The sequence below is a fragment of the Hylobates moloch genome, unplaced genomic scaffold (genome assembly GCF_009828535.3).
Source record: "Hylobates moloch isolate HMO894 unplaced genomic scaffold, HMol_V3 SCAFFOLD_18, whole genome shotgun sequence".
NCBI classification, from domain to species: Eukaryota; Metazoa; Chordata; class Mammalia; order Primates; family Hylobatidae; genus Hylobates; species Hylobates moloch.
This window is the reverse complement of record NW_026652293.1, coordinates 69083806-69227984: the sequence shown is the minus strand read 5'-3', so window position 1 is coordinate 69227984 and position 144179 is coordinate 69083806. Positions and strand designations below refer to the sequence as shown.

Sequence of the window (144179 nt, the reverse complement as noted above, 5' to 3'; positions counted from 1 at the left end):
CCAGCTATAAAAAGCTTTTTTTTAAATATGCATTATATCTATCAATATTTACCATATTAGAAATTAAAACTGGGGCATTTAAAAACTAGTATACTAATTCGAAATGAACAACAAACCCATGACATGTGAACATACATTTCACATAAAGAATGCGTTTTTATGAAACATAACTCTATTTTCCAAAGAAATTAGTGGTACCATAGCATTGTTTTACATTTTTGCACATCTGTTTATTGTCTGTCTTAATGGAAGGCACCTGGATTCTCCTGTCTGCTCCTGCAATCTGCTTTATTACTGAATGTCATGTAGCATGAGGAACACTTAACTGTAGACTCATGGCAGGATGAGGGGGCAAAGGCGAATAGTGTCTTAGTATTATTATAAAAGTGGTTCTGACCTTGGAAACCACCTAAAAGGCCTCAGGACCACTTTGAGACCTCCTGCAGTATAGATAGGACCATGCGTTGGGAAGCCATCCAAGAATGTCTGCTACATGGGTCCCCAGTTCCATTTTGGGATTTCCCTTTTAATTTCATAACTAAATGTCCAATTCAAGAGTTAGTTTCAGAACTAGGAAACTGTCTTCCCCATGGTTACTCATGTGCCATTCTCTATGGCTTACCAAACAAAAAATTACGAGCAATTTTTAAAACACTGGCTTGTTTTTGGTTTCCTTATACACATTTTTTTTTTGGAGACAGGGTCTTGCTCTTTTGCCCAGGCTGGAGTGCAGTGGCGTGATCACGGCTCATTGCAGCCTTGACTTCCCTGGCTGAAGCTATCCTCCTACCTCAACCTCCTGAATATCTAGGACTATAGGTGTGAGCCACCACATCCAGCTAATTTTATTTTATTTTATTTTTTGTAGAGACAGGGTCTCACTTTGTTGCCCAAGCTGGTCTTGAGATCCTGGGTTCAAGCTATCCTCCTGCCTTAGCCTCCCAAAGTGCTAGGATTACAGGCATGCGCCACCACACCCAGCCCTTATACACATTTTGGTTTCAAAGCTCAAAGGGTTATTTTCAGTCATGGCTCAAACAAATGACATCTGTGCTTTCCCACTTTTGCAAAAAGGAAGCCTCCCTCCCAAGCTCATAACATGAAAGCAGGGCATTGCGTGGAAGGACGCGTCTACTTCCATCTTCAGCCTTCATTGCCATACTTCATTGCCGTTTGTCTGTGCAGCCATCCCTGTTCTTCAGGGATTTGATTTGATTTGATTTGATTTTGAGACAGTCTTGCTCTGTCGTCCAGGCTGAAATGCAATGATGCAATCTAGGCTCACTGCAACCTCCGCCTTCCGTGTTCAAGCAATTCTCCTACCTCAGCCTCTCAAACTGCTGGGATTACAGGCACCCACCACCACGCCTGGCCAATTTTTTGTATTTTGAGGAAAGACAAGGTTTTCCCATGTTGGCCAGGCTGGTCTCGAACTCCTGACCTCAGGTGATCCACCCACCTTGGCCTCCCAAACTGCTGCGATTACAGGCATGACCTACCATGCCCAGCCTCTTCAGGGATTGTAAAAGACATGGTTGATGACATCCAAATTCCCACTCTAAATCTCCCACAGCTCCAAGGATCAAACTTAAGACTCTCCATCAACTGTTGTCAACATTTAATTACACCCACCTCATCCTCATTAGACTCTTCTGTCTCTTTAGCTACCCCCGATAGCTGTGAGAAAGTTCACAGGGCAACATCAAGGAGGGCAGCCGAGGACTTCTGACATCTCCTCTGTGTGATCTTCCCTGAGTGCTCCCTTTTGGAAATGTCAGGAGCACTGCAGGCAAATTGCAGAAAAAGCTGGAGGGGCCTCTGTCAGCATCCCAGCTCTGTGCCAGCGACTCTCTGACGAGACGTTGGGATTTGGAGGTGGGATACAGAATCACTCAGGGACTTTTTTTTGAACTCCACACGCTGGTTCCTTCCCCAACTCCCTGGAGACAGATGTCTCCTCACCCCCACCCTGGTTGAAATCACTGATCTCGATGGTTAGGGAAGAGCCTTATTAAATTTAAATTTAGCATGTGAGGTTGTGGATAACCCTATCTCCGTTTCTGAGAAACAACTGTTTACTATTCTAACACTCCAGAAACCTGGCAACTGACTCACAGAGGACTGGCAAATGCCAGCTTATGTGCAGCTGCTCTGCGAGGGACCCCGGCTCTAAGCACTCCTACCCGTCAGCCTGGTGTCTATGTTAGAAGGGGTACAAGACCTAGAACTTTTGCAGGACCAAAAAAGGCAGTCAGGACCTATTTTTAATGATCCCGAGGATTATATAGAAAGGAAATTCCATTAAGTCCATGTAGCTCTTAAAAAGTGTTTTGTTCCACTCTTTTCTTCCCCTGCCCTTCTGATTCTATTTCTGTATTTCCCTCTTTATGTTTATCGGTCTGGAACCGAATAGCAATGAAATAAAGATGATTGTCCTAAAGTGATGTTCCCAGGTAGAAAAACGGGTTTCTAAAATCCCTGCTTCCACCGCTGGGATGGCAATCTGGATAAAATTGCAGGGGGATTTGCGGGATCATTGAAGCTCTTGGTATTCAGAGCCGGGATTTTTATTCTATTATCACTTACTCTTGGGAAAATGTGATGTGCGTTATAGCGACATGGATGTTATGGCCAAATTTGTCAGTGAACACAGAGAAACTGCCTCGTTCACATCTGTGTGAAACATTTACAGCAGGCAAAGCCCTCTGCTTGGATCCTCTTATTCTAAACCACACACACAGCACGTGATGCTTGCTTCTGGAGTGGGGTCACTGGACAGTAGGGGCAAACCGGTAACAGTATCTCTACAAGTGACATTATAGACATGCCACGCCGCGTGATCTTCACGGCTAAAGTGAGACTCTCGGAGCTAGAGGGAATGGAAAGTGATGACGTGAGACGCCTGAACGATATTGTAACCTCAGATGATCTTGGCGGCCAATACCATATAAGCTACATGAACTGGGGCTAAGTGCTCATGACGACATTACGGACGGAGAATGTTATGAAGTCGTATGTCATTCTTGGCCTGAAGTGTCCCATCTAATGAGCCTATTTGTCATGGAAAAAATAAAATCAAGTGTGTAGACGTCTTCAGTATTGATGTTGGAAATGCGCTCTGGAAGAGAATACAGTTTATGCGTTTAAAGGATGAGTATGTTTTAGCAAAACTTGTCCAACCCCATTACCTCTGCGGGCATCTTGAACATTTGCGACCCCAGCAGACCAGACATCAGCCAGCAAACATCCATTTAATACTTACCATGATCAAGGCACTGAGCTACAACCAGACAGATATACAAAGATAAAATCAACATTGAATGTGCCCTAAAAGAATTATAAGCTAGTAGGCAAGGACATACATGTGACGAGTCATTTTATGTGTACACATATAAATATATGTTTATACACCTGCCTGTCTCAGAGTAGCTGCCATGGTTCCATTCATTACGTAGGTGATGTGTAGATGAACGAGCTACATACATGTGAGCAGGGCTATTTTTATGGAGGTTGTACAGGAATACCGTTCTAGAACATTTTTCCAACAGAATTCTGAAAGCCGGGGCAGGATTCTAGAACTTTTTTCTTTTTCTTTTTCTTTTTTTTTCTTTTTTTTGCTTAATTTTTTATTTTTACTTATTTATTTATTGAGACAGAGTTTCACTCTTGTCACCCAGGCTGGAGAGCAGTGGCGTGATCTTGACTCATTACAGCCTCCACCTCCCGGGTTCAAGCTATTCTCCAGCCTCAGCCTCCCAAGTAGCTGAGATTACAGGCATGCACCACCATGCCCAGCTAATTTTGTATTTTTAGTAGAGACAGGGTTTCACCATGTTGGCCAGGCTTGTCTTGAACTCCTGACCTCAGGTGATCTGCCTGCCTTGGCCTCCCAAATCCAGCCTGGGTGACAGAACAAGACTCTATCTTAAAAAAAAAAAAAAAAAATTGTTTCTTTAGAGTCAGGGTCTTGCTCTGTCACCAGACTGGACAGTGGTGGTGTGATCACAGCTCACTGTAGCCTTGAACTCCTAGGCTCAAGTGATCCTCCCACCTCAGCCTCTGGAGTAGCTGGGACTGCAGGCACACGGCACCACACCCTGCTAACTTTTTTATTTTGATTTTTTTGTAGAGACAGGGTCTCACTATGTTGCCCAGGCTGGTCTCAAACTCCTGGCCTCAAGTGATCCTCTTGCCTTTGCCTCCCAAAGCAGTGGAATTACAGGGATGAGCCACTGCACCTCAAAAATTTAATAAACTCTATTTTCAAGCTTATCTTATGGCTCCTTATATAATTGAACGAATGGTATTTTTATCAGATGCTTTTTAAAGTCAGTACACAATTCCATCTATTTCACAGTAAATTCTACAGAAATAGCAGCTAGACAGCAGGAAGCTGTGGCTTACGGTTTAGTGACTTGTGATTGTAATTAAATGATTGGTCTTCCACTCCATTCCCTCCAACTTGTCTTCGGTCTGGGGAGGTAGGGAGGACAAATGCAAAATCCATAGAGTCAAGGATATAGTGAGGAGTTTGCCATTGACTCTGACAATCAATTGTCATTGAGACATGCGGATTGTGATGAAAACATGACTAAAGACAAGGTTCCTCCAAGGTAGTGCTCTCACGTTTTCATTCAATGAAAAACTATTGGTGTTGTATAACCCAATGAATCATTTTTGTATTTTGAATCTTTAAAAATATATACAAGTGCTATTTTGCTTGGCGTGCTGTTTATTTATAAGGTTTTGACAATTAAACTGACTCAATTAAAAATTAAATTTAATTAATTAATTTTTATTGATTTATTTTTGAAACGGAGTTTCGCTCTTATCACCCAGGCTGGAGTTCAGTGACACAATCTGGGCTCACTGCAACCTCCACCTCCCAAGTTCAAGCGATTCTCCTGTCTCAACCTCCCAAGTAGCTGGGACTACAGGCGCCTGCCACCCACACCTGGCTAATTTTTGTATTTTCAGTAGAGACGGGATTTCACTATGTTGGTCTGTCTGGTCTCGAATTCCTGACCTCAGGTGATCCATCCCGGCCTTGGCCTCCTAAAGTGCTGGGATTACAGGCATGAGCCACCGCGCTCTGCCAAAAATTGAATTTAAACAGTTACTTCTAATAATGATGGAACGGGGCTTTGGTGAAGAAGGCGAATGTGCCATTCAAAATCTTTTTGGTTTGTGTTGTTTTGGAAAAGTCATGCATAGAAGTAGAACTTTTCTAGAAGTTCAGCAAAAGGCTTAAAGGCAAATTTGAAATATTTTCTCAAATATTCTTGATTAAAAAAAAAATTTAACGCTGGGCACCGTGGCTCACACCTGTAATCCCAGCACTCTGGGAGGCCGAGCAGGCAGATTGCTTGAGCTCAGGAGTTCGCGGCCAGCCTGGGCAACATGGCAAAACCCTGTCTCTACTAAAAATACAAAAAATTAGCTGAGTATTGTGGTGTGTGCCTGTAGTCCCAGCTACTTGGGTGGCTGAAATGGGAGGATCACGTGAGCCTGGGAGGAAGAGGTTGCAGTGAGCCGAGATCATGCCACTGCACTCCAGCCTGGGCGAGAGACTGAGACCCCATCTCAAAGAAAAAATAAAAGTTAAAAAGGCAAGCTTACCAGCAAATGACGAGCCTGCTTTTCTCCAAGTGACTCTCCCTTGGCCTTGCCTTGTGGTAGCTATTCTTTCCACCAAAGGCCAATAGCACTCCTGTGGGGTTCTTCGGCACTTGGCACCAAGCCCAGGGAGTCACCTTGGTAGATAGAACACTATATGCCAGGCCACCTGCCTTGATGTGTGCCATGCCTCCATGGGTGAGGAGGTTTCTGTCACGTACTGACTGCAGTATGTTTATTTATGCTGGTCACTTATCTTGTCCACAGCCGGGTGATTACAGGGATTCCCTTTGCCTCACTCTGTAACACTGGAGGTATACACACACACACACACACACGCACGCACGCACGCACGCAAGCGCACATGAATGCTTTCCCTCTTCTTACCCTGTTCCTTGGCTGTTGCAGTAGCATCACTGTATAATATCGTGTCTGAGGCTAGCCGGGGCTATCTACCACATTAGCACCCCCACCACCCCTCCCAGTTCTAGTGTCAGTATCTGATGGAAATAGGACCTTCAGTGAAAGAAGGGAGGAGAGAGAGAAAGAGACTAAGAGAGAGAGACTAAAAGAGAGAGAGAGAGAGAGACTTTCCATCTCCTCCTCCTCACTCAATTCCCACGGCTCCTCTCACCCCAACACTAGTCCATAGTGTTGAGTATGGAGGAAAGAGAAGGATGGAAAGACCCTCGTCTTGGTCTCTGCCACTGCGTCTCCCTCCTGTCCCTACCACCTCACTCCCCCAGCATGTCTGTGGTGAGGAGAGTAGGAGGGAGATGGGAAAATGATTGATGTGAAGAGAGTGGAGCCCAGAGCTGCCCTCACTGCTCCCAACCCTCTGAGCTACACGAAGGGGTCAACATACCCTTGGCCCTGCCCTGTCCGTTCCCATACCGTCTCCATTCCAACGGCTCCTTCCCTAGTCCTTTCTTCTTTAGGATCCCCAATCCTTGCTTCCTACCTCTTCCCAGCCTCCAAGGCTCAATGACCTCTGCCCCTGGCCATAGGATCCTTACTGGTGGTATAGACCTGGGAAGTTCGTAATCTTGGTTATAAGAGTGCAGCTGTGGAGACACAGGTCCTCCACGTCCAGAGTTAAGACTCTGTCAAAGTGGGTTTTGCTCCCATTTCTGCAATAACTATTGAATAAAGTGCAAATTTCATGATGATACATAGGCCCGTTACAACCCAGCTCCATTCTTCCCTCCAGCCACATCTCCTGCTCTCCCTCCTTCTTGCACCCTCCCTGCATCCAAGCCACTACATCATTTATATTTTTGTTCATGCTAGTTCTGTTATTTTTCAACTTTTTAATTGTGGTAAAATACACATCACAAAAAAGTTACCATCATAACCTTTTTTTTTCTTTTTGAGATGGAGTCTCACTCCGTCGCCGAGGCTGAAAACTCCACTTCCTGGGTTCAAGTGATTCTCCTGTCTCAGCCTCCTGAGTAGCTGGGACTACAGGCATGCACTACCACAACCGGCTAATTTGTGTATTTTTAGTAGATACGGGGTTTCGCCATGTTGGCCAGGTTGGTCTCGAACTCCTGACCTCTGGTGATCTGCCCACCTTGGCCTCCCAAAGTGCTGGGATTACAGGCGTGAGCCATAGTGCCTGGCCTGCAAATACTACACCACTTTGTATAAAGGACTTGAGCATCTGTGGACTTCAGTATCCATGTGGGTCTTGGGACCATTTCTCTGCAGATACCTAGGGACGACTGTGCCATATTTTGTTCATCCATTCACCTGTCAGTGGGCACTTACGTTTCTTCCACCATGCTATTTCTTTTGTGTGCAATGCTTGCCCTTCACCTCCTTACCCATTTGCTAGAAACTCATTCTTCAAGGAGCAGCTAAAATGTCCTTTGTGGCTCTCCAGGACCTGCTTCTCCCTCTCCCTCCAGGTAGAATTCATTGCATGCAAGCCCGCATTTCCATACTTCTCGTGTACACTCCTATTAGTACATTTATCCCACAGTAGGAAAGTTTTTGTTTATGCTCTTCCCTCCTCTATGCACAATATACATCCACAGGGAGTTATTGGAAAGTCAAAGGACATGTCTGCTCCATTTTAAATTCCTAGTGAACCAGTGTTTGGTAAAATAAGTGTTTGATGAATAGAGATAAGCATGTGACATCATTTTTCAGTTCCACAATGTAGACGTGTTGTAGATTATTCATTAAATTAAAAAAAAAGTATACCTACCATGTGCTGGGAACTATTCTAGATACCACAGATACAGCCGTAAGAGTGACAGATAAGGTACCCACAGTCATGGACATTGCAGGTGGGGGATGGGCAAACAAGCAAGCCAACAAATAAATGAATAAGATTATTTCAGAAAGTCTTAAATTCTGCGATCAAAGTACTACAGGGTGATGTGATAGAGTGTTTAGGTGGCATACTTCCCATTGAGTGGCGACAGAAGGCCATTCCAAGGAAATATTAGTAGCATTTACTCTGAGGCTGGATAATCAGGAGCCAGTGAATATCTGGGAGGCACCATATTCTAGAGGGGGAACGGCAATTGCACAGCCCAAGGTATGAACAAGATTGTCATGTTTGAGAAACAGAAGAGTCAATGTTACTGGAAAAAAGTAAGAAAGGGAATGTCATGGAGTGAATTGTATCCACCCCAAAATTCATATGTTGAAGCCTTAACCTCCAATGTGCTGGTATTTAGAGATGGGAGCTTTGGGAGGTGCTTAGGCTTAGATGAGGTCATGAGGGTGGGGCTCTTTTTGTTTGTTTGTTTGTTTGTTTTTGAGACAGAGTCTTGCTCTGTTGCCCAAGCTGGAGTGCAGTGGCATGATCTTGGCTCACTGCAACCTCCGCCTCCCGGGTTCAAGTGATTCTTCTGCCTCAGCCTCCCAAGTAGCTGGGACTACAGGCGTGCACCACCATGCTCAGCTAATTTTTGTATTTTTAGTAGAGACAGGGTGTCACCATATTAGTCAGGCTGGTCTTGAACTCCTGACCTTGTGATCCTCCCACCTCAGCCTCCCAAAGTGCTGAGATTACAGGCGTGAGCCACTGCACCCAGCCTGAGGGTGGGGCTCTCATGATGCAATTAGTGCCCTTATAAGAAAAGACATCAGGGCTGGGCATGGTAGAGTCTCACTCCGTCGCCCAGGCTGGAGTGTGACTCGAAAGAAAGAAAAGGAAGAAAGAAAGAAGAAAAAGAAAGAAAGAAAGAAAGAAAGAAAGAAAGAAAGAAAGAAAGAAAGAAAGAAAGGAAGGAAGGAAGGAAGGAAGGAAGGAAGGAAGGAAAGAAAGAAAGAAGGAAAGAAAGAAGGAAAGAAAAAAAGAAAGGACATCAGGGAGTTGCCAACAGGAAGAAAGCAAGCATTTCTGGAAACTTAATATTGGACTTTCCAGCCTCCAGAACTGTGAGAAAGTAAACTTCTGTGTTTAAGCTACCCAATCTATGATATTTTGTTATGAAACCCCACGCTGGTACAGGGAACACCAGATAACGTAAAAACAGCAGGCAGGAGAACAGATCTTTTAGGATTGTGAATTGTAACGTGGAACATGAAAACTTCATCATCTTCTGTGTGCTGGCTAGTGTCAGTTATCCCTTGCTGTATAAAAATCACCCCCAAAATTAGTGATTTGAAACAACCGTCCCCATTTATTTACTCATGATTTTGCAGTTGCTCAGGACTTGGTGGGGATACCTTGACTCTGCTTCTCGCAGTGTTGACTGAGGTCATACTTGCAGCTGCATTCAGCTGGCAGCTTCATTGGGGCTGGAACAACAAAGACAGCTTCCCTAACATACCTGGCACCTCAGCCAAGGTGGCTGCGATGGCTGGAGGCTCACTGGGACTTTCACTTCTGTGTGGTTTCTCGTGATTTCGTAGTCTATCCTGAACTCCTTTTCATGTCAATTGGAATGCAAAAAGATGAAAACAGAAGCTGCAATGCCTGGGAACAGAAGTCATAGAATGTCGCTTCTACTACACCTATTACTCACTGTCAGTCAAAGTACTCCTCTCCCAATACTCCTCAAAGACTCATCCAATTATGGCGCATGAGTTGAAGTCCAGTTTCTTGTGATCTGCATCAGGTCCAAATGTAGAAAAGTCTCCTCAAAGGTGAGTCTTATGGCTCTGGAGACCTGCGAATTACCTTAGTATCTACCTCTCCTCCACCCAACATCTAAGGGTGAGACAGGGGTAGCTGCTATCTCTGGTCCATAGCAGTGACTGGTTCATAGCAGTTATGAAATCAACCAAACACGTATCATGAGTTCCCTTGACTCCAGAGTCAGGAGCAGGAAGACACAGAAAGCTCCTCGCTTAGGGTCCTTGTTTACAGGTTACTGCTCTCTGGCTTCGGCTTCCTGATCCAGTACTCTCCATTGCTCTTGGTTCCACCATCTGAGCTCTTGAGTCTGCCCTGTGTTGCTGCCCCTTTCCATACTGATTTGAGCAATGCTTGCACCTGGTTCTGCTTTTGACCAAAGGGAGCGGGAGTCCCAAAGTTTCTTTGCATTTTGAACTCTTTCTGCTTCCCTTGAGTCCAACTTGGTACAACTCCTTTAAAGTCTTTTATCAAATTCCAATCCATTTCCTTAAACAAAAGCCACAATCACAATTATCTTCAAGATAAGCTCCTTTCCACTTAGGGCTTATCAAGTCAGGGTACTGTGGAACAATGTTCTGAAGGTTCTCAGAAGCATAAGAGAAAGGATCTGTGAAGCCACTTTAAATTTTTATGTGACCTTGACGAAGAGTCTTATAGGGATACTTTGTTTTAATCTTGCCCCAAGGCCCTGTTATACTAGTCGCATCCTGGATTTGATCTTTTCCCCGAGACTATTTCTTACTTCAAGGATCCTTTTTCAGGGCCTGGCGCAGTGGGTGGCTCACGCCTGTAATCCCAGCACTGTGGGAGGCCAAGGCAGGCGATCACATGAGGTCAGGAGCTCGAGACCAGCCTGGCCAACATGGTGAAACCCCGTCTCTACTAAAAATACAAAAATTGGCAGGGCCTGGTGGCACATGCCTATAAGCCCAGCTACTCAGGAGGGTGAGGAACAAAAATATAGCTTGAACCCGGGAGGTGGAGGTTGTAGTGAGCCGAAATCATGCCACTGCACTCCAGCCTGGATGACAGAGCAAGACTCTGTCTCAAAAACAAAACAAAACAAAACAAAAAACCTTTTTCCAGCTGAAGATGCTGAGAATGAGAAAGTGGTTTTATTTTCCAAACCAGCAAATCCTGGGTTGGAAATACATCCTCTAACATTTGCTTGAAAACTGCACAGTTCCTTCTTTAGCTCATCTCTCTCTTCCCTTACCTTATCACAGGCAGTGAGTTAAGATAAGTCAATTGGCACTTTTCAAAATTTGCTGGAAAATCTCCTTGGCAAACCCCACAAGTACACGGGACCCATGTTTAACTTAGCATATTAACTTAGTGCCACCAATGGCGCTTGTGGCCCTTCCTCCAGCTTCTCATGGAGTTTCTTCATTGTTCTTCCAGCCTCCACTTCTGTATTCCTTTCACTACTCTGGCCTCCATCTCCCTGATCTTATAGCCAATGACACACATACTAGGTTTTTGTTATATAACAGCACCCAACTTTGGAGTACCCATTTTGGTACCAGTTACCTTTTTTTTTTTAAGAGATAGCGTCTCACTCAATCACCCAGGCTGGAGTGCAGAGGCATGATCATAGCTCACTGTAACCTCAAACTCCTGGGCTCCAGTGACCCTCCCACCTCGGTCTCCCAAGTACAGGTGTGCACCACCATGCCAAGCGAATTTATTTATTTGTTTTTGTTCCCCAGTCTGATCTCGAACTCCTGGGCTCAAGTGATCCTTCCTGCCTCAGTCTCCCAAAGCAGTATCAGTTATCTATCGATGCATAACAAACCAATCGAGAACTTAAAACAAAAATCGCCTATTTTTTCTCACAGTTCTATGGGGTTGAGTGGGCAACTCTTCCGCTCTACCAGTTGTTGGCCAAGGCTCACCCACGTGGCTGAATTCAGCAGGTGGCTGGGCTTCTCTGGAAGGAAGGTCTCTCTCATACGTTTGGGGCCTTGGTTCAATCTTCAGCAGGGGAGCCTTGATCCTCCCCCACATGGCCTCTCTCTCCATGTGGTGTTACATCCTCCATGTCCTCTCCATGTGGCCTCTGTTTCCAGCAGAATAGCCTGGACTTCCTTGCAGTATGGTCACCAGGTTCCAAGGAAGCAAAGCAAAAAACTGCCAAGTATAGACAGCATCATTGCTATTTTCACTCTATTGTCCAAAGCACCTCCCAGGGCCAACACTGATTCAAGGAGGGGAAAACTAGACTCCATCTCCCGGAGTATGCACAGATGGGAGAAATTGTCAGCAGTCATATTTGTGGCACAAACTACTCCGTCGGGTCCAGCCCACTCTCTGCATCTCTTCTGTCTCCTCGCATGATGCAGATTTGTCCTACAGAATTTTGAACGTTTCTAGCCCAGGACTCAGGAAGTCACTTGAGTGCCTTTTAATATGTGTTCAGCTCTGACTTTGACCCCTGGTTCATATTAGCGGGTTTCTATATCATTCCTGAGACCCAAAGCTTGAATTCTATACTGCAGCTGCAGCAACTAAATCTCCTTCTTGCACCTGCTGAGGTAAAATGACTATTATTAGTAGTAGCAAGTATTTGTTAAACTTGTTCTCTGTACCAAGCAAACCTGGAGATTTTCATATTGTCTTCATTTTGCAAATGAGAAAACTGAGATCCAGAGAGGTTGGTTAGGTGGCTTGTGGTAGTAAGTGGCAGACTGAGAATCTAGGCTCAGACGATCTGGGCTAAAACCTGTCTATGTAACTCCCAAACTCTTCCTGGGTTGTAGTACTTCATAACTCTCATCAGTCTCCCTTACCTGAAGTGGCTTCTAACTCCTGACCCCTGCTTGGATTTTGGGTCATGCTACATGCCGAGATGCTTCCTACTGCTGATCCCATGACTTCTTTCCTTTTAAAAAAATTAAATGCATATTCTACTATAATACAGCATACATACAGAAAAGTATATATAGTTTATAGCCTGACGGTTTTCACAAAATGAACATACCTGTGTATTTACTGCCCAAATCAAGAAACAGAACATTCCCATGTCCCCAGAAACCCTCGTGCCTCCTCCCAGTAACTACCTATCTCTGCTGCACAAATTATTTCCTTCATTGTAGATTAATTCTTACTGGGTTTGAATTTTATATAGATAGAATTGTGCTATTTGTATTCGTTTGCATCTGACATCTATTGCTTGATATTAGGTTTGTAAGAGTCCGTCATATTGCTGCGCGTTGCAATGGTTGGTTTGTTCCATTGCTGAATAGTATTCCACTGTATGACAGTTTCACAATGTATACGTTTATTCTTCTGTTGATAAACATCTGCATTGGAAGCAGATTATGCTATTACAAAATATGCTGCTATGGACATTCTTGAACATGCCTTTTGGTGTTCATACGCACACATTTCTGTTGAGTATATAGTATACCTGAGAGTTTCAGTAATGATAAAACACTAATTTTACAAAATATTTGTACCAATTTGTACTTCCACCAGCAGTATAAAAAAATTTCAATTGTTCCACATCTTTACCAACATTTGGTATTGCCTGTCTTTTTAATATTAGCCATTCTGGTGGGTGTGTAGTGAAATCTCACTGTGGCTTTCATTTGACTGGTTACAAAGGATGTGGAGAACATACTTATATGTTTATTAGACACATTCAGATATTGACTCTTTAAAAGTGCTTGTTCAAGTCTTTTGTTAATTTTTTTCTATTGAATGTCTATTTTTTCTTTTTGATTTGGAGCAGTTCCTTAAATATTCTTTTTTTTTTTTTTTTTTTTGAGACGGAGTCTCGCTCTGTCACCCAGGCTGGAGTGCAGTGGCACAATCTCGGCTCACTGCAAGCTCCGTCTCCTGGGTTCACGCCATTCTCCTGCCTCAGCCTCTCCCAGTAGCTGGGACTACAGGCGCCCGCCACTACGCCCGGCTAATTTTTTTGTATTTTTAGTAGAGACGAGGTTTCACCGTGGTCTCGATCTCCTGACCTCGTGATCCGCCCGCCTCGGCCTCCCAAAGTGCTGGGATTACAAGCGTGAGCCACCGCGCCCGGCAGTTCCTTAAATATTCTGCATATCAGTCATTTGTCAGATACATATGAATTACAAATATTTTCTCTGTTTTGCACTTACTATTGCATTAATGATGTTTTTGGTAAACAGCCCATCCCTACTCCTACATTGCCAGTTGCTAGACTCTGCTTCCCAATAGGGTCTCCCCATTTCCTCGGGGCCCTCTCTAATGCTGACTGCTGCCTGTAATCTTGCCTTCAGGACAATGTCCCCTGCCGGCTGCACTGAACGCCCTCAGAATCCAGTGCACCTGCTCCTGTCCTTTCAGGGCCGGTCCTGTCCTAGTGGGCAGATTTGGTTCCAGGTTCTGGCACCTTCCAGTCTCCTCAAGCTTCCCTGCAGTTAACTAGCTGTGCCCAATCGTGTTCTGAAAATAAGTTCAGGATGTACAAACAATTGACTTATAAATGAACTTTTGGAACCCATGACTTTGTACACCAGGGGAGTCCTACACATTCTATTTCTTTCTGCCTTAGTCACCTAGGATCAAGTACCTCCTGTAGCCAAAGGGGACTGGGATATTAAAACCATCATTGTGAATCACCAAGACACCCCTGCAAGTTAGTACTAGCCCATCAATCCACGGAAGAAAATATACCATGGGAAAATGGAATCCTTATGCCAAATCGAGACATTGAGAAATTCAGCAAATAATTATTGAGTGCCTGATACGTGTTAGTCACTGTTCTAAATATTGCAGAAGTAACAAAAAGGAAAAAAACCCAGATGCCAATCTATGCACACATGGCACTCATATTTTAGATGGAGAAACAGGCAGTAAACAAGCTAAATAAATAACACAGTTAGTATGTTAGATAATGAGTGCTAAGGGAAGGGATATAGGAGTGTCAGATGGTGGTAATGGGTTGTTAGTAGTTTTAGAGGGACTTCCAGGTAAGAGTTCACCAAAAAGGTGATATTTGAGCAAAGACTTGAAAAAAAGGAGATAGCTATGACGTTATCTCAGGGAAGAGCATCAAAGACAGAAAGAACAGTGAATTCAAAGGCCCTGAGGTGAAAACATGTCTAGTGTTTAGAAAAACAGCAAGCATGACCAGGCACAGTGGCTCATGCCTGTAATCCCAGAATTTTGAGACGCTGAGGCAGGTGGATCACTTGAGGTCTGGAGTTTGAGACCAGCCTGGCCAACCTGGTGAAATACCGTCTCTACTAAAAATATGAAAAAAAATCGCTGTGTGTGGTGGCACACACCTGTAATCCCAGCAACTCAGGTGGCTGAAGTATGAGAATCACTTGAATCTGGGAGGCAGAGGTTGCAGTGAACCGAGACTGTGCTACTGCACTCTAGCCACGACAGCAGAGTGAGACTCCATCTCAAAAAAAAAAAAAAAAAAGAAAAGAAAAGAAAAGAAAAGAAAAGAAAGAAAGAAAGAAAGAAAAAGAAAATCAGCAAGCATCCAAGAGATGTAGATGGAGTTACAGTTATAGGTAATTGACCTTCAATATCATGTGGAGAACATACTTACATGTTTATTAAACACATTCAGATATTGTCTTTTAAAAGTGCTTGTTCAAGTCTTTTGCCCATTTTTTTCTATTGAATGTCTATCTTTTCTTTTTGATTTGAAGCAGTTCCTTAAATATTCTGCATATCAGTCATTTGTCAGATACACATGTCAACTGTACTAATTTGGGATAGTGGTTCTCAGAGGCCAAGTTGCCGTATGTGTAGAAAAGAAAGATGGCTGTCATTTGAGTTGTTAAGAACAGCATGCTGCAATACCAAAACATCAAGCTGTACATCTCAAATATGTATGATTTTCATATGTGAATCATATCTCAATAAAGCTGTTAGAAAAATAAAATTACCATTAAGTTTAAAAAAAAAAAACAGAAAAAACAACCACAGTTGGGGCAAGGGCCATGTTACTAGGGCCAGGGATTTGGCCAATGAAGCAGGAACATAGAGATCCTAGGTCCATAAGGAAAAGAAAATTCAAGGAAAGGCCAGGACATAGGAGGGAATGAACAAACTCCAGTCCTAGAGGTTTAGCAGAGACTAGCTGGCTTCTTGCAGTGAATTAATAAATAAGAAAAAAAGCTGAGATCACAATAAAAGATCTTTACTGGTGCAAGGGTCACTTCTCGCTGCTGTTTGCCTGCTTTGGGTCATTCCTTAGTGCCTTAAGTTTTTTATATTTTGTGAAGATTTTACTATTTTTTATCTACAAGAGAGTAAGTTCAATCAAGCTATTACACTATTATTAAAAGTGAGACTCGTTTGACTATTTTTTTTAGAGTTGGGGCTCGCTCACTCACCCAGGCTGGAGTGCAGTAGTGTGATTATAGCTCACTGTAGCCTCGAACTCTTGAGCTCCAGGGATCCTCTTGCCTTAGCCTCCTGAGTAGCTAGAACCACAGGCACACTCCACCATGTCTGGCTAATTTTTAAAAATTTTTGCAGAGACTGGGTCTTTCTGTGTTGTCCAGGCTGGTCTTGAACTCCTGGCCTCTAGGGATCCTCCCACCTCCGCCCCCAAGTAGCTGATTGCAGGCATAAGCCACCATGCCTAGCTCACTTCTACTATTTTTTCAAATTCAAGATGTTGTCTTTTTCAGCTACGCTATCCTGATTGATAAATGTTCTGTTAGTTTTGACTTATATTCTTCTTTTTGGCTGGTAGTTCTCCTTAAATAAGATGTTATTTTTCTTTGTTGGCTCCCTGAAAGCTCTGGTCTTATATTGAATTACCCAAGTTGGTAGAACTTTTCATGTAATGAAAGCTAAAGCTGTCTCTACTCCTGTGGTTGGCAGTGTAGAAGCAGGCAAGTTAACAATTCCAGTAAGAATCAGGGACAAAGTCTTCTGTTCTGTTTCTTCTTACTTTCCTTGTCACGGGATCAGTAAACACTCAAGGTATTGTTAAGCTTTATATTAGTTTTCTTTTGTTGTGTAACAATACTATCACAAACTTGCTGGCTTAAAACAGCATAAACTTATTATTCCACAGTTTCTGGGGTTCAGGATTCCAGACACAACTAGACTGAGTCCTCTGTTTTAGGGCCTCACAAAATTGTGATCAAGATGTCATCTGGGCTGCAGGCTCTTCTGAGACTCGACTGGGGAAGGATCTGCTTCCAAGCTCATGTGGTTGTTAGCAGCATTTGTTTCTTTGTGGACCGTTGGACTAAAGGCCTCTGTTTCTTGCTGGGTATTAGCTGAAGGAGTTCCTTCGTTCCTTGCCATATTAATCTTTTCAAGAATCATTTGTTTTCTCAAAGCCAGCAAAGTAGAGTCTCCTGGAAAGATTGATGTTACAATCATATGTAATGTAATCACGTACATGTACTCACACATATTCTGTCACCTGGGCTGTATTCTGTGGATTAGAATCAAGTCACAGGTCCCACCTACACTCAAGGGAAGGGATTAAATCCAGGAGGCAGGGATTACAGAGGTCATTTTTAGAATCAGTCTGCCACAGTCTGCCCTGATTCCCAGTGATTCATGCCTCTCCCATATGAAAATATATTCACCCCTCTTAAGGTTCCTAAGAGTCTCATCCCATTGCAATGTGTGCTTGAATTCAGAATTTCAAAATCTAAATAAGATCCAGGTGCAGGTGAGGCTCTTTGGGTCTGGTTCCTCTCCATCTGTGAGTCTATACAACTAGAGGTTGGGGGAAAAAGAAATCAAGATCCACAAAAGTATGCCAGTTCATAAATACAGAAATAGCTAAATTTACTATCAAGCAAAAGCGCATGCACCCACAAAAAACATCCAAAATGCATGCATGCAGGTAGTCATGAGTGGCTATACATTTCTAGTGAATTTTCAGCTCTACCTATCTAGAATTAAAGCTACAATTGTTATACCTCATCTCTACTTTTGTAAATACTCATCAGTTACTCAACAAGCATCAGTAGTTACATTAAGCTTACTCTTATGTCCTATTTTCTTTTTCGGAGACAGGGTCTCACTCTGCCACCCAGGCTGGAGTGCAGTGGCATGATCATGGCTCACTGCAGCCTCAACCTCCTGGGTTCAAGCAATCCTCCCACCTCAGCCTCCCTAGTAAGCTGGGACTACAGGCACACATCACCAAGCCCAGCTAATTTTTGTTTTTTAGTTTTTATTTTGGTAGAGATGGGGTTTTGCTATGTTGCCCAGACTGGTCTCAACTCCTGGGTTCAAGTCATCTGCCCACCTCAGCCTTTCAAAGTGCTGGGATTACAGGCATGAGTCACCATGCCTGGCTTGATGTCCTGTTTTCATAATTCTCTATCAGTACTGCTTAGGGTTATCTTGAGCACTGTGTCTACTTGACAGTACATATGGTTAGTCATATCCATCAACATTCCTCAGAAGATTAGATTAAGTTCAGTTTCCCATGAGAGGCAAGTTATCTGGTCCCCACTCCCCACACCCAACATAGAATGGTGGTATAGACCTATTATAACAGCTATAAACATTCCCATTCAAAAGGAGCCAAAATAGAAGACATAAATAAGTGACTTGTCAGTAGAAATTCTGAAATCCAATCAAGCAAATATTGGGAGTTTCTTTTTTAGATTTCAAGGCTCGAGAATAATTCTTTGTAGCACTTGGCTCCACCCGTCGGATTCTTGGTTCTGCCCTCTGAGTCATCCTTTTCTCATGAAAGGTAACGTGTGTTTGCAACTGAATAGTTTTATTGGTCTGCTTCCTGCCAGTAGGATTTGGAGGGACTGACATCCTCCTCTCTCTCATTTTGTATCCTTGGTCCCTTCAAAGCTGGCAGTGTCTCGCTGAAATACTCTTTTCTCAGATACTCAGTGGGTTTCCTGTGGATTTTCCTGGCTTTCACTCTATCAGGCAAAGGTCACATCCACAGACCTTGTCGAGACCTCAAGCTTAGGTCTCTGATGAGAGGGCTGAAGGACAACACTCTTAAGCTGCCTGGAGGCTCTCAGTTTTGATGGAAAGTTTCCATGAGGCACATGCTTAATCTCTTAAAAGTCCTTTGTGTGACTGAATGCTTCTCTATCCTCTGATCTTTCTGAGGTCTTAACAAAAGATGATACAGTAACATCCTCAGCTTTATCCTCATACCTTAACAGTCCTAACAGTTCTCAGAAGCCTTTTCTTTATCTTAACATCTTTGCCATCTGGAAACGCTGAGAGTCTCCAAAATCATGAAGTCCTGGTTCCATTCTGTTTAATCATTCTTCCCTTAGTTTGTCTCTCTCCTCTCACATTTTGCTATAAGCAGCAAGAATAAGGCAAGAGACACCTTCAACATTTTGCTTGGAAATCTCATCAGCTAAATAACCAAGTTCATCACTTGCATGCTCTGCTTTTCACATAATTACTGGCAACAATTTTCTGCCACTTTGTAACATAGATTCCCCCTTCCTCCAGTTTCCAATACTATACTCGTCACCTCCTTACTTCCTTTTGAGCCCTTACTCGCAGCATCCTTTGTGTCTAGACTTCTACTTACAAGACAGGCTTTCCTTAGCATTCTCCTCAAAATACTTCCGGCCTCCATCCACTGCTTGTTTGCAAAGCAAACAAGTGCAAGGGTCACTTTCCATTGTTAGTTTTTCGTTATGGAAGCACCCCACTTCTCGTACCGAAATCTATTCTAGTTGTCCACTGCTGTGTCACAATATTACTACAAGTTTCATGGCTTAACACAACATGTATTTATTGTTTAATAGTTTCTGTGGGTCCAGGCACAGCTTAGCTGGGTCATCAGCTTCAGGGTCTCATAAAGCTACAGTAGGCATGAGCTAGAACTACAGGTTCAACTGAGAGAGGATCTGCTTCCAAGCTCTTGTGGTTGCTGACAGCATTCGGTTCTCTGTGGGCTGTTGGACTGAGGGTCACAGTATCTTGCTAGCTGGAGGCTGAAGAATGCTTCCAAACAGTAGCTTGTTTTCTTGAAGGCAGCGAGGGAGAAAGACTCTGTGCAAGATGGATATTACAAGTTTATGTAATCTAATCCTATATATATAATCCCATACATCCCATAACCTTTGCCATAATATATTGGTTAGAAGCAAGTCACAGGTCCCACATACACTCAAGAGGAGGGGATTCGATAAAGGCATGGAAATCAGCACAGAGGTTATGGGGTCCACCTTACAGTCCATCTGTCACAGTTTCTTCTTAGCGTCTTGAGGTCAGGGAAACTAGACCCACTCATGCATTCAAAGTCAACTTACATAGGAGGATGTGTAAATTTTAGCAATGCATATCCCACCCAGGTTCCTCTGCCTTGTGGTCTCGAAAAAGAGTACCATGATGTTATTGGCCTTCATGCTTCTTCCTGGCACACAGAGACAACCAAAACTTACAGAGAGCAAAGGCTTTACCTGTGGCTGCCTAAATCAGGTGAAGCACGGAAAATGAAATTAAAAATGAGTCTTACTTGGATGCCACAATCCCACAATCCTCATGTGTGTGTTTGTGTGTGTGTGTGTGTGTGTGTGTGTGTTTGGTCATTTTCCACAGCCTAAATGTTTGGAAATAAACATATTTAAATAAATTATAATACCCATAAATTATAATACCAATTTTGTAGGTGTTCACAGAAATTTTAGCACGGAAAAATGTTCCTGGGGCAAAAAAAGCAGTTTACAAAATAGTAGATATTTCAAATATCATTCCTTTCAAATATATGCATATATAATGTTAAAAAATATTAAAAGTGGTTACTTCTAGGTAAAGATAATGGATGATTTTATATTTCCTTCTTTAACAGCGTTATCAAAAAATGTAATGAAATCTATCATTTTAGTATTAAAGGAAAAAGCTTCAGAAGTTTTTACTTATTTTTATTTTACAGTGGGAGCTACTTGAGATTGCAGACTATGTTTTTTGTTTTTTTGTCTTTGTTTTTGTTTTTTTGAGACAGAGTCTCGCTCTGTTGCCCAGGCTGGAGTGCAATGGCACAATCTCTGCTCACTGCAAGCTCTGCCCTCCAGGTCCATGCCATTCTCCTGCCTCAGCCTCCCAAGTAGCTGGGAGTACAGGCGCCCGCCACCACGCCTGGCTAATTTTTTTTGTATTTTTAGTAGAGACGGGGTTTCACAGTGTTCACCAGGATGGTCTCAATCTCCTGACCTCGTGATCTGCCCACCTCGGCCCCCCAAAGTGCTGGGATTACAGGCGTGAGCCACCGCGCCCGGCCAGACTATGTTATTTGTCTTTGTGTTTCTAGCCCCTAGCATAACTCTTCTGGACATATTAAGCTCTTAATAAGTGTTTTTGAACAAACACATACATTTCAGAAGTTTTAAAACTAATATAGATATTCTCCAGGAATGTGCAGATGGTACTACTTCATTTGCATTATTATAAACAGCAACAAAAAAATCTCCCAAACCTGGCCTCTACTTCTTTGAAGAGACCAAATCCACCCCCTTACCCTCATAACGCAGTTAACTATTATACCACAAGGGACCAGGAGGTAAAGATGGCCAACAGCAGGGTTGTTGGTTAAGTATGGTGAAATTCATAGGTAATTTAATATTTCTTGTTTTAGTCTATAGTTTCAACTGTCTTTCCCAATATGACTTTTGAAATGGGTGCTAGTAAGGATGAAAACTAATGGAGTTATCATTACACTTCTTGCTTTATTCCACCACTATAGGAGTTGGTAATGAGCATTTAATTCATTTTGAGTTTTATAGATTGGAGGAGGAGGGAAAATAAGGGGCCAATTAAGTGACCCTTGTAGTACTGGGGAATTACTGTAAGTAAATCTTTGCTGCTTTTTTTTTTTTTTTTTTTTGTTGAGATGGAATCTCGCTCTGTCGCCCAGGCTGGAGTGCAGTGGTGCGATCTCGGCTCACTGCAAGCTCTGCCTCCTGGGTTTACGCCATTCTCCTGCCTCAGCTTCCCGAGTAGCTGGGACTACAGGTGCCCGCCACCACGCCCGGCTAATTTTTTGTTTTTTAGTAGAGATGGGGTTTCACCGTGTTAGCCAGGATGGTCTCGATCTCCTGACCTTGTGATCCACCTGCCTCGGCCTCCCAAAGTGCTGGGATTACAGGCGTGCGCCACCGTGCCCAGCTGCTGCTTTTTACTTCACTCAAAATAAACTGTTACTCACCACAGGTGAGTGAGTAAGAGATTTTTTTCCAAAGAATACTAAGCAGGAACATGTCATGGTATGTTAATGTTATTATTTCAGCATTGCACCGTAATGCTCACATTATTTTTAAGGATAATGGGGGCAAGTATAATTTGAATTTTCTTTTACAGAGGGGAATATTGAAGCACAGAAAGAGGCTAAAGAAATTTTACAAGATGGTTTGTAAAGTCAGTGACCCATCAAATAATATATATCAACGTTTCTGATTGATCTCCCTCTGTAAATTTAGGCAAGACTGTTCTGCTTCCTACTCACCAGTTTCTTGATCCCTAAGAAAATAAAGTTACAAATAGCTAGATTAGAGTCTTGTGGGGTTTTCTTTTTTCTATGATTCTATTTTTTTTTTTTTTTTTTTGAGACAGGGTCTCACCCTGTTGCCCGGGCTGGAGTGCAGTGGCACGATTACAGCTCACTGCAGCCTGGACCACCTAGGCTCAAGTGATCCTCCCATCTCAGCCTCCTGAGTAGATGGGACTACAGGTGTACGCCACCACACCCAGTGAATTTTGTTATTTTTTATAGAAACAGGGTTTTGCCATGTTGTCCGGGCTGGTCTCGAACTCCTGGGCTCAAGCAATCCACCCTCTTCGGCCTCCCAAAGTGCTGGGATTACAGGCATGAGCCAATGTGCCTGGCCCTGTTTCTTTACTTCCTGCAGGTTTTTTAACTCACGTGATTCTAATATTTTATGATGATTAGATCAGTATCCCTTTTTTAACCTACTATTTGCACAAGAAATCTGTCAAGACCCAAGAGACTACTTTCAATTACAGAAGCTTCTGACCTCGGCTGAGTAACAAAGCTCTCCACCAAGGTCATGATGCCAGCAAGACTTCACTGGTATATGTCAGCTTGTTCAGTTTCCCCTATAATTGTGGCCTCAGCCTCCGTCTCTCAGATGCCACACCTTCCTGCATTTACCTTCCTGAAAAATGAAGAGGCTGACACGTGCTGAAAACCGTGCCAAGCCCTGGCTGAAAGTTAGGGGTGAGTAGAGGAAGTCCAGCTATGCTGTTCCTTTCGTGTGCCCAGAGGAGTGTTTTAATTTCCCTTTCGTTCGATAACACACGTCCCTTTCTCCACTTTCTACCAAGTCCTCTCTTGGAAGTCACCCTGGCGTGGTACATTCCATGTCTGAAACCTGAGCTCCACCCAAGCAAATCAGTAGTCAGCCTCTGCACCTCCTTCCTCTCTCCACTTGTCCTCCCTCGGTCTCCTTCATTTCTCTCTTGATTACTGCAGTCCATTTTTTCTTTCACAAAGTCAAACTTCAGCTCCCTTCTCCACCAGCAACTGTATATGCAAATTAAGATGAGGTTGTTCCATTCTCTTTTAGGAGTATCTCTATCACTGACTGTTATTCCCAGAAAAATACATTTGGGAAGTATTATTTTAGATTATATTAGTTTGTACACCATCTTTTAACTTTTTTTTTCTGATGTCAAAAGTAAACATTTTTTGACAACATTTGAGAGAACAGCGAAGTAGAGAGAAGAAAATAGAAATCAGTCTCCTCACCCAGGGTTCTTGTTAACATCCACATCTATTTCTTTGAAGACCTTAATCTATGCATATATGATTATATAAAAATATATATATATTTGCTGAAGAAGGATAATTTTGGATACACATTTTCCTGTGTCTCTGTTTATTTAGCATGGTGTTGTGACATATCCCCACATAATTAAATAATCTTTTAAATACATTATTTTTTAAGTCTGCCTTTGAATTGCTTTCAGATATTTCCCCTCATTTATTAATTGGGAAAAAAAACCCCATAATTAGAGTCATTCCTAAAGTTTGAAAAATCTAACTCTACACTTGAATTTTTGAATCAGCAAAATTAAACTTGAAAAACAAACATATGGGAAAAGCTAACATTGCTGTAGATTTTAAGGTAAACCAAAAGTTCATATATTGAAGTTAATTTAATGGAGAGCAGTGGTGCTATCCATCGTGAATACCAAAATGCAGCTAAAAATAACGACTGTAGTTGAGTAAGACTGCAGAAGATAGTCTAAGAACAGATGAAGAAACATGATAGCAAATTCCTCTGTAGTTTGCAAATAGACATCTGTACACTGTTGGAAAAGTCTGGGTCTTCTGTTCAGCTAGAGAATAATATCCAACGTGTGATTTCTTTCTTTTCTCTTTTGTTTCTGTTTTTGAGATGGAGTCTTGCTCTGTCAGTCAGGCTGGAGTGCAATGATCTCGGCTCACTGAAACCTCCGCCTCCTGGGTTCAAATGATTCTCCTGCCTCAGCCTCCTGAGTAGCTGGGATTACAGGCGCCTGCCACCACACCTGGCTAATTTTTGTATTTTTTTAGTAGAGACTGGGTTTTGCCACATTGGCCAGGCTGTTCTTGAACTCCTGACCTCAGGTGATCTGCCCGCCTCAGCCTCCCAAAGTGCTGGGATCAAAGGCATGAGCCACCATGCCCGACCCCAACGTGTGATTTCAATCCTGTGTTTGTGGATTAGTGGTTAGGGAAGTGGTCAAAATTGGTCATTCTAGTAACTGTAAGTGAATATTTCTTTGGGAATAACCAAAGAATATAGAGAAAAAATCTAAAGAGGAATACACTGTTGGTTTAGAGGTTCAGAAATTTATATGTCTTGATAAGAGCAGTAAATTATCTATTTTATTTACTTTATGAAGAAATACAAAATCTGACTAGATCTACAGAAAGCCAGAGGTTCAGGTAAATGTCTCTTAAGATCTTGGTTTGGTAGAAAAAGCACTGGACTTGGATTTGAAACCTGGGGGCTAGTCCTGTCTTTGTCACTAACCATTTGAGTGATTTGAACAAGTTATTTCATTTATCTGAGTCTCAGATTTTTCTTCCTAAATAAAGGACAAAAGTAATACATGCTTATTACAAAAATTTTAAGCAATATTTAAGTATATAAAGTAAAAATGTACTTTGCCTCACTCTCTGCGTCTACCTCATGATGTAATCTCTGTTAAAAATTTGGTATATATCACTCTGTGTATTTCTCTATAAGCATTTAAATATTTTTTATAAAAATGGAATCAGACTCTATTGTCCTCTAACTTGCTTTTTCCACTTAACAGTATGTCATGGACATTCTTTCCTGCTGCAGTCTTATATTTCATGGCACAGAGATACTTTCATTTATTTAACAATTCCCATCACCAATGGACATTTAGATTGACCCTAAATTTTTACCATCTAAAAATTTTTCAGTAAGTACATCTATACATATATCCTTATGCATATGTATTAGGATTCTTTAAGATAACTTTCCGAAAATGGAATTGCTGGTTCGTGCCTGTAATCCCAGCACTTTGGCAGGTTGAGATGGGCAGATCGCTTGAACTCAGGAGTTCAAGACCAGCCTGGGCAACATGGAAAAACCCCGTCTCTACAAAATATTAAAAAGTTAGCCAGGTGTTGTGGCACACACCTGTACTCCCAGCTCCTTGGGAGGCTAAGGTGGGAGGATCACTTGCTGAAAGGATCACTTGAGCCTGGGAGATCGAGGATGCAGTGAGCCATGATCACGCCGCTGCACTCCAGCCTGGGTGACAGAGCGAAACCCTGTCTCAACATCAAATAAAGTAAATAAATAAATTTTTAAAAATAGAATTGCTGAGTCAAAGTCTATATGTATTTTAAATTTGTGGCAGCGCATGGTGGCTCACACCTGTAATCTCAGTACTTTGGGAGGCTGAGGCAGGGGAACTGCTTGAGTCCAGGAGTTTTAGACCAGCCTGGGCAACATATCAAGACCCCATCTCTACAAAAAAATCAAAAATTATCCAGGCATAGTGGTGTATACCTATAGTCCCAACTACTCAGGAGGCTGAGGTGGGAGGATCACTTGAGCCTGGGAAGTCAAAGCTGCAATGAGCCGTGATTGAACCACTGCACTCAGCCCAGATGACACAGTGAGACCCTGTCTCAAAAAAAACTATTGTACAGGTAGTGCCAAACTGCCCTCCAAAAATGTAGAGCTTGATGTTTTCCTCAACAGGTATGAAGATGCTCCCCTTTACAGCTTCACCACCACTGAATATTGTAAATCTTTTTTATACTCTGCCAATCTAATCAGTGAAAATGGAATTTTACTGAAACTTTCTTCATCTATATAATGAAGAGCTGAATAGCATGGTCTCTGAGGACGTTCCCACCTTGAAAATGCTGCAGAACTGTGGAAAACATAATTGCTTTACCTAAAGACATAAATGTCTGGTGTCTCAGTGGACTCTTCTGGGCCCTTCCTGACTCATCTGTGAAGCTACAATTCCCAGACCTGAGAGTTTCTACTGAGAGTTCCAGAGGAGGCGGGGTAGAAGGCATCCAGGTAGATGAGATGTAGACAGTGCCACCTGTCAATCTTATCTGAAGTGAAGGAAGACAAATGTTGCTATTTTCAGCAAGTTTAGCCAAAATAGAGAAAACATAACACACACACACACACACACACACACAAAGTCTAAAAATATTTAATTCTTTAACACTGCTTATTATAAGGCAAGGACAGAAGCTTAGTATTTCATCTAAAAAGTTCTGGCTTTGCAAAATCCAGCATTTGGCAGGGACTCTATAAGGAATAATAATAATTGTGCTGATGAAACCATCTAATCTAATGTCTTCTTTCTGTCTACATTTTGGACACATAGATATTGCACTAATGCTAATCTAACTTTCAGTTAGCCCTAAGGGGGAAAAAAAAGATTATGACAGAGCAATGGAAAATCTACCAGGGGAAAGTTAGTTTGATTGATGTGCCCTTCTGGCTTGAGCATGCAGTTCTTCCATTTAGTGTTACAGTGTCTTTTGAGTGGCAGTTTGGCTTAGATTTAAGGCACTAGTGAGCTACCCCTAAGCGCTGCAAAGGCTTTCTTAGTTACCATTAGTTTTTGTGTAATGTCTTCCTTTCTGATGGCTCTTTTTATTTCATAAAATTCTTGTGCAGTTTTAAAACCCTTAACCCTTTTAATTTCAATCAATTATACTGTAAAATGGAAGAAATTATTTTAAAATGGTATCCATAGGGAAACTTACTAAAATGTTAACACCAGTATTGAACTATTGCGATCAGCACGTTACTGCTGCTCCAATGTAACCTCCACTCCTTGGCCAGAATCAACCACCTGCAATTTAGAACATCTTCCATTTCTGACCTCCATCACTTGTTCCAACTGATTCCTTGGTTTTTCCTTCTAGTGCACCCCATGGACTAGTGCGATCAGTCTGGTAGTTCCTCGAATGCTCTGCTTCATGTCTCTGTGCCTTTTACATGCCAACCCACTGCCCGGAATGATTTGTCCCCTGGAGTATCATCCTCTGGCTTGTTTCTAGTCAACCTTTCAAGATGCAGTTCAAATGTCATCTTCCCTGGAAAGATGATCCCCAGGGAAGGTTGACCCCTCCATGCCCTTGATCTCTATAACCCTGATGGTTGGCATGGTTTATCTGACCTGCCTCCTTTCTGTACCAGACTCTCCTAAGGCTTCTTTCTGTCTAACCATGGGCCCTGTATATTGGCCATCTTTCTATCATTTATTAAAGTGCCAGGCATATTGTAGAGGTGTAGTTAAGGTTCATTGAATTGACTTGCCTTGAATGACATAGTGATGAATCTGAAATTACTTGAAGACTCATTTTATTGGTGATCTTGGCACAGATTACTACAAAGTACTGTTTTGACAAATAAGCTACACTTACAAATTATGCAAACTACTAACAAATCACGTCTCTGAGAAAAATGTCAATGGGCACAGTGATCCCAAACTCCTTATTACTGGAAGAACGAGGCATGAGAGGTATCTTATCGTTATTTTTATAGTCTTTGATATGCTGCTTGTACAATAACCATGGTTCCCTAAAGATTCTGAAACCTTTTGAAACATTTGAAAGCACATTCAATGAAAGCACAAAATTAATGATATGTGTGAAGTATGATAGGACTCACTTTGCTAGTACCCATTAAAGTAGTTTCTTAAAGGTATACATACCATCATCCTTCCAACCTTCAAAATGTTCACATAATTTTGACCTGTCCAATGTTGAAGTTTTTGGATGTGATGTATCCCTCCATTTAACTTTCTGAAAGTAAAAATAATAATGGCATTAGATATAAATATATTACCCTTTAATTAAGACCTTAAATTCTTTAAAGTTTGCAATTCACTTGTAACTCAAAATTTTTACATGTACAATGACTTTTACAGACAGGTCCTCTGAGATACATAATAAAAAATTTCCAAATGTCTTTATAAGTACATTTAAAGGAGTAAATTCATTCCATTATGTCTTCTGTTATAGAAACCTGGCTCTTAGAACTGAATGTCTTCTTCAAAGTAAGCTCTTTGATCTCAGTCTAAAAAAAAAAAAGTCTTTAAAATAGCATAACCCAAAATGTGCATTGGTATTTAAATAATTGTTAATATATAGTCTCTAACAAGTAATTTATGTGGAGTCATTTATGGGAAAAAAATTTTAACTATATATATCAAGGTTTAAATATTAGAGGCTGATTTAAAAGGGAAAATGACATCATGTAAAAAAATCATGGGTACCAATAGATAAATTAGAAAAAGAATCCTTGATTATTTTTGTTTAAAACTGTCAAACTATTGTTTTTATAAGTTTATGTTTAAATACATATACTTACATTAATTGTATTTATACTTAGCTGTATATAACCATATATTTTTAAAATTCACCATCCCATACAGTCTTTAACAATCCAGGATTGTTAAAGACTTCCAGAAATGAGGCCAGACACGGTAGTTCACGCCTGTAATCCCAGCACTTTGGGAGGCTGAGGCATGTGGATCACCTGAGGTCAGGAGTTCGAGACCAGCCTGGCTAACATGACCAAACCCTATCTCTACTAAAAATACAAAAATTAGCCGGATGTGGTGGTGGGCACCTGTAATCCCAGCTACTTGGGAGGCTGAGGCAAGGAGAATTGCTTGAACCTGGGAGGCAGAGGTTGCAGTGAGCCGAGATTGTGCCACTGCACTCCAGCCTGGGTGACACAGTAAGACTCTAGCTCAGAAAAAAAAAAAAAAGATTTCCAGAAATGGAATCAGTAAATTCATGGGTATGAACATATGTTGAGTCCCTGATGCATAGTTCCAAATTGCTTCTGAAAGGGTGATACCACTTTATACTATCACTGGCAATCCATGAAAATATGAATTAAAATATGCCTTTTCCAGGAATAAATAATATTACTTTAAATAATATTACTAAATCTTAAATTATCATTATGAAATAATAAATAACATTGCTTTATAAAACTATTGCTTTAAAAGTTTTCTAATTTCTTTGGTATAAAGTGCATTATTCTAATCTACAAATTATTCTTTACATTATTCTTTCTAACAGAGTTGAACATTTTCCTGTAAATTTAATAGTTAGATTTGTTGTGTGTGAATCTTTTGGTTATTGTTTTGGCAGTTTATTAAAATCTTAGTGTTTTTCTAATTATTATTATGGGATGTGTATTATATACATACAAATATGCATATGTAATATTATTCCTTTATCTTCTACATTTGTTGTTTTCTACTCTATTGTTTGTCTCTTCAATTTGTTTAATTTGTTTATGCATTATTTTAAAAAGTAGAACATACTTGAATTTTTAGTTTATATGTAGTTACATCTGCTGATCTTTTCCTCAATTTTTTTTTTCTGAAACTTCTAAGACGTTGTCTCTCATAGTCTCCTTAAAATTGATAAATATGCAATTCTATTATTTCTTCTTTTTCTACTATCTAAGTTTTTATCTAACTTCTTTAGCATTTTGAGTATAATGAGCTTTGAGGTCGTTTTTTTCCTGTTTCTTATGTGGGTGTTTATTGACTTTCTTGGATATATGAATTGGTCATTTTTTTTCAAGCCTGGAAAATGGCCATTTTCTCCTTAAATATATTTTGTCCCCCCGCCTCTTTTGGGCACTCCAATTACACATAGATTAGTCCATTGAAGTTGTCCCATAATTTATTGTTGCTTAGTTTATTTCAAAAAAATTCTCTTTTCTCTGTGTGTTTATATGTTTCATTTTGGATAGTTTCTGTTGCTATGCTTTCAACTTCACTAATATTTTCCTCTGTAATATCTACTTTGCCATTCTTCTCATCCAGTGTATTTTTCGTCTCATACATTATAGTTTTCTTCTATAGTAGTTCAATGTAGGTCTCTTTAAAAAAATCTTCCATGTTTCTATTTAACTTTTTGAACATATGGAATATAGTTATACTAATTGTCTTTGTTGACTAATTCTAACACCTGCGTCATTTCTGGGTCAGTTTCAATGGGTGCTTCTCCTCATGATGGTAGTATTTTCTTAGGTTGTACATGCTTTGTAATGTTTTTATTGGATCCCAGACACTGGGGAATTTACCTTGTTGGGTGTTGGATATTTTTGTATGTCCTATAGATATTCTTGAGCATTGGTCTAGAATGTGGCTAGGTCTCTTGGAAATGGCTTTACCTTTCAGGTTTTGCTTTGAGATATATTAGGTGGGTCCAGAGCAGTGCTTGGTCTAGGGCTAATTATTCCTCACTTGTGAGGCCAGACCCCTCAGTATACTTTGCACAACACTGTGAATCATGAGATTTTCAATCTCACTGGTAGGAACAGGCTCTATTCCCAGCTCTGTGAATGTAGGTATTGCTTCCTCTAATCCTTTCAGGTGATTCTTTCATCAGCTTTGGGTAGTGTTCCCACAAGGAAGACCTGACCAGTACTCAGCTGAATATTCTTCAGCTCAGAGGGTTTATTGTGCTCTGCCTGGGTTTCCTCCTTGGGCTGTCTGGAAACTCTCCCAAGGCAGTAAACTGGGGCACTCCTAGGCTCACCTCATTTATTTCCTATCTCTCTGGGCCTCATTAGTAACTTAGTTGCCTGATGATAGAGTCTTAAAAACTGTTGTTTCATACATTGCATCCATTTTTTCGTTACTTCCAGTGGGAGAATAAATATGATCTCTGTTACTCCATCCTGTTCAAAACTGTAATTTATTTAGGTACTCTGGATTCCATTCTTGTGTATAGATTGAGATGGATATCTATTGTTGTATTTTTATTCCACCAAAATTACTTAACCCAACATTAATCAGTAAACATTTTCTTCCCTGATGGTTTTTTATTTATTTATTTTTGAGACGGAGTCTCACTGTCACCCAGGCTGGACTGCAGTGGCACAATCTCAGCTCACTGCAATCTCCACCTCCCGGTTTCAAGCAATTCTCCTGCCTCAGCCTCCCCAGTGGCTGGGATTACAGGCGCCGGTCACCATAACCAGCTAATTTTTGTATTTTTAGTAAAGACACAGTTTTGCCATGTTGGCCAGGCTGGTCTCGAACTCCTGACATCAGGTGATCCACCCACCTTGGCCTCCCGAAGTGCTGGGGTTACTTACAGGCATGAGTCACTGCACCCGGCCCTGATGGTTTTTTTTATGTTTCCTTTGTGCTATCTTAAATACTCACATATATTGGAGTCCATTTCTGAATTAGCTATTTGGTCCTGGGGATCTATTTGTCAGTTTTTACCCTAGAACTATACTCCTTTACCTTCTGCTGCTTTGCCACATATTTTTAATATCTGATAATGCTAATATACCCTATTATATTTTTCCATTAAATGTTTCTCCGAGAATTTTTTAAAGGTATTCTAGTATACTTATCCTTTTATATACACTTTGGAATCATTTTGTCAAATTTGAAAAACCACTCTGGGATTTTTCTTGAGACTGAATTAAATATGTAAATTAACTTGGGGTTGGCAAATAAGCATTTTATACATTAATTTTCCTACCCAGGAACATAACAATCCATCTAATATAACAATCCATCTTCTCCACTCACTCAAAAACCTTTTGTTTTAATTTTCCATAAGGTTTTATAGCTTTATTCATGAAGATCTTCTTATAAGTTTAATTTACCCTCAGGTACTGCATGTGTGTGTGTTGCTATTGGAAATTGGCTCTTTTTCTGGTCAGTTTATTTTCCTACAGTTGTAGATTAATGTTGGCAGCACATGTATGTATGCATCTGTGTGTGTATACTTGCGCTGCCTAGTTTCCTATATTCCATACTAATTCCAGCTGTTTATAGAATGGAATCCTTGGCTTTTCTAGGTATATAATCATGTAACTAGGAAATACTGATATTTTTGTCTCTTTCTTCCAATAACCCACATAAAACTAGACTGGCTTACTGTGTCTCGAAACCAGCCACAGCATAGAATTTCACTATAAAAAATACTAGTGGCCGGGCATGGTGGCTCACACCTGCCCTGATCCCAGCACTTTGCGAGTTTGAGGCAGGTAGATCACTTGAGGTCAGGAGTTTGAGACTAGCCTGGCCAACATGGTGAAACTCCGTCTTTACTAAAAATACAAAAATTAGCCGGGTGTGGTGGTGGACGCCTGTAATCCCAGCTTCTTGGGAGGCTGAGGCAGGAGAATCTCTTGAACCCGGGAGGCAGAGGTTGCCGTAAGCCGAGATCATACCACTGGGGGACAAGAGTGAAACTCCATCTCAAAAAAAAAGAAAGAAAGAAATACTAGTCACTCTCAAATAGAACTAAAAATAAATTGAAATTTTCACATAAGTCTTTTACGAATACCTAAGGAAGAATCCATACATACTATCTAGTATGTAATATTACCTCACACAGGGAGCTGCCCTTCTCTCTAACTTCCTCCCAAAACTCTTTCTGTCCCAAATTTCCCTTCAAAACCATCTCACATAGAACCAAGTCCTTCTGTGCCTTACCTCCTCCCCAAAACTGTCCTGGATAATTCTTTGCTACCATATTTATATGATAAATATGCTAGTTTCACCTGCTGGCTCTCCCAGTTCTCTACTTCATCATTGCCCTCATCAATAAGAAGTGTCCCCAGTGGCAAATAGTCAATAGAAGCTAACTTAGAATGTGGTGAGGATGAGAGAAGAAAGGGATTCAGGCTACTCACATCTAAATTTAATGTATTTATTAAACAATGACTTTGAATGATTCTCATTAGCCAAGAATATCTAAATATTGTTAAGTCCTGTAGTTCTCTAAACAACCTTTGAAGGCATTATTTTTATGGCATTTTTATGACACATGGAAGCGTTCATGAACCAATTTTTAGATAACTGTATATAATTTTCCATTTTAAAAAATGTGAAAACTGATACTTGCATAAGGCAACTGGGGATACCGCTGAATGCCCTCTGGGGTCAGGAAAAAGCTTTGGTGCCACCTGCTGGTTTCCAAAGATGTTTCAGGATCTTTCTCCTGTTGACTTCCAAATCTTTTTTTTTTTTTTTTTTTTTTTTATTTCCTAGCTCCCTGCCAGCACATTTCAAAATAACCAGAAAAAATAATTATAAATTTTTTGGTAGCAAGAGCACAAATGCTCAAGTTTATAAAAATGCAAATAAATTTGTTGGGGATGCAATATGACGAAACACATACTTCTCAATCATTTAACTAGTCAAGTATTTTTTAGCATATTGCCAAAATGTAGATTTCATATGTTGACTTTACATTGCCAATAACATACATCCTATTTGTTTTCTCGTTATTTTTCTTTCTTTTTTTAATTTTTACTTTTTGAGACTTCCTCTGGTGCCCAGGCTGGAGTTCAGTGGTGCAATTTCAGCTCACTTCAACCTCCGCCTCCCAGGCTCAACTGATCCTCCCATTTTCAGCCTCCCGGGTAGGTGCGTGCTACCATGCCCGGCTAATTTTTGTGCTCTTTGTAGAGGTGGAGTTTCCTCATGTTGCTCAGACTGGTCTTGAATTCCTGGGCTCAAGCGATATGCCACCCTTGGCCTCTCAACCTGCTGGGTTTACAAGCGTGAGCCACTGAGCCCAGCAACAGATTTGTTTTCAAGTGGACAGTATCCCATCAGTTGTGATATATGATGTAAATACTCTACTAATAATAAAACTTTGAAGTTTCTGAAAACTTTTACTTTTATTATAGTTAGAATAATTCTAAGTTATTCCTATAATAATGCTACACTTATTCACTTGCATTCTGATTCACATTTCTTGAACAGGAAGGAGATACAGATACAGCTTACGCACATTTACATTCATTCATTCAGTCGGTCGATAAATATGTATTGTTAACCACGTTCCAGGTACTTTATTTGGTAGTTAGGATTTAGTAGTAAACGTGAGAAAGTCTTCAACATCATCCTTAGATCCTGGTCTCTGCGTATCACAAATCATACAAAATAAATTTGCTTAAAAATGTGGGAACCTGCCTTTCAAAACCTGCCATTTAGTACTACTGTGGCATAACCTATAAACCTAAACATAGACCCTCATGATTTATACATTTAAGCTTATGGGAAATAGGTCTCTTGTCCCATGTCCTGAAAGTAAAAGGCAACCCTGCCTGAAACCCTGAATATCCGTGGATTGTGCTATTTCTGGACGCTGCTTAAGAGCATAGGGAGAATTTGTCTTTTTGTTTGTTTTTTGTTTCGTTTTATTTTTGAGACAGAGTTTCGCTCTTGTTGCCCAGGCTGGAGTGCAAATGGTGCAATCTTGGCTCACTGCAACCTCCACCTCCCGGTTCAAGAGATTCTCCTGCCTCAGCCTCCCTAGTAGCTGGGATTACAGGCATGCGCCACCACGCCCGGCCAATTTTTTTTTAGTAGAGTTGGGATTAGTATTATTAGTAGAGACGGGGTTTCACCATGTTGGCCAGGCTGGTCTCAAACTCCTGACCTCAGGTGATCTGCCTGCCTCAGCCTCCAAAGTGCTGGGATTACAGGCATGAGCCACCGCACCTGGCCAGGACCCAACCAGGATGCTGGATACAGAAATGCTTAGGTAAGAGAAAAGAAAAGTTAATTTGTCACACTCTTCCTTTCAAACTACATGAACGTATTTTTGCATTATAAAGTAGTATATCTAAGTAGTTCCAAACATGTAATTTCTTATTTCCTTTCCCCCCCGACCCCCCCCAATTTATGGTTCTGGATATACTCAGCAATTAGTGTAGAATTCTCAACAATCAGATATGGTTGCTGAGGAACATTTAACAATATTAAACAATTCACATGACTCTGAAGTTTGAAATTAGGTAGATACAGACATAACATGAACAAAGGGTGATACAAATTCTTTACACTGGCAACTAGGTGGACATTGAATGATATGCTTGTGAGTAATTTATGAACAATTTCATTAAGCAATATTTACCAAAAAAAAAACTTTAGATTTATTTATTTATTTATAATTTTACTTAAAATTTTGTCACTAATTAAACCCCGTCTCTACTAAAAATACAAAAATTAGCTGGGTGTGGTGGCAGGCACCTGTAATCCCAGCTACTTGGGAAGCTGAGGCAGAGAATTGCTTGAACCTGGGAAGAGGGGGTTGCAGTGAGCTGAGATCGCGCCGCCACACTCCAGCCTGGGCGACAGAGCAAGACTCCATCTCAAAAGAAAGAAAAAATGTTGTCATTAATTATACTTTACATCTTATAAGAAAGGTAAATCTTTTGAAACAAGTGAAAAAGATGTAATGTATTGCTTTTTAATTTAATTTATATTTTTATTAAAACATTCAAACTTTATACATTTTGAATATAATTAAATTTTATTTTTAATCCTTTGTGATCATTATTTCTGATAGAACACAATTACATGAAAATCTTGATTACACAGCATACATGGTAATTTTGCTGAAATGAAGGTAAATTTTCATGGGCTAAATATACAGGAAATGTATTAACTGTAGATGTCTTTATTACTCATCCGAAATCATCAGCCAATCAACAGGACACCCAGATGGGTATGATAATAATTAAATGCAATCAGATTTTGCTGATTTTCAGCTATATAAAAACATTTTTGTTTTGCCATTATACATGTTTACTCACCAATATTGAGAGTTATAGCCTATCCTAGTTAATAATGTGTTAATTTATAACTTTTAAATATTTACACCTGCAGCAGTGAGTCTATCTGTACTCTTTCTCAGGCTTCATAAATCTTAGGGATGGGCTTTATGCCAACGTGCTGAAGCCAGTATTATAGTGAGGGAATACAAGAAATAAACAGGTAAACAAACAGACAAATCAGGTCATTTCAAGTAGTGATAGTGGCTATGAAGAAAATACCAGCTTGGCACATCTGACGGACAGAAAGGATCCCTTGTGATTGGAGTGGAGTAAAGGCCAAGATCAATCCTACCTGGGATGACCTCAATTTTTTCAAGACTTCTCATTCAGATCTCAGCTTAAATTCAAGTTTCAGCTTAAAGTTAGGTCTCAGATTAAATTCAGGTCTCAGTTTAAATGTCGCCAACAACTCAAACTAATGACACCTTCTAATCATTCCTATCATATGGCTTTGTATTATTGTCATCAAGCACTTATCACATTACCTGGTTGTTTTCGGTTTATCTGTTTGTGTATTGCCTCCCTGCTGGAATGCAAATTGCACAAGAGCAAAGACCTCAGTCTCCTCTTTTTTTTTTTTTGAGATGGAGTCTCACTCTGTCGCCCAGGCTGGAGTGCAGTGGCGCCATTTCGGCTCACTGCAAGCTCCGCCTCCCGGGTTCACGCCATTCTCCTGTTTCAGCCTCTCCGAGTAGCTGGGACTACAGGCGTCCGCCACCACGCCCGGCTAATTTTTTGGTATTTTTAGTAGAGACGGGGTTTCACCGAAAGACCTCAGTCTCTCGTTCACCTCCATACCCTCGGCCTGTTATAAGCACACATGGAATGAATCAAGGTATCTGCACTCTGGATTACAAGGGGCAGTGGGGTAGGAGAGGGAGAATATCCTTTTAAAAAACTCATTCAAATCATTCTTACAAATTTGCTTTTTTTAAGGTAAAGTCCGTGCCATGAACAGTGATTGAAATGAGGACTAGAATTGACCACACTACTGTGAGAACTCCCTCGCCAATCAGAACAAAAGAATGTATGGTTAAAATGTCGTCTCTGAAAACAATGTTTTTCCTTATATCAAGAAATACATGTCAATTGTGGCTAAAATTATGGATTTAATAATTATAAACAGCAAAAGCCATGAAAAGGATTATTAGGTAGGAGAATTGCAGAGTACCTAAGACCTATAACTGGTATTTTAAATTCAAAAACATGAGAAATTAAGTTTGTTCTGGTCCTCAATTGAATAATCTGTGAGACAGGCACATAATTAGAAAGTTCGAGGACGTAATAATCAGAACAAATCCAAATAATTCTTTTAAAATGGGTAAAAATATATAATTCAAGATTATTACATTTTTTAAAACCAAAGCTTTTTTAAAAAATAAATTACATTTACGAACATCTGACTTGTTTTCCTTTTTACTTTCCAAAGTAAAATTCGGCATAGCACTATATACCATCACAGCTGACATAGAAAGGACTGAGTCAAATCTTTGTAGCACTTTTTAAAGTTTCACTTACTAAAGCTTTTAAAAAATATATAGGGTATTTTTTAAGCAAAAAAAGCAAATTATCTTATCGATAAAACAGACCTGGTGTTCATTTCTTATAAAGTACCGAAAGCTGATTGCTTCTGTAAAGGTAAAATTCATGTGACACGTTAGAAAGAAAAAAAAAATTCCTTTGAGAGATATGTTCGTAAGAATGAAATAGGTACTACTAGAATTTTCATGTTATTCTCTGCAAGGCACTCAACACCACATGAAAAGAAGATTATGAACGGTCAGCGGTCAGTAGAAATATTAACAACTGAAGAAAATATTTGGTTGTTTTCAATGCTTTTAAAGCAAACCAACAACAAAAGACTCTGTAAATGGGAGAGAATCTGCATGAAGTATAGAAAACCAGGGCCTCCAAATTTGTAGCCGTGTTTCCGACATTCTCCAGGAAAGACGGTTACAGAAAGACTTGACCCCCTGGCCTCGCAGAGCTCTTCAGGGAAATAAATGCATCCAGAAAAGACAGAGCAACCGATCTCACTCCTTTGTCTGGAAGACGTCAGTTCGTCCTAGTTCTAGCGCATACCAGTGTTTTGGAAACAGATTAGGTATATTCATACATAAGGATACTCTTCCGCAACACTATTTGTAGTGACGCCAAGAAGACCAGTGGTTGCGGGAATCTTCGCAAACAGGCAAGAGACAACTTTTAGGGGCGATGGAAACTGTGATTTTGACTGGGGAGGTCATTACACCTATACATGCATTTGCTAAAAGTCATGAAACTCTTCCACTGACGTGGGTGCAACCATTGTTTGTAAATTATACCTCAACAGGATTCGATTAATTTATTTATTGAGACAGTCTCGCTCTGTGGAGTGCAGTGGTGCGATCTTGGCTCACTGCAACCTCCGACTCCCGGGTTCCAGCGATTGTTCTGCCTCAGCTTTCCTAGTAGCTGGGATTACAGGCGCCCGCCACCACATCCGGCTAATTCTTTTATTTTTATTAGAGACGGGTTTTGGCTATGTTGGCCAGGCTGGTCCCGAACTCCTGACCTCAGGTGATCAGCCAGCCTCAGCTTCCCAAAGTGCTGGGACTACAGGCTGCGCCTGACTAGGATTCGTTTTGAAAGAAAAAAATACATGCCATATACCCCTCGGGAATGGAAACAAAGAGGAGTGACAAGATCTCCCCCAAGCTCTGGGGCGGTGGAGTCCAGCACTTATAGATCGGTTTGCACTAGGAGCAGAAGCTCATCTCACGACAAACTCGGCCTCTTCCCACTTTGTAGAGTAAGTAACGAGCTCAGAGAGATGAAATAATTTGGTGGCGTTACCCCGGCCGACAAGGCGCCAGCGCCAGGATTTGAACCCAAACCACGTGACTTCACAACCTGTAGCTTTCAGCACTACGCGGTGCTGCTGGCACCTAGTAAAGGCTGGATATATACTGAATGAATGATTCCGGCTACGGATCCTTAAAACCCACAGAAGGCCCATCCAGAGACCGAAAGCTTCAAACACAAGCCGCAGCGCAGACCGCTAGACCGGAGATACAGAGGCGAAGCTCAGACTTGAGCCTGAGTCCGGCGGGCTGAGGGGCGGGCTTTCGTCTCGGGAGGCGGAGCTGTCTCGTAGCACTCCCGGCAAGCTTGAACCTCTTCACTTGCCGTAGCGCCTGCAGCCGGAAGCTGCTCTACAGCATGCTTTAGGTTTCCGGGTGAGGGTTGGGCTCGTTGGTACCATGTGGGAACTGCTGTGAAGAGTTGTTGCCTTCCAAGATATACCCAAATTCCCAGTTCCAGGTAAGGAGGAGCACAGAGCCGCTTGATGTGGCTGCGGATGGGGGCGGCATATCGAGGGAGGGTAAGAGTTTTCCGGATATCTGCGGAATGAGGGTGGAAGGAAAGCCTTGGCGCGGTCGCCGGTACTGTAATTAGTTGTTAACGCTGTTGCCATCGTCTTTGCGTCTCCGGGGGTCCACAAATCTCAGGACAGCCGCGTTGTGTGTCCATGACGGCGCTGAGTGCAGAGGAAAATTGTTTGTTTACGAGGCGCCTTATAGTTTCGTAGAAACTTCTCAAAGTGGTTACGTTTTTTTAGCCCGTGTCATTAAAATTCCGCTGGCGTGAAAGATGACGTCCTTAGCCCAGCAGCTGCAACGACTCGCCCTCCCTCAAAGTGATGCCAGCCTCTTATCTAGAGATGAAGTTGCCTCTTTGTTGTTTGACCCTAAGGAAGCGGCCACAATCGACAGGGACACCGCCTTTGCCATTGGTGAGCCATTTTTTATCTTAGAAAAGCTCTTTGAAGCGTTTGTTTTCTGGATGGTACTTTTGTTTTTTTCTTGTTTTCCTTTCTGTCCCGTCCTCTTCCTTAGCAGTTTCTAGCATGTTGACGTATATTTTTAAGGGAAAGAGAACATAACAGCCAGGTGCTTGGTGCTTGAAATGTTTATGAGTAGAGGTATCCGGATTTCACAGATGAAGAAACAAAATGAGAGAGGTCAACTAATATGTCAAAAAGGAGAACAGATAAAAGGGGAATGGAGACAGTGACGGGGGTGACGGAGAAGTCCTCTCAGAGGACTGGCCTAGTTATTGTAGGGGATATCCAAAAAAAAAAAACAATGTTCCTTGCCACAAAGTACTTTCTGTTCTAGTGGATGAGATAGGATTTACTCTATATGTTGAAAACTAGAAATCAGCGTTTGGGACTGTGTTATAAATTATATGTACTTAAAGAATTCAGAGACTTCTTAGGGGTAAGTAAAACTGTAAAAGAGGGGTGGGATGAGTTTGCTTATGAAGAATTGGTAGATAAACTGGCCTTTTTTGAAATGTAGGATGCACTGGCCTGGAAGAGTTGCTTGGAATTGATCCTTCCTTTGAGCAGTTTGAAGCACCGTTGTTCAGTCAGCTAGCAAAAACCTTGGAGCGAAGTGTTCAGACCAAAGCAGTAAACAAACAGTTGGATGAAAACATTTCATTATTCCTTATTCACTTGTCGCCTTACTTCCTGCTTAAGCCAGCGCAGAAGTGTCTGGAGTGGTTGATTCACAGGTAACTAATAGAATTACAGAAATAACTATGGGCTAATCACTTTGGTCTTTTAAAAAATTAAGTAGTTGAGAACACTTATCAAGTTAAAGCTGAAAAATTAGGTATATTAAGAGATTGATACAATGTCCATTGTGTGAGATAAGCATGCTCTTCTGCCTTTAAATTCTTTTTTGTTGGTAGTGAAAAGTAGAACTACTGATGATTTTGAGTAAATGGTCTAACCTCAGTTCATTTTTTTTTTTTGAGCTAGGGTCTTGCTCTGTCACTCAGGCTGGTGTGCGATAGCGAAATCTTGGCTCACTGAAACCTCTGCCTCCCAGGTTCAAGCAATTCTCCCACCTCAGCCTCCCAAGTAGCTGGGATTACAGACACCTGCCATAATGCCTGGCTAAGTTTTGTGTTTTTGTAGAGATGGGGTTTCACCGTGTTAGCCAGGCTGGTCTTGAATCCCTGACCTCAGGTGATCCAACCGCCTCGGCCTCCCAAGGTACTGGGATTACAGGCGTGAGCCACTTCGCCCAGCCTAACCTCATTAGTTCTGAGGAGCCCATGTCACTTTGCCATTACAGCTTGTTCCTGCACACTTGGGGCACTGAGTATTAAGCTTCTTTCTTGGCAAAACAACAAATTGGTTAGGGAAGCAGGCAGTGTTATCCTCTGAAATACTATTGAGAAAAAGCAATGATAGCTAATGTGTTTTGAGCATTTATACACCAGGCCCTGGTAAGCACTTTACCTGCATTATCTCATTTAATTCTCACAGCATTCCTCTGGTGAGATTATTTGTATTATCCTTGTTTTACAGTTGAGAAAACTGAGGCTTAGAGGGGTTAAGTTTCTTGAGTCACACAGCTAGTAAGTGGCAGAGCTAGGATACAACTGAAGTTTATTTCCAAGGTCTGATCTTTTATCTGCTTTGGGAATTGTCTCAGTAAGTTTGCTCAGTTTATTTTCTCGCATATTGGTATCACATCACAGCATACACATTTTTGTTTTGTTTATTCTCCATATATATATATATATATATATTTATATACATTTTTTCGAGACGGTCTCGCACTGTTGCCCAGGCTGCAGTGCAGTGGCACAATCTTGGCTCACTGCAACCTCCGCCTCCCAGGTTCAAGCGATTCTCCTGCCTCAGCCTCCCAAGTAGCTGGGATTACAGGCGCCCACCACCACGCCCAGCTAATTTTTTGTATTTTTTTTTTAGTAAAGATGGGGTTTCACCATGTTGGCCAGGCTGGTCTCAAACTCCTGACCTCGTGATCCGCCCGCCTTGGCCTCCCAAAGTGCTGGTGTGAGCCACCACAGCCACTGCGCACGGATGGTTGTCTTTTTTTTTTTTTTTTTGATCGTCAGGATTTCACTCTATCACCCAGGCTGGAGTGCAGTGGTGTGGTCATGGCCCACTTGACCTCCAGGGCTCAAATGATCCTCCGATCTCAGCCACCCAAGTAGCTGGGATTACAGGCATGCACCACCATGCCCAGCTAGTTTTTTTTTTAATTTTTTGTAGAGACAGTGTCTCACTTTGTTGCCCAAGCTGGTCTGGAACTCTTGGCCTCAAGCAATCCTCCTGCCTCATCGGCCTCCCAAAGTGCTGGGGTTACAGGCATGAGCCACCACACCCAGTCCAACTTACATGTTTTAAAAGTAGATTTCTATTCCATTAATTGGAGACCTGGCTTCAAGACCAGCCTGGCCAGCATGGTAAAACCCGTCTCTGTGAAAAATACAAAAATTAGCTGGGCGCAGTGGCGAGCACTTGTAATTCCAGCTACTTGGAAGGCTGAGGCAGGAGAATCACTTGAATCCAGGAGATGGATTTTGCAGTGAGCTGAGATCACGCCACTGCACTCCAGCCTGGGTAACAGAGGGAGACTCCGTATCAAAAAAACAAAAAATGGAGACATGGGGATAAACTAATTTTTTTTCAAGAACCAAGTGAGTCATCAAGAAAACATAATTTTAACTTGGGTCTTCTGATTGTTAGAACATTAGGACAATCAGACAAAAAAGAATATTTAAAAGTCTAATATTTCCATCTGTTTTCTAGCACCTGATTTTACCCCCAAATAGATCATTAATGTAAGGAATACTTTTTGCATTTGATTTTTCATTTTATTTATTCAGATAACTTCAAATACTAAGTTCAGTACACAGGTAAGTAGGTTGCCCTTGATTACTGTTTTGAAATAAATGCCATAATAAAGGATTAAGCACAGTTTTGTGGATATAGTTCTGCCTGGAATAGTTGAAGATAGCTTCATGGAAAAAGTAACTGCTTGGATAGTGCTAAAACCGTATGTCACACTAATTGGCTGGGTTCAGTGGCTCACACCTGTAATCCCAGCACTTTGGGAGGCTGAGGCAGGCCAATCACTTGAGATCAGGAGTTTGAGACCAGCCTGGCCAACAAGGTGAATCCCTGTTTCTACTAGAGATACAAAAAAATTAGTTGGGTGTGGTGGTGTGCACCTGTAATTCCAGCTGCTCAGGAGGCTGGGGCATGAGAGTTGCTTGAACTCGGGAGGTGAAGGTTGCAGTGAGCCGAGATCACACCACCGTACTCTAGCCTGGGTGACCAAGTAGACTCTGTCTCAAAAAAAAAAAAAAAAACAAAACAAAAAAAAAAAACAATGAAAGGCAATGTATGCTACTGTTTTAAAAAAGTACATGATGTAAAAGGATGGGAGAGTTTTCACAGAAGAGGAATCAGTTGGCAGAATTAGAAAAAGCATCTTAGCCAGGCGTGGTGGCTCACACCTGTAGTCCTAGCACTTTGGTAGGCTGAGGCAGGTAGATTGCCCGAGCTCAGGAGTTGGAGACCAGCCTGGGCAACATGGTGAAACCCCATCTCTACTAAAGTAAAAAAAAATTAGCTGGGCATGGTGGTGTACGCTTGTAGTCCCAGCTACTTGGGAGGCGGAGGCAAGGAGAATCTCTTAAACTCAGAGATGGAGGTTGCAGTGAGCCGAGATTGTGCCACGGCACTCCAGCCTGGGCAACAGCAAGACTCCCTCTCAAAAAAAAAAAAGTTGAGAGACCAGCCTGGGCAACATAGGGAGACCTAGTCTCTACACAGAAATAAAAAATTAGCCAGCTGTAATGGTTCTCACCTGTGGTCCCAGCTACTCAGGAGACCTAGGTGGGAGGATCACTTGAGCGTGGGAGGTCGAGGCTACAGTGAGCTGTGATCGTGCCACTGCACTGCAGCCTGGGTGGCAGAGCAAGATTCTATTTCAAAAAAATAAAAAATTTTAAAGCTGAGAGAAAGTTAATGGGATGTATATTTTGATGTGGAATATTCAAAGATATTGCATAGGAATTGGCTGGACCATGTTGAGGGATATGTGAATGCAAAATTGAGGACTTTTTAAATGCTCTGTATCTTGATTATAATTATGTGATTTTTACTGCTACTCATTCTAGGTTGTTTTAGCTCATTAATATACAGTTTGGGCATGTGAGGAAATAGATGCTTATTATTAAGTTTTGTGTCCAGTTGGACTGTTTGCTTTTTTTCCCCAGGTTCCATATACATCTCTATAATCAGGATAGCCTCATTGCTTGTGTTCTGCCGTACCACGAGACAAGAATATTTGTGCGAGTCATACAGCTTCTAAAAATTAATAATTCAAAGCACAAATGGTTCTGGTTGTTGCCAGTTAAGGTATGATTGCTGCATGACACATGTCTGTAGTCATTACAGATCTTGATTAAGGGATTTAATTTGGAAAAAATAAGTCAGTGCTCCTGGGGATAGTCCAGATAACTACCTCCATCATTTTTATTTCCTAACTTCCAATTGAAACTATTATTAATGTTAATAATATTTAGCTTTTATTTAGTATCTGACATCAGGCTAGGCAGTGTACATTATATTATCTTGGATTATCACAAAACTTCATTTTTACAGATGAGGACAGGCCACTTGCCAAAGTTCACATAACTATAAAGTGGCAGAGTTGAGATTTGAACCCCAGTCTGATTCCAGAGCCTGTGCCTTTCTATCGTACCATGCTGTTTGGCATTTTAAATTTGGAACTGAGAACTTAAAAAAAAGTTGAAGGCGAAGAAAGGCAGAAAATACTTACAAAAATTAAAAGGATAAAGATAACTTCAGGGGCTTCAATAATTTATTAAAATTGTGAGGAGGATGCTAGGAATTAATATACAGACGAATAAAAGGATGCTCGTATAGCAGGAAGGGTCTGGGTAAGAAAAGACAGCATGATATTGTAGGAAAACCAACTGACTAACCGTCAGCACTTTGTTTGCAACATGTGGTAGAGGAAAGTAGATGTACGTTGTTAGCAGGAACTTGACTGCATGTTGAGCATGGTGGTCAGGGTAGGAGGGGAGGCGAATGGGGATGAAAGTAAGCTAACAGATCATAGGGCTGTGCACATTAGGCTGATGATGGTAGTGGAGTCAGTGTTCAGAATTAGTAAGACAGGAGTAATGAGGACTTTTTAATTAGAAGGATAATTTAAGAATCTGAATGTAAAGCATGTGAACTAAAGTACGTTGGAGAAGGCCAGCCTTCTCCAAATAATTTCAAGATTTCAAGAAATTATCAAGAATAATTTCAAAATTATTCTTCCTCTGATCCACCTTGGACCTTGCTGCTCCCTAGGCACTCTTATTCCAGGTATCCACACTCCACTCACCTACTAAAGTTCACTTAAAATTCTCCTTTCGTTTATTTAATCAATATTTATTGAGCATCTGTTACATACCATGTACAATGCTAGATGGTGGGAATAGTGGTATAAGTTGTGCAGGTTCATAGTCTATTTCTGTTCTTAGTGTTATTGTAAAGCAATGACAGGAGCATATCATATTGACTCAGAAACCAAATCGAACCAGTAAAATTACTGAGAATCTAGAGAATCCAGATTTTGATAAATACCTTTCAAAATGTGACGTGTGATAAGCAAACATTTTTCACTAAATACCTCTGCCCTCATTGCTGACCTTCTCTTTTGAATTTCTAAGTTTACATGATTTTATGTGTTAATTTCATCACCACCACCAGTTATAAGGAGAGATTATATTTTTTATTTATGAATTGGAGCAATATGAAGACATTACTTGGGTAAATACTTTAAAATAAGGATCAGTTGAAGAATGTCGCTAGTAGTTTGTTCTTTCCATCAATAACAGCAATCTGGAGTGCCCTTAGCTAAAGGAACTTTGATTACCCACTGCTACAAAGATCTTGGATTCATGGATTTCATTTGCAGTTTGGTGACAAAATCTGTGAAGGTGAGCAGTCTGTTTTTTCATGAGTATATAATTTTATGAAAAGATTGCTTGCTTTGAATGAAGAAAACATACTAAAGCATTCCCTAATAACAATGGTACTTTGGATAAGTGTATTTTGTTAAATGGTCTGGTGTTTTGAAGCAGGAGCAGTTTGAGAGTCTGTATTTTTTTTTTTTTTTAAGAATCAGTCTTTTATCACCAAAGGTGTTTTTCTACAAAAATAAATGTCTATTCCTTGCCAGATTCTAGTTACAGTGACTATTCGAAGAGACTGTCTAGAAATGTCAGGAATATTCAACCTGGGAAAGCTGTTTAAAAAATTTTAAGGCCAGGCGCGGTGGCTCACGCCTGTAATCCCAGCACTTTGGGAGGCCAAGGTAGGTGGATCACTTGAAGTCAGGAGTTTGAGACCAGCCTGGCCAACATGGTGAAACACCGTCTCTACTAAAAATACTAAAATAAACTGGGCATGGTGGGGCATGCCTGTAATTCCAGCTACTCGGGAGGCTGAGGCAGGAGAAACGCTTGAACCTGGGAGGCGGAGGTTGCAGTGACCCAAGATCGTGCCACTGTACTGCAACCTGGGCGACAGAGTGAGACTCAGTCTCAAAAAAAAACATAAATTTAAAAAATAAAAATGTTAGGAATATCATTAGGCAGTTAATTCTTGTCACATTGTGTATTTATTCATTGTTGCATATGGTAATTCAGGAGAGCTGTAAATATTTATCTGGCCTTTCACTTTTTTTTTTTTTTTTTTTTTTTTGGAGACATGGTCTTGCTCTGTCGCCCAGGCTAGAGTACAGTGGTGCCATCATAGTTCTTTGAAGTCTCAGCCTTGAACTCCTGGCCTCAAGCAATCTTTCACTGTTAAATGTGTTTTGTTTGTGTTCCTTCTTTCAGGTTTTTGCTGAGTACCCGGGCAGCTCAGCTCAGTTGAGGGTGCTCTTGGCTTTCTATGCTTCTACCATAGTGTCAGCGCTGGTAGCTGCAGAGGACGTATCAGACAATATCATCGCCAAACTATTTCCCTATATCCAAAAGGTTGGCACTGCTAATGTGTTAAGTAGATTATTTTGTACTTAAAGGAATTTTCTTGCTTTCAAAAGTTTTTTTAGATTTAAGCGTTTTTAAATTGACAATTTATTTCAGATGATAGATGAGATTTAGCCTTTAGGTTGAAAATATGACACTTTTTTATTAGAAACTCACCGGACTGGGACCTTAATTAGGACTCTTAAGAATAAATATTGGCTGTCTGGTCCTGCCGCCATCTCCTAGATTGATTTCCATAGCAGTCTTTGTACCTCACTAGAAGGAGGATGGAGCAGACAGTCTCTTCGAGGTGTGAGCAGCCTCTCAGTATTCTTTGTGCACTGGCTCCTGCCTCTCAGCGTTTCTCCTTCCCAAGTGCCTTGTTGCTTGCTGCCTTCCCAGGTGCCCTGTGGAGGTACTGCTTTCGCTTCCCACCAGTGTCCCAACTTGTTATCTTTCATCAGACTTGTTTCTTCCATTAGTGATCTGATTGAGGTCTCCCTCCCATAAGTAGGATTTTATGTATAAAAGAAGAGCTTACTGGCTCCTGTTAGGACATGCGGTAGATGTTTGAGTTGGGGAATTTTCTGAGATCCTTTGTCTCGTCCAACAGACTTGTCTCATCTCTGTATCCACTCTGAAAAGGGGGTCAACTCCTTTATTGTTTATGTCTGAAGAGTGATTGACTATGCAGTAGGTTGTATTAATCTCTATGACATTTCTAATTTGTCAGATTAACATTTAAAGTAGCAGAAAATAATATGGTTTATCATTTTTCGTTATATTTAAAAAATATTTAGGGATTGAAATCATCTTTACCAGATTACAGAGCTGCAACATACATGATAGTATGTCAGATTTCTGTGAAAGTGACCATGGAAGATACCTTTGTGAATTCATTGGCGTCACAGATCATCAAAACATTGACCAAGATTCCCTCTTTGATCAAGGATGGATTAAGTTGCCTGATAGTGCTCCTGCAGAGACAGAAGCCAGAGAGCCTTGGGAAAAAGTATGTACAATTGAATTGAGAAATGGTGCTAGTCAGAGGTGAATAAAATTATTTTGAATAATTTTTTTTGTAAGATGAGTGATTGTGTATTTTTTTATATTGTCACTTATTGTCTAACTTGTAAAGTCAACACGATATGTACTTTTGCTTCTTCAAAGGCCATTCCCTCACTTATGTAATGTTCCTGATCTTATTACAATACTTCATGGGATTTCTGAAGCTTACGATGTCAGTCCTCTTCTGCGTTACATGCTTCCCCATCTGGTTGTCTCCATCATTCATCATGTTACAGGTATGTAGTTTTATATTTTTTGTCCAGAAATTTTCTAAGATTTGATCTTAAAATAGTAACTATATCCTGGTTAACAGCTTTAAAATATTTAAAATTTTTGTTTTCCAGTTGTTCTTGTGTAATTTGTCTATTTCTTAAGTGAGAAACATCTGGGGTGGGGAGCAGGTTAGTTGAAGAGAGATCCTTGTTAATTGAGTAATTTCTTAGAATTCTACCTTTTTTTAGATCTGTGTTCATAAATACTTAGTCTCTACATAAAAAGAGTGGAATAATTTTAAAATTTTTTACCGAGTAAACCTTTGCCTTCTCATTTAGGTATTTAATGAACTTTAGTGATTCATTTACAATGAATATCTCATCCAGTTGCCAAAAAAGTTTTTTCCCTAGAGTAATTAAAAATATAAGACGAAGAAAATTTTTATACATAAAAATCCAAATTATGAAACAAAGCAAAAAGTAATAATTAGAGGGCCAGGTGGCTCAAACCCATAATCCTAGCACTTTGAGAAACTAAGATGGGTAGATCATGGCAAAACCCTGTCTCTACAAAAATATACAAAAATTAACCAGGCATGGTGACATGCAACTGTGGTCCCAGCTGCTCAGGAGACTGAGGTGGGAGGATCACCTGAGCCCAGGGAGTTTGAGGCTACAGGGAGCTGTGATTGCGCCACTGCAGTTCAGCCTGGGCGACAGAGTGAGACCCTATCTCAAAAATAATAATAATTAGAAAGTAATTGTTTGCATTATGTCTTTTAATAAATACAGAAAGACTAGGAAGAAACACTTGGTTCTGTTGCTCCTTGGAGAATACTAAGAAAGACTTCTCTAAACTTATGTCAGTCTACTGAAAAATGAGGTTTTCATAACCAAGTCTTGGTTTAAACATGCATTTTAAAAGTGACTAGCAAAATGAAAATGTATTCTTCTTATTCTGAAGGTAATGAGTAATGTCCCAGTCTTTGAAAGCAAGGGCTAACATCAGATTCATATGTTTATTATAAATCTGAAATAGATGACAGCTCTTGCTTCAGTAAGGGGGTAGGTACTGAGATAAAAGTTTAGCCTGTTTTCAGAGATAGTCGATTGGGACCATCACAACTAATTTGTAATGTGACTTGGGGAAAGACTAATTTTGGACTTTTGTTTTATTATTGTTATAAGCATGATAGTACTTGTTAAACATAGAGATTTTAGATAAAAGAAAAATGAAGGTGATCTATACAAAAAAGCTTTGAAAAATATAAATGACTAAGTGGAATGCACTTCTGGAAATAGATAAAAAGCTGGATATCAGTGTGTGTGTTTTATTCTGAGAAAGGTTTTCTGCTATAAGTGAACTTAATAATATAAATATATTTAGCTTGCAAAATAAATTTTTCCCAACACAATTTTAATTTTTACATATTAAGGAGAAGAAACTGAAGGAATGGATGGGCAAATCTACAGGAGACACTTAGAAGCTATACTTACAAAAATATCACTGAAGAACAACTTAGACCATTTGTTGGCTAGGTAAGCTATTATCTTTGACATGCTTTTGATTTACATTCTTGTGACTCAGTGTGATTTTCAAGATTGGTTAGAGATTTCCCAGTATTCCTTTTTAATGTATATCTTGTTTTGTCTGTATCATTTCATTAACTATAAGTACTTAATCCAGTAACTGGCAGCACTAAAAGCAAAAGTAATTTTTCTTGCATGTCTTTAGTGCTTATAGATGAAAATAGAAAGTTAGTGGTTAAGCCAAATTTGGGTAATAACTAAATGCAGTTTGTGGCCGTTTGAAGTTTTCTCTTAGTAAATGGACCATAATATCTGAAATAACACATCATAATTAAAATGCAGTAAATGTCATTTAGAAACAATATTGAAGGTAAGCATAGAGTAAGGATTATTTCTTTAAAGATAATTCAGTCTTTTTTTTTCTTTCTCTTAATGGGCAACGTGATACAGTGAAAAGATGTAGGCATTGCGGTCAGACATAGGTGTAAATTCTGCCCTTACCACTTCCAGGACTGTAGTAAGTTTTGGAGGTTAGACTGGATGTAGCTTTGCCATTTTGTAGCATCAAGAGAGTACCTGTGTGTTGGTGTGCATCATTCATGCCCCTTTGCTCAGCGGGTTGGTTTGTGAATTAAAGGAGAGTATACACATGTAGTAATGTTGAGAGCATAGGCTCTAGAATCAGACTGGGGCTTAAAATGTGAAACCCCACTCTGGCACAGAAGGGCTCACTGAATGTTGCCTTTTATTGCTGTTCTCATGAGCAAATTGGAAGACTTACACCCTAGTTTCTTTTCCTTTTTTCTTTTTTTTTTTTTTTTTTAAGATGGAGTTTTGCTCTTATTGCCCAGGCTGGAGTGCAATGGTGCAAGCTCGGCTCACTGCAACCTCCGCCTCCCAGGTTCAAGCGATTTTCCTGCCTCAGCCTCCCTAGTAGCTGGGATTACAGCTATGTGCTACCATGTGCTACCATGCCCAGCTAATTTTGTATTTTTAGTAGAGACGAGGTTTCTCCATGTTGGTCAGGCTGATCTCGAACTCCTGACCTCAGGTGATCCGCCCGCCTCAGCCTCCCAAAGTACTGGGATTACAGGTGTGAGCCACCACCGTTTAAAATAGCAATGTAGTCTTGCTATGTTGTTCAGACAGGTCTCGAACTCCTGACTTTAAGCAGTCCTCCCACCCCGGCCTCTGGAAGTGCTGGGATTGTAATGCCAGTGGCATGAACCACTACACCAGGCCCCTAGTTTCTTTATCTGTAAAGTAAGTATTAAACTATACCTTGTATAAGTATGACAATTAGAGATAATATTTCTAAAGCACTTAGAATATAGTAGGTACTCAATAAATAGTAACTCTTATGTATGCTGATATTTCTGTGTTTTTTTTACAGCCTTCTGTTTGAAGAGTATATTTCATATAGTTCACAGGAAGAAATGGATTCTAATAAAGTGTCCTTGCTTAATGAACAATTTCTTCCACTCATTAGGCTTTTAGAAAGCAAGTAAGTTATGTGTGTATGTTTATGCTCCTCTAAAGTACTTCCTGTTCTATAAAGATATGATTCACAAGTCACATCTTAATATGCTGAATTGTACAGAGACTGTCCTTTGTAATTTTTTTCTTTAAGAAGGGGTGAGTATCGGAATCAAAAATATTTGAAATATAAGAGGAAATAGTGGTTGCGTGGGGACTTTGGAGAGTATAATTTTTTATAGAGAGACTGTTTTGTTATTGGAGTAGTCATAGTAACAAACTTGACCAATATCATTTGGTTTTACCTACAACATTTGTTAAAATTTAAGTCACAGTCTCAGTAATTTTTAAAATTTTATGTCTTTCCTTTATATGCATATGGTGTGTGAGATTAATAAATTTATTAAGAATAATGAATTCACTCTTTAATTGCTTCCCAGATACCCCAGAACATTAGATGTTGTATTAGAGGAACACTTAAAGGAAATTGCAGATCTGAAAAAACAAGAGCTTTTCCATCAGTTTGTTTCTCTTTCTACAAGTGGAGGAAAGTATCAGGTATGTTGTTCTCCAAAGGAATTATGACAAATTGGGGTACATTTATATGGTTATGTGAAGAGCTCCAGAAGGAAATTTGCCACTTTTTTCCCTTGTGTGGAAAATTTTACAGAGATGACCTTATACAGTTTGCCTAGTTGCCTGAAGTACGGCTCTGAGGCAGGAATAGAATAATTGGAGAAAGGTACAATAATTTGTACATAACTATGTACGTGATACTTATTTCAGGAAAAGTATTGTTTGAGAATTTTGTATGGGATATTCATTAAGAATCATCAAAGGACGGCCTCATGTAGGTTTCTAGCGTTCTCTGTCTTTCATCTAGGTCTGTGCTTTCTGGTGTACCAGCCACAAATGGCTATGTATATTATTAATTAGCGAAGGGGAGATGGGTTCTATTTCATGATCACATTAAAACTTGAGAAATTTTCTGGTGATTCAAGCCTAAAGCTTTATACTAGAGGTTAGACATTTAAGCAGGAGTTCTTACGTTTAGCCTTAAAAACAGATAATTATGAAGGGAAATATGATTGTTTTAGTATTTCTCTTCCATAATTAGACTTTCATTTTTAATGGTGTTGCATTTCCAAATCTTAGGTTGATAGACTTCCTTTTTAGTCTAACTGCGTAAGTGAACTAAGTTGTCACTAATTTGAGTGTCACTATTTGTTATATCATGTAGATGAGTTGCATTCTGTCTTCCGGGAGGTGCTAAAACGGTGATTTATCAGATATGCATACAAAATACAAAATTACTTTGTAGGATTTCTTGACTAAATTAAACCTACACATAGACACAAATATACATGAAATCATACCATTAACAATACAAATTTTTTTCATCGATTGCAACTCATATGATGTTCTAGAAACAAAGATTTTGCGTTTTTTTGTTTGTTTGTTTTCCGTAGTTAGATGGTTGTTACTGAAAACGTTGGGCAATTTGCAGTGGTTTTCTCTGGGTTTTATTCTTGATCATAGACTGTTCAGATTAAGTGAAACCATTTGATAATTATGTTGAACCCTGTAGTTTTTAGCAGATTCTGATACTTCTTTGATGCTCAGCCTGAATCATCCACTTGCTCCTGTGAGACTTCTGGCCATTAATCATTTGAAAAAGATCATGAAAACATCAAAGGTTTGTTTCAGATCGCTTTTGTGTATGATTTTTTTTTTCTTATGATGAGCAGTGTAATTCTGAATAAGAAATTGAAGTTACCACCTAGAATTGATAGTGGATAATGATAGAGATGAGTTGAATAAACCTCACGAGAGTACCTTAGACTGATATTTAGGACTGTGTATGCCAGTCATCCCCATTTTAACAATAACCTAATAACAACTGCTCTTATGTTTCCACATTGACAGTTGTTTATCTTTAGTGTTTTTCAAACTGGAATTTGTAGATTAATTCACATAGGTTCATTAATTATCTGAGAATTTTTTTAGTTTTGAAATTTGATTTTAGGCCGGTCACAGCAGCTCATGCCTATAATCCCAGCACTGTGTGAGAAGGATCACTCGAGCCCAAACGTTTGAGACCAACCTGGGCAACATAGGGAGACCCCCTTCTCTATAAAAAAGTTTACAAAATAAAAAATTAGCCAAGTTTGGTGGCACACACTTTGGTCCCAGCTACTTGAGAGGCTGAGGTAGGAGGATCTCTTGGGCGTGAGAGGTTGAGGCTGCAGCAAACCATGATCACGCCACTGCTCTCCAGCCTGGGTGACAGGGCAAGACTCTGTTTCAAAAACCAAGAAATTTGATTTTGATAGTCTTGATTTTAGATAACATATTTTGGGACATTTGAATGATAACTTTTGAACACTGTTGCATGATTTTGGTGCCTGCAGTGTCGTTTGTCTTTAAAATGTTAGTGGCTTCAAATATGTATTGAGGCTGACTTTATTTGTAAATAATTTGGTCTAATTTGCATTTATACCAAAAGGCATTGGTATGAAGACTTGGTAGTGATGCACATAGAATAGTAGTTTCCAAACTTTAGTCATTCAAGCAGTCCCTGTACAATTTTTGCTAAATTATAAATTACCACTGATAGTAGTAGTATTTTCTCAAAATTTTTCTTTATTTCAGATGGACTCATTATTTTTTTACATAGCCTTCAAATTGTGGGTGTGAGGTGCTAATTGTATACACATTTTACTATAGTTACTATAATTAAAATAGGAATGCTCCATCTGTGTCATATCTAAAATTATGCACCATGATTTACATATTTGAGAAATTTCTGGAACAGAGTAAAGCGGTAACAGAGTTTAGTTTCCTTGTAGCACATGGCAGTGTAAACGTGCCGAACTCTAGAACTTGTGTCATAGCAATTAGAAGCAGATTCATATTACAAGTAAAATCATATGATCAGTAAAATTTAATTTCAGCTAATTACAACTAATCACACTAAATTCATCTTCATTTGAATTTTATTGGTTTTATAGAGTTTTTAGTATTTCCCTTGTAGATTTAAAAAAAAAATTTTGTTTTATGTCATCTATATTTTAAGAAGGAGTTACACTTCAGTTGATATATAAACAATGAACAAACAACACTTAGATCTTTGAGAATGTTTCTTTAAAAGTGGCTGATGTAATATTCAGGTTTTTGAAATGTTGCTTTATTTGATCTGGCATGAATTCTGCTTTTGTAAACTGCCAATAGGTTTATTTTGTTGATGTGTTAAATAAATTCATTGAATAATAGTCTTTGTTGTGATAGGAGGATTTCAGTGATAAATTCTTCTAGAATAAAGGGGAGTCCTAGAATCTTCTGTTTCTAAAGTTATTCTCATCCTTCCTTCTTTTACTGCCTTTCTCTCCTGTTCTCTGGGTTTGGTTAGTTTTTCAGTGAAGGGCTGGCCCTACATACATACATTCAGCTTACGGGCTTGAGTATTGTAATTACAGTTGATGTCCTCCTTTGCATACCATGTTTCATTTTCTTTTCTCCATTGATGACAGGACATAGGTTTTATTCTAAACTCCAGGTTCAGATATACGGCTACTTATTAGCTCTTGAGGATTTTTTTAAATGATGGGGTCTTGCTATGTTATCCAGGCTGGCCTCAAACTCCTGGGCTTAAGCAATCCTCCCACCTCAGCCTCCAGAGTAGCTGGGATTATACACATGCACCACTGTGCCTGGCTAACTTAATTTTTGTGAATTCTGTGAATTTTCATTTTTCTCCCAACAGAGTGACCTATGTTTTTTATATTATTTAGTTGCCTGCCACATATAGATAGGGATATATTCAGGTTGATTAGCAGTCCTAGTTTTCTTTCTCTGTGAATGAATATACATTGATTTCTTGTATTTGTTATATTTAAAAAGTGATCTCTATTTTTGGCAGACTGGCTTTGTGGTACATGTCCTTATCCTTGTAAAAATTTAGATAATACTAGCTAGCTTTTAACAGTACTATGTGTAAAGCACTGTGCTACAGACTGACATGTATTTTTTTAATCTTCTAACGACTCTTGGAGGTAGGCATTATTTATTAGCAAACCCGTTTTATAGGTGAGAATAGTGAGATCCAGAAAGGTTAAGTGACTTGACTAAAGTCACACAACTAATAAGTGGTAGAGCTAGGATTTAAATTAGACATTCTTATTCTTTAGTCTATACCCTGTCAATATCTGGGCTCTCACTTTAATAAGATGAACTCCTTAATTACAAAAACTATATTTGGAGTATACCATATTTACTATATTTACTATATTTTCACTGAAAACTTGAAAAGGATTTGTACCAAACAATTATTAATCTCAAAAGGCCCTTTAGCGATTATCTAGTTCTAGTGTGTTTCAGTCCTCATCCAGAGCAGAGCCTGTGTTAGACAGTTATTCTGGAGTGTTTTTCACAAAACCATACTTCCTTTCCAGTGCAAAGCCTTAAGAGATCTTTGGCAACAGCTAAATTAATGTTTTTCTTTTATTGCTCAGGAGGGTGTTGATGAATCTTTCATAAAAGAAGCTGTTTTAGCCCGATTAGGTGATGATAATATAGATGTTGTTTTGTCGGCTATAAGTGCTTTTGAGGTGAGTGAATTTGTCATTTGTTGAGGTATACAATTTTGTAAATTTTCTTGCCCTTCTCACTTGATTCTCTGCTTGAGACTAGAATATTTTTGGAAATTATTTTTCCATGGGAAATTTGTTCTCTGGAGAGCACAGACTTAAGTCTGGTTAGGAGAAACTCATAGGAATTCACAGTTTGATATATTAAATATATATGGAAGTTGTTCAAACAGGGAAAATGTTTTGTGAATTTTTATATTCCTTTTAACAGATTTTTATCAATAGCAAATGCCTTGTGACCCGTGAAAATTGTCTTATGAATGCCACTTTTGAGAAATAGATCTTAAAACTTTTAAGTTGTGCTAGGATTCCTGGGAGAAATTCCTTATAATTCATTCTTTTTAAAATTTGCATTTAAAAAGCGCCATACATGTTTGAAGCAAGTACAAATCTACTCATGGATATTTTTTTCCCTTTAGATTTTCAAAGAACACTTCAGTTCAGAAGTGACGATTTCAAATCTTCTGAATCTCTTTCAAAGAGCAGAACTTTCAAAGAATAGAGAATGGTGTGTATTCATTTCTCCTCATACTATTTTGAATTGATGAAGTTCTTATATCAAGTTCTATTTCTTCTTTTTTTAAAGGCTTTGATTACATGACCCTTTTGTCGTGGTAGTAGAACAGATCTTAATGTAATACTCTCTTTCATTTTACAGTTAATTAATTTGTGTTTGTGTATGTTCATTATACTGTTCTCTATGTTTAGAATTTCTCTTAATAAAATGCAGAAGGAAGTATATGATGTGTGATATTGCATTCTGGGGAGTAAGATGGGAAGGACTTCCTAATTTGCTACTTTATGTAATTTTTACTTTATAATTAAAAACAAATACCAATGTATTAAATTAAAAAATAAGTTCAGAGACACATGATACCATCTGTGCTAGCTCTGTTTATTTCATTTTTGGCACCAAAGCTTTTTGCAAGAAAAAGTAAGTAAGCTCCATAGAGGATGAGAGGGTGTCTTACGTGTTTTTGTATCTATCGTATGGGTAGATATCTATCATGTAGGATGTGCTTGGTTCATTTTTTTTGAGTGCCTGAGTGAACCTAATTTCCAGTAGAGTTGAGACATCTAGTGTGATATGTCTTATGTTATAGTTAACCTCTAGTGATTTCTCTAAGAAAAATTATTATTATTTTTTTAAGATTACACAGGATGAGCAGATTAAAAGTATTGTTGGCCAGGCACAGTGGCTCATGCCTATAATCCCAGCACTTGTACAAAAAATAAATAAATAAAAATATTGTCACAGATAACTCTGTTATTGGCATGGATTTTAAGTGATGTCTTAGTGTGTCTGAATAATAGTTTTGGTCAGGAGACCAGGATATTGTCAGTTAAGCCGGAGTAATGTAATGATGAATTTTTGCCCAGTTGAAGCCTTCCAAGGTGTCTTTCAACCAAGTGTGCTTGCATGTCTTTTAGGTACAAGGTACTTAAGATAGCCACTGACGTACTAATTAAAGAAGAGATACTGAGTGAAAATGATCAGTTGTCAAATCAGGTGGTTGTACGTTTGCTGCCATTTATGGTTATCAATAATGATGATATGGAATCTGCTGAGATGAAAATTGCTATATATTTATCAAAATCAGGAATCTGCTCTCTGCACCCTCTATTAAGAGGCTGGGAAGAAGGTAAAAAATTTACTTGTTTTTTAGAAAAAGTGAACAGATAACACAAAAGAAAACAAGGAAAATTTAAAATTTATTGTTTGTCATGCTATATGCCAGTAAGGTCTTTTAAAATTTTTGCCAAGATAAAAAGTATACAGTGAAAAGGAAGCCAATTCATAGATAGACAAATTCAGAATTGGATACAAGGAAAAATAAAAAGCAAACCTTCATAAACAATAGTAAGATGTTTGCCTGAATTATTCATGTGATTCTTTGAGTGTTGGTGATATGAGAGCTCTCTGCATTTGATCTTACTTTACAGCTCTTGAAAATGTGATTAAAAGCACAAAGACAGGAAAACTAATTGGTGTAGCAAATCAGAAGATGATTGAGTTGTTGGCTGATAATATAAATTTAGGAGATCCTTCTTCAATGTTAAAGATGGTAAGTATGCTTTGAAAGTCCACCCCCTGGATTTCTTTCTCATACTCTTATTAAATTCTCAGCTTTTGCTTTACTAGATTTTTCTTTAAAAAAAATTTTTTTTTCTTTCTTGAGTACTTGGTTTTACTTTAAACGTTACAGTGTTGTTTAATATATTCTGTGCAATGTTTGAAATCTTTAACATTTTATATATTTTTTCAGTGTGGATCCATATCACACCCATAGAATAATATATCCTTTTTACCACCATTTTCTCTCATGCCCATTTAAAATATTAGTCTTTTTGTTGTTGTTAAAATAGCAAAATATAATCCCAAAGAGGAGAAAATTATCTTTGCCTTATTAAATAAACCTTTGTAAAGGCTTAGATGTGTGATTTAAATACATTAACCAGTTGGCAAGTGCAATTATGTTCATTACAGTTTCTGAAATTATTCTTATAATTACTTAGAAATCAGTGCTTAGTACTTTCTAAAGGCTTTCTGTTTGTCATCTCACTTTAAATGTAAAACACATGATACCTAGATAGACCTGAGTTGAAAAAATTGTTTTATGAAAATCAAGAGCAACTAGTAATAGAGTGTTTATTTTTCAAGGTGGAGGATTTAATAAGCGTGGGTGAGGAGGAGTCCTTTAACCTGAAGCAGAAAGTAACGTTTCATGTGATCACGTCTGTGCTCGTCTCTTGTTGTTCATCTTTAAAAGAAACCCACTTTCCATTTGCGATAAGAGTCTTCAGTTTGTTGCAGAAAAAAATAAAGAAGCTTGAAAGTGTCATTACTGCAGTGGTAAGGAAAGCAGAATCTCCAGAAAGTGGGATGTTGAATAAAACAACAGCCTGGCCTATTAGTCACAGCAAAACTGAAAATCAGGGGCGAGATGCTGAGTCTGGACACTAGCTGGATGAAATGTGAAGCAGCCTTGGGTAGCAGTGAGATAGTCAACTAGGCACTCTCTTGCTTTTGCAGAAAGTTTGGTTGAATTATAAAATTCAGGGTTGCAATATTTTGTATCTGATGCCTGACTCTCCTCTCTTTTATTGTCTTTATTGGATAATTACCCAAGCTACACCTAACTACCTCTAGTGATGAAGAATTCACTTGGTGTGTTAGTGCTTGAACAAAATACTATTTCATTCAATTGTTTACTAAAAATAGATCTTTTAGGCTTTAAACAATTTTAATATTACATAGATGTGTATCCCTCCAGCCTACTGCTGTCTTTCATAGTATTACTAAGGGACACGTTTCAGCTGTTTACATTTGACATGTTTCGAGGTAGCAAGACTGTTTTTTTTAATACCTGCTATATGTAAGGATTTTGTTTTTATTTGTCCTCCAAATTTTAGAGGGCTTCTCATTATAGGATTTACTAAATGAATTATATCTTTTTCACATTTACGTATTTTATAAGTTCTGATCATGGCCATTGTTAGCTAAAATGTGTAAACTTTAAAAAGAGTAAAATCTTCATATTTTGAAAAATAGCCCAGATAGGCCCTTCTTAACTTCTAATTTCTTGGTGTCTTTTGTGAAATATGATGACCTGAACTATACTGGTTCTCAGTGTTAAAAGTATGGACAAATAAGAGTGTTTTATTATACATATGTAGATAACAGGTTATTTTATATTGCTTTACTTTTAATACCCTTTCTCGAGGTTGTGAGCATGTTTTCACCTGTAGCAGCACATTGAGTTAATCAAATCCCTCACTGGAGACGTTACATTGTAAATCTGGCTTTGGATTATTTTCCTTCTAAGTTATTACTCTGTACTGGTTGTACAGTGTCACATTTGTCATTTTCTTACATGTGTTCTTCTGCATTCTTTTGGCATTTACAGTATAATTTCTAAACACCTAACATTTTGCCACTTGTTTAAAATCATCTGCGGTTTGGAGATTTTTTGCCGTGTACCTTATTCAGATTAGTGGTAAAACGGTAAAATGAAAGAAGTCACTTTAACTATGTCTTGGTAGTCCAACTCTTTATCTTCCTGTTTTGAAATACACCTATTTTGGCCAGGCACGGTAGCTCATGCCTGTAATCCCAGCACTTTGGGAGGCCGAGGTGGGCGGATCACCTGGGGACAGGAGTTCGAGACCAACCTGGCCAAAATGGTGAAAGCTAATCTCTACTAAAGATACAAAAATTAGCCAGGCATGATGGCGGGCACCTGTAATCCTTCCTACTCGGGAGGCTGAAGCAGGAGAATTGCTTGAACCTGGGAAGCGGAGGTTGCAGTGAGCTGAGATTGTGCCACTGCACTCCAGCCTGGGCGACAGAGCAAGACTCCGTCTCAAAAAAAAAAAAAAAAAAAAAAGAAATATGCCTATTTATTCCTACCCTTTATTGGATAAACAGTTCATATGAATAAAGTTTGTTTTTAGAGATAGTGTTTCAAGGTAAGACATAGATAAAATTTAACTTTGTCTTTCATTGTGAATAGTGATAAACCTCTTTAAAAATCCGACCAGAGCAGTTCTGTTAATGCTTTCCCCACCAAAATGCACACATAAACAAAACTTTTGCATATTATGCAGAGGAATTCATATAACCCGTGTTCAGAACCCGTAGTTTGTACTAGTTTTTGTTTCCTTTAACATTTCAGGAAATCCCCTCAGAATGGCACATCGAACTGATGTTAGACAGAGGGATCCCAGTGGAGCTGTGGGCACATTATGTAGAAGAACTCAACAGCACTCAGAGGGTGGCCGTGGAGGACTCGGTTTTTCTTGTATTTTCCTTGAAAAATTTTATTTATGCACTGAAAGCTCCTAAATCTTTTTCTAAAGGTAAGATACAAGCTGTGAATCTTTTAAATGTGATACTCTGCAAAACTGAATGATTGACTCCATAATGACTGTTTGTCTTGAATAAAAAGCTCCCGGCGTGTTCATGTAGGGTCTAGCATCATTTCTTTTTCCATGTCCTTGTAGGTGATATGTGGTGGAATCCTGAACAACTGAAAGAAGACAGCAGGGACTATCTGCACTTGCTCACTGGGCTGTTTGAGATGATGCTCAATGGTGCCAATGCTGTTCATTTCAGAGTTCTGATGAAACTTTTCATAAAGGTACAAGGCTCCTCCTTTTCAGGCATACTCTACCCTTAAAGAAGATATGGCTGGCCTGCAATCCCAGCACTTTGGGAGACCGAGGCGGGCGGATCACTTGAGGTCAGCAGTTCGATACCAGCCTGGCCAACATAGTGAAACTCCATTTCTACTAAAAATACAAAAATTAGCCAGGCATGGTGGCGGGGCCTGTAATCCCAGCCACTTGGGAGGCAGAGGCAGAAGAATTCGCTTGAACCCGGGAGGCAGAGGTTGCAGTGAGCCGAGATCACACCACTGCACACCAGCCTGGGTGACAGAATGAGACTCTGTCTCAAAAAAAAAAAAAAAAAAAATGGGCTGGGCGCGGTGGCTCACGCCTATAATCCCAGCACTTTGGGAGCCTGAGGTGGGCGGATCACGAGGTCAGGAGATCGAGACCATCCTGGCTAACGTGGTGAAACCCCGTCTCTACGAAAAATACAAAATAGCCGGGTGTTGTGGCGGGCTCCTGAAGTCCCAGCTACTTGGGAGGCCGAGGCGGGAGAATGGCATGAACTCGGGAGGCGGAGCTTGCAGTGAGCAGAGCTCCACTGCACTCCAGCCTGGGCGACAGAGCGAGACTCCGTCTCAAAAAAAATAATAAATAAATAAAAAGATACTGTGGGTTATTTGGGTTATGACAGTTTATAATGTAAACGAAAGTAGACTTGTAAACAGTGAAGAGTATATAATAGTAAGCACAGGCCCTGTAAAAGAGTACAAGCACAATACTAATCAGCAGGTTGAATAGAAACTAACATTGCTACACTCCTACTAATATGTTAGGCCCATTACTGTATTTAAAAATAACAACAGCCCTGTCTTTTTGATTGGTTAATACCATTTAAAAATGTGAATACTTGAATACTGATGTTCAGAGAGGTTATTTAGCACACGTGAAGTTACTCAGGAAATTTCATCCCCAGCACCAGTGACCTCCATGTTGCCAGGCCCAGTGGTCAGTTCCTGTTCTTGCCTGACTTGTTCTCTCTACAGCATTTGACATGGAGTTGGCATTGCTCACCACATTGTTGAAGTATTTTCTTAATTAGGCATCCCAGATACCGCTCTTCTCTTGGTTCTGTGTTTTCAAGTGCAAAGTTATAGTGAAGCTTCTGAATATCACTCTTCATTGACATCTTCCCAGTTCATTAAAACATGGAATATGGAATAATTTGAAATGATTAGACAAAGCAAAACTTTGCCTTAAATTATTTGTTTCTTTATAATTGTACACTAGTGAAAAGAGGATTTGGAACCAGCTTATTTGAGTAAGAATTAAAAGTTTGCTTTTTTTTTTTTTTAAATTAGGTACATCTCGAAGATGTTTTTCACTTATTCAAGTTCTATTCTGTTTTATGGACCTATGGTTCTAGCCTTTCAAATCCACTAAACTGCAATGTGAAAACAGTGCTGCAGACTCAAGCTCTTTATGTGGGCTGTGCGATGCTCTCGTCTCAGAAGACACAGTGTAAACACCAACTGGCATCCATATCTTCTCCAGGTATTAAAGTAGCATTGTTATGTTTTGTCATGACCAACTGTTCATGCTTTCTCTATATGGTTTATGTAGTTTGGAAAATTATAACTTAAAAAAAAAATGGCAGAAGGCAGGCACGGTGGCCCACGCCTGTAATCCCAGCACTTTGGGAGGCTGAAGCAGGCGGATCATGAGGTCAAGAGATCGAGACCATCCTGGGCAACATGGTGAAGCCCTGTCTCTACTAAAAATATAAAAATTAGCTGGGCGTGGTGGCATGTGCCTGTAATCCCAGCCACTCGGGAGGCTGAGGCTGGAGAATCGCTTGAACCAGGGAGTCGGAGGTTGCAGTGAACCGAGATTGTGCCACTGCACTCCAGCCTGGCAACACAGCGAGACTCCATATCAAAAAAAAAAAAAAAAAATCTATAAAGGCCAGGCGAGGTGGCTCACACCTATAGTCTCAGCACTTTGGGAGGCTAAGGCAGGAGGATCACTTGAGGCCAAGAGTTCAAGACCAGCTTGGACAACGTGATGAGATCCTGCCTCTACAAAAAATACAAAAGTTAGCTGGGCGTGTTGGTGCGTGCCTGTGGTCCCAGCTACTCGGGTGCCTGAGGTAGGAGGATGGCTTGTGCCTGGGAGTTCAAGGCTGCAGTGAGCTGTGATTGCACCACCGCACTCCAAACTGGGCAACAGAGCAAGACCCTGTCTCAAAAAAAAAAAAAAAAACCATATTTCTGGTTACTTCTAATTTCTGGTTACTGGTTACTTCTAAGTATTGCTTTTAAGTTACTGGCACTTGCAAAATCTCACCAAACACGAAAGTTTAATAATAGAAATGGCAGGTGATTATATGAGTTCTTAATAATCAGCTATTCATTTTCTGAGCTGTAGCAGCAATGGGTTAGATAAGGAAGTCAGATCATCATAATACAATTTAATAATGAACTAACAAAAACAAAACCCTCCTGCATTTATCTCTTTTATCTGGCATAAATCATATTCAGGTTCAGCATTCTCTAATGAAATAACTGAAAGTTAAGTTTTTTTATAATGTGGAATTGCAAATTTTGCAAAAGATGCAGAATTTCGTGAAACAATGCGATATTGAAAAGTGAGTTGACTTACAGAGCTATTGACATGAGGGGATGTGGCAGAATTAGATCAGAGAAGAATGGTTGAAGATGAAAAAATTGATTAGAATAATGGACATGATTGATGCTTCAAACTGGAATGTTATTAATATCAGAGGCATAGGAGTGGCCTTGGGGAAATTTGAAGATGTCCTTGGTTTTTGTTTTTGTTTTTTGTTTTTTTTAATTCCAAAATTACTCTTTGTAAATATTCTGTGAAAGCAAGGTAGATGATCGTATACTTTTCCCTGAACAATTCCTCAGTGTTTATTTTTTATTGGTTCTTTGAAAGAGCACATAATTACATTTGTAACCAAATTTTGTTGCATATAAAGTAGATATGTAATTTCAAGTTTTATTTCTAAAATAAAATTCCATTAAAAGTAATTTTTTATTCACTTACAAAATTTCGGTCTTTATTTTTAGGTGAGTTTACTGTTAAGGTTTTTCTAGTTATATTTGGATAAGAACAACTCCCTATACGTTTTTTAACTTTAATTTTTCAATTAATATAGACATCTTTCCATATTAATAAATGGAAAAATTTATCTTTTTACAACTACCTGCAGAGTATTCCATTGTATGGAGATAGCAATTTATTAAAATAGTTATTTTCTGCTAAACTTGTGGGTTTTCAAAAAGGTACATATATTTTATTTAGAGATAACTATTTCAGTTTTCCAATTTGGTATTAAATGTTTACTGCCCTTTGACAGTGGCCTCTGAGTCATATATGTCATTTTGACTATAAATAGCAAGATGGAAGAACTTCACTTTTCCACTGGTATTGCCCTTTGTGGGCATGCTTGTGTGGAAGAATTTGGGCTTTGTGAAAAAGATATATTGCAGCTGCAGGGGGCTGGGAGGGTCTTTTTTCCCGTGGGGACACTGAATAAACAGTTGTATGCCTGCATTTTCACTGCAGCCCGTCACATGAGGTCAGGTGTGGAATTTTACACTTATGTCATATTGGTGCTCCGAAAATTTGAGATTTTTGATTTTTTGGATCAAGGTTGCTCAACCTGTATGAACTTCTTAGGCAGGTTTGAAAGCTTGTCAAGCTTTATCTTAGTATTTCAGAAATGGAAAGTATAATGGATAATTTCTAGCAAAATGTAAATGACTGTAGTTTGCTGCAGTAGATATGAAATAAAGCTTAAATAACTAATTACTTTAAAAGGAATTTAGATATCTCTTTGTTCCAAAGACATCTTTTTAAAAACCTTAGCGCAGTTGGTCTCACAGATGCATTCTTACTAGATCTTTGAAGCAGATTTTTTCAATGTTGTTGAACTGGGCAGGGCATAGATAAGGGAAGCTTCCAGATTCTTTGTTTAAAACTGGCGTAACATTGAAAATTGAGAAAGCCTACAGACAAAAACTATAGGCCATGTTGCTTTGAATAATATTATGTAAAAATCCTAAAGAAAATATTTGCAAATAGGCTCTAGCAGCATATTTATAAAAATCATTTACCTAGCTAGAGTTCATGCCCAGAATATAGAATTGGTTCAGTAAAAGGAACTATGTTAATATAATTGACTGTATCAGTGAAGCTCAAAACCCATAAAATGTCCAAAGATTTGAAAAGGCATTAGCCAAAAATCAGTAATCCTGATTGACAACAGAATAGGAGTAACATGATCAAAAATTCCTCAAATCAAAAGCTAGCATTTTCACTTCATAATTGGGAAAACAAAGGCATTCCTGCTGAAATCATCACTCTCATTGAACATGATTCTAGAAGTACTAGCCAGCAGAAATAGACAAGTTTCAAATACTTATGGAATGTAATATAATAAAGCCAAAATCAAAGATCTGTGAGATGGTTATGTGGATTGTTAAATGGGACATCTGGCTATCCATTTGGAAACATTAGAAAGTTTGCCTCCAACCTCATTCCTTAGATAGAAATTTCATGTGAACTAAAGATTTAACATAAACTTAGCTCTGGCATTAGAAGAAAGCATGAGGTACATATGATCTCTCCCTCTAAATATAGAGATAGATACTTTCTAAATTCATTTAGAGTGAGGAGGGCCTTTCTAAGCACCAGAAAAAAAGTAGAAGAAAAATTTGACTCTAACATTTCTCTATCAAAAAGTAAAATCAAAACACACCAGTATGGGACCAAATATTTGTGGAGTACGATGCACAGGTGGGTAATTTCCTGTGCACACTTGTACAAGGCTGTATGCACAGTGGTGTTGGTTGCAGCATTGTTTTGATGACGAATAGAAACAACCTAAACTTTACCAGTAAGGTACCGGTTTTTAAAATATGGAAAATATATTGGAGTATACTTTACAATTAAAAACGAATGATTTGGCCGGGTTTGATGGCTCACACCTATAATCCCAGCACTTTGGGAGGCCGAGGTGGGCGGATCACCTGAGGTTGGGAGTTCGAGACCAGCCTGACCAACATGGAGAAACCCCGTCTCTACTAAAAATACAAAATTAGCCAGACGTGGTGGCGCGTGCCTGTAATCCCAGCTACCTGGGAGGCTGAGGCAGGAGAATCGCTTGAATCCGGGAGGCGGAGGTTGCAGTTAGCTGAGATCGTGCCATTGCATTCCAGCCTGGGCAACAAGAGGAAAACTCCATCTGAAAAAAAAAAAAAAAAAAGGAATGATGTAATTTGGATATGTATGTTCTTATGGAAAACACTCCAAGAGTTTAGATGTGTCTGTAATCCCAGCACTTTGGGAGGCCGAGGTGGGTGGATCACTTGAGGTCAGGAGTTCGAGACCAGCCTGGCCAACATGGTGAAACCCGGTTTCTACTAACAATACCAAAATTAGCCAGGCATGTGGCGTGCACCTGTAATCCCAGCTGCTCGAGAGGCTGAGGCAGGAGAAGTGCTTGAACCCAGGAGGCGGAGGTTGCAGTGAGCCAAGATTGCACCATTGCACAACGTCCAGCTCAGATGTGATAGTAGTTGGTGTAGAACAGGGTTTATAGTATGCCCTTATTTGTGTATTTTCAAAAGAATGCACCAGGTAACATATGCCTAACCTTTCTCTGGAATATTAAATATTCAAACGGTGAACAGTCTTCAGAGAAGGAGTTTGAATTCGAAGGGAAACTTTTTATCAAGTACCTTTGGTACTATGTAAATTTTGTACTGTTTCAGTTTTTAAAATTGTTTCTTAAATTTTTTTTTTCCATTGATTTTAGTGGTGACATCTTTACTCATTAACCTGGGAAGCCCCATAAAAGAAGTTCGTAGGGCTGCCATTCAGTGTCTCCAGGCCCTCAGTGGAGTGGCGTCCCCGTTTTCTCTGATAATAGATCATTTGATTTCTAAAGCAGAGGAGATCACTTCAGATGCTGCCTATGTTATTCAGGTAAGCTCGTTAGCAAAGAAGATTGAGTGTGTTCATGCCTGTGTGTACTTGAGCAATTTTCTCCATTCTCGACATTTCACTGTGTAGGGATTTTGATGGACTAAGTCATTGGATTTAGGAACTGATAGGTCAATATCTGTACATCTGTCTCCTCCTACTTTTTAAAAGATAGCAATGTCATATTTCAATTTTGCTCTTTTCATTGGATAAAGGATTAGTGTATAGCTTTTCATAGTAAGCCAACTGTGTGTTTTTAGTAACCTTTCTTATTAAGGTTTTAAGGAGAAATGGAAAATTATAAACAATGTCAAATCATTTGGGTAAGAATCTTCCATAATTAATATATTTAGCCTTTGTAGTTTCTTAACCCTTTTTTATCCAATTTTCTTTTTGGTATCTTAGGATTTGGCTACTTTATTTGAGGAACTACAGAGAGAAAAGAAACTGAAATCTCATCAGAAGTTGTCTGAAACTTTGAAAAACTTACTTAGTTGTGTATATAGTTGCCCATCTTATATAGCAAAAGATTTGATGAAAGTACTTCAGGGAGTCAACGGTGAGGTATGTGCCATTTAAGTGGATTTTACATTCCTGTGATGTTACTAAAGAGTTGTTGTAACTCTTGTGGGTGAGGAAGACAATTGTTAAGAGTTGCATGTGTGCACTCAGAAGAGATAAATGTAATATTAGTTTTAGAGGGGGATGAGTTGAGGTAGAGAAAAACAGATACAAGTTACAAAGACAAGTACTGGTGAGTTTCTTTTTATTTTAAAATTAAATGTGTTGTCCCTGTCTAATCATTAAGTTTATTTTAAATGAACTTAACAGTCTCGTGTCTCATGGGGCTGCACTGCTGAAGGAAGCTGTTGGTTCATCTCTGTTTTTCAAGTGAAAATTCTATACAAAAGAATATATTTGGACACGAGTCTGTGAAAATTCCAAAATCATTTGCTTGTTTATTATATATATTTAGAGCTTTCATTATGTTCTCAAAGAAGCTTGTGTTACAAAAGAAAGCAGTTGTGAAACACTTGTTGATGTGATGGCATGTGCTGACCAACAAAAAAAAAGGTTCTTTGATCCCAGTGTTATAGAAATGCCCGTGTGCTTCATCAGTCCTAAACTGATTGTGGGCTTAGAGAACTAAAATGAGTCAAATGGATTGAAGACCATTTGATCACACTTTCTTGGTAGGAACAAACAGGTTGCATTCAGCCCGTAGTTGTCCCTGGTATAGTTTAAATTAGTAATTGACAAATTTCTTGGGTAAAGGACCAGATAGGAAATATTTTATGCTTTTGGGGCCACACAGTCTCTGTTGCAGCTACTCATCTCTGCAGTTGTATCAGGAAAGCTGCCACAGACAGGGTGTAAACAAATGAGGATGGCTGTGTTTCAGTAAATAAAATTTACAAAAACAGGTGGTCTGTTGAATTTGACCTGCAAGCCATAATTTGCTGGCCCCTAGTTTAGCAGTTAAAGATTCACATACATAATTTGAATTAATATTAATTATACCAAGTTGGAAACATTGAAGGACGCATATAGTGTTTTAGGGAATGTTAAACTTTGTTTTTATTCTCTAAAGTTTTAGTTTGTGTTTTCTGTTCTCAAGTCTTAAAGGATGCTCACAGATTATCTTTCTGCTCATCTCTGAAGAGTTTAGCACTTTCGAGCATTACACATGAGCTATCAGAAAGGACCTGAGTGCCTTAGTGTGAAGTAATAGCTGTCTCCATGTCTAAGAAGTTACCATCATTGGGTTTTTTTCCTCCAGGCTAAACTCCCATCTTCCAGCAGGCTTTGAGTAGACACTCACTGTAGAGTGAGCAAAAACACATCAGTATACGTAACTGTTTACTAATAAGTCTTTCGATCTTTAGATGGTGCTTTCTCAGCTGTTGCCTATGGCTGAACAACTGCTAGAAAAGATCCAGAAGGAGCCCACAGCTGTGCTGAAAGATGAGGCCATTGTTTTGCATCTCACTCTGGGAAAGTATAATGAATTTTCAGCTTCCCTTTTAAATAAGGATCCAAAGAGTCTAGATATATTTATAAAAGCTGTGCACACAACAAAGGAACTTTACACAGGAATGCCAACCATTCAAATCACAGCCCTTGAAAAGGTCAGTGATTTCTTTCAGAAACTAAGGCATAGCATGTTCAAGCATTTAAAGGTAGAAGGCAACAGGAACAGCATTAAAAAAAAAAAAAAAACTTGAATATTTTATTTGGAGAAGATAGTTACAGGTGGACTAGACATGTTTTAAAGGAATATGATGTATTTGACCCATTTATGAAAACTGAATGTTGTACATGGGTCATTAAAAAGAATTGCAGTTTAACTGACAAAATTAAGTGGGAAACACTTTTGTATTTTGAGAGAGGTTGATATAAAAATTATTTCTGGAGTTTAAACTTGTTCACTGAACTCAGTTGCCTTTTTTCTACCCCCTCTAGATTACAAAACCATTTTTTGCAGCCATATCAGATGAAAAAGTTCAGCAGAAGCTTTTAAGAATGTTGTTTGATTTATTGGTGAACTGTAAAAACTCACATTGTGCTCAGACTGTCAGCAGTGTTTTTAAAGGGGTAAGCTGCAAACTTCTTGTAATTTTTTTATTAATGTATAGTCTCTTCCAAGGGACACCATGTTTAAGAGTCCTGCATTTTATAGTGCTTGTAAGAGGTCAGATGTTACCATTAACAAAAATCATGGAAAAGTAAGTCATAGAGAGGCATAAAATAAAAATTTTAAATCTTTACCATTATTTTATTTTATGAAGTATTTGTTGATAATTTTAACCAGATAGGGCGTGTAGGAACATGTGTGTGTGTGTGATCTTACTCATATTAGATGGAATCTACCTATTCCTTTATGCAAGGAATAGGAATGAGTCAGTGGCTCAGTATTGAGCTGGGTAACATTATTCTACTTAATTTAAATAGTTGTTTAATGACATATAATGGAATTGAAATTCTGCTTGTTGGTTTTATATGTATATTGAAACCTAGCTGTTATCAGAATAGCCACCTGGTTATTCTGTTTTTTGAATATATAATAATATAAAGTTCTAGTATCTAGATTCAGCAGATCTCAGAATTTTAACATATTTACATAATCTTTTTTCCTTCTTTTTCTTTGCTGAAATATTTTAAAGTAAATCTCAAAATGTCATGCACTTTCATGCCTCTGTACTTCAATGTGCATCTTTTGAAAAGTGGATACGACTACAATGCCATTAGAAGTAAAAAAATAATAATAATAGTTCCTTGGTATTATCTAATACCTAGTTCATGATCATATTTCCATGGTTATCGCGAAAGTATTTTTTATAGTTGTTTTCCTTGAATCAGAATCCAAAGATTTAGTCGTGATGTTAGAACCTTATAAAAAGAGATACCTGGATCCCACCCCATATCTAAAGAATCTCTGGGGCAATGGATCTGTTTTTGTGCATGTGTGTATATGTCTTATTCCTTCCCAGCTGATTAGAATATACATATCTGATCCAGCACTTGGAAACAATTGGTATGGATGATTCTGTATTGCGTTACTAGTTTTCCACTCTAAGGGATGAACATGAAATTGAGTGACTCTGGACTGGAGAAGTGATACCGTATCGTAATCAAGACAAGCACAGGGCTGTAACTTGAGACTCCGAAGACAAATTATGTAGAAAGCAAGTGCATGGTAGTAGGAGAGCTTAGTTGAAATGAAAATCTGAAGTTGAATTTATGTTGGCTAGTGCTTTTGGTGTATACCCTTCCCTACTTTGCTTTCTTCTCATTCTGGTTTTTTAAGAAGTCTGTAACAAGGTAGTAGCATCCAACGCCGGGGGGGTTCAGCTGCATATCCAGTAAGTCATTCTTCCCCCTTAATTGAATAAATCTTTCCTAGGGGTTAACATTTATTGCTCTAATTTTATCCCAATGGATTATATCGTCAACTCTTCTTCCTTCAATATTTCAGATTTCCGTTAATGCTGAACAAGTCCGAATAGAACTGGAGCCACCAGATAAAGCTAAACCCTTGGGCACAGTTCAGCAAAAAAGAAGGCAAAAAATGCAGCAGAAGTAAGAGCTACAAATGCATTGAGCACATGCTGTTGTTCCCCTGACTCTGAATGTTATGAAACCATTGGAACTTTTTGATACCCATCAGTTTGCTATAATCAGGCACAATGGTTTTTACTTAGCACATGATAGAGTTTGCTTTTCCAACTTTTTGTCTTCTCCATTTCCCAGAAAATCACAAGATCTAGAATCTGTTCAGGAAGTTGGAGGTTTGTACTGGCAAAGAGTAACTCTCATCCTGGAATTACTGCAGCACAAAAAGAAGCTCAAAAGTCCTCAGATATTGGTGCCAACTCTTTTTAACTTGCTATCAAGGTAATGACACTTGGCTTTGATCTGTGAGAGAACAGGACTCTAATTCTTGCTCATCTTATCTAACATTCTCTTTTCAACATACTCTTCTTTTGTTTAGATAGTCTGTAAAATAAAGCAAGTACTATAGGTGAAATTAAAAGATTGGTTTTAGGTATCCATTGCCAGTGCCCCAAACTGACCTTAGTGTCCTGTGTCATGTAGTAAATGACCACTCACTCTACAGCCTCCTTTCCTCTGAACTTTTCAGTAGCATGCCTGGGACATCATTACTTGTATTTCAAGATATAGTGTTGAATTTATATAGATAGAGATATGTGTATATATAGTGTTTGCTATCTAAATATATTTTCATATATATAGATGTATATATTCTATATATGTAGATTTGTGTGTGTGTGTAAATCGAGTATGAATTGTAGCGTGTGCTTTCATGTGAAAGGCAAAGTAATTCTGAAGGTTGTCCTGTAAGATTCCAAATAGGTTAATGGAAAGTGCAATAGAGAGGACGTGGAATTTGACATAGCGCCTGTCTATGTGAGAGGAAATTCGAGTTAGAAATCTTATATCTTCTTTCTAGACTTCATGTCTAATGATAGTCTTTTAGTTATTCCTTATTGAATATGAGTTCTGGACAACGGCCATTAATGTAACAATGAATTGTACAACTTTTACATTTCCCATCATTTCTCTTTTGGGTGTCCTGAAGGTGTTTAGAACCCTTGCCACAAGAGCAGGGAAATATGGAATACACCAAACAATTAATTCTTAGTTGTCTGCTCAACATCTGCCAAAAACTCTCTCCAGATGGTGGTAAGATACCCAAAGGTAGGTACTTTTTGGAAGGAAAGGTTAGAAAAATTATCTACTTTGAGTGTGAGTGTACCTGCCACTTAGGATTTTTGTCTTTCTCACCACTGTAGATATTTTAGATGAGGAGAAGTTCAATGTGGAGTTGATAGTTCAGTGCATCCGCCTTTCGGAGATGCCGCAGACCCATCACCATGCCCTTTTACTTTTGGGCACTGTTGCTGGAATATTTCCGGTAAGCGTTAATGATACAAGATTTTAGCAGATATTTCAGATATTTTTCTTCCACAGAAATGCATTGGCACCTATTGATTTTAAATTTAATCAGTTAGGCTTTGGAATCTTCCAGCACTGGTGAGACTCTCAGCTCTGCCTCTTCATAGCTGGGACTGTATGAGCCAGTTGATCTTGCTAAGCTTTTGTTTCCCTTTTTATCAAGTGGGAATAATAACCTTCTTCACTGGATTGTTGGGGGAATTCACTTGGATAATTTGTGGTTAGTACTTAGCATAATACCTGGCACACTATCTAATAAAACAGTGGGTATTGGTGTTAATTGGGAAAAGTTAATATCTCATTTATCCTCAAGTAATCCTCAAAATAACCTTTAACCAGTGACTTAAGAAAATTAATTTGATCATAAACTATATCATTTAAAGAAATCATGTCCCTTTTATGAAGAACATCATTTAAACATTTGTAAAGAGATCAAAGCTATTTTCATATTGAGGATTTGGGTCAGAGCTCCTTAACCTGGGGTTCTCCATGAGCTTTAGGGGGTCTTAATCTACTGAAATCATATGCAAGGTTTTATTTATATATTGGATTTTTTTTTTCTTATAAGAGAGTCTGTGCTTCTCAAAGGGGTTGATAATCCAGAAACAGTTAAGAATCATTAATATTTTTTCTGTTTTTATTGAAGTATAGTTCAGATGCCATAAAATTCACCCATTTAAAGTATACAATTAAGTGATTTTAGTATATTCACGAGGTTTGTGTAATCACCACCATGATCTACTTGAAGGTATTTTCATCACCCCAGAAAAGAAACTCTACACCCATTAACAGTCACTCTTCCTCTCCCTCCTCCCTGCCGCTGCCGCCGTCACCACCAGCACCACCACCCTGCTCCTGGCCACTAGTCACCCATTTTCTGTCTCTATCAATCTGCCTGTGCTGGACATGTCATATAAATTGAGTCACACAATATGTGGCCCTCTGTGTCTGGTTTCTTTTGCTTAGCATAATGTTTTTTTGTTTGTTTGTTTGTTTGTTTGTTTTGAGATGGAGTCTCGCTCTGTCGCCCAGGCTGGAGTGCAGTGGCATGATCTCAGCTCACTGCAAGCTCCGCCTCTCGGGTTCACGCCATTCTCCTGCCTCAGCCTCCCAAGTAGCTGGGACTACGGGCGCCCGCCACCATGCCCGGCTAATTTTTTTGTATTTTTAGTAGAGACAGGGTTTCACCGTGTTAGCCAGGATGGTCTCGATCTCCTGACCTCATGAACCGCCCGCCTCGGCCTCCCAAAGTGCTGGAATTACAGGCGTGAGCCACCGCGCCCAGCTGCTTAGCATAATGTTTTTGAGGTTCATTCATGTTGAAGCTTGAATCTATTCCTTTTATGACTGAATAATATTGTTGTATGTGTGTGCCACATTGTGTTTATCTGTTCATCGGTTGATGGACATTTGGGTTGTTTCTACTTTGGGGCTATTATAAATTATGTTGCTATGAATATTCTAGACACGGTTTTGTGTGGACATGTTTTCTTATCTCCTGGGTATATATACCTAGGAGTGGAATTGTTGGGTCACATGGAATTTTATGTTTAACTTTGGAGTAACTTGCAAGACTGTTTTCCATAGTGGCCACATCATTTTGCTTCCACCAGCAGCCTGTAAAGATCCCAATTTCTTCACATCCTTGCCAGTACTTGTTACTGTCTTTTTTATCTCCATTCTAGTGGGCATGAAGTCGTATTTGTGCTTACATTCTTTTCATATGAATTTTTTCTTTGAAGAAATGTCTTTTCAAATCCTTTGCCTGTTTTTTAATCAGGTTATTTCTCTTTTTATTGGTGAGTTGTAATGAATCATTGAAATGGAGAATGTTAGCCTGAGCAGGAATATCACTTGTGGCCAGGAGTTCAAGACCAGCCCGGGTAACATAGCGAGACCCCATCCTTACAAAAAAGAAAAGGAAAAAAAATTAGCTGGGCAGGGTAGCATGCACCTGTAGTCCTAGCTACTCGGGAGGCTGAGGTGGAAGGATTGCTTGAGCTTAGGAGTCCAAGGTTTCAGTGAACTATGATCACACAACTGCACTGCATCGCAGCCTGAATGACAGAGCGAGACGCTATCTCTTAAAAAAAAAAAATTAGTAGAAATTAATAGAAACAGAAAATGTTGATAGTTGTGTTTTCTTTCAGGATAAAGTTCTACACAATATCATGTCTATTTTTACATTTATGGGAGCCAATGTCATGCGCCTAGATGATACTTACAGTTTTCAAGTTATTAACAAGACAGTGAAAATGGTTATTCCCGCACTTATTCAGGTAAGCTCTCTTTATACCATCGTGGGGTTTCTTTTTTTAATTTAAAAATTTTGCATATAAATGACATTAAAAGCCTTTTTTTTTTTAGTTTTTTTTTTTTTTTTTTTAATATCCTCAAGAATTGTATAAAAGCCTTTCTGAAATGCTCAAGTACATTGCCCTTAAGCTTTAGAACATTGAAGCTAAGAAGCAGTCTTGGCAATGTCTTTCCCAATAATGTAAACAAACGTGTTATAGCTGGTTCTGCTGTGCTGTGAGTGTGTAACTCTAAGTGTCTTAACATCATTCGGGTGGGGTAAATTCACATCCACCATCTATTTCAGGACATTGCATCAGTTTGATAATACCTTCTTACATGTTGATGAGGCTAGGAACTTTTAGAGCTACAGTGAAAAATTTGTTAACATGCAGTTTAGCAAATGTTTACCAAGCATTCTCTAAGAGCTAAACTCAGAGAGAGAGGTGAGATGTTCTCTCTCCCAGTAAGGAATGAACAATTCAAAAGTTAAAAGTAGCCTCAAGAATGAAAGAGCTTGGTCATCTACTTGAGTTTTCTATGTACCCTTCACTTGTTAATTAATGTCTTTTCTCATGCTATTGACCATCTCAGGGATGACCATATTCAGCACCTTCTTTTAACCTTAGTATTAGATTAGTGTTCTCAGTGTCCACCAAGTTGGCAAGTATGGGATATATACCTAAAAAGAAAAATAATAATATGCATTCATATGATCAGTGCCAGTCGAATAAGTAAATGCTAAGAGTTCAGAATAGGGGAAAGTCTATGTGGGCCAGGATGACCAGAAAGTTCTATAAGAAATAGAATTTGTACTGGTGTGAAAGAAGGATAGGATTTGTTCAGTGTTGGCAGAGCCAGTAATATGAGAAAAGGCATGATCTAGGAATGTGCACAGCATGTTTGAAGAATGTAATGGTGATTGATTGATGGAGAGCAGAGGGTTGAGACAGGTAGACGTTGGTTTATTCATTCAAGTGTTTTCTGTCATTCTTTCTGTCATTTATTCAACAACTATATTTTGATCACCAATACCTGGAGTAAAATGGTTCAGACTTTATTCTGAAAGCAGCAGAAAGTTGTTGGCCTTTTCTGTGCTCTGCTTCTCTTCATTCTTCTTGAGGCACAACCCAAATCCTGCATGATTTGTGCAGCCTTCCCAGGCAGTCTAAGCAGACTTGCTATCAGTGTCATGTATTTGGCATCTGCCGTGACTGCCTCATGTTATCTTTTCACATATGTTGTATTCTCTTTCTTTTGTTTGTTTGTTTGAGACAGAATTTTGCTCTTGTTGCCCAGGCTACAGTGCAGTGGCATGATCTCGGGTCACTGCAACCTCCGCCTTCCGGGTTCAAGTGATCCTCCTGCCTCAGCCTCCTGAGTAGCTGGGACTACAGGCATGCACCACCACGCCCAGCTAATTTTGTATTTTTAGTAGAGATGGGTTTAACCATGTTGGCCTGGCTGGTCTTGAACTCCTGACCTTAGGTGATCTGCCCAGCTTGGCCTCCCAAAGTGTTGGGATTACAGGCATGAGCCACTGCGTCCAGCCATATATCCTGTTTCATACAGAAAATAAATCTCCTTTGGGGCAGGGCTCACATCATACACTTTGTATTCCTCTCGGGGCTAAGGAGCGCTTGGGACATGACAGGTACTTACTGAATATTTATTGTTAGGCCTTTGATTATTAAAACTCTTGTGGCTAAGTGTGGTGGCATGCATCTGTAACACCAGCACTTTGGGAGGCTGAGGTGGGATTATTTGAGGCCAGGAGTTTGAGAACAGCCTGGTCAACATAGCAAAATCCCGTCTACAAAAATTTTTAAAAAGTGGTGGTGGGGTCCTGGGATGTCCCAGCTTCTTCAGAGGCTGGGGCAGGAGGATCTCTTTGAGCTCAGGAGATCCAGGCTGCGGTGAGATATGATCACACCACTGCACTTCAGCCTGGGCCACGGAGAAAGACCCTGTCTCTAAAAAAATAAATAAAATTCTTCTGGCAATTTCTTGGGGCCCAACTAAAAGCCTTATCTTGTCCACCTAAACTTGTTTTGTGGAAGATTACTTGCAACTACTCATTGTCTCTGCTTGCTGTTTTGCAGTCTGATAGTGGAGACTCTATAGAAGTTTCAAGAAACGTTGAAGAGATCGTGGTAAAAATCATTAGTGTATTTGTGGATGCACTGCCACACGTCCCGGAGCACAGGCGCCTGCCCATCCTTGTTCAACTTGTTGATACACTGGGTGCAGAGAAATTCCTCTGGATTCTCCTCATCTTGCTTTTTGAACAGTATGTCACAAAAACAGTGCTGGCGGCTGCCTATGGTGAAAAGGTCAGAACCTAGGGTGGGAAGATAAGGAAAATAGTGATTTCTCACACAGATTTTATGATATTGTCCAGTTTAAACATGGGGCTGATGATGCCTAATGTGTGTTATTTAGAACCTTTTTGCTCAGAACCTTTTTCAGAAAGGTTTTTGGCATTTTAAAAAATTGCGTTCAGAGCCCATAGCACTCTGAATATCCTCAGTTGCAGCAAAACATCTTCTGAGGGCGAATTAACTTTTGTGAGAAACAGATCTGGTGCCACGCAAGTGGTTCTGTTTTAAGCTCAGCAGAGTATGGCTGAAGAGTAATGAAACAGTGTCTCTTCAAAGTGGTTTTGAAGGCAGTTTGTGGGGAAATAGAGGAGCGTCCGTTTCCCTGAAGTCAGTAAGACACAAACACGGGTAATTGTTTGGATAAAGCCCTATTTGGATAAGTCAAGGACCGTTTTTAAATGACTTCTTAGACTTGGGATCTGGGAGTAGATCTCGACCTACTCTAAAGTAGTATACTCTGTTCTGCTAGAAATCCTAACGCACATTATCCTGAAATTATGCCTTCACAATTCCTAAGTACAGATTTGTTACCTTTTTCTTTTTCTACACAGGATGCTATTTTAGAAGCAGACACTGAATTTTGGTTTTCAGTCTGTTGTGAGTTTAGTGTCCAGCATCAGATACAAAGCTTGATGAATATCCTCCAGTACTTACTGAAGCTGCCAGAGGAAAAAGAAGGTAAGCGCAGATTGGGTGTCACTTACTGTTCAATCTGAAAGCTAAAGAGAAACAGAAGAGAATGCAGGTTATCCTTAGTACATCTTCAGAAAGATTTTTAAAGTAAGTTAATCATTTTAATTTGATTGTGTAGTTTCTTGAATCCTAATGGAAAATAGTCGGAATTCCATTCGCCATTCCTCACACCTTGTCTTTTATACCTCTGTGCCCTGCACTGACGTCTTGGCTGTGGAATATTGCTGGTATCCAGGATGAGTTAGGTTCAAATGACAGTAAATGATCAGGACCTCATTAGCTGTCTCTCAGCTTCTCATTAAAATATCTGAAGACATTTACATGAAAAAAGGTACCACAAGAGTGGCACCAAAATATTAAAATTGTACCATACAGCAGAGCCTTGAAGAAAATCCCACTAACCGCAGCACCACTGAGGCTGGCTTAGGAAAGGGTTGATGAAGCCAGGTGTGATGGTGTCAGCCTGTGGTCCCAGCTACCCAGGAGAATGAGATAGGAGGATCACTTTAGCCCAGTTCAAGACCAGCCTGAGCAACATAGTAAGACCCCGTCTTTAAAAAAAACTTTTTTTCATTAAGAAAGGGTTGACGTGTTGATAGTTCTTAGTTCTCTACAATTCGAAGCAGAACAACAAGGCACGTTAGAAAGAAGGTACTCTAAGAGCTCTGCAGAGACTGTTTTCTGTGTGGCCAGCCATTGGCCCTGTCATCCCTGTTTGGCGAGGCAGTAACTTGTCCCATCCTGCAGTCAGCTCAGGTTTGGCAGGGACAGACGAGGGAGGTCCCTGGAGAGTATGTGGTGATGTGGGTAAGGAAGTGTCTTAGCAGTAAGTCATTCTGTAGGATAGTGGTTTTTAACACTGCACTGCCAACCCCATTTACATTAGATACATTGAATAAAGAAGTCTCCATCTGCAGTTGGAAGTTCAAAGACTCCTTCCGTGATATGGTCTTCTTCCATTTGATTGTCCTGTTTCCCTGTTTTGTTTTTTGTCTTAAACACTCGCTTCTCAGGGCCATTGGGTACTTTCTTGGCAAATACACTCACGTTTTTCACTAATTTAGAAGAGGAGAAACTGGATGTAATAGATGAACAAATTTCTCTGTGAAAATGTTATCCCATTAACCATCCTTTACTTGAAAGGTCATATCTGTTAATTGTGTATGAAGGATTCAGGTGAAAATGAGTAAGGTCACTTGTTTTATTGCTGTTTCAGAAACCATTCCCAAAGCAGTGTCTAATAAGAGTGAATCACAAGAAGAAATGCTACAGGTTTTTAATGTAGAGACTCACACTAGCAAACAACTGCGGCATTTTAAATTTTTGTCAGTGTCCTTCATGTCTCAGCTCCTGTCTTCCAATAATTTTCTGAAAAAGGTAATGTGTTCTTTAAATGTGTTTGTAAAAAGGTATTCTGCTGTTTCCAAGGAACTGTTTTCAACCAGTAGAAGTAGCTTGGTAAATGGCTCATGAAAATGTGAGGCATGCCTTTAAAGATAATAGAAAAAGAAAGTACGTTTCACCATGAAAAGCTGTTCATCATGATCTACTGAGATTGAACATAATGTAAACTCTATGACTCAGTGGTTTCATTCTTAAGTATTGTGTACCCACCAGAAGTTCATGAACCTGTACACCAAAAAAATCTACAAGAATGTTTATAATATTCATAACATTCTTCATGGTAGCACAAAACTGGTAACAACTCAAGTATCTACCAGCTGAGTAGATAAATTGCCTGTATTTTATTTTATTTTTTGAGACATATCTCACTGTGTGTCCCAGGCTGAAGTGCAGTATAGCGATCATGGCTCACTGCCACCTGGAACTCCTGGGCTCAAGCAATCCTCTTGCCTCAGCCTCCCAAGTAGCTGGGACTACAGGCGTGTGCCACCTACGTCTGGCTAATTTTAAAACTTTTTTTGTAGAGACGGGGTCTCGCTCTGTTACCCAGGCTGATAGCAAATTCCTGGCCTCAAGCGATCCTCCCAACTCGAGTTCCCATAGTGCTGGGATTACAGGCATGAGCCACCATGCCCAGCTTTTCTTTACTCGGATATAGTGAGTTCTGCATGTATGATTTGTGTACGTCTCTGTTTGTGTATTAAACTTGTTTAAACAGTGAGAGAAAAGGAAGGAAAGAAAGGAATATGACGAGGAATACAAAAATGGTTTGACATTAGAGTACTGTAAAGTTCATTAAGTCCTTATAATGCATTAACAGATGAAGAAGGGAAACCATATGATCATTTTACATTTTACAGTGAAATAATTCAGCAGATTCAATACTCATTCACAACTTAAGAGAAAAAGATCCTCGCTCATGCCTGTAATCCCAGCACTTTGGGAGGCCGAGGTGGGCGGATTGTGAGGTCAGGAGATCGAGACCATCCTGGCTAACATGGTCTCTACTAAAAAATACAAAAAATTAGCCGGGCGTGGTGGCAGGCGCCTATAGTCCCAGCTACTTGGGAGGCTGAGGAAGGAGAATGGCATGAACCCGTGAGGCGGAGCTTGCAGTGAGCCAAGATCGAGCCACTGCACTCCAGCCAACCTGGGCGACAGAGCGAGACTCTGTCTCAAAAAAGAAAAAAAGGAAAAAAATCCTCTCAGCAGTGCAGGGTAGATGGGAATTACTTTGGCCTAATGAAGGTGACAATCTGAAGCTTGTGGTTTATATCATACCTAATGATGAAATATTAATGGTGTGCCTGCTACAGTCAGGGACAAGAATCTCCTCGGTCATTGTTTCTATTCAGGAAAAGAAATGAAGTGTAAGAATCAGGAAAGAAGAGAATGAGCAATTAGAACTAATAATGAGTTCAGTAAGCTTGCTTAAGAGAGATCAGTGTAGACACTATCTAGAGATCAGTGTGGGTTGTGATCTGTATCAAGCAGGCTGGCTGAACTAATTAGTCTCACACACTGTTATATAATATTATTATTCCTCAAATTAGAAAACAGAGTAGAAAAAAAGATTTCCTGTATAATAAAAACATAAACTTACAAGGTACCAAGAATAAGCCTGACAAAAATATGTGCACAAATATTATGGAGGAAATGTGCAAGATATGAAGGGACACAGAAGAAAACTTGGAAGAAATGGAAAGACACTGTGTTTACGCATATGAAGCCTCGCTATTTAAAGGTGGCAGATCTGCCCAGATTAGTCTAGAAACTCAGTGTGCTTTTTCAATTACATCATTTTAAGAAGTGATATTGATACATTGATACCAAACTGTAAGGGGCCAAGGACAGTGGTATGGTGCAGGAGTAATCAGATGGATCAGTGTGACTGAACAGTAGGCCCAGAAACACATGCAGGCGTAAGAGGTGCAGCAGGTGATTTTACAAAGCAGTTGGAGAGAATGGTCCAAGTGCTGGCCCTGGCGTGATTTGTTTTCCATTTGGGGAAAAAGTCTGATGTCACACCTTATAGAAAAGACAGAGTAAAACTTCATTGTAAAAAACAACAGTTCAAATGTTTAGAAGAAAATCAAGGACAACATGATTGTGACTGGAGGATAGGAAAGAATTTCTTTAAAATTTTGATTCAATAGAAAGCCACAGCCTGAGAGAAGATTATTACTCTGCATAAATCAAAAAGCCTCAATTTCCATTCGAACAACTGGCAAAGAGTGTGAATTCACTGAAGAGGAATTACAGATGGCCAGTTAATGTACAATGTCATTTAGCCTCCAATAAGCAGGAAATGTGATTAAATGTGATACCCATCAAATTGGCAAAACTGTTGAAGTCGTTAGTACCAGGGATTGGGTACGTAATGGCGGAAAGTGTGATTGTTCCAACCACTTTAGAAAGCAATTGGCAGAATCCCATGAGGTTGAAAGTTCCAGCAATTCCTTTGATCTGGTCACTCCCTTCCTTAGGCATATATGCTGTAAAAACTTGCCAAGATGCTCAAAGGGACATAAAAATGTTCTTCTCTAGCATTATTAGTAAAAGGGGGAAAAATGGACATAAACTAAACATCTAACAACAGAGGCAAATGGATAGATAAGTTGTATTTATAGAAGAATATCTTATGCAGTTGAAGGAACTAGAACATAAGTCACCATGCATAGATCTCAAAAATATGTTTCCAGAAAAACATCTTGTTCCATGATATGTACTGTTTGAAACATTTGGAAGCAGATTTGGGATGATGGTTGTGTTTGTGGGGCTTGGGGTAGAGGGAGAATAGGACCAAGGAGCAGTACGTGGGGGATTCCAGCTGCATCTGTAATGTTTAACTTCTCAACAAATGATATGTGAGCTCACCAGATCAGCATGTCGTAGAATTCGGTAGTGGTAATTGAGTGTTGATTGGTGTATTTTTCTGAACCATTGTAGTACTTTTTAGATACTACCAGTAGAATGTAATTAAAATAAATTAAGAGAAATAGAGTTACTACAGTATAATGAGGATGATATGAACCTGATTAAATTGTAATGTCAGAAAACAGTTGCTGTTTAAGGTTTCAGTGAATGGTCCGAGTTTCGTTGAACTGACTTGAAATGACTTTTATTATCGACTTCCATACCATGCTAATGACATCTTCTTTAAAAATTAGGTAGTTGAGAGTGGTGGTCCTGAGATTTTAAAAGGCCTTGAAGAGAGGTATGTTTACTTTTCTTTTTTTACTTTTTATTTGGAAATGACTTCAAACTTATAGAAAACCTGGAAAAATAGTACAGAAAATTCATATACTCTTTACAACCAGGTTCACCATTTGATGATACTTTCTGCCACATTTGCCTTAGCGTTCTCCCTATGTAGGGTTTTTTTCTGAGCCATTTGAAAGTAAATCATATACATTATGTCTCTAAGAATAAGAGATGTTCTTATAAAACCACAGTACATTGATCAAATTCAGAAAATTTAACATTGATCCAATCCAGTGATGTAATCTACAGTTCATACTCCAGTCTCCCTAATTATCCCAACACTGTCCTTTACACCGCATGTGTTTCTGCATCATGATCCATGTCACGTTTGTGTGTCGTATTGAGTTGCCATATCTGTTTAGTGTCTTAATCTGGCCCTGATTTCTATGGGCTCATGAATTCGTTATTCCGTGGATTCTAATCCATGTGCTGCCATTATATATTTGGGTGCAGGAATTTTCCTTTCTCTCCTATGTCCTCAGGGGTTGCCTCCTGGCCTTGCTGTGTACCTCCTTTTCAGATGCATGGCGTTCCCAGGGCCACTGTCCTGCCCCGTCCACTGGAAAGTGCCTGCCCTGCAGGCAGGATTGTGAGCTGCTGAGTTCCAGTCCTGTGGGCTGACTTGTAGCACTATGTGTAGGACTTTCGTTTTTGGAGCTGATTTTGTTTGAGCCCCCTTCTCCCCTCCTCTGCTGTGCCGTGTCAACTTCTGTCTCCACTCTTCCCTCTAGCCCCCCCCTCAGGCTGGCAGCAGTGGGGGGATCTCCAGTGGCTGTTGTGTTGGAATTTGGTGTGTGCTTTTCTAATTACAGGTTATTTGAAGTTTGTAGTCTTTTTTTGTCTCCTAATAATGTGAAAGAAGTGAGTTATATGTTCATTTGTATTAATATTTCTCTTTATACAAATGTGTGTGTGCGTGTGTGTGCACACACACCTGCCGTTAACCTAGGGCCATAACTCCCTGAACACCCCACTTGGACAGCCCAGTGAGACCCACTGAGCATGAGCTAGATATGAGTGAGTTCCTTAAACACTTTCAGCATCTGTTGCTTATTCAGCACCTCACAGAGTCTGAGCGAGGATGATGCTTCTGCACAGAAGCGCCTAGTTACTTCTTGATGATCTCTGTCTATGGCAATAATCCCTCATTTCCTTTCTTTCCGAGTAGTTTTTGGAATAATTTAGTACAGAATTATTTAATTGGTCTTTCTACTTGAAACATTTAGCATAAGGTAGACATGAACAAGTTCTCTGAGTGCCTTCAGCTGCCGTTTGCTGAGTGAGGCTCCGTGTTTCAGGTTGCTGGAGACCGTTCTCGGCTATATCAATGCAGTTGCACAGTCCATGGAAAGGAACGCAGACAAACTCACTGTGAAGTTCTGGCGCGCCCTCCTTAGTAAAGCTTACGACCTGTTAGATAAGGTAGGTTTTCATTTCTCCCCGGAATTACTGTTTTGTTGCTGTTTTTAAAATTATTGTGAAATTATTTAAAGTTTTTAAGAATAAACTTAGCAATTCCTTTTATGAATATAACGAAGCTCAGATTTTTCTTAGAAAACAATCTCTTGATGACTAGAAACAGATTCGTCTGGAAAAACTTGTTTCCTTACCAGTTATGAGAACATGTACCTCATATATTTTAATAATTAAGTCATGTCATATATAATGTTCTACTTTATTCAAGTGGAATAAAATAAAAATATGAAGTATATTACATACATATCACTGGCCTTGAAATTAGGATTGCTGTTTCAAATCTAGCTAAATGATTTAGCTTCATGCCTTTGGCACTTCCTCCCGACATCAAGCTTTTGTTTTATTTGATAATGTGTGGTTAGTAATGCCTACCTGAAAGGTTATTTTAAGAATTAAATAAGAAAATGTGTGTGGAAGTGCCTGGTGCCTGGAGGTGTGCAGTGGACAGCAGTCTGTCTTAATGAAGTTGATTTTTTTTTTTAATTTGTTTTTCTTTTCATGTTAAATATAAAATTTCTGTTTAGGTCAATGCCTTGCTGCCCACAGAGACATTCATTCCTGTGATCAGAGGGCTGGTGGGCAATCCCCTGCCATCTGTTCGCCGGAAAGCGCTGGACCTTTTGAATAACAAGCTACAGCAAAATATATCCTGGAAGAAGACAATAGTGAGTGAAGACCCAGGACACACCCATTTACTGTACTTTGCTTTATCAAAGAGCTGCCTTTAACTCCCTTCAATTTCTCTAGTGGTACAATTTCAAATTGAAGTATATTATTATCTGAATATAATACCATGACATGTTTTAAAATGTGATGTTAATTCTAATGGGAATATATGTGTGTTGTAGAGCTCTTAGAATGGAATTTCAGCCTAGTGGAATTCTTGCTTACTACAGAGCTTACGTGGCCTTAGCCTTAACATAATTCTAAGTCCCTTTTACTCCAAATCAGTGGGTGCTTTGTATAAGTGAAAAACTGGTTAGAACATGCACATTGCTTAGCATGACTGTGTGACTCAGGACCCCTGAGTCTGATTTCCATTTAGACAATCTCAAGCTGTGACAATGGGAAAATGGACAAACGTTTTTTGCAGCTTTAATGATTTGGAGATTCTGGCTGTCCCCTTCAGGTTACCCGTTTCCTAAAACTGGTTCCAGACCTTTTGGCCATTGTGCAGCGTAAGAAAAAGGAAGGGGAAGAAGAACAAGCAATCAACAGACAGACAGCATTGTATACCTTAAAGCTTTTATGCAAGAATTTTGGTGCAGAAAATCCAGATCCTTTTGTCCCAGTGCTGAGCACTGCTGTGAAACTGATTGCTCCAGAGAGAAAGGAGGAGAAGAATGTCTTGGGAAGCACGCTGCTGTGCATAGCAGAGGTGACCTCCACCCTGGAGGCGCTAGCCATCCCCCAGCTTCCCAGGTATGTGGCCGGAGACTTGGAACAGGAGCTGTTACCACCTGGCACACATTGAAAAATAACACTTTGGTGACTTTTTCCTCTGAGTAGACGTTGCATAAAATTGGATTTGTGGAAGAATTGATCTTGCAGGGTGTGGTGGTTCACGGCTGTGATCCCAGCAGTTTGGGAGGCCAAGGCAGGGAGATCATTTGAGCCCAGGAGTTTGGGGCTGCAGTGAGCTATGACTGCACCACTGCACTGTAGCCTCGGCAACAGAGTGAGACCCTGTCTCTTAAAAAAATAATAATAAAAATAATTAATCTTCAAACAGAAAGACACAGCCTTCCCATTTATCTTCAGATGCACTGCTTTGCAATGTTAATCGTCCCCCATTCTTCCTTCCTTTTGTCTAGTATAGTCAAAAAGCAGTGGGTAAAGGTTCTTGGCAGAGGGGCCCACCCAGTTAGCCAAGGCCAAAGCTGCCTTCTGCTGCCAAATTTGGAAGTTAGAAGCCCCTGGCTGTGGTAGTTCCTTACTGTACAGCCAGTATGTTCCTTAACCTGTTAGAGCGTTGCTGTCTATAAAACAGAGACAGTATCTACCTCATAGGATTTCTGTCGGGCAGTGCTTGCAAGGAGTTTTGCATAGTGCCTGACACATAGTAAGTGTTCAATTAATGAAAGATATTGTTATTTTTAAAATTACTTTTGTGTCCGTACTGTTAGCACTGGGAGATTTCTTGTGCTTAGCCACATAAAATGTGTAGACAGTGCTTTTTAGGCTATGAAGCAGATAGCGATATAATAGGCACAGTTTGTTGAGTTTTTTTTCATAATGCCCTCTACTCCATTCCCTAGCCTCTGTTTCCACTTCAAGTTCTTCTAAAGCTCTTACTCTGTTTCTAGCCTGATGCCATCGTTGCTGACAACAATGAAGAACACCAGCGAGCTGCTCTCCAGCGAGGTCTACCTGCTCAGTGCCTTGGCCGCTCTGCAGAAGGTTGTGGAGACTCTCCCGCACTTCATCAGCCCCTATCTGGAAGGCATTCTCTCCCAGGTGAGCCACGATGGCCATGACACGCTACGCGGGGTGGCTGGGGAAAGTAAAAGATCACAAATGTAGTGATTTTGTTTTTTCTTTAAGAGTTAGTTTCTGTTTGACAGAAAGGAGTCTTATTTCTGAAGAGATGTGCTTGCTTTTATTAAATGTGTACTTTTTCTCTTCCATCATCCTTGCCACCAATCTTGAAATTGATATGGGGGTCACTTTTTAGCGAGATGCTTCTCTTCTTTAATTGTGCGGAATGTATTCTGGGTTTTTTTTCTTCTGTGAGATCTTTGGAGTTGTGCTGGTAGAGCCGCCTCTTGTTACTTCTGGAAATTGGTGGGCCCTGTTTCTGCTGTGAGAGGTTTAATCCTAAGGCATCTTGCAAAGCAGAATTTTTGTATTGCACGTCAGCGGTTTCCTGTCAACACACTAGGGGCCAGTGGTATTTCTGATTGAAAATGCTCAAGAATGTTGAGCCCTGGCTGTTCCATTGTGTTGATCATTTGCCATTTACAAGGTTAGGAGTCTTCATTACCATGGGGCAAATGATTAAACTGCTTCACTTACACCACAGCCAGGGCTTAAAAGTAGCCTTCTCACAGAAAGGGGCCTGTGCTGTGAGGAGCTTTCTAGTTTTTTAGCAACTTGACTCTTGCTGTGGTCCCTTGCATTCCTGTCCTCTAAGAAAACCATCTGTCTGGGTGCTCTGTATGCGGCTGCGTCTACCATCGGCCTTCGTCCCTGATCGCAAGTTGGGCAAGAGGTGTCTGCCCAGTTTTATCCACTGACGTTTAGGGCTGACTTTAAAAGGAGCTCTGTGTGTAGTTAAAAAGTGCTAAGCATTTTCCAAACACTAGTAACGTCATCATGAAGCCTTTCTGGAAGTGTGTGTTTGTCAGTGAGGATCTGCAGTGGCCCTGATCACTTTTTTTATATTCCTTTAGGTGATTCATTTGGAGAAAATCACTAGTGAAATGGGTTCTGCCTCACAGGCTAATATCCGTCTCACATCTCTTAAAAAGACACTGGCTACCACACTTGCACCCCGAGTCCTGTTGCCCGCCATCAAAAAAACTTACAAGCAGATTGAGAAGAACTGGAAGGTTAGATCATATTGGGTATGAAGACTTTGGAGAAGGGAGAGGTGGTACTGAAATGTGTAAACTTTGACTTAAAGAAGAATATGTTTATTTAATTTCTAAAAATACACACTGCTGAACTCTAGGAATCATTTGAAAATGGCACATCTCTTTACTGTGTTTTTGGTAGAATCACATGGGTCCGTTTATGAGCATCTTGCAAGAGCATATTGGGGTGATGAAGAAGGAAGAGCTCACCTCCCATCAGTCTCAGCTAACCGCCTTTTTCCTGGAGGCCCTGGACTTCCGAGCCCAGCACTCCGAGGTAAGCTCAGGTTCACTCCTCCAAATCCTAATGCTGTTATCCACCTATTGAAGAGTCCGAGAACAATCTAGCTGTGTGACAGTGGTACTTGCCAAAATAATTTACAGTCAGATATCAGCACTCTAATAAATGGGCTCTTCTGTTTTCAGAATGATCTGGAGGAAGTTGGAAAAACAGAAAATTGTATCATTGACTGTCTAGTAGCCATGGTTGTCAAACTTTCCGAGGTCACATTCAGGCCCCTGTTCTTCAAGGTGACGCTTTCTTCCTCTTCCTCTCTTTTGTGCTCAGATTTAAGTGACAAGATGTCGAAGAAACTAATACTCTCTTATCCTTTTAGCTGTTTGATTGGGCTAAAACCGAAGATGCCCCAAAGGACAGGTTGTTGACATTTTACAACTTGGCAGATTGCATTGCTGAAAAGCTGAAAGGGCTTTTTACTCTGTTTGCTGGCCACTTGGTGAAGCCTTTTGCTGACACTTTGAACCAGGTGAACATCTCCAAAACAGGTGGGTAGTTGCTTCAGTTCAGCTGTCACCCTTGCCCTGTGTGCCTTATACAAGGTACCAGTAAGACACAACCTAGTGCTTGGAAGCAAGATTTTAGAGGTTCTTAAGTTCTAAGCTAAGGAGGGTGAATTTTTTACTTCATTGTTGTCAGACAGTGAAGTGTTGTTTTAGCATAATGAGCAAATGTTATAAGTCAGCCCACTTGGGAGAAAGAATAAAGTAAATGGCCATTACTGTCAGTTACTGGAAGTAACTTTAAAACATAAAAATTAAGATTAGTTTATTCTCTAATGCTAATACGTGACCCACTTGACAGTTGAGGGAATTTAACTTGCCAAAGTGAGTGTTAGAATCTTAACTCCAAAAGAAGGAATCATTCTTCGATAGACCATCCATTCTGTGTCCTGTCTTCATCCTGATTTTGATTTCTAGATCATTTTAGACTCTTCTGATTATAGTTATTTTAATACTGATTTCAATGTAAACATTGGAGATTAAATGGTTAAGTTCAGTGTTTTTTCATTTTTACTCTTCCCACATCTACAGATGAAGCATTTTTTGACTCTGAAAATGACCCTGAAAAGTGCTGCTTGCTGTTGCAGTTTATTTTGAACTGTTTATACAAAATCTTCCTTTTTGATACCCAGCATTTTATAAGTAGAGAGAGAGCAGAAGCCTTGATGATGCCTCTGGTTGATCAGGTAACCAAACAGAATCATCTTTCGTTACTGAGGAAGCCATCACTGTTTGAGCTTGGCAGGTTTTAGATCTGCTCAAATGACAGCTTGCTGGGCTTTTTTCTTTGTAAGGTTGTTTTTTTTTTTTTGGTCTTTTTAATGAAATGTTTTATTTGAAAATTGTTTTTTCAAAGATGTAACTTCATTGTGGAATTTGAGTTGTTTTGTTTTGTTGTTTTGAGACAAGGTCTTGCTCTGTCACCCAGGCTGGAGTGCAGTGGTACAATCTCAGCTCACTGCAACCTCCACCTCCCGGGTTCAAGCAGTTCTTGTGCCTCAGCCTCCCAAATAGCTGGGATCACAGGCGCCCGCCTCCACACCTGGCTAATTTTTGTATTTTTAGTAGGGATGGGGTTTTGCCATGTTGGCCAGGCTGGTCTCGAACTCCTGACCTCAAGTGATCCGCCCACCTTGGCCTCCCAAACTGCTGGGATTACAGGCGTGAGCCACCATGCCTGGCCCTGAGTTATTTTTTATTTTTTGTTTTTTAAACTGCTCAAAAGAGAGACATGATACAAGGTGTCATGGTTAATGTATTCATTTGTTTTAACTGGGCCTCACTGAGAACGTGTCAGAGCATGGCTGCCCCCTGGAGGAAAGAGCTCCTCTAAGATGCTCTGCTGCAGAGAAAGGGGCAATGATAAAGGGTATGAGATTCCATTTGAGTTTGAGAAGGCAATACATTTGCCCTAGAGAGTATTAGAATAACGCCTGGTTTTTGAACCTGCTAATATCATGAGAGATGGTAAAATATTTATATGTTGGGCATTTTTTCAAACAGAAGAAAGAAATGAGACTTGTTGTTCAAAGTCTTTGTCTTATTCTTCCTAGCTGGAAAACAGGCTTGGGGGAGAAGAGAAATTCCAGGAACGGGTGACAAAGCACCTGATACCATGCATCGCACAGTTTTCAGTGGCCATGGCGGATGACTGTCTTTGGAAACCACTGAACTACCAGATTCTGCTAAAGACGAGAGACTCCTCGCCTAAGGTTAGGAACTGGGTGACAAGTACTGAAACTGCATCTTTTCATTGCACAGCCTAAACAGCCTGTAGGTGGTCACAGATGTAGGCCCCTGGTAAACTGGCAGGGAAGAACATTGCTATTTGTCATCCAGTACTAGAGGTCCGGTTTTTTGTATTAGGCAGAAATTTGTGCCTAAGAAAATTTTCTTTTTTACTTATAGGCTATTTGTAAAGAATAGCAATGCCCTATCCCCACCCCAATGGTGCGTTGGGCAGAAGTACTAAAATACTTTTTAAATACTTTTAAATAACAAAGACTTGAAGTAATTCCTTGTTTTTTAGGTGCCATTGAAATGTCATTGTGCTCCAGAGAGAAATGCATTGAATTTATCCACAGAATAGTCTGTTGACTTAGAGCAATACATTCTGTCGTTTATAGATACTAGGCTTATGATCTTGTTGAGTAAGTGGTGGCAGTGGAAATAAAACATGGGTAGGTTGAGTGGAAGTCAAAATTCCACAACCAAGTGATACGAATTTCAAACGGTTTTAGCAATGAGTCACCATTTCTCAAACTAATGATTGTATTAGAACTTTACTGGCTATAACAGACCAAAGCAGAATTTTATTAATAGGATTTATTAGTTCAAATTCTTTATTAGGATATGCTAACAATGAGACTATTTTGATGAACCCCCATATTTTAAACCATAGGTTTTTATACAAGTAGTAGCATCAAATTTATTGTAATATTTTACTTTGCACAAATCAAGGAAATTCTGATGGAATCTAGGTAGTTACAAATGGTTTTTTAATAATTCACTTTGTACTATCCAGATATTCTTTAATTAAAATATCCAAAATTAGAAGACCAGTAGGGCTTTTGTTTCAAAAGCTAACAATACCCAACTACTGCTTGCTCTCCTTATCATAGACAAGGCGGTGAGGAACACCTAGACGTTTTTAAAGCCCCGAAACTAGGATATTGTGACACAGAATATTTTTTATTCAGTGCTGAGATGGGAGTTTATCCCAAGCAAGTGTCCTGGCCCCTCATACAACTATAGTGGTGACCAGTCAGGGGCTGTGGGTGAGGAGACCTGCCAGAGGTGGCTGGAGGCACTTTATTGGCAGCCTGGCGGGCTGGCGAGCCCCAGTGAAAATCTGGCTACACACTTGAGTTTGCATGCGGCATTTTATTTTATTGGTTTTTTTTTAAAGGAAGAGATTATAAAAAGACATTTCACATTAAAGATTTGCAGTCGTGGGACACAATTTGGAAAACACTGATTTATAAGGTTGCGCATATTACAAACAGCTCCCAAATGGTGAAACTGGTATTCTAAGATGAAAGCTGAATGAACATAATGAAGTGAATAAACGCATGTGAACTAATGTTTAAAAAGTTAGAGCTTGTCTCAAGTCAGTACAGCTCTTAAGATAATAAATACAGTAGTAACACTACTTTTTATTTCTTTGCTCTTTATCCCTTTCAGGTTCGATTTGCTGCTTTGATTACTGTGTTAGCACTGGCTGAAAAACTAAAAGAGAATTATATTGTCTTGCTACCAGAATCCATTCCTTTCTTAGCAGAGTTGATGGAAGGTAATTCTGAAACTATTCCCAACTATTAAACAGTTAAGGAATAATTCAGTAAAATTCTGTGAAAATGTGCCCAATGATAATGCAGATTTGGATATAATGTGACTAGCAGTTGATCCAGTCCTCATATAGGCAGCTCCAGTCTCAAATACAGGCAGGCTCGAGCTCCTGTTTTGAGTTGGGTGGAGGGAGCGAGTTGCGAAGTGACCACCTCCTGATCATTTGAGTCTGTTTAGTGTAATCTTCACTGTCTTTACTTTTGTGGTGTTTTAATCTTCACTGTCTTTACTTTTGTGGTGTTTTGTGATCATACAAGCAGATTACAGTAGTGTTTTTAATTAACCTCATACATGTATATGATTGATGTTTTGGTCCCCAGATGGGAGGTTATTGTATGGAAATGCCTAGTGGCATTAAGGATGCAGTAGGATGTCCACTTCTAGTAGCAACCGATGTTCATTCACTACTCCATGTTAGGTGCTTTACATGGATTATCTCAATTAAAAATCACAACATTTTATCTGTTTTACAAAGGAAGAAACTAGAGGCTTAAAAGGTTTCAGTTATTTGACAAAGATTACAAGCTAGTGAGTGTAACATGGGGAGCTGTGACAGTTCTGGAACATAGAGTCTTAGGCCCAGGAAATAACAGTAAATGTTATTATTAAGGGAGGGGTGGTGGAGCAAGTAGATCAGTCCTTTACTGATTCATTGCTTATCTAAGCTACAAAAGTACATTCTCCTTTGTTTCTTAGCTCTTGGAGGGGAGAAGTGTGAGCTACTGAAGGGGTGGCATCCCTAGGAAGTTTGAGTTTTGGGGATTCTTATTCAGCTTCCAGTGCAAGCCTGTGGGCAGGGAATGAAGGCGGAAGGAGCGGTGTGGAGGGAGGCGGTCCGTGGCACCTCTTGCTTTGTTAATGTGCTTCATTTCACTCTTTTGATTGAATGATTGCCAGAAAATGCAAGGCATTAAGAATTAAACTAATGAGAACCGAGGCAGGCGGACTGACTCAGATTTTAATTTTGATTTTTTTTTTTTTAGATGAATGTGAAGAAGTAGAACATCAGTGCCAAAAGACAATTCAGCAACTGGAAACTGTCCTGGGAGAGCCACTCCAGAGCTATTTCTAAGACTTTCTATGGTGTTTCATACTCTACTCACAGTTCAGACTCATTTTTCATATTTTTATTTTTGGGTGTTGGGTGCCATGTTACTTTTGGTGCCTTAATACACCTACCTGGATTACTTACAAATGTTTGATCACTTCTTTACAAAATTCCCACCTGGTTTGTGTGCCACATAAGCCTCTCCTGCCTATTGTATAGAGCTGCAGAAAGAGTAAATGATACATGGTATTTTTATACAGACTGCTGTGTTTGTCTAAACATTTATTATTCTCTTCCTGATTGATGGTAATAATATTAGACTTGTTAATTTTAGCACCCAAAGCTGACGCCTCATTTGCACTGTAAGCCTTAACTCTTCTGTACAGCAATATCTTAATATACATGGTATCCATGTTGCAGATTTCACTCAAAGTTGCTCTATTTCAAGAAAATGAAGTTATTTAGCAATCAACAGAAATACATTTGACCGTAAAGCCTACTTTTCATTTTGGGTAGGCGAACTTCAGCCTTCATTTCTTTGTTGTGCCTATAAAAAGAAGTGGTTCTGGAATGCTTTTTTTTTTAACCCAGGAGTGTGACTCACCTTTATCCTTTGTTCTTTTTGGGAAACGGGAGAGATGAAGGCAATACGCTGCTTCTAAAACAGCTCACACCTGGCTGCTCACACAGAGGGCCCAGAAACACTGGGTGGCACGAGGAAGCTCCTCCAGGATTAACAATGAACCCAGTTCCATTGATGGTTAACTAAGAATTACTTGTCTAACAAAGTAAGTATCAGTAGATTTTTTTCAATGCTTTGAAGTGCCCTAATCTCTAATACTGGGTCATGGTGAAGTTGGAAAGTGAGGGCTCAAATAAAATTAAATCTGCCCCCTTTTTAAAGGCATCTAAGAACAATCCCGTAGAATGTTCGCATTGAGTTTAAAAGCCTTTGAAACGAATATAGAAGTTTAATGCAGAAATGTGGCAAGCAAAAGGCCAACTTGCAGTTTAGAGACAGAGCTTGCTAGTATAGAAGTGTGTATTTCTTTCTTTTTTTTTTTTTTGAGACAGTCTTGCTCTGTCGCCCAGGCTGGAGTGCAGTGGCGCAATCTCGGCTCACTGCAAGCTCCGCCTCCCGGGTTCACGCCATTCTCCTGCCTCAGCCTCTCCGAGTAGCTGGGACTACAGGCGCCCGCCACCACGCCCGGCTAATTTTTTGTATTTTTTAGTAGAGACGGGGTTTCACCGTGGTCTCGATCTCCTGACCTCGTGATCCGCCCGCCTTGGCCTCCCAAAGTGCTGGGATTACAAGCGTGAGCCACCGCGCCCGGCCTATAAGTGTGTATTTCTAAGAAATGTCTCAGTAAAATTCATTAATAAATACTAATAGCTTTTTAAATTTTTTTACTCCACGTAAAATGAAAATGAACTTAAGACTTATGAGGAATGATGTGAGTGGGCTATTTTTTTCCTAAATTCCTAACAAACAGTCTCCAACACCTCAGTTAAGCACTCTGATGGTCTTTATGAAGAAAAATAACTCTGGGGGATTCTCGAGTCTTCTTGCCTTCTACAGCTTTCCCTGTGGCACCCCCCCACCCCCAATCAGTGTCTTTGAGCTTGGTGAGACTCTGCATAAATTAACATGAAAAGCCGGAAAAGAATTAAGGGCTAGTGATTTCTACACTGAGTGAGTACTTTTTAAAAAATAAGATTGACAATGGTATTCTTTTCAATATATGGATAGAAATAATATCTAACTAAAATCTGTTCTGAAAATATTCCTAAATCCTGGCAGAGTTCTGCCCCAGTCTAATGTGATAAAATGATCCCCACTGACTGAGCTTTTTTCCCTCCCCACTCCTAAACCTTTGAAATTTCCTGTAACAAGATCTGACCTGTAAAGATCCCATATACATGGAACTTCTGCCAACTCCCCTCAAATAATAGAAAAATCACAGAAATGCAACCATTTAACTTGCTGATACAGGTTTGATTTTAATCACGTAAAGCGGAAGAGTGCTTTGATCTCAGTTGCTAATGATGATGGATAATAATCTTTTGAAGAACAGAGGCCTTGAGTGGTGATTTCATGGAAACAAAACAGATTTCTGCATTACCTCTGCCTGCTTTGTGGGTCCCTTAGTTGACGTACACTTTCTGATAGTGCCTGCCTTATGAATCCCTGAAGTCTAATCCTGACCTTACTTTGTTGCCCATAAATATCTTTCAAATTGAATGCATCTTGCCTCTTCCTGAAACTTTCTGTAGGTGTCTTTGTAGACTCTGATTCGCCCTAAGTTCAAATACACAGAAATCAGCTGCCTTGGGCTTGACATCAAGTTAATTTTAGCACCATGTATTTGTTTTGCTTTGGTTTTTTGCCTTAATTTCTGTGCTCAGGTGTCATGCCAATTACTTGGTAAAGCTTGCAGCTAATAGAGCCACATGTTTATTACGATAAAGAAAATGATGTAAGTCAACATCAGTCCTCAATGATAGGATACGATAGAGCACTGGTTATGAGAGTGATCACTGGGGAAGGAATTGTGTCTTCTATAAATTAGTGTCTTCGGGTGATTTAATAGCTGCATAACTAATCCCAGAGGACCCCTTAGGAGTTGATGTAATGCCTGTAGAAAAAGCAGTGCACAGCGATAAAGCACAGAAGAGTCAAAGCTCAAGAGAACAGGGAACATACTGGTTTGTTTCACCAAGTATATATCCCAGCTCCTCACACGCAGTTGTACCAAAAAAAAATCTGTGCTCAATACATGTTAGCTACTGTATTATAGTAGGTACTCCATAAATACTTGTTGAATGGGATTCTTAAAGAGTCAGCCAAAGTAGGAGAGAGGGCAGAGTGGCTTTAACTGGCTATAAGTGTTGCTGCCCCCAGTTTCCCCATTCAGTGCTAGACAGTGCCATACTTCATGGCAAGGACTGAGAACACCCAGTAGGACCTAACGGTGCACAAGTTCCTTTTAACAATATAAACAATAGAATGACAGTGAGATGGGTTTCGCAAGGCCAGTATCACAGAAGCCATTCTGTATTTCGGTTTTTGTAGCAGCTGTGTAGGTAGGCTACCAGCTCCTTACTTCCAGTAAGTGGATGTCTCCATTAATTTCCAGCGTGTCAATACTGCTAAGCTCTTTAAATCTGTGTTTGTACTCCAGGCTGTGTACGCCGTTTACTGCAACCTTGAATTCTCTAACATCACAATAAATTATCATCTGAAAGGAAAGGAAACATGCCATTAGTGGTTCTCCTTAGTTTAAAACTCTGTTTGTTACATACTAACAGGGTGTCAGAGTAAACCATTTGATTTCTTTATACATAGAAAAGTTCAGCCTGCTGCTGCTGACTTCCTTCTGTGATTTCCAAGACCCTAATCTAACTAAAGTGTCCCTGGTGGTGGCACTGTCTACCTCATCCCACCCAGGGAAGTGACTCGGACATGTTTGGAGCCTCACACCATCCCCAGGGCCTGCGGCCCTCCTTTCCTCAACACAGCCCCTCTCCCTCGGCCGCATCCTGCCCCTTATTCCTGAAAAGCCAGAGTGCTGCCCCTCCTCGCCGATGCCGGGGACTCTCCTAAAGCAGGAAAACTCCTAATATGGTTGCTTCAGTTCACTGAGATGCTGTTTCCAGCCAGTAGCCTGGAACCAAGGGACTTGGATCCTGACTTTTCTGCCTCCAACTCTAGGACCATGAACAAACCAGACAATTAATATGAAATTTCAGCAGCTTAAGGTACTTGCTAGGGTTTTTACAGCTGCTTGGTGATCCTGATTCCATAAGCTCAGCACATCTTGGCCTCAGTGTGTTTGTCCAAAGCCATCAAAGCTGGGTATCCCGTAAGTCGGAAGTGGTGCACATTCTGGCAAATTCATTCAGATCCATCGGCAGTGTTCGCCCTTCACAGTCATCTATGCCCAAAACTCAAACAATGAAAAACTAAGACCTACTAGCCTTTTACATCACCTTTGCACCTAAACTTCTTCGTACTTCTGGTGCCACGCTGCCAGTGCCAGGCTGGGTTTCCACCCACTCTGAGAAGGCCACTGGGAGGCCCTGCACTGAGCTCTCCCTGTGCTCCTCGCCCCCATGAAGGCTTCAGAAGAAAGAGGGGCATCTCAGCCTTGCTGCTAACCCGGCCCCACCCCCAGAGGCCAGAATGAAGCACAAAACCTGAATCTGCAAAGCAGCAAGTTGAGGGTTTTCATTCTTTTGATAGGAGCAGTGGAAAGGACTGTCAAGGAAAATCAGGAAGGGGAGGAAATTTCAGCCCAAGTCCTGCACTCTGATAACAGAGCTGGCCAAAATGAAGCTTCTGTGGCTACAGAGGATTGGGGAAATAGGTGTAACCTGAGATTCTATCCCCACAAGAATGGTGGGAATCCCAGTTCCAACCAGGTAGAAGGGACCCCGGATATATTTAACAAAATCTCAGGAAAACACAAAACACACAGCCTGATGCTATAGCCCAGAAGGAAAACCAAGTTGGCAGCAGAGGGTTACCTGTACTGTATCAGAGCAAGTGCAAAGCCAGTGAATTACAAGCAAGTGGCAAAGAAATGACATGCTTCCGGGTGAGCAGACTACTGCAAATGAAAAGAAGGCACATCCTTTGCAAGACCCCCCAGCCTAGAAGAAAACACAGAACAGAATCCCTCACAACCATCTGAGGCTGCCAAACAGCTGGGAGGAACATGGATTTCATCTAGAGGAAGGGCCCACAGATGAAATTACAACACTGAATGAGATTGTTTTTAAAACACTGTAGATACAACTAAAGTGTGTTTGAAACAGCAAGAAGATTTAAAATGACAGTAATGGCATAATGGAAAGACCTGAGATAATCTCAGTGCAAGCATATTTAACAGGCAAGAGATGGAAGCCCCTGGAAAGGACCTATCAGTACAGAAAATCGTTAACAGTGATCAACACAAGGATAATTACTGCTCCTGAATTAGAAAATTAAATGGAAAAAGACGATTGTTCAAAAGCATATAACATTCATCTATTCATTCCTTCAGCCAGCCATCCTTTTCACTGCCTCTGCAAAAAAAAATGCCTGGAATGTGGTTCACCTAATCCTAATGGTATGATTTGAACTATGAAGTTGGAGATATTTTCATCTTAGTATTTTTCAGCATTATTTGAATGTATCATTATTGTCTTTTTTTATATTAATATAGCAGATCCAAACTTGGGGCGCAGATAGGTCAGAAACATGTTACATCATTGGTTTCCTGTCACCCACTACAAGGCTCAACTTCTTTCTAGAGCACTCACCTCTGTTTCCCTCCAGTGAACCCCAAGTCACCCTTTACACCTTGACTCTTGCCAAGCCAACAACCCTGTGCTCCCCTTCCCACCTCTAAGGACTTGTTCAAATCATGCCCTAAATCCAGAAAAGCCAACCTTTAGCCTTCCACATCCTTCCCAGCTTTCTGAATTCCAAACCAATATCCACAACTTCCAGGGAACCTTCCATGATTAGCCCACATCTGTCTACACTCCACATACTAGGGCACTGCATTGGACTGGAACTTAGGGATAAATACGAATGTCACATTGCTATCTATTCCGCCTGATATTCATGCTTTTAGTAACGGGTTTTGATGAGTCCTCAAGAACCCACATGGTCCAGACGATGTGTCAGTTTAAAATGCTGTAGAATTATAACCTAAACCAATGACCCTAAGTGACTGTGTGAGGCAGTGGCACCTCAGCTGGTGACTGAGGCTGGCCAACCACCCAGCATCCGCATCACAAGGAGACTATTCTCTGCTCACCATCCCAGAAGCTTATTTTGGGAAAGGTATGTGTTACAATATTCACCTATCTGGGGACTCAGGACTACATGCCTTTTAGTTCCAAGGGACTGATGTATTTTTCCTTGAATACATACAAACAAGACTAACTCCTTAGGAGAAAGGACCACCACCTGAAACCGTCTACCCTGATGGGAGATAATGGCCAGTGCAAGCAAGCAGTTTTAGGGTCTCCACATCCTCAAGTCCACTTATACGATTAAATGTGTGACTCCAGTCCTCAGACAAGCTTCCTGGTTAAATTCCTATCAATATGGGGCTACACAGGAATTTTAATATGATGACAAATGTCAATTCCAGTGCACATAATTTGACACTCTACTGGCTTTGCCATTTATACTGATTGCCCACATTATAAAAAGGGGCAAATTACAATCTCCAAGTAAACAAAAAACATACACAACCTCCACATATTGAGTTAGGACTTGATTTAAATGGACCACTTATCCCACCCCTGCTCCCAGGATTCTTGTTGCTGTCCCATTTTCAAAAACTGTAACCTCACCTCAAAGTACATCCCAGGACTAAATGGAAAAGAGGTAATATTTCTCTCTTCTTCTCCCCAGGACTCCTGAAGAAAAGAATTTCTTACAAATGCTTTAATATTCAGGCGTGGGTTCAAGTGTAGAGCAATATCCTTTGATTTTCCTGCTAGTAGGTCAACAATAAAGCTTTTGAGAAAGAAAGAAAAAAAAAAAAAAACCTTAATTAACCAAGTAGGACAGAGCAGTGGCAGTTTGAGCAATGTTAATGACCAGACTTGAACTATGATTCTATGAAACGCACGTATCCACATGGACATGGGAATGCAGGTGAAGTTGAAATTTTAAACTCAGTCAGCATTCCGCTAATTCGTTACTTACAAAATAAAAATATGAAAAAAAAAACCCTTTAAAATCAGCGTTGAGGCTGAGATGTGGTTGGACAGAAGTTGAAGGTTTAACGCTAAACTGAATGACTACTTCAGGCTGCAGGAGCCTGGGATCCTCTCGAGCAGGTATTCTCTTTTCATCATCTACCCGTGTTCCTTCTTTCTTGAAAGTATGCCACTTTCTAGGAAATAGCTCTGATTTCAAGCTTTCAGAAGGCTGGACATCTGTGGAAAAAATTGTTAAAGCAGAAATTTTCTAAATCACATGATAAGAGGGGCCCTAAAAAATGTTGCCTGGGCCGGGCGTGGTGGCTCACACCTGTAATCCCAGCACTTCGGGAGGGCAAAGTGGGCGGATCACTTGAGGTCAGGAGTTCGAGACCAGCCTGGCCAACATGGTGAAACCCTGTCTCTACTAAAAATACAAAAATTCAAAAAGTAGCTGGGCGTGGTGGCGCGCCTATAATCCCAGCTACTCCAGAGGCTGAGGTAGGAGAATGGCTTGAACACCCAGGAAGCGGAGGTTGTGGTGTGCTGAGATTGCGACACTGCACTCCAGCCTAGGTGACAGAGTGAGGCTCCATCTCAAAAAAAAAAAAAAAGGAAAAGATGTTGCCTGATCTTACAGGGCTGCCCTGGAGTTCCACAAGGCAAGAATAGGCCTTGTGGACAAAAATGCCACTCTCTTGTCTGGCCAGAAAAAGCCGAGGTCAGAATACTGGGCTGTAGTCTTGGCTCTGCTGCCAACTGGCTGTTAGCAATCTAACCACCTCCTGCTTGAATCATCTCACTTTGGACATGAAGATTCTGACACTAGCCCTACTTCTAGCTCACAAGACCCGTTCATGGGTGGAAGGCAGTAACAGGCACAGAAGTATCTGCACTGTGACTGGTACCCAAGGATACTGACCTTTTGGCATTTGCATTCACTTCTCCTTTAACGACGACAGTTCGTCCCGGGCCCATGGGGGTGTTCAACCTTGCAGCAAATGGCAGGCTCTGAAAAGAAGCCACAGTCAGGACCAAGAGGCCTGCAGAAAGCCATCTCCAGGGAAAACTCGTGTCCAAAGAACACTACAGAGTGTTTCAGAGCCATGACCTTGTAAATCCCAGGAGGGGAGAGACAGTCTGCCTTGGTCCCAGCTGGGGGTCCCCTGCAGCAGCACCTTCCCTGGCTCGAGGCAAACACTCACTGATTACATTTTAGACGATGAAATGAGTGACAGGGTGGGACCCGATGCCCTCTGTATGAGTGAAACACCCCAGGAAGGCCCCCTGTGCCTGGGGTCTGAGGCAGTACTGTGTTCTGCCTGAAGGGGAAGCAGCCAAGCCGGGAGGTGCTGAGGAAATACACAGGAATGGCTCAGAGGCAGGCCTGGTTGACTCTCGAATCTGTCCAGGGACGGCACACAAATGCAGAGGGGGCTGCTTTGGGCTTCTATTGTGGGTACAGCTTACTCGTAACAGCTCATAACAACTTAATTTTTATATAGAGTTAAGAAAATTTGGGGCTCTTCAAACCTTTGACAAATAGTTCATAGGTGGTATTTTGGTGCAAGTCAAAGTGTGATTGACAGTCGAATCTTTGCTCTTGGTGTAGACAGTTCTGGGTACGATTTTAGAAATGTCTCCTTCTCTATTACTAGGCTGTAGGGAAACAGTTCTACAGTAAGGAATGGAATGAATGAAGCTGCCCTCCACGGTTTAAACTGTTCACTTTCTATGCAACTTTATAAAATATTCCACATGAAATAACCCAGGCAAAAATACTCACAAGCTGGGGCGTGCCAGACTTTGGAACCTATTGGAAAAGAAACAAAACACAAGAATGTTAGAAGGGGAAGAATTCTAGTTTATAAGCTGAAGTCTTGGTTGTGCTGAGCTGAGCCTGGCTGGAGCCTGGGATGTTCCTGCTCCACTCTGGTGTGGCCTCCGGGCAGCTGTGCTTTATGACGGGATGGTGTGGTGTTGTGAAGGGCTACACAGGTTGAGAAGGGAGTCTGATATCCCTGCTCATCTGAGTCCTTTATCCTTCACCATAAATTAATAATTTTTCATAGAACTGTATGTTTTTTTTTTTTTTTTTGTATTTTTAGTAGAGACGGGGTTTCACCGTGGTCTCGATCTCCTGACCTCGTGATCCACCCGCTTCGGCCTCCCAAAGTGCTGGGATTACAAGCGTGAGCCACCGCGCCCGGCCTGAAATTTTTTTAAGAGACAGGGTCTTACTCTGTCATCCACACTGGGATGCAGTGGCTCAATCATGGCTCACCGCAACCTCAACTTCCTGGGCTCAAGTCATCCTCCTACTTCAGCCACCCAAAGCTGGGATCACAGCCATTCGCCACCATGCCCAGATAATTTTTTAATTTTTTATAGAGATGGGGTTCTCCCTATATGGCCCAGGCTGACCTCAAACCCTAGGCTCAGCAATCCTCCCACCTCAGCCAAAGTGCTGGGACTACAGGCCGGAGCCACTACGTTCACCCAGCACTGCATGAACTTCAAACGTGTCTTAGTTGTCCTTTCCAGGGTGCCCCCAGAATGCTGAGATTCTATTCTGTCTGTGAGGTGTGAACGTGCCAGTCGGTAAGACCTCACTTTCTCCATTAATAACGGTGCATTTTTAAATTGCAATTATTCTCCCAGGGGTTGAAGATACACGTGGAAGTTCATTTGCCAGTGCACTGGCTGATGTTCAATATTTAGAAATACCCCAGAACGGTACTATTCAGCAGTTAAGAGTGAGAGAGTCCTTTTTACGTAAGAGCAGTGAGTGGCAGTTACATAAACTGACAGGTGAATCATCAGCAAAAACTTATTGCTTGCCTGGCACTGCAAGTATCTCAATTTTCAAATGATTACTTGCGTTCTAAAAGCATAATTTTCAAAAACCCAGCCTTCTTGCCACTTCATTAACATGGCAGCTAAAACAACATTTTTAAACCAGTGGCTCATTAAAAGATTTAATATTTACATTTTCTCTACTTATCTCTGTCAGTTCCAGACTAGATGCTTGGGTGCTCTGTAAATCCTGAGAAAAGATAATAAAGATTAATTTGTAACATCCAGTAGAAAATATTTTCTATATATAACCTGTTTGACATATAAAAAAATTATAAATGGTACTAAAAATATGCTTGAAAACTATGATCCAAAAATATACTTGACACTGGGGTCCTTTCCGCCCCCCATCAGATTGGCAAACATTACAGAGAATAAGTTGTAATGTTAACAAGAAGGTGGGAGGGTGGCTGTTGAGAGTGCAAATTGTTTTTACCCTTGTGAAGGGCGAGTTAGTAGCTATCAAAATTTTCAGTGCAAACACAGTCACGTGTTGCTTAACGAAGGGGGTATGTTCTGAGAAATGTGTCCTTAGGTGACTTTTGTCATCGTGCAAACATCACAGAACATTACTTAACAACCTTAGATGGTACTGCCGACTACACACCTAGGCTGTAGGGTGTGGCCTATAGCTCCTGGATCTGTACAGCATGCACTGTACCGAATACTGTAGGCAACCACAGCAGGATGGCAAGTATTTGTGCATATAAACTTATCTAAACATACAAAAGGTATGGTAAAAATACAGTATATGACAATCTTATGGGACCACGGTTGTATATGCGGTTCATCATTGACTGAACTGTCCTTATGCAACACATGACTGTGCCCTTTGACTCAGACACTCCCAGCCTGGGAACCTGTCTTACAGAAATACTCCATTTTACACCCATGCAAAGGAAATAGCTGCTACCCAGCTAAAAACAGTGTGTGTTTTATTAAAACCACACTAAGGTTTGAGATCCTACAGACAATGAAGCCCTGGCTGATAAACAGCCTTCTGCTAGTGTGAACAGTTCACTTCCAAAACATTAATACTACAGTCAGGGAGATACGTCCTTTTTGTGTCAATAGAAGTGTTATTTGAAGATTTTTTTTCTACCATCTCATCAGAAACCATCCTCATAAAAGACCCCAAGCTGTGGAAGGCCACTCACCGAGCTGAAGCTGAAACCAATTGAGTGAATATTCACTTTGCCATAAATGCCCAGAGTGTCTATTTTCTCTGGGCCGATCCTGTGGCCATAGAGCAGAGTATGTTTTCCATTCACAGCCACCTAGAGAGATACAGAAGACAGAGCACCGCCCCCCCCACCACCAAAAAAAAAACAGTTAATAAGTTAACTTATTATCCAAATTTAAATGTTTCCTCGTGTCCAGTTTTATACCTGTTCCCACAGGTCTCCACACACATCTGACCAAATTGTAACCGAAAGCACCCAAAACACTAGCAGTGCTTCCGAACTTCTTTTGAGTTCCTGATTTGATTAAGCACCAGGAACTGTCTCTCCCCAGACAAACATGCAGTCATAAATATATGTGCGTGTGCTTGTGTGCGCCTCTGCATACATTTGAGACATCCGGGTTTGAAGGTCATCTGGAAGCCCAGGCACAGGTGCCCTGGAGATTGTGAACCCAGGTTAAAGATCTGCCTGTGAGCTCCCCACAACACTGTCCCTGGAGACCACCCATGTGGCAGACACTCAAAATCTGTTGACTTTGCTAAATAAACTAATATGGACAAGTTACCCAACATACTTGAATTCGGTTTTCTTATTCTGAAGTAGGAACAATCTCTACCTCAACAGACTACAGTAAGATGACGAGAAAGTAGCTTCAGGTCCTCAGCACTCTACGAGGCTCCTCTTCCCTCCCTCTCAAATGCCAGGTACCACGTTAGGTTATAGGCAGAAAACGCAAGCAGCATACAATATAGTCTCTGACTCAAGGAGCTTAAAATCCCATTGTGGAGGCAAAATAGACACATAAAGCCAAAGCACAACTGTTAAAACTGTTAAAAAGAATGATACAGACACGGGCTCAAAAGGCCAGAGAAGGGAGAGGTGAATGGAGTTTGGGAGATTCAGAAGGATTTTCAGGCGGGAGCAGTATCCGGAAGATCAGAAAGGATCTGCGCCAGAGGCATGCGAGTCTTCTCTCCGTTGGTACAAACCTCTACTGTGGGAAAGCTCCACAGGCCGGAGGGCCAGCAGGTGTAAGAGCCTCTGGGACCAAATTCAACTGTACACATACACGCTAGGTATAAGACACGACAGGAAGCCGGAGATGGAACTGACATCAAGGATTTCCAGGATCTCCTCTGGGTCTAAAATCTCATGATCCTACGGAACTGTCTTGTGGCAAGACTTGAATTTGCAAAACCCTTCTGATTTCTACGCTGGGATTGCCCTTGTTAGCTCTTCGGGTGGTGGCGGTTATATTATAACTTACCCTCCCATCATGAACATAATACTGTGTCAATTCGGAACTCAGCCCTGCTAGGAGAAATAGGATCTAATAAAAAGATCTGGTCACAGTGGACCATATTTCTGCATGGCAACAACTGGCTGGAGAGTAGTGGTGCCACATCTCACATTTAGGTGCCTTCCTGGTCCTTTTATGGAGAAAGACTACAAAGCCAAACAAACTATATCTCAGGTGTAGGAAATACAAGGCTGGGCTCACAAATGTGAAAAGCGGCCCTGTGCACTCCTGCTCACTAATGAGGACTCAGCCTGTCCCTCTCCAAAACCCACCTGGAATTTGTCCTTCAGCACCATCATCACAATCTCAAAAGACTTTTCTCTTTTGAAAGGCATGTCATAGGTGATCTCTTCCCGTCCCCATTTTTCATTTATCAAAGTATTGCAAACAATGCAGCCGGCCCTTTTGAAACGAGGATTGAAATGAAAGGCCACATCGGCTCGAGGTTTCACGCTACTGCCATTCTGCAGATCCACCTGGAATCTATATGAGGGAAGACACAGGGGCCCCATGAGTGCTCAGAAAGGAAATCCACCAGTAAAGGCCCAGCAGGCACTACACTCCAGGCCCAGTGACAAGGGACTGACCAATCCCTCCTCGTTCATTCACTATGAGGCCTAAAGAGCTGGCTGCCTAATCTTCTTTTCCATCTTCCTCAGTAACACAGCCCCTGAGTTTGAACTGGGTCTGAATTTGCCCAGAATAAAAACCTACCTTTCCCAGCCTCCCCTGCAGCTAGGCCTACCTGTGCAGCTAAAGCTCTGCTGATAAGATGGAAGTGAAGTGCTCAGGGAAGACTACTGGAAACTGCCTTAAAAGTCAGCAAGCACTTGCCTTTTGTCCATCTCTGTTTCCCTGCAAACACATGCACCCATCCAGCTACCCAAAGCACAGAGGTGAGGGCTGGAAATCTAGCTGCCAAGGATAATGGGAAAGGGGACCTCACCTCACTCTCAAGATAGCAGAGTGGTGAGCTGGAAGGAGTCTACTTCTCTAACGACTTGAAGGAGTTAACTGAAAAGGCCTGGGCTGTCTCCTTGAGACTTAATTTTCACATCTTAAACCACTGCTCTTCAGGTGTTAGGTACACAGAGCTGAGCCCAACACTAATGATACCACAGCTTGTATCCAAAGCAAGTATTCAGTAAAACCATCTGAACTAGATCTGTGATGCTGTGGGAATGTCAGACTACAACTAGACTGTCCCTGTCATCTGACCACAATTCCTTTCTTTAATGACATATCTAATTCTTTTATTTGTCATCCAGGCTGTAGTGCAGTGGCTTGATCACAGTTCACTGCAACCTCAAACTCCTGGGCTCAAGTGATCCTCCTACCTCAGCCCCTGAGTAGCTGGACTACAGGCACACACCACTATGCCCAGTTAATTTAAAAAATTTTTTTTTTTTTTTACAGATGGGGGTCTGACTGTGTTGCCCTGGCTGGTCTCAAACTCCTGGCCTCAAACAATCCTCCCGCCTGGGCCTCCTAAAGTGCTGGAAAAGTATGTATAAGTCACCACATCCAGCTGACAGTTCTAATTTTCTATACTGAAATCAGACTTACAGCAATGAAATAAATCCCAATAACCTTTATTTAGTCATTCACTCCAGTCTCCTCAGCACCTTGGCCAGGGCTGCTGATGAAAGCTAATTGGGCCTCAAAGTATCAAATGGTCTCTCCCACCTTACTCTTTGTTATCATTCCACAATCACGAAAGACAGGTTATTCATGCTCCTTCCTTTAGCACAGTGATTTTACCTGTCCGCGTCACTAGGAACATGCCCACGTATTACAATAAAAGTTCCAGGATCCAGCTGATCAGGAATGGTGCCAACATACGGGATTACCTAAGAAAAAAAATTTTAACAAATGTACGTTTACATAAACAAAATTACTTACTAAGCAATTACAACCCAAACTCATTATTGATAGAGAAAAACTACACTCTTTAAGGCTGCACATAAATCTGCTCAGAATCCAGCATTTTCCAAGTTATCTTTCCTATTCAAACAGCTATAAAAAGGAACCGCATGGCCAGGATATTTGCAATAGCTGCAAACCACTATGAGTTCTTTGGAAAGAGACACAAGGTAAATACCATTCACAGTATTTGTATTTGGCTGAGAGTTTGTGAAGCAAAACTTCTGCTTAATATGATAATTCTAACAGAAAAAAATTGTTGCAATGCCATGTCTACTCATTCCTTTTCCTACTGTTCCACTGCTGATCCCAACAGAAGGTTCAAGGCCACACTAGGCCCAAAGCCAATGCTGACAGAGACAATGACAAGCACTCACTGCCTCTGAAGGAAGCTCCAAGTTAAGCCACGCCCCCACACCTGGGATTCCAGGGCCTGCTCTTCTCTGCTGGACTCCCAGACTGCAACCCAGACTGCACGGTTAGAAACCAGAGAACTGCATGATCATGAGGATGAGTGGGTGCCTGTGGGTCTTCAAGACACGGCATCCACCTGCCTTGGACCAGTCCAGTCTGCAGGCGTGGGCTCTGACAGCTGGCTCCACCCAGTATTCAGGTCTCAACCTGCACCCTCACTGCCCAGAACCCAGCCCTTTTTTTCTGGGACCTGCCACACTGCCAGATCTTGTCATTCCCCTTCCCCAGAGATGTCTACACTGTCCTCCCAGTCCACCGGCTGGGGACCTGTGCTATGTGGCTGCCTCTCCTGCATCACAACCGTCTGCCTCCATCTGGAGCATCTGACCAGGATGTACAGCCCACACACCGTTAAGCCTCACACCAAGCTCACCCAAATTATGATGTGCATAGTACGACCTACCCAAGGTACTTCTGATTGTCAAGAAATAAGAAATAAAATGGGCCACAGAAAAGTGGTTATAAATTGGTGGCTCCTAAACTGAAATCGACTTGAGGCACAGCCTCCTCTGTGGAGCCTTCTTCAAGCTCCCTGGGCTGCTGAGTCAGCCCCTCTCAGAGGGTTCATGATAGCACTTGGGATTCTGTTTGTTTGCGTGTAGCTTTGCCTAGACTGTGAGCTGCATGGGGCAGGACTGGCTCATCACCTTTACCTCCCCAGGACAGAGGTCAAGAGGCGATCGGTAATTGCATGGTGAATGAATGAACTCTCACCTGTCTGGAAAGTGGGCTCTGGCAGGCCTCACACATACAGAGGAGAGGCAACAAAGCAGCTGCTGAACCGCAAGCTGAGCCCACAGCTCTCTGTTGCCTTAGGCAATAAGATGAGAAATTATGGAAGCCAATTATCTATTTGTTGTCATGGAAATTGCTAGGAGCAGGGTGGGAGGCACATGACACCAGAAAACAAAAAATACAACAGACAGTGTAGACTGGGGCTACAGCTGCACATCAGAGTAGCTGATTTTGTGTGTAGAGAATGGGGAAGGACCTACATCCCTACATTGATCCTTTGGGTCACAGCTGGTTCCAAGAATATATAGCAACATGTTTCATAGCATTAATCTCTTAATAAAATGAGAAGTTTTTATAACATCAAATTTCATCTTAAAATTCTTTATGCAGAATATTTAATAACACAAATGTTAGTAATATAAGTGAGAAAGTAATCTAAAGTCATACATAGTATGATCTAAACTAAATAAACATTAAAAAGAAAACCTTGCTAATACACACTGTATCCTGTATCAAAATATCCCCCCATAGATATACCTACTACATACTCAAAAAAATTAAAAATTAAAAAAAGAAAAGGAAAAACACTAAATAAATCCGACAAAAATAACAATAGTTTTCACGGGGGGTGATGGGATTTTAATTTTTTCTTCATATATTTTCATACTTTGCAGATGTCTATAATAAGCATCGATATTTTTATAACCAGAAAAATATTTTTAATTACATGTTTCATTTTAGCGTTGGAAGCTTTTTGAGACAAAACAAACTATTCCCATCACTTTTTTTTTTTTTTTTTTTTTGAGACAGAGTCTCACTCTATCCCCCAGGCTGAAGTGCAGTGGCACGATCTCAGCTCACTGCAACCTCCGCCTCCCAGGTTCAAGCGATTCTCCTGCCTCAACCATCCAAGTAGCTGGGACTACAGGCACATGCCACCATGCCCAGCTATTTTTTTTTTATTTTTAGGGAGAGGGGGTTTTGCCATGTTGGCTGGGCTGGTCTGGAACTCCTGGGCTCAAAGTGATCCTCCCAAAGTGCTGGGGTTGCTTTGGGAGGTAATGAGCTTTGGGATAAGCTACCGCACCCGGCCCCCATCACTTCTAATACCTTGTTCACAACTGTTCATAGGTTGTTCCAGTTTGAGAAACAACTGTGCTAAGAACGGTGGCCACTTGCTGCTTTAGTTTTCTGGGTTCATCATGCCTTCTACTTCAGAAAAGATCCTGCATTACTTCAGTAATTTTTTTTTTTTTTTAACTATGAGACACAGTGCCCTGCTGCCTGCCGACTCATTTAACCCAGGACTATATGGCTTCTGTGAAAATGGAGGACATTCATTGTTTTCTAGGCTACTCGCAGCTACTTTGGTGATTCACAGATCATTATTAATTTACATTTAAAAAATTAAAACACAGATCTGATCACACTGGAGACAATACCACAAGCTTACGCCACAGTCAGGTTTGGTGTTATTTGCCAAAACACCCTTGCTGATTCATATTGCTTTGGCTTTTTGATGATTAAATGCAAGGCTCTCTATTAGGCAGACTGCAGCTAGAAAGAAGCGTAAGAGTCAGACACCCAGGAAACATAGAGTGAAAAGGTGATACTCTATTTGGCTGTTGAAAATTGGTATCCCTTTCCCTATCTGAAAATCCCCTACCTTATGAACATCAGACCTCATCTAGACTGCAACAAGGTCAGAGCAGGTGACAAAACTGCCAATTAGAACTTCCAGCTCAGATACTAAGTAAGAACCAGTGACAAGAAGAAGCCACAATGATGCAGTATTCACACTGGCAAGGGGGCAGCAGCTATATCTGGGGTTGGAGAAAGCTACATCCGGGGTCAGAGGCAGCTATATCCAGGGTCAGAGGGAGCTGCATCCAGGGTCAGAGGGAGCTGCATCCAGGGTCAGAGGGAGCTGCATCCAGCGTCAGAGGGAGCTGCATCCAGGGTCAGAGGGAGCTGCATCCAGCGTCAGAGGGAGCTACATCTGGGGTCAGAGAGAGCAGTGGCATTGGTAGAGTAGCAGAGACACAGTACCATCCGTGTCCAGTGGCGACAACAGATGCCTCTTCATGGGAACGGTCCTACAGCATGCTTGTGTATCTGTGGCTACCTATTCTCCAAGCCTGGTTCTTCATCCTGCTAGAGATTCTGAGAACTCTGCACTATCACTTAGCAAATTCCTTTTCTGTTTAAAGAGTTGGCTTCTGTTGCTTGTACCTACAAACCCCGACCAATTCAACATCTTTAAAGAAAAAAATGAGGGTCGGGTGCAGTGGCTCACACCTGTAATCCCAGCATTTTGGGAGGCGAAGGTGGGCAGATCACTTGAGGTTGGGAGTTGAAGACCAGCCTGACCAACATGGAGAAACCCCATTTCTACTAAAAATACAAAATTAGCCCAGTATGGTGGCACATGACTGTAATCCCAGCTACTCAGGAGGCTGAGGCAGGAGAATCACTTGAACCCAGGAGACGGAGGTTGCAGAGAGCCGAGATCGGGCCATTGCACTCCAGCCTGGGCAATAAGAGCAAAATTCAGTCTCAAAAAAAAAAAAAAGGGGTGGGGGAGCAGTAAAGAAGAGTCAAAGACATGCTTCAGGAAAATGGGATAAGGAATTCTAACTGAGGTAGCCAAAGACAGTTTATGAAGAAGGTATGATTTCAGTTGCCACTTCAGGTAGAAATGGCAGTTTATAAAAGCAGAGAGGCAGGAAAAGACAAGACCCATCTTCTCTCAGCACGTAGTCAGGGAGTGGTTAAAAACAGGTAAGGCCAGGGTCAGATTTTAGAGTGACATACGAAAGAAGTGTTTAGGAACAACAGTTCAGTGGGGGTGAAATAAGCCAGAGGTCAGGAGGTCATCTGGGTGACTGACTGCTGCCATAAGCCTGGCGTGAAGCGATAAGGACACATTCCAGGTCAGTGGCCATGGCCCTGGAAGAGCAGAGAAGTCCAAGAGATGTTTCAAAGGAAACTGTCTACATAAGGCCACTAAATACATGACAAAGCTGGGGGGAAAACAGGTTTTTTTTTTTTTTCCTTGAGATGGAGTTTCACTTTTGTTGCCCAGGCTGGAGTACAATGCCATGATCTCGGCTCACTGCAATCTCCGCCTCCCAGGTTCAAGCGATTCTCCCGCCTCAGCCTCCTGAATAGCTGGGATTACAGGTGACTGCCACCATGCCCAGCTAATTTTTTTGTATTTTTAGTAGAGATGGGGTTTTACCAATTTGGCCAGGCTGGTCTCGAACTCCTGACCTCAGGTGATCCACCCACCTCGGCCTCCCAAAGTACTGGGATTACAGGTGTGAACCACTGCACCTGGCCTGGGAGACAGGTTTCAGGAGGAAGATGATGAGTTTAGTTTGTAACACTTGGTGTGAAGCATTGGCAGAACATCTAAGAGCAAATCTAAGAGCAAATCTGCTAAGAAGACTTGGAGACTCAGAACAACACGCTAGGTGAATGGCCAGAGCACACATTTAAAAGTCAGGGTAAAGATCATTTGTAAAGATGTCAAAGTAGATAAAGAAATTGAAAAGCAGGACAGGTCAGGCAGCAAAGGCTCGGTGGTTTCTAAAATTAGGAGGTATGCAGAGAAGAATTAACATTGGCAGGCCTGACTGCTGTCCTTGAAAGGCCTCCTTACAAGGCAGGCCCCTGGCTGGTGTCTAGGAACTTGGGATTTTAGAAGGGCACCCACCAGCCTAACTGATAACGGGGATTTCCTGCACCTGAACTGTTCATGCAAATAATATGGTTATGCTAAACACCTGCTTTCCTTCTGGGAGACTAGAATTTTTTGATATGTGCAAGGGTGCTTATGTGACCAGCCTCCAGTAAAAACCCTAGGCACTGAGTCTCTGATGAGCTTCCCTGGCAGACAGCATTTCACAAGTGTTGTCACAGCTCATTGCTGGAGGATGGAAGCACATCCTATGTGACTCCAGTGGGAGGAGACCTTGGAACTTGCACTGGGTTTCCCCTGGAATTCACCCTATGTGCCTTTCCCTTTGCAATTTTGCTCTATATCCTTTCACTGCAATAAATCATAGCCACAAGTACAACTCTATGCTGGTGAGTCATCAAAACTGGGTGTGACCTTGGGAACATCAACATGGGGTGAGAAGAGAACGGAGAGAGAAGAATCCATCAGTCCAGGGCAATAATATCAAGGCAGTCAATGGATTTATCAATTTCAGTAAGAGGACAACTGTCAATATCTCTAACATTGAAAAAGCTAAGAAGGATCCAAGCAAATAAAGATAATAAAATGGGGCCAGGCGCGGTGGCTCGTGCCTGTAATCCCAGCACTTTGGGAGGCTGAGATGGTTGGATCACGAGGTCAGGAGGTCGAGACCATCCTGGCTAACACAGTGAAACCCCGTCTCTACTAAAAATACAAAAAAATTACCCAGGCGTGGGTGGCAGGTGCCTGTAGTCCCAGCTACTCCGGAGGCTGAGGCAGGAGAATGGTGTGAACCCGGAAGGCGGGGCTTGCAGTGAGCCAAGATCATGCCACTGCACTCCAGCCTGGGCAACAGAGCAAGACTCTGTCTCAAAAATAAATGAATAAAATAAATAAGAAAATGGATCATACTCTTTGACCTAGTGATTCCACTTTTACAGATTTATCCTACAGAAATACTTAGCACAGGCACACCAAGATGCACACACAAGGATGTACACTATAGCACCGGATATAATCGCAAAAAGACACAGCCCTTAACAAAGGACTGCTTACATAAGTTTTACTACTAATTATGCAGCTGTCAAAATAAATGAGGAAGTTCTAAATAAACTGACATTTCCAAAATAGGTCAAATAGAAAAAGCAGGGTAGAAAACAGTTTACACAGTAAAATGCATGCATGTAAAGAGATAGGATATATAAAAGGTGATATACACAACACACACTTTTGGATATTCATAACTATCTCAGGAAGGATATATTTTTAAAAACCAGTAAAAAGTGATTGCCCTTGGGGAGTAAAACTAAGTACCAGGGTAGAAGGAAAATGCATGTTTCACTGAAACTCTTAAATACTGTTTGAATTTTTAAAAAATGATTTGCACATATTATCTTTAAATTTTTTTAATGAAAATTTTTTTAAAAAAGGGAAAAGCCACTGGTTTGGACATAAATGTAGTTTAAAATTTTGAAGACAGACTATCTTCCAACTCTTGGGTGTTAGGAAACAAGGGAGGAGGCAAAAGTTAAACAGCAGAAGGATGCTGCTGCAGAAAACTGCAGGAGGAAAGCTGGTTTGGGAAGGAAGATGCAAGTTTGGTTTTAAACTCCTACTCTTGAAGGGCTGGCTGAGCATCTGAGAGTTGGAGGTTCACATTAGGTGAAAGGCTGGAACTGGATACATATGGAAAAAAAAATCTACGAGTGATTGGTAAAGACATAAAAGAAAGAGACATTAAAGACAAAATTTCACTAGTAAAACCAAGAAAGAAATTAAGAGAGTGAAAAATCAGAGGGCAGAGCCTTAGCAAGGAAATCCACTCTCAGGAAGGCAGGCAGCGAAAAAAGAAGAAAAACAGCACAAAGGCTGGAAGGGACCTCACAGGTTACAAAAGACTAAGACTTGACTGTGTTGTGTTTTAAGACTAAATTGTAAGGTAAAAAGGGAGGTACTTAGAATACTAAGCAGAAAAGGATAAACATGGAAGCAAGGTTCCTAAGAAAACGGTGTACCAGGCAGGATTCATGTTGACAAGCGGCTTATTAACTTGGAGTAACAACCAATTCTGTTTCATTTCTAAATAATTTCTTAACCAGCTAGCATTTAATCGTATCTTAAGAACTCTATAAACAATAGCAAAATTAAATATATAGGTAGATAATGAACTGCCAAACAAGAAATTTCACTGACAGCATTCCTGGTATGAAGTAAAGATACTGTCTTCCAAATTATTAATTCAAATTGAATAGAAAGAAAAGTAAGTGGCCAGGCGCGGTGGCTCATGCCTATAATCCTAGCACTTTAGAAGGCCGAGGCGGGCGGATTGCCTGAACTCAGGAGTTCGAGACCAGCCTGGCCAAGATGGTGAAACCCCGTCTCTACTAAAATACAAAAGAACAATTAGCTGGGCTTGGCGGTGTGCGCCTGTAGCCCCAGCTACTTGGGAGGCTGAGGCAGGAGAATTGCTAGAACCCAGGAGGCGGAGGTGGCAGTGAGCCGAGATCGCACCACTGCACTCCAGCCTGGGCAATAGAGCAAGCCTCCGTCTCTTAAAAAAAAAACAGAAAAGCTGTTTTTCTCTTTTTTTTTTGAATAATTCTCTGTGGCCCAGGATGTAGTGCTTACAACCTCCACCTCCCCGGTTCAAGTGATTCTCCTGCCTCAACCTCCCATGTAGCTGGAATTACAGGCCCCCGCCACTATGCCTGGCTAATTTTTGTATTTTTAGTAGAGACTGGGTTTCACTATGTTACTCAGGCTGGTCTCGAACTCCTGACCTCAAATGATCCTCCCGCCTCAGCTTCCCAAAGTGCTGGGATTACAGGCATGAGCCACAGCGCCTGGCCTCTGACTTTTTATTTTTATTTTTGAGCATGGTTCTTGCTCTATCACCCAGAATGCAGCATAGTGTCAAACTCACAGCTCACTGCAGCCTCAACCTCCAGAGCACGAGCAATCCTCCCACCTCAGCCTTCCTCGTAGCTGGGACTACAGACGTGCACCACAATCTCCAGCTAATTTTTGTATTTTTATAGAGAGACAAGGTCTCACTGTGTTGCTCAAGCTGGTCTTGAACTCCTGGGCTCAAGTGATCCACTAGCCTTGGCCTCCCACAGTGCTGGAATTACAGGCATGAGCCTCTGGCCCAGCCTTAAAGCCTGACTTTTTTAAGTCTTGGAATTCTATCAGTTGAACTAGTCAAAGAAATATACTAAATAGGGAAAAAAATACATAGGCCAGTTACAATATTTACTTCATCTTTTCCAAGAAAACTTAATGTGGACAGTTGGTCTAACACCAGTGTGGACCAAAATATTAGAAATAGGCCAGGCATGGTGGCTCACGCCTGTAATCCCAACACTTTGGGAGGCCGAGGCGGGAGGAGTGCTTGACCAGACTGAGAAACATGGCAAAACTCTGTCTCTACCAAAAAAAATACAAAAATTAGCTAGGCATGGCGGTGCATGCCAGTAGTCCCAGCTATTTGCGAGGCTGAGCCCAGGAGGTGGAGGTTGCAGTCGGGTAAGACTGCACCACTCCATTCCAGCCTGGGTGACAGAGCGAGCCTCTGTCTTAAAAAATTTGGAAACATTAATGAAATAAAAATTAAAAAGTGGGCCGGGCGCGGTGGCTCACGCTTGTAATCCCAGCACTTTGGGAGGCCGAGGCGGGCGGATCACGAGGTCAGGAGATCGAGACCACGGTGAAACCCCGTCTCTACTAAAAATACAAAAAAATTAGCCGGGCGTGGTGGCGGGCGCCTGTAGTCCCAGCTACTCGGAGAGGCTGAGGCAGGAGAATGGCGTGAACCCGGGAGGCGGAGCTTGCCGTGAGCCGAGATTGCGCCACTGCACTCCAGCCTGGGCGACAGAGCGAGACTCCATCTCAAAAAAAAAAAAAAAAAAAATTAAAAAGTGGTGGTGTGTTTATAATGCCTAATAAAGAATACAACAGACACTCAACAAATATATTTACTCATTGAACCTATCAGTAACAAAACAACCATGATTCAAGAAAACAGGTTTTGTGTGTGGGGGGGGCTTTTTTTTTTTTTTTTTTGGAGCTCGCTCTGTCACCTAGGCTGGAGTGCAGTGGCACCATCTCAGCTCACTGCAACCTCTGCCTCCCAGGTTCAAGTGATTCTCCTGCCTCAGCCTCCCGAGTAGCTGGGATTACAGGAGGCTGCCATCACGCCTGGCTAATTTTTGTATTTTTTAGTAGAGATGGGGTTTCACCATCATGGCCAGGCTGGTCTTGATCTCCTGACCTCGTGATCCACTTGCCTCGGCCTCCCAAAGTGCTGGGATTACAGGCGTAAGCCACCGCGCCCAGCCGAAAACAGTTTTCCTAAGTCTAGCTTATAAAACATATTAATTGATTATCTTTAAATAACTAAGTTGGCCAGGCACGGTGCCTCACGCCTGTAATCCCAGCACTTTTGGAGGTCAAGATGGGCAGATCACCTGAGGTCAGGAGTTTGAGACCAGCCTGGCCAACACTGTGAAACCCCATATCTACTAAAAACACAAAAATTAACCAGGCATGGTAGTACATGCCTGCAGTCCCAGCTACTCAGGAGGCTGAGGCACTAGAATTGCTTGAACCTGGGAGACAGAAATTGTAGTGAGCCGAGATTGCATCATTTCACTCCAGCCTAGGTGACCAGAGGGAAACTATATCTCAAAAAAATTTTTTTAAAAATTAATTGAATAAATAAAATAACTAAGTTATTTATAGCCTTTTTTTTTGGAACATTGAAAAGGCAACTAGCTACAAATGAGAGAAATTCAGTGCAATACGGGCCCTTAATACTATAAATATTTTACAGTAGTGAAATTTAAAGACAGAGCAAAATGTTTTTGCCATTCAGTTCAGTCTACCTCTAACCTTTCCTACTCTTTTGTGAGAACTGATAATAAAACAGAGAAATTTAAAAAGAAAGAGAAAAAACCTATTTGCCAAAAATATCTCCCTTGGAAATGCATTATCCTCAGAACAGCATCCAGGCCATGCCACAGGACTGAAGGCATTTTCTGCTCTAGAGCACAACGACTTCTCCAGATCCCCTTCCTCAAGAAATGAAGTCTACTTATTTTTGTTCCACCTCAGTAGTTGAGAGTACTGACCCCAGAAACTACAGGAATCATCAGTATGCTAGAATCAAGATACGCTGGAATTTTACCTATAAAATTATCTTCTTTTCTGTGTGAAGGGCAGAAATGAACAGTGTAACCTTTATCCATTCTCCCAGCTTGAGCCAAGATGATACTTCAGACACCCCTGGCAGGCAGCCTAGTTTGTTGTTGTTTTTTTAAGATCTTTGCAGGAAATCAGTTTACAACCTTGAGATGTTTTTAACTCTAACATGCGCAAAGTCATCTTAAATGTCTCACAAGCTTCCACTTCAGGAAGTCATCTTTTTTAAACTTACTACCACTGAAAGGCTATTTCTCCTAAAACTGACTTTGCTTGATACAGCAGCGATACCTCATTCTTACACAATGACATTAAAACTTAGGGAAAAAGGAATTACAGCTACAAAGTAAATGACAAAAACTTGAACCCACACACACTAACAAAACTGCTTTAGGGCCTTATTTCAAGGATTCTCACCCTTCCTTTTGCCCAAGAATCTTCTAGGGGGTTTACTAAAAAAGTGGCTATCCTTTTTCAGACCTCAATTCAGGATTCAGCTTCAGATAAGTGGAAACCAGACAGTCCTAAAGATTCTCACCACCACATAAAACTAAAACAAGCTCTTTACTGCTCAGGATTACAGGGCAATTTCCAGCAATTACAGTCATTCAGGGGTTCTAAGACCAGCCTGAACTGCATGAGACCTTTACTACTTCACACTCTCCATCTCCCCATTGGCTTTTGACATTTTCCCTGCTCAAGTGCCAAGCAGTATTTGAAAGGCTGAGGGAAAGATCGAGACATTAACTTCTCATGGACAGCTCTAAAAAAGAAAATGAAAAACTTGTAGAGTAAGAAATCCATTTTCCTTTAAAAACTACAATTTATGATTAGCTGAGCCTCCTCCCATCACCAAAAGTTGACATTCCCTCCACTTCACCCAAACATTCCCTGTTCATAACACCGTTTCATCATGTCATATTATCATTGTGACTTCTTCCTCCACTAGGGGACAAGAGCTGTTTGTAGTCAGCAGCCACCACCATCTCTATTACATAGTAGGTGCTTTAAATATGTTCACTGGCTTTTATTCTTGCCCTGTCTCCCAATGGATAATTAATATTCTATTGGATCTGTCCTGGCATAGGTAAAAAGTTATCTTATAGAAATCAGTTACCGGGTTATAGATGATATTCTGTAGGTTGTTTAAGGATAACATCATTCTTTTCCAGCTTCTTGTCGATTGGAGTCTCTTCTGTGTATGACCTAAGATTTTAGGCAAGTTTCATTTAAAGGTTACCTGGATTGAAACTGAGGCACTGGCCCTGTGTAAAGTAAAAATAGAGGAAAAGAAGAGTAAGCATGTAGCATTTTTCTTCATATCCTATTTTAAAATTTAAATTATATATTATGTTACTGATATTTACCAAATAATAGAATGTTATTACAATCAAAGATCTGCCTCCCATTCTTACCAGTGTGCTCATATACTAAATAATTTTAGATTGTGAGTGTAGGAAATATTGACTTAAAAAATACATCAGTAGAAAATTTCTAACATGGAATTTATTATTAAAAATACTAAAATAGGCCAGGCACGGTGGCTCACGCCTGTAATCCCAGCACTTTGGGAGGCCAAGGCGGGTGGATCACCTGAGGTCAGGAGTTCGAGACCAGCCTGACCAATATGGTGAAATCCCATCTCCACTAAAAATACAAAAATTAGCCGGACGTGGTGGCATGCACCTGTAGTCCCAGCTACTCAGGAGGCTAAGACAGGAGAATTGCTTGAACCCGGGAGGCGGAGGTTGAAGTGAGCCGAGATTGTGCCACTGCACTCCAGCCTGGGCAACAGAACGAAAAAAAAAATTAATTAATTAGTGGCAAATACTAATCAAACAGTCCTGTACAATTATCAGAGGTATTCATTTAACTTTTCCATAAAATGAGAATAATTACAGTAATTCACATCATTGGTTTGTTCTGAGGATTGAGTTAACAAAATAGCAAAAGAGTAAGAACTATGTTAGCTATTATTATTGTGAATAAAAAGAATTGCTCTTCCTCCTCCAATTTAAACAAATCAAAGTAGGGAAAAATCCAATACTTTTAATACTATTAAGATACAGTTTTCTCTGTTGCTTAAAAAAAAAAAAAATCACAGGGCAGGGGAGTGTTGGAAAGCATCAGCCATGTTTTTTAAGATCAAAGCACCCATGGACACTACACTACATTTAATAGCTCCAGGAAAAACTCGACTTTAAGCAGAACTAAAGGGGAAATGAAACTAGAGCTTCCTGTATTTTACTTCCAGCAATTCTGTCATTATACTGCACACCAACAATACACACCGATCAAATCTATCACTTTTTCTTTATTAAGAAAAAAAACTGTATCCCTCTTGGTTTACCACCTAAATATAGCCCTATGTCATTAATTCGTTAGTCAAAACCTCAAAACTCTGGCTCCGTGACTCAATTCAGGAAGCAAGAACAAGAGCAAAAAGAATGGATGCCGAGTTGCCATATACATGTATAATTACCAGCGAGTGACCCAATTTAAGCCATCGGCTTGCATTAAATCACGCAACCCCCGAAGTATCCCCAGGGACAGGTCCCGCCAGCATGAACACTTCATATGCATCACAAGAAGCCATCACAAGTTTCACGTACGGTCAAAGGAAGTCACATGACTTGCGCTTCGTAATGTTTAATACTGCAGTCAAATGACTCGGCATCCTAAAGACCGTGTTAGAGGCAGGGAAAGCAATGGAGGTCACTCCACTGTCACTACAAATTCCGGGAAGGAAGCTTCCCCAGATTCCTCCACTTGGAGGTGGCGCTCGGCCTCAGGCTAGGAGGGAACAGGTGAGAAAGCAGCCCAGGTGGGGTGGGTTTGCAGCGAGGAGACACCCCAGGGCAAACAGCCTGACCCCAGCCAGGGATGTCCCAGAAAGGCCGCGACTCCTGATAATCCCTTATGCCCCGGAGCGCCTCGCCTGCAGAGGCAGCGTCCCCGCCACCCAGCCCCGGCTCTGCCGTGGTGAGGACCTGCGGGTCGGGGTGGACTGGACACTGTCCCACCCATCAAATTGTGATTTAGGAGCCGTGACATCCGAATGCCATCCTCCACTGGCGAGACCCTCAGAGCAGCCACGCCCCTAGCGACTGCCCCGCCACCCGAGGCCGGGGGTCGCGCGACTCACCCAAAGACTGGTGTTTCAGGCGCTCCACGGAGCAGGTTGTTTGTCAGCCGCTAGGTGCCGTCAGGGTTCCCGGCTCTGGCGTCCGTGGGCGGCTACGGGAAGCGACAGGAATCAGTCCTCGTTCACTTCCCGGCTCGCGCGCCTTACTGCTGTGGTTTCCCCACCCTCCCCGCGCCCCGCCTTCTGTGTTTGGGGCGTCCCTGGCGGCTCTGCTGGATTTTGGACAGGGACACGCCGCTGACCGCCACCCAGCTCGGCCTCCTGCACAGCCTCTGGAGCCTTGGACCGCGACTGGCTTGCTGTGGGACGAGCACAGAGGGATAAGGACAAAGAATGTGTCCTGGGTGGATCTGGCTGCCTTTGCCCCGAAGGCGGAGTGGGGTGGGAGGTGGTAGGAAAATGCGAAGGAAAGAAGAGAAAGGCTTTGTCTTCCGCAGCAAGAGGGCCGACGTCCACCTAGCTGTTCCAGGCCTCCAGGTCTAGGAGGGAGGGCGCTCGGAGCTGGGACTTTTCAGGACCAGGGTGGTCACCGCACAGGCCCCGCCTGCCTGGACCCAGCCCTGGCCTTCCCGGGGCGCCCAGTTCCACGGGGTCAACGCCAGGGTTTTCTCAGCTTCCTCGTCTGCCTCGGATCGGAGTCCAGACAGTGTCAGAAGAGACTTGAAGGCGCTGCTTTCTGACAGTACACACCTCTGGATGTAGATGAAACGGTGGGGGAAGGGTTCAGTACGCTGGACTGTGCCCAGCCCAAGCTCCCCATCCGTTAGTGATAACTTGGACTCGCAGCCACTCCGCGTCACTCGCCAGTTATCCTGTATGTGGGTGTCTTCTCCAAATTGGACACTTAGGGAACAGTTTAAGCAGTATGGAGCACAATTCTGTGCGTATTAGATGTTCCATAAATACCCAACTTCTCAGGGCCCTACACTGACTGATAGTTTGACCTATTGGCTGTAAAAACTCCAGCCACAAATACAAATAAAGTTAAACAAGGTCATGTCAGCCACTTGGAATGGCTGGCTGCTTACTGTCTGTTTTGTTTTAGGGACCTCAAAGTTCGCATCTTCTCTACTTGGCTTTTATCCACATTTGTTTGGAAAGATATATTTTAGTGTCACCAACGTGGGCTTTCTCCTCCCTGGCTTTTGTTTTCATTATTTTTTATTTTAATTGAGGAATTCATTACAAGTCCCATAACTGGGAACTCATGTTCTGATTCACTGTTGCTTTTCTCTCCTCCTTACCCGTTTTCCAAGCTTGATGCACTTCTCAAGATCCAATTTGAATAGGTGAATTTACCCTTGACGTACACTGCCTTGGATTTATAGTTATCTTTTGGTGTGTGTTGTGTGTTTTATCTATCCAACTTGACTGTAGTTTGAGAAAAGGAACTTGTCTTATACAGTCCCCAGTGCATAGTGAAACGCTTTGCATAAAATAGATATCAGTGTTAGGTTGAAATGTTAGATTATTGATAAAGTCAGGAGCAATTGAATATCTTCACAATTCTGCCTGAGTCTCCCTCCGCCCCGCCACTTTGAGACAGGGTTTCCCTCAAATGATCCTCCTACCTCAGCCTCAGGAGTAGCTGGGACTACAGACGCACATCACTATGCCCAGCTAATTTTTAAAATTTTTTTGTAGACACAGGGTCCACTGTGTTGCCCAGGCTGGTCTCAAAGTCCTGGGCTCACAATCTCTTCCTGCCTTGGCCTCCCACAATGCTGAAATTACAGGCGTGAGACACCAAGCTGGGCCCTGAGTCAACCTAGTACTTCTTTACAAAGCTAAAGTAAGTTGAAATAAGTACACATAAATGCTGTGTTTCTTTCGTAAGTCATTTTTAGGTGCAAATGGGGCTGAGTAAAAGGGCCAGAGAGCAGAGTTAACAAAGAAAATCTGGATTAAAATGTTCATAAATCCTAAGAACTTATTCCTAGAAATATCTCCCTCATTTGGCAGTGTTGTTCAATTAGCCCAGTGTGTTATTTTAAATAAGCAAATATTCACTGAATGCCTATCATGGCCAGGCACAGCAGTAAAGAATACTAGCATGCAAAGGACCTCATGGGCCCTTCTAGATAGAGTCATACACCTCTTACATTATTACTGCAGTACCCTAATTGGTCTCCCTATTTTTCCCTTGCCCCTCTGCAATTTAGTCTCAACACAGCAGCCAGAGAGATCATGACAAAACATAATTCAGATCATGTTAATCCTGTACTAAAACCTACTTATTTTTTTGAGACAGTCTCACTCTGTCGCCCAGGTTGGAGTGCAGTGCAGTGTTGCAGTCTCGGCTCACTGCAGCCTCCGCCTCCCATGTTCAAGTGATTCATGTGCCTCAGCCTCCTGAGTAGCTAGGACTACAGGTGCACACCACCATGCCCAGCTAAGTTTTGTATTTTTAGTAGAGACGAGATTTCACCATGTTGCCCAGGCTAGTCTCCAACTCCTGACCTCAAGTGATCCGCCCGCCTAGGCCTCCTGTAACCTGGGATTGCAGGTGTGAGCCACCACATCTGGCCAACCGTCTACTAATTTTTGCTCATTCTTTGAGTAAAGATCCAGTTCTTACAGGAGCACTTCATGATCTGCCCCAGTCCTCACACACTGTGACTTTATCTCCTACTACTTTCCTTCTCACTCTTTCTGCAAGAGCCACACCGACTTTGCTGTTCTCCTAGCAGGCCTGTCACACTCCCGTCCTAAAATCTTTACTCAGTATTTCCTTTTCCCTTTCCAAGCCTACTCAAATGTCAGTTCTCGGTGGGGCCCTTCCTGACCACCAATATTTAAAATTGCAAACACTCTCCAAAAACACACTCATACACACTCCCTATCAACTCTTCCTTGCTTTATCTCTGGCTAACATTTGTCATGCTAATATACTATATAAAGTGCCTTTTTATTTTATGTTACTTCACCCATCATAAGACTATAAACTCCATGAGGGCATCCTTGATTGTTCTTGTTTCAAGGAAGCTTACAGTCTAGTTGAGGACACACACAGTGATGTGTTTTAGAGAAGATTAAATTGGGAGCACCTGAGTGCCAACCTTAGTTGGGTGACAAGGAAAGTCTCTCAGAGGAGTCAAAGTTTAAGCTGCTGGTGAGTGAAAGAAAGGAAACAGCCATAGGAAGATAAGATGGTGGGGAAGAGCATTCCAGCCTTAGCGAGCAGCTCCTGCAAAGTCCCTGAGGGTCTTGAGAATGCATTCAATGTGTTCACGAAACAAAGGCCACCAACCAGCATGGCTGAAGCATGAGGGGAGAATGATACGACATCATGGGACTGGATGGCGCCACCTAGGACAGTAGAGGGAGAAAATCACCTCGGACAGCCCTGGGGAGATAAGACAACGCCAACAAATGAGACTGAGAAGGGACAACCAGGGGAATTTGCTGAGTGATGTCACAGATGCCAAAGAAGTAGGAACAGCCTGTTGTGCCAAGTGTGCTGACAGGCTAAGGAAGACGGAAGTGAGCACTGGGCTTAGGAATGTGAAGTCATGGCGGACTCTGAAGTGGGAGGTGAAGAACTGGTGGGAACCATGACTGTAAAGATTTCAAAAATCTTTGCTGTGAGGAGAAGTGGAGAATCAGCATTATAGCTGAGGAAGCAGTGGAGCAAAGGGGAGAGTCAGGTTTTCTTGTGTTGTTTTTCTTTTGAAAAAGAAGATACTACACTGGCGACTTTTAAGCTTTTTTTTTTTTCAAGTGACCTGCCATAAGAATTACATTTCCATTGAGACTTACTACATACGTGCTTAAAATTACAAAAACAAAAATTTTGACCAGGCGCAGTGGCTCACTCCTGTAATCCCAGCACTTTGGGAAGCCGAGGCAGGTGGATCACTTGAGGTCAGGAGTTTGAGACCAGCCGGCCAACATGGTGAAACCCTGTTTCTACTAAAAATACAAGTTAGCTGGGCCTTGTGGCACGTGCCTGTAATTTCAGCTACTCGGGAGGCTGAGGCATGAGAATCGCTTGAACCCAGAAGGCCGAGGTTGCAGTGAGCTGAGATTGTACCACTGTACTCCAGCCTGGGTGACAGAGTGAAACTGTGTCTAAAAAAAAAAAAAAATTTTGTACAAAACAATACTCCTGTTATGTGTAAAACAATCTACTTTTTTCATTTTTAAAAAAATGCTGCTTATAGTCCACTAAAATGTTTGCAAGCCCCACTAACGGGCTGTGACCTGAAGTTTGAAGAACACTGGGTGGTATGTTGGTGTTAGCTCATACTGGCTTGTGACAGCCAATTTTGTACATAACTTCCACGTTGATACCTTGAAGTTATCCAGGGCAACTGCTATAACTTAGGAACTTTTTCCCCCAAAGAACAAGATCTTAAACATTTACCAGCGCGCCACTGACTTCACTCATGTGAATGATCCGTGGAGAGGAGACACTGATCGTGCAGGAGAGGGGATGGTGTTCCCAATAAAAGTTGCGAAAACTAGTTTCAGAACAATAGAGTAGATATTGCAAATTATTTGCCACACTGCCTGAGAGTTATGCAGATAAAAGGATCACTTCCGGTAGGATCAATTTCTTTTTCATCTATATTGTCCTCTTTCCTTGCCCAAGAAGCCACATTTATATGGTATAATATAGCCACACATTTAGAAATAGTCTTTTTTTTTTTTTTTTTTTGAGACAGAGTCTCACTCTATCACCCAGGCTGGAGTGTTGTGGTACAATAATGGCTGGCTGCAGGCGTGACCTCCTGGGCTCAAGTGATCCTCCCACCTCAGCCTCCCAAGTAGCTGGGACTACAAGTGCATACCACCATGCCTGACTAAATTTTTTTTTTTTTTTTTTGGTAGTGATGGGGTCCCACATGTTGCCCAGGCTGGTCTTGAACTCCTGGGCTCAAGCAATCCTCCTGCCTCAACCTCCTAAAGTGCTAGGATTACAGGCATGAGCCACCATACCCAGGCAAAATTAAGTCTTATAAGCAAAATGTTAAATTATATATATATAGCCCACATTTTTTAAAAAACTAGTAAAAAAATCATGATTTTAGACATGAATTGTAAGCTCTTGCTACTTAGCAGGGTTAACTGATTAAACAGAAATAGATGCCATATTCTATTGATGTGAACCGTATTGTTTCAAGCCAAGGAATACTCTGGCAGTGATTTTGCTTATTATTTTGTTGCTGTGTTATTTTTGTTAACATAATTTTACAATTTTTGGACCCCCCTCTCCAACCATCCATGAAATAGCGGTGCTAAGTGCTGGGAAAATGTGCCCCAACTCAATAATTTTGGAATACAAGTTAGATAGGATAAAACAGTATCAAGAACTTTAAAGAACTGCCTTGGTATGCGGTGAATTTAGAAACCAGAACTCTGTCACAGAACCTGTGACAATAATGATAAAAAAAATATGAAAGCAAAAATTTGCCACAATGGATTATACATTTGTGAGCGCTGAGAACACATACCCTGCTATTCTCATGAGAAAATTAATCAAAATATGTAGGTTTTAAATTATGCGACAACTTCAGGAATGCATTCTTTACAAAACCACAACACTCACATCTTTATACATATATCTGCTTCCCCAGGAAATGTCATGCACAGTGCCTTCTACCTCTTCCGATTATCTTCCCCAGTCTAAAGGAATTCACTTATCCTTTGAATCCTCTTGCTTTGACCTAATCTCCCCTACACCCCAATAGTAGCCCCATCCATGAGCACCAAACTCTTTTTTTTCACCCTCCAGACCCCCATGATCAGATTCACCAGGCTTACCTCTGAAGTTCTACAGGATCACGTCCCAAATCCAGTCTTTTCAGGTGGGAGAAACAAGCTTCTAGAACTATGGTTTTGTCATAAAATAAAAGAATCTTAGTGATGAGAGGGATCTTAGGAGGAGTATAAATTAATTCATCTCAATAGCTCAAAGGATGAGATAGCCTATTTTGTGAAATACAGTTTTTGAATGGCTTACAGACTATGATGTTAGTACCAAAAAACGCTGAATTATTTGCTATGAGGAAAATGTATCTGAAATTACGTAAAATGTAAAGGCAAAATGATACTAAAAATGTATAAATAGTATATATATGGGCCGGGCACGGTGGCTCATGCCTGTAATCCCAGCACTTTGGGAGGCCGAGGCAGATGGATCACGAGGTCAGGAGTTTGAGACCAGCCTGGCCAACATAGTGAAACCATGTCTCTACTAAAAATACAAAAATTGGCCGGGTGCGGTGGCTCACGCTTGTAATCCCAGCACTTTGGGAGGCCGAGGCGGGCAGATCACGAGGTCAGGGGATCAAGACCACGGTGAAACCCCGTCTCTACTAAAAAATACAAAAAATTAGCAGGGCGTGGTGGCGGGCGCCTGTAGTCCCAGCTACTCGGAGAGGCTGAGGCAGGAGAATGGCGTGAACCCGGGAGGCGGAGCTTGCAGTGAGCCGAGATTGCACAACTGCACTCCAGCCTGGGCGACAGAGCGAGACTCTGTCTCAAAAAAAAAAATTAAAAATAAAAATTTAAAAAATAAATAAAAATACAAAAATTAGCCAGGAGTGGTGGTGGGCGACTGTAGTCCCAGCTACTCTGGAGGCTGAGACAGGAGAATAGCTTGAACCTGGGAGGCGGAGATTGCAGTGAGCCGAGACTGCGCCACTGCCCTCCAGTCTAGGTGACAGAGCAAGCTCCGTTCAAAAATAAAAAAGTAAAAAAAGTGCATATGTATATGCTGTATATATCCAGTAACAGTCAGACAGTAATTTACATACACATATTTAGCAAAGTGCAAAAGAATGATGTTTAATGTAGTGTTCATTGTTATCTTTTCTCTTGCAAAATTACTGAGATTAAAAGGCTTCCCTCAGCAAGGCAGTCTCAATATTTAACCAACCCTTCTTGCGCATAGCTAATCTCTTCCAGCTTGTGTTTACACAGTTCATTATAAAGCAACAAGTGAAACCTCAGGAATTTCTATGGCACGTTAGAGCAAGCAAAAAAATTGAGGGTTTTTTTTACATTAAAAAAAAGCTGTTGAATCCAACCAAGTACTCTTCCAAAAATATTTCATCTGGGAGTATTTTAAAACATACGCAAGAGGACCCCCTCTTTCGGCTTTGGAGCCCCCCTCCCTCTGTCTCTGTATGGGGGAGCTTCTTTCTGCAGCCTTCTCTTTACTTTCTTGCCTGTTAAACTCTCTGCTCCTTAAAACCAAAACCAAAACCAAACAAAAAAAATACACAAAAGTAGAGAGATGGTGTGATAAATACCTGTGCTTTCATCGCCCAGCTCCAGCAATTATCAACATGGCCAATCTTGTTTCACCTACAGCTCACCCACTTCCTCCCCACCACTGGTTCATTTTGAAGCAACTCTCAGACTTCATTTAATCTGTAAAAGCTTCAAAACTGTTAGATTTAAAGGTTTAATAAGATCTAGCTGGGCTTAATTTTTTGGCCCGAGGACTTTACAGGTGATATGTAGTTCCAATTGCAACTCATCAGGAGACAGAAAATATCTGGTTGTTTTTCTTTTTATGACATCAAAACCAGTCAGTGATTTCAGATGTTAGCCTGATCCATCTGTTACGAAGTTCCCATCAGTGTTTGATCAGATGATTTTAGCATCTAGCTATTGATGGTCATTGCCTAGATACGTTATTTCATTAGGAATTGAAAATGGTGATATTTCAATTCTAGCATTTCTCCTGCATTTATTAGTAAGAATTCTTTTTCTCCTTTCTCTTTCTTCTTTCTTTCTTTCTTTTTCTCTTTCTTTCTTCCTTTCTTTCCTTTCTCTTTCTTTTTTTGATACGGTCTCACTCTGTCACCCAGGCTGGAGTGCAGTGGTGTGATCTTGGCTCACTGCAACCTGTGCCTCCCAGGCTCAAGCGATCCTCCCACCTCAGCCTCTCAAGTAGCTGGGACTACAAGTGCATGCCACCATGCCCGGCTAATTTTTGTATTTGTGTTAGAGATGGAGTTTTGCCATGTTGTCCACGCTGAGCCTGAACTCCAGAGCTCAAGCCATCTGCCTTCCTCAGCCTCCCAGAGTGCTGGGATTACAGGCCTGAGCCATTGTGCCTGACCTAAGAATTATTTTATTAGGAAATAGTGCTTGATAAATAATGCTTCTTTTTGTATATTTGCCACAGTGTATCTTTAGATAGATTCCTAGAAGCTGCATTTTTTGTGTCAAAGGTTAAATGCCATGTAATTTTGCTGGATATGAGTCCAAGCACTTCTTGAGAATTCATTTAAATTCTGTCTCTGCTCTACCATAGGGGAAGGTCCAGGCTGTTCTGATGGGAAAGGGGTATTGGGGGTGAGGCCCAAAAGGCTGTAGTGGGAAACCTCTCACCTGAAATGACAGGAGAATCCAAATTAAGGGAGCGTGTGGGATCAGGAGCCACACGAAAAGCCAAAGGCCAGGAGCCAGGAAGGAAATCCAGGGAATTTCAAATAGAGCCGAGAGCAGATACGGAAGCTTCCATCCAGGAACATAAATGTGGGAAAAATGAATACAAAAACAGGCTTGGAACAAATTGGGGAGGGTCCAAGGTCATTACCCCAAACAGCAGCTGCTCTTTTACATTATTTTTCTTGGCTGGCTGGAACATAAGACAAAGGCACAGGGCTGTTTGCACATGTTTCTGTCACGCCGAGGGCAGCTAACTGAAGGAGGATGTGGTAGCTGAAACCCAGTCTGTACTTTAGCCACTGCCCCTCCACCCTCAAAAGGATAGGAGTGAAGGGACGAAGACCACCTTTTTCTAATTTGCACAAAGATGCATTTGGCCTAACAAAATGGGCAAGAAGTATCCCAAATCTCCTTCCACTTTTGCAGTTATATTCATATTTTTCTTTATAATTTAGCTATACCATGGCACTTTTAAACTCGATCTGTAGTAGGAAGGTGAGGCTAAATGTTATGGTCCTTTGCATTTTGATCCATAAGCAAACAGTTGTTGTTTATTTTAGAAAATGGTTTCCAGGTGTAATTGCCAACTGCTGAAACCTTAGGGTTACGTGAGGTGAGGCACGTTGATACTTGAGTTTATTTGGAGATGGGGGAAGCAGGAAAAACAGCAAACCATTGCAGCACCTGGGAGTGATATGGATCTTTGTGTTTAAGACAGGAAACTGAAGCCTGGCTCTACCATACATACTTTAAACATTTCTGCTTACGTAACTGCTAATCAAATTTTGAAAAACTATATAACTTTTCACACTTTTTACAAGGATGTTTAGGTTTCATTAGTTGAAAAGGTATACATTCTAGAATATTGTAAATATGACATTTTAAATAAAAATTGTTACACCACTCTTTTAAATGTATTAAATGGGGCCGGATGCAGTGGGTCACACCTGTAATCCCAGCACTGTGGGAGGCTGAGGCAGGAAGATTGTTTGAAGCCAGGGGTTTGAAACCAGCCTGGACAACATAGTGAGATCCTACCTCTGCAGAAAAGTTTAAAATTAATGTATTAAATGAAATATTAGCACCAAAGTGATTTGATATTCACCATCATCCAATGGAAAAAAACAACAACAAAAAACAAACACTGCCAATCTTTTCTTTAAAAGAAAACCCCAAGGACAACCAGCAGAAGGATTTTACATCCTCATTTTACATTGCTCCTTTCTCTCTTGAAAATGTATTTCCATCCCATTTCCCTCAAAGAATTTTATCTACTATAATATATTTTTAACACTTAAAAGCCTTTTGTCGATCATTCATTATGTCTCTGCAACAAAAATATTAATATAAATTAATATTTCTGTGGTCTTCAATTCCTGTGGTCTTAAGGCTCTAAATGTTCAAAGAGTCTTTCAATTTAGTTATTTTTACAAGTCTTTTTATTGTTACCATGATCCATACACATCAAAATAAATAAATTTTATCATTTTGTAAATCATTGTTAAACAAAATTTTATTGGAAATTATCATTTTAATGAGAGAGGGTATTTCAGAGCCTTTGTTAAAGGAGGCTCTGCAGGCATCAGCTTGAATTTCCTTTACTTGGGAAGGTGGGTTTTTTATATGCTTCAGGGCACTGCATAATATCAAAATAAAGGATGGGCCAGTGCAGTGGCTCACACCTGTAATCCCAGCAATTTGGGAAGCCGAGGTGGAAAATTGCTTGAGCCCAGGAGTTTGAGATCAGCCTGGGCAATACAGTAAGACCACCATCTCTACAAAAAATAAAATAATTAACTGGGTGCGGTGACGCATGTCTGTAGTCCCAGCCATTCAGGAAGCTGAGATGGAAGAATCACTTGAGCCGGGAGGCTGCAGTGAGCTGTCATCAGCCACTGAACTTCAGCCTGGGCGACAGAGTGAGACGCTGTCTCAAAAAATATATATATACTATATATATACACACACACGCATATATATACACACACACACACATATATACACATCATATATATGTATTTGCATATATATACATATATATAGACACACCCATATATAGAGACACACATATATGATGTATATATGTACACACACGTGTGTATATATACACATATACACATACACACGTGTGTATATACACACTATATATGTATACATAGCATATATGTATATATTATATATACATACATATATATGATGTGTGTGCGTGCATATATAGGATATGTATATATAGAATATGTATGGGGATATATATAGGATATATATATATATATGATGGGGGGTGAAAGGTTTTGGTAAAGCAGGAGAAGGGCAATTATGAAATGAGAAATAGAAAAAGTGCCAGCTTAATGCCTTAATTGCAGGGACTTTCTGTCTCAGACCAATGTTCAGAAAAGAGTACAAATGGAGGTTGATGGTCCCCATCTGGAGACCCCAGGCAGAGTCCTCACCTACCCCCAGAGTTGTGCATACCTCAACTGGAAGACCACTGGCCCATGTAATAGTAGGTGAGATCCTTTATCTAGAAATGGAGAGTAATAGAACCCACCTTGCAGAGTTGCGAGACTAAATAAGAGAATCTCTGTCCACTGCCTGCTTGTATTATGCTGTGTAAACACGGGGTAAATGGACATTGCTGTCTGAGTTGGGCATTTATTGTCATTGCTGTTCTTATTGGTGGTAAACATGTTATGAATAATTAAGATAAGGGATGGAGAATATTTGTTGCAAGTTCTCAATGTGCCTTTATTCTAACGGTGGAGTTGTAATTGTCTGTTTTCTTGTCTGTCTCTATTCCTGGACTTTGTTGGCTCCTTGGGTTGGGACTGTCCGAGTTGTCATCGTATTCCCAGAAGTTAACAGAGGGCCTGACCACAGGAAGTGCTCAGGAAATGTCTGTTGACTGAATTAATGTGATTTCTCCTATTAGTGTCTATTTAACATTAAAACGAGAAACAGCAGTCATCTAAAAGAGGTAGAAGCCACTAGGCCAAACCTATCCCTCCAGAAAAATATTCCCCTTTTGATTGATCTGGTTCTTTTCAGAGACCCATACAAAGAGAAAAAGCAGTGCTTGCCACTTATTTCTCTTTGTCAAAGGAAAATGGGTTTCATAATTGTTTTTGTTTGCACTACTGCCAACATGGGCCATTGCAAAGCTCAGGTTGAGTGTTTACATAGACGTAAGGTATACTTTAGTCTCGGGAGCACTATAAAGACATGTTGTTGTCTTGATAAAAAGAAAGAAAGGGCCAGGTACGGTGGCTCACGCCTGTAATCCCAGCACTTTGGGAGGCCTAGGCAGGCAGATCATGAGGTCAGGAGATCAAGACCATCCTGGCCAACATGGTGAAACCCCATCTCTAGAAAAATAAAAAAATTAGCTGGTGTGGTGGCACATGCCTGTAGTCTCAGCTACTCGGGAGGCTGAGGCAGGAGAATTGCTTGAACCCGGGAGGCGGAGGTTACAGTGAGCCAAGATCACGCCACTGCATTCCAGCCTAGCGATAGTGCAAGACTCCATCAAAAAAAAAAGAAGAAGAAGAAAGGAAGGAAAAGAAAGAAAGAGAGACAGAGAGAGAAAGAAAAGAAAAAAGAAAAGAAAAGAAGAAAAGAAAAGAAAAGAAAAGAAAAGGCTGGGCATGGTGGCTCATGCCTGTAGTCCCAGATACTCAGAAGGTTGAGGCAGGTGGATTACTTGAGCCGGGGAGGTAGAGGCTGCAGTGAACTATGATGACGTCACTGCACTTCGGCCTGGACAACAGAGCAAGACCCTATCTCAAACAAAAAAAAGAAAGAAAGAAAATTAGCAAGCAAAGGAAGAATTCTTTTTTAAAAGTTTGAGAGTTAATACTCTAATGCATAACTATGCTTATCTTAAATTTAGTTAGTCAAATTTTATTGAATCGAAACTGAAGCTGTTCTGTTTCTGCTGTGTAAAATCTGGCTCCTAAGAACTCCAGATTTCCTTCCAGTTCTAAAATTAAGTTTATGCGTCAATTTACGTTTATGCATAGCACATGTATGCCATAGTGGCCAGTTTTTACTAGATTGCCAGATTTTCTTTCTTTCTTTTTATTTTTGAGAAGAAGTCTTAAAAAAAGTAAAAGAGAGAGAGATGAAGTCTTGCTCTGTCACCAGGCTGGAAGGCAGTGGCTCAGTCTCGGCTCACTGCAATCTCCATCTCCCAGATTCAAGCAATTATCCCGCCTTAGCCTCCCGAGTAGCTGGGATTACATGTGCCCGCCACCACGCCCAGCTTATTTTTGTATTTTTAGTTAAGACAGGGTTTCACCACGTGGGTCAGGCTGGTCTCAAACCCCTGACCTCAAGTGATCCGCCTGCCTCGGCCTTCCAAAGTGCTGGGATTACAGGCATGAGCCACTATGCCTGGCCAATTGCCAGATTTTGACCAGCTCTTTTTTTAAATACAAATATTGTTTTCTCAATGATGTAACTAATGGTGGCACATAAAAAGTCAGAAAAATATTTTCAATTGATTGAAATTCTTATTTCATCACAAATTTTTCTTATGTTCAGCCTAATTTTTTAGGTTATTATTTTCCTGTGGGTGCCTCATTTTTCCCTAGTTACAAATAAAAATCTGTATAAGAGAAAAAGTTTCACTTTAACCTCCGTTTCACTGGAGCTTTAGCTAATTTGACGGATCTTGAAGAACAGACGCATGATAGTAAAAGGCTGATAGGACATTGTCTTCTGAGTTGAGCAAGTGCTTCCTGGTAGCAGAGATGAACTTTTAAATCTGCTTGATTAAGCAAGAAATCATCTTGGTTTGACAGCCACAAACACTCAGGAACCCTGTGCCCCAAATGCGATGAAGCCCCACACGCGATGGGGCACAAGATTTTAATCTATGGAACAAATTCATCAAAAACCATTAATATATGGTCGGGCGCAGTGGCTCACACCTGTAATCCCAGCACTTTGGGAGGCCAAGGCAAGCGGATCACTTGAGGTCAGGAGTTCAAGACCATCCTGGCCAACATGGTGAAACCCTATCTCATCTCTACTAACAACAACAAAAAAAATTAGCCGGGTATGGTGGCGCGCGCTGGCAGTCCCAGCTACTCAGGAAGCTGAGGCAGGAGAATTGCTTCAACCCAGGAGGTAGAAGTTGCTGTGAGCTGAGATAGTGCCATTGCACTCCAACCTAGGTGACAGAGCAAGACTCCATCTCAAAAAAAAAAAAAAATTAATATAGTCAGGGAAGATGTCGACGGGCCAGATTAGTCTGTGATTTAGCTGTTGGAAAAAGTTTTGTGGGACCCTTGAGGGTGCTTTTAGGAAAATGAGTCATGAAAAAAAATCACCCCAGTTAGCACTGGGGCTTGGCACTGGAGACCACTGTCTCTCTTGCCTCCTATTCTTCCTTATCCATCATTGAATGTTCGGCCAACACTTATTAACATGCCCATTCTGTAGGCACTGGGGACAGGGGTGTACCAAGGGATCTAACTGCCACTCAGAATCAGAAACATTTAAGTTGGGAATATCGTGGAAACTCTGCCGCCAAGGGTTTAGACCACACAGCTACGCCTCCTGGTGGAGATTCCCAACTACGCAAAGGACCTTCAGGGAGAAGAGGCTGAAGGAGTAAAGGACGTGCCATCCCCAAATATGCCAGATGGGGGATATTGACTATTTTGAGTTGAAAACACTGAAGAAATTGTAGTTTCAGAAAGGGCAGGCTGACCTGTCTCTTCGTGAATGCAGTGAGTGATAAAGGTTGCTCTGGGAGGCGTGCCCTCTCCACATCAGAGCGAGAAAATACTCCTTATCGTAGAGGCTACAGTGGACTAGAGTAAACATGTTTAAGGAACTAACCCTTATCTTTCACCTGTTTTACACACCCTCCCTCATATATGTCCTAGTGATTCTCCTAGAAAATTTACTACGTGGCTAGCTCTTCTTTGTCCTATCATTTCTTCTCCAATTTATTGCTCTTTTTCTAAAAATGTATAAAAGCACCTTGCTTTGGCCACCTCTTCAAACTTTGCTCTTGTGCAGATTCCCATATACATATAAAAGCAATACAATCTGTATGCTTTTCTCTTGTTAATCTGCCTGGTGTCAATTTGACTTCCAGATCCAGCTGAAGAGCCCACTAAAGGGTGATCTCCGGCTCCGCTACAAGGCACCGGCCATAGATGATCAGGAAGCTGGGATGTTCCTGGGAACAGAACCATCAGCTTGTGTAGGATCTGGAGTGAGGTTCTAAGCCCCCATTTGACTTCAGCACTTCAGGCGGTTAGTGTATTGGTTTAACTCTAGCAGTGATCAGGCGAGTCTTGAGATCATATACACGAAGGAGTAACTATGAAGCAAGACAGCCCCATTCCGTGTGAATGTTCTTCAAGGAAAAATCCCAAAGCTTTGAGAAACGAAATTGTGCATGGCCACTCCTGCAGTCATTGAAAGCTGGATTCATTTAGAAACTAAATATTTTGAAAGAGGTGGAAGCAATGAACCTTATAACCTAATATAATCCCAAACCAAATGCCCAAATGTCTTCTTCCTTTCAACTTCTGCCAGTCCTCAGTGACAAACTATAGGAAGGGGGACATAAAATGTAGTTTTATCCCAACAAACATCAAAAAAGACAAAGATGGGCATTACATAATGGCAAAGGGAGCAATTCAACAAGAAGAGCTAACTCTCCTAAACATATATGTACCCAATACGGGAGCACCCAGATTCATAAAACAAGTTTTTAGAGACCTACACAGATACTTAAACTTCCACACAATAATAGTGGGCGACTTTAATACCCCACTGCCAATATTAGACAGATTAACGAGACAGAAAATGAACAAGGATATTCAAGACTTGAGCTCAGCTCTGGATCAAGTGGACCTAATAGATATCTACAGAACTCTCCACCCGAAATCAACAGAATATATATTCTTCTCAGCGCCACATGGCACTTACTCTAAAATCGACCACATAATTGGAAATGAAACATTCCTCAGCAAATGCAAAAGAAGTGAAATCATAACGGTCTCTCAGACCACAGCACAATCAAATTAGAACTCAGGATTAAGAAACTCACTTAAAACCACACAACTACATGGAAATTGAACAACGTGCTCCTGAATGACTCCTGGGTAAATAATGAGATTAAGGCAGACATCAAGAAGTTCTTTGAAGCCAATGAGAACAAAGGCCTGCGGCCAGGCATCGGGGTCCTTCTCTGTGTTAGTGCAGTGAGCACTTGATTTCACTGTTTGGACATTTTCCTTGGTTATCTGTCTGTGTACCACAGAGATCAAAAGAACCTAAACTCTCCCAGCCACCTCCCCAGACCCCATCCCATAAAACTCACACTCTTCTTTCTAGGATGGCCCCTGCCCCACCACCCCGTGGCGAAGTAAAATGTTTGCTTTAAAAGACAGAAGCTCCAAACCAGCTAATACTTAAAATCTGTGTACCAATTCATCTTCATTTGGGAATGTGTAGCTTAAAAGTTAAGTTACAAGCCTGGGCCGGGCACGGTGGCTCATGCCTGTAATCCCAGCACTTTGGGAGGCTGAGGCGGGTGGATCACGAGGTCAGGAGATTGAGACCATCCTGGCCAACATGGTGAAACCCCGTCTCTACTAAAAATACCAAAAAAAATTAGCTGGGTGTGGTGGCGGGCTCCTGTAGTCCCAGCTACTAGGGAAGCTGAGGCCCGAGAATGGCGTGAACCCAGGAGGCGGAGCTTGCATTTAAGCAGAGATTGTGCCACTGCACTCCAGCCTGGGCGACTGAGCGAGACTCTGTCTCAAAAAAAAAAAAAAAAGATACAAGCCTGAGCAACATATTGAGACCCCTGTCTCTACAAAAATAAAAATAAAAAATTACTCAGGGGTGGTGGCATGCGCCTGTAGTCCCAGCTACTCCGGAGGCTAAGGCAGGAAGATCACTTAAGCCTGAGAGGTCAAGGCCGCAGTGAGCTAGGACTGCACCACTGCACTTCAGCATGGGTGACAGAGCAAGACCCTGTCTCTGAAAACAACAACAACAAAAACAAAACCTACACACATTTGCTTGAGATCTTAGCCCTTTGGACCTATTTAGGCAGAAATTAAAATTTTTGATTTTATAAGGTTCCTAATGTCTGTCTCTGCTAGAATACAAAGCTGCATGGCTCATAAAATTAGTTAAGAAATCTGTCATCTTTAGGTAAACTAGTTTTGTCCCAAGCTAGTCCAATGTGTGTTCTACACATTTATCACTTCTTTTGGGCTGACCTACATTGGCAAGATTATACAATGCATGTGTATGCATAGGAAAATAACGACCTCATCCTAAAATATAGTACTGTGATAAGCAGGCTTCACAGCTAGGGAGGTATTTATTTAAGTATCTAGCACAGCAGAACCACACTCTAGCTAATCTGTGAGGGAGATATCATGTCCAAATGTTTAACATCATTTCTGGCTATTTAGTTTAGAATTCTTGGCTTTGCCAGCGGAGTACCCTGCCAAGAGATATAGCAAGCCCTAGCAAAACGCCTGGCTCCACTCTACCCACTAGTATAGGCAGGAGGCTTCACGGCTTCCCTAAAAAGCCCTAGATTCCTCTTCCACCCTCATTCCTCTCTGCCAACCTTGAAATGTAATGTTTTGTTTCATCAAACCAAAGTTCAGCGCTGGGCCTGAGGATCTGCCCAATTTACACCTTGATTTCTGTCTGGCTCATACTTGCTCCTGCCTTTTTTTTTTTTTTTGAGACGAAGTCTCGCTCTGTCACCAGGCTGGAGGGCAGTGGCACAATCTCGGCTCACTGCAACCTCCACCTCCTGGGTTCAAGCAATTCTCCTCCCTCAGCCTTCCGAGTAGCTGGGATTACAGGCTCATGCCACACGCCCAGTTAATTTTCATATTTTTAGTAGAGACAGGGTTTCACCATGTTGGCCAGGATGGTCTCGATCTCTTGACCTTGTGATCTGCCCGCCTTGGCCTCCCAAAGCTGGGATTACAGGCGTGAGCCATCACGCCAGGCCTGCTCCTGCCTCTAATTGAGCAAGGTGAGCTGTGGCCTCTCTGCTCATTAACATACTGCTTGCTCAGGGAATTTGGTCAGGAGCCACCAATGCAAAGGCATTTAATTGCGGTTGTACCTTCTTTTTTTTTTTGAGACAGGGTCTCACTCTGTCATCCAGGCTGGAGTGCATCAATCATGGCTCACCGCAGCCTCAACCTCCTGGGCTCAGAGGAACCTTCCACCTCAGCCTCCCAAGAAGTTGTGAACACAAGCATGCACCAACCTGCCTGGCTAACGATTTTTATTTTTTGTAGAGATGGGGCCTCCCTATGTTACCCATGCTGGTCTTGAACTCCTGGGCTCAAGCGATCCCCTGCCTTGGCTTCCCAAAGTGCTGGGATTACAGGCATAAGCCACCGCACCAGGCATTGCAATTTCACATTTAATTGGTTATACAACTCCTGTTCTCCCCATGAAACCTGAGTGAGCCTTTAGACATTTCTAACATTGGATAAATTACTTGTTTCATTCAACTAGAAAATCCAAGGGCTGCTTTCCATTGCAATGGAGTTTTTGTAGTTATTTGCTGCTTTTAATAAACCATTTTTACTATACATTTTTTAATACAAAGCCAATGCGTATTTTCACTATAGAAACAATGCAGAAACTAAAGGAACACTATTGAGTATCAATAGTCCCTCTCACCCAGGGCAGCCACAAAGAATGAGCATCTTTATATGTCATTAAAAATATTGTGCTTTTGGCTAGGTGTGGTGGCTCACACCTGTAATCCCAACACTTTGGGAGGCCGAGGCAGGTGGATCACAAGGTCAGGAGTTCAAGGCCAGCCTGGCCAGCATGGTGAAACCCTGTCTGTAGTAGAAATACAAAAATTAGACAGGCGTGGTGGTGGGTGCCTGTAATCCCAGCTACTCAGGAGGCTGAGGCAGGAGAATTGCTTGAACCCAGGAGGCGGAGGTTGCAGTGAGCTGAGATCATGCCACAGCCCTCTGGCCTGGGTGACAGAGCAAGACTCCGTCTCAGAAAAAAATAAAAAATAAAAATAAATAAATAAATAAAAATAAAAAATACTGTCATTTTTCTGTAACATCATTTTTTTTTCTGTTTTTTTTTTTTTTTTTCCTTTTGAGACAGGGTCTTGCTCTGTTGCCCAGGCTGGAGTGCAGTGGTGCGATCTCGGTTCACTGCAGTCTTGACCTCCTGGGCTCAAGCCTCCCAAAGCGCTGGGATTATAGGCATGAGCCACCACACCCGACCTGCAACATCATTTTTAATGTGTAGAATTCTGTGAATGAATCCAACTTGGGCAAATTTTTTTTCTTTTCTTTTTTTTAATCAAGGAAGTGGAGACAAGATGAGCAGAATTTTTTAAAGAATCATCATCTTTTCTCGTAACCTAGGTCTTATAAATATTTACTCTGAACTTTTAAATTCTTGTAATGTAGGAGTAGTCTGGTTTTAGAAAAATCATGTAATCATGGCAGTATTTCAAGGTCCCTCAAAGCATGTCCAAATGCCTTCCACAAAAGTACTACATACATCTTTAGTTGGTGAAGCTGTGGGTGAAAGATATGTGGCTTGTTCTTTAAAATTTATGTTTCAATGGCTCATTTGTAACTGCATCAATAAGGTAGCTTATATAATTATTTATTTTATTTTATTTTTTTTTTTTGAGATTGTGAGATGGAGTTTTGCTCTTCTTGCCCAGGCTGGAGTGCAGTGGCGCTATCTCAGCTCACTGCAACCTCCACCTCCTGGGTTCAAGTGATTCTCCTGCCTCAGCCTCCTGAGTACCTGGGATTACAGGAATGCGCCACCACGCCCGGCTAATTTTTTGCATTTTTAGTAGAGACGGAGGTTCACCATGTTGGCCAGGCTGGTCTCGAACTCCTGACCTCAGGTAATTCACCCACCTCAGCCTCCCAAAATGCAGGGATTACAGGCGTAAGCCACCGTGCCCAGCCTATATAATTGTTTTAAAGAAACAACTGTTTTCCTATAATCCCAGCACTTTGGGAGGCCGAGGTGGGTGGATTACCTGAGGTCAGGAGTTTGAGAACAGCCTGGCCACCATGGGCAAAACCCGGCAACAAGAGCAAAACTCTGACTCGAACAAACAAACAAACAACAACAAACAAACAAAAACTGTTGTCTTCAAAATAATAGTATGAAATCAAGTAGCTGTTTAAGAACTTTTAGGATTTCAGACCATGGAACAAAAATTTCAGACCACGACCATGGGCAGTTCTAGTGTCCCTGTCATTCCAAGCGTCTTCTTCCCACGCACTGCTGTTGTGCTTGGCATTATGCGGTGCTCTCTCCAGGCTTTTGCTAAGTGCTATGGGAGTGTGGGGTCTGGGACAGAGACTAGCCCTTGGGGAGCTGGCCCAGGCCTCCCAGGGGTGGGGGAAACCCCAGTCAAAACATAACAATCCTGTGACCTGGAGATTCTGCCATAAAGCAATCTAAAGTGACCTCCAGAAAGAGGAGGTGGGTGCGCGGAAGGATGTGAGCTGGGGAAGCAGCCTGCCTTCTCCGTGGGAAGCCAGCATTCACTGCTCAGCTTTTTTTCTTCCCCAAAGCTCCAAAGGCTGAGCTTGTTTGTTTGCTTTTCTCAATCTGCCACCTACGTTGCACCCACAATCCTCTGTGGAATGCAGTCGGTCCAGGGCCCCCTCCAGCTTTCTGCCCATCCCACACTCCCACCCAAGCCCCCCACCCCCACCCCGCAAGCATATACAGATCCTCATCTTTTTATTTCTTCCTCCTTCCCTGCCTCTCTCCCTCATTCATTCCCTCCCTCTGTCCCCCTTCTTTCTTTCTTTCTGTTTCCTTTCCTCGCCTCCCACCTTCCTTCCTTCCTCTCTCTTTCATTCTTTCTTTCTCTTTCTTTTCTTTCTTCTTTTCTTCTTTCATTTCTTCTTTCTTTCTTTTTCTGTTTTTCTTTTCTTTTTTCTTTCTCTCTCTTTTGTTTCTCTCTCTCTCCTTCCTTCCTTCCTTCTTTCTTTCTTCCTTCCTTGCTTTCTTCTTTCTTTTTTCACTCAACTCACTCTAGGGAAACAGACAGGAGAAATAACGAGCAAAGGTGAAACTATAAACATTCCAGAAGTCTTACAATGTCCTCATGACTGTCATTTCCAAATGCGTGCTCTTCACACACATTCGCCGGACGCCCGGGTTGGAATCCTGGTTTCACTACCTGCTAGTAACAGGGCCTTAGGCAAGCAACTTGTTTTTTCTGTGTGTCAGTTTTCCCACCTATAAAGTGGGGATAAGAAGAGGACTTACCTCATAAAGCAGTGAGGTCAACTGAGTTAACATATGGAACATATGTAAAAATGTGGAGTCACTCCCATGGGAGAACATTAACTATTATTGCTTTTAAAATTCTGGAAATCCCACAGCCTTTTTGGTTTGAATATGACGTTTACTCCTGAGGAAGCAAGTGGAACAATAAATAGGAATTACTTAAATGCCATAGTACTTGGATCTCAGAGATACCCCAGAATATCTTCCATAGTAACAGAAAGTCAAGGTAGGTTCTACCTTGACCTAACATTACTCTTTTTTTTTTTCTTTTTGAGACAGGGTCTTCCTCTGTCACCCAGGCTGGAGTGCAGGGGCATAGTCAGAGCTCACTGCAGGCTCAACCTCCTGGGCTCAAGTGATCCTCCCACATCAGCCACCCAACCCAAGTAGCTGGGACTGCAGGCCCATGCCACCATGCCTGGCTAATTTTTAATTTTTTGTAGAGACAGGATCTCACTATATTGCCCAGGCTGGTCTTGAACTTCTGAATTCAAAGATCTTTCTGACTCAGCCTCCCAAAGCGCTGAGATTACAGGCATGTGCCGGGACGCCCCGCCTCATTTTCGCTGTATTTTATCTAGGTCTTTCCCGGTAAAATCTGATACCTTAAGAGAAAACCACCCAAAGGGGTGGCAGGCAGTGGAAACATAGTTTTTGACTCAAATCATACAACATAGGTAATTGCTATCCCAACCAGTTACGGGGATTTAGCAGGGACGTTTAAGCTAGCTCTAGAAATGGACACTAGATTGCTCAGGTAAAAGGAGTCTTTAAAATGACTCATGGCACTTAACCTCTCTAGATGTTCTGCAAAAGTATTTCTTCATCCCTGTGCCAATTGTTCTATTTTGTAATATGGAGAATAAAAAAATACAACTTCACATGAGTAGGTCTCTGAATTAATTTTTTTTTTTTTTTTTGAGACATAGAGTCTTGCCCTGTCACCCAAGCTGGAGTGCAATGGCACAATCTCGGCTCACTGCAACTTCCACTTCCCGGGTTCAAGCGATTCTCCTGCCTCAGCCTCTTGAGTAGTTGGGATTACAGGTGCCCGCCACCATGCCCGGCTAATTTTTGTATTTTTAGTAGAGATGGGATTTCACTATGTTGGCCAGGCTGGTCTTGAACTCTTGACCTCAGGTGATCCACCCGCCTCGGGTGTTGGGATTACAGGCGTGAGCCACTGTGCCCGGCCAAATTACTTTGATTAAAAGAAAAACATTAGACAAATTAAACGAACAGAGTTTAATTGAGCAAGGAATGATTCATGAATTGGGCAGCCCCTGAAACAGAATACATTCACAGTGGCTCCAGCACAGCCACGTGGTGGAAGATTTATGGACAGAAAAGGGAAAGTGATGGACAGAAAATGGAAGCGAGGTACAGGAATGACTGGATTGGTTAGAGCTCAGCATTTGCCTTATTTTAACCTGGTTTGAAGAGTTGGCTGCCTTTGATAGACCAAAACTCAGTGACTGGCCCAAGAGTAGGTTATAGTCTGTTTACACATCCAGTTAGGTTACAGTTCACAATGTACAGGGAAACCTTTAGGCTGAACTTAAAATATTTAAGGGGGTAGATTTAGGCTAAACTTAATTTTACAGTTTATTTACTTATTTGAGATGGAGTCTCGCTCTGTCTTCCAGGCTGGAGTGCAGTGGTGCAATCTTGGCTCACTGCAACCTCTGCCTCCTAGGTTTAAGCAATCCTCCTGCCTCAGCCTCCTGAGTAGCTAGGATTACAGGTGTGCCACCACGCCCAGCTAATTTTCATTTTTTTAGTAGAGACGGGATTTCACCATATTGGTCAGGCTGGTCTCGAACTCCTGACCTCAGGTGATCCACCCGCCTTGGCCTCCCAAAGTGCTGGGATTATGGGAATGAGCCACCGTGCCCGGCCATAACAGTTTATTATGTAACAATTTTTCAGTAGTGCTGTCTCCAAAACATTATCAACATACAGCTACGTAGAGCGACTACTCAGGTCTCGACTTAAACAGAGCTGAGAGTATTCTTGCCTTCATTCAACCTTATTAAGTCCTTTTTTTTTTCTTAAATTTTATTTCCTTTCTTCTTTTTTTTTCTTCTTTTTTTTTTTTTTTTATAAACAGGATCTCGCTCTGTTGCTCAGGCTGGGGTCCTGGGTTTAAGCGATCCTCTTGCCTCAGCCTCTCGAGTAGCTGGGACTACAGTTGCATGCCTAGCTTATATTTTTATTTTTGGTAGAGAGGGATCTCACTTTGTTGCTCAGGCTGGTCTCGAACTCCTGGCCTCAAGTGGTCCTCCTGCCTCAGCCTTGGCTTCCCAGAGTGCTGAGATTATAGGCATGAACCACAGGGCCTGGCCGTAAGCTCCTTTTTTCTGATGAAATTATATTCATTGCAGATACTTGGAGGTATAACTTTGAATACTCCCTTGGTAATTCTCTGACCTAAGGCCTTCATAATTTTATTTTATTTTAATTTTTATTTATTTATCTATTTTTTGAAGATAGAGTCTCGCTCTGTCACCCTGGCTAGAGTGTAATGGTGTGATCACCACTCACTGCAACCTCTGCTTCCTGGGTTCAAGTGATTCTCCTGCCTCAACCTCCTGAGTAGCTGGGATTACAGGTGTGCACCACCACGCCCAGTTAATTTTTGTATTTTTTAGTAGAGTCGGGGTTTTGCCTTGTTGCCCAGGCTAGTCTCAAACTCCTGGCCTCAAGTGATCCACTTGCCTTGGCTGCCCAAAGTGTTGGGATTACAAGCGTGAGCCACTGCACCAGACCAGGCCTTCATAATTTTATAAAATGTATTCTATAGGGTTGACATTTCAGAAAAGTATTCTGGATTCAATGAAACCGTTGACAAGCTTTTTTTTTTTTTTTTTTGAGATGGATTCTCACTCTGTTGCCCAGGCTGGAGTGCAGTGGTGTGATCTCAGCTCAGTGCAAACTTCACCTCCCAGGTTCAAGCAATTGTCCTGTCTCAGCCTCCCGAGTAGCTGGGATTACAGGCACCCGCCATCATGCCCGGCTAATGCTTGTATTTTTGTGGAGACGGGGTTTCACCGTGTTGGCCAGGCTGGTCTTGAATTCCTGACCTCAGGTGATCCACCCGCCTCAGCCTCCCAAAGTGCTGGGACTACAGGCGTGAGCCACCATGCCCGACCTGACAAGCATTTTTGAACAACCTCTTTGCTGGCCATGATAGGGAAACTTGGCCAAGTATGCTTGATATGGCACTTAGTGGGAGCCATGAGCATAAGAGGGCAGGCAGTGCTGGCGTGGGCTGCCCTGGACAGAAGGCCATGCTGTTCTCCCAAGTGGATGCTGGGCACACTGGACAGAGGACCGGACCACGTGGGACTAATTCCTAGGGGACTGAGGGCACGATGCTCCCTCTCTAACATTATTTGTTGAACAAGTGAAGCTTTTGGAAACTTTCCAGTCAATCTGCCCACCTTTGAAATCTTTCTAATTAAATATGTAAGTGTTAACTTGGAGCAAAACATCATCTCCACAGTTACCTTGCGTGTTAAGAGCTCGCTTGTCTTTGCCAAGAACAGGTAAAACCACGTCCGTTATGAATTTTCCTGTTGCGTGGTGTGTAAAAAAGGACTTTCTGTTTTCATGAAAGAAAGTACAAATAGATCCATCAAGGACCCGAACAGAGTTTTGCTTCTAGCTACTGAGAGGGTGTTTAACTTGGACTGAATTTTTAAACTGTGTTTAAATTGAATTTTGAATGGAGTTGTAAAATCGTAATTAGGCTACAGTGAC

General features: G+C 41.1%; 2 protein-coding genes across 10 annotated transcripts; one reads left to right on the top strand and one right to left on the bottom strand.

Moving 5' to 3' along the window:
- The first annotated feature begins 38983 nt into the window (after positions 1-38983).
- HEATR1 (HEAT repeat containing 1) lies at positions 38984-92721 on the top strand. Of its 3 annotated transcripts, XM_032136304.2 has the most exons (45): positions 38984-39081; positions 39380-39553; positions 40122-40338; positions 43873-44014; positions 45511-45612; positions 46516-46656; positions 47448-47659; positions 47818-47951; positions 49364-49466; positions 50851-50961; positions 51374-51491; positions 52522-52629; positions 55445-55540; positions 55999-56087; positions 57011-57222; positions 57524-57645; positions 58242-58433; positions 60256-60439; positions 60584-60720; positions 62053-62245; positions 66537-66706; positions 67109-67267; positions 68590-68832; positions 69167-69298; positions 70680-70783; positions 70955-71098; positions 71805-71923; positions 72019-72140; positions 74332-74460; positions 76579-76809; positions 77409-77535; positions 78767-78927; positions 82125-82171; positions 83517-83640; positions 84219-84359; positions 84824-85116; positions 86001-86151; positions 87087-87245; positions 87412-87546; positions 87696-87800; positions 87887-88055; positions 88602-88756; positions 89624-89782; positions 91254-91362; positions 92402-92721. In XM_032136304.2, exons 2-45 carry the CDS (start codon positions 39412-39414, stop codon positions 92488-92490), a joined length of 6432 nt encoding a protein of 2143 aa, XP_031992195.1. In that variant the 5' UTR covers positions 38984-39081; positions 39380-39411; the 3' UTR covers positions 92491-92721. The 3 variants fall into 3 exon arrangements, with proteins under 3 accessions (XP_031992195.1, XP_058286445.1, XP_058286446.1); XM_058430462.1 differs by lacking the exons at positions 91254-91362; positions 92402-92721 and having other exon boundaries at positions 88703-88756; positions 89624-89756; XM_058430463.1 differs by lacking the exons at positions 38984-39081; positions 39380-39553; positions 40122-40338; positions 43873-44014; positions 45511-45612 and having other exon boundaries at positions 46582-46656; positions 47470-47659.
- A 1720-nt stretch (positions 92722-94441) lies between these two features.
- Positions 94442-125473, bottom strand: LGALS8 (galectin 8). 7 transcript variants are annotated; one of them, XM_058430464.1, is made up of 12 exons: positions 125457-125473; positions 119691-119782; positions 117663-117810; positions 106273-106361; positions 104784-104994; positions 103185-103304; positions 102161-102217; positions 100958-100984; positions 100705-100830; positions 100094-100182; positions 98818-98983; positions 94442-95705 (listed from the first exon to the last, which is right to left on the bottom strand). In XM_058430464.1, the coding sequence occupies exons 3-12, from the start codon at positions 117705-117707 to the stop codon at positions 95556-95558; spliced, it is 1080 nt and encodes a 359-aa protein (XP_058286447.1). In that variant the 5' UTR covers positions 117708-117810; positions 119691-119782; positions 125457-125473; the 3' UTR covers positions 94442-95555. The 7 variants fall into 7 exon arrangements, with proteins under 7 accessions (XP_058286447.1, XP_058286449.1, XP_031992196.1 ...); XM_058430466.1 differs by lacking the exon at positions 125457-125473 and having other exon boundaries at positions 100958-100986; positions 102178-102217; positions 119691-119818; XM_032136305.2 differs by lacking the exon at positions 125457-125473 and having other exon boundaries at positions 119691-119817.
- Between the last annotated feature and the right edge of the window lie 18706 nt (positions 125474-144179).

What these genes read in the sequence shown, in the direction of transcription:
- HEATR1 (XM_032136304.2), top strand. Translation starts at nt 39,412, where the DNA reads ATGACGTCCTTAGCCCAGCAGCTGCAACGACTCGCCCTCCCTCAAAGT. An exon ending in TTCAGGGAGTCAACGGTGAG is followed by an intron (nt 67,268 to 68,589) that starts GTATGTGCCATT and finishes TTCGATCTTTAG; the next exon opens with ATGGTGCTTTCTCAGCTGTT. An exon ending in TCAGCAGTGTTTTTAAAGGG is followed by an intron (nt 69,299 to 70,679) that starts GTAAGCTGCAAA and finishes TCAATATTTCAG; the next exon opens with ATTTCCGTTAATGCTGAACA.
- LGALS8 (XM_058430464.1), bottom strand. Translation starts at nt 117,707, where the DNA reads ATGATGTTATCCTTAAACAACCTACAGAATATCATCTATAACCCG. An exon ending in CTATGAACTATTTGTCAAAG is followed by an intron (nt 100,183 to 100,704) that starts GTTTGAAGAGCC and finishes GCTTCTTTTCAG; the next exon opens with AGCCTGCCATTTGCTGCAAG. An exon ending in GTGAATGCAAATGCCAAAAG is followed by an intron (nt 98,984 to 100,093) that starts GTCAGTATCCTT and finishes CTTTCTCAAAAG; the next exon opens with CTTTATTGTTGACCTACTAG.